General features: G+C 32.4%; 3 protein-coding genes across 7 annotated transcripts; all 3 read left to right on the top strand.

The window, feature by feature from the left end:
• The first annotated feature begins 29,042 nt into the window (after nt 1–29,042).
• On the top strand, nt 29,043–43,914 carry LOC134259100 (uncharacterized). Of its 5 annotated transcripts, XM_062741696.1 has the most exons (18): nt 34,239–34,364; nt 34,563–34,660; nt 36,277–36,333; nt 36,803–36,931; nt 37,201–37,254; nt 37,501–37,572; nt 37,784–37,897; nt 38,234–38,329; nt 38,658–38,786; nt 40,513–40,659; nt 40,771–40,833; nt 41,011–41,102; nt 41,350–41,455; nt 41,707–41,887; nt 41,977–42,044; nt 42,167–42,288; nt 42,428–42,566; nt 42,660–43,914. In XM_062741696.1, exons 1-18 carry the CDS (start codon nt 34,289–34,291, stop codon nt 43,545–43,547), a joined length of 2,631 nt encoding a protein of 876 aa, XP_062597680.1. In that variant the 5' UTR covers nt 34,239–34,288; the 3' UTR covers nt 43,548–43,914. The 5 variants fall into 5 exon arrangements, with proteins under 5 accessions (XP_062597681.1, XP_062597684.1, XP_062597680.1 ...); XM_062741697.1 differs by lacking the exons at nt 34,239–34,364; nt 34,563–34,660 and adding an exon at nt 29,043–29,199; XM_062741700.1 differs by lacking the exons at nt 34,239–34,364; nt 34,563–34,660 and adding an exon at nt 30,507–30,667.
• A 2,533-nt stretch (nt 43,915–46,447) lies between these two features.
• LOC134259099 (low-density lipoprotein receptor-related protein 4-like) lies at nt 46,448–78,497 on the top strand. The gene is given in 21 exon segments (XM_062741695.1): nt 46,448–46,604; nt 57,851–58,310; nt 58,480–58,732; nt 60,771–60,915; nt 61,057–61,170; nt 62,115–62,387; nt 62,814–62,967; nt 63,107–63,230; nt 63,233–63,264; nt 63,622–63,739; nt 63,962–64,115; nt 64,656–64,778; nt 65,329–65,577; nt 66,315–66,486; nt 66,592–66,722; nt 75,214–75,370; nt 76,446–76,570; nt 76,663–76,785; nt 76,877–76,951; nt 77,310–77,409; nt 77,924–78,497. Coding segments are annotated over 21 exon segments (3,294 nt in total). The 5' UTR covers nt 46,448–46,546; the 3' UTR covers nt 78,078–78,497.
• Nucleotides 78,498–91,625: 13,128 nt separating this feature from the next.
• Nucleotides 91,626–122,121, top strand: LOC134259097 (mu-type opioid receptor-like). Its single transcript, XM_062741693.1, has 2 exons — nt 91,626–91,702; nt 120,505–122,121. Exon 2 carries the CDS (start codon nt 120,650–120,652, stop codon nt 121,841–121,843), a length of 1,194 nt encoding a protein of 397 aa, XP_062597677.1. The 5' UTR covers nt 91,626–91,702; nt 120,505–120,649; the 3' UTR covers nt 121,844–122,121.
• The last annotated feature ends 390 nt before the right edge of the window (nt 122,122–122,511 follow it).

Below are 122,511 nucleotides of genomic sequence, written 5' to 3'. Positions count from 1 at the left end.
GTTTCAAGTTTTACATTAAAATATATTTAAAAAATGATCTTCTCAAGTACTGCAAAGCCATGATTAGCGATATGTATATGGAAGCATCCTCAGGTAGTGTAGTATTAAATTTGTTCAAATTATAACCCCCAAGGGTAGAGTGTGGTCTCAATGGTGGATTAAATTTTTACAATGGGAAAATAAAGGGAAAAATCCCAAGAACAGAAAAGATATGTTTAGTCATATTGACATGTAAGCATCTTCATGTATCGAAGATTTAAATTCGTTCTAATCATGACTTTTTGGGGTAGAGAGGGAAACAACAGGGAATCAAATTCAAATTATAACAAAGTAATATATACAAACAAAATGTAAAAAGAAATCTTTATAAACCTTTTTTCTCAAGAACAGCAAAGTTGTATGCTGTATTGATATGGGGGCATTCTCAAGTAGTATTAAATTTCAAGCCCCCCCCCCTCTCTTCCGTAAAATTTTCATTTCTGATCTGATTTGTGCTTTTTCCTAGCCGATGTGCTCAGTGAGCGATGTGGCCCCTGGGCCTCTTGTTTGTCTAATGCAGCAAAAAAAATTATTTATCGTCACATTGTACATTGTTTATTCATTTTGAAGGTCGTGCAGAGGTTCAAATTACTTTTTTATGCGTTCTACAATGCAGTAAGAGAATACAAATCATTGAAAAAAGTATCAATTTAAGATAACGGTTAACCCATCTATTTTACTCTTTAATTTATATTAAACTAATCATATTATGTTCATTTGGAGTATTGGGTGTAGATGAGCATATATTTTTAATTTCTAGAATGCTGAATTTCAGGCACTCACTCAGATATGATACAAATACACTCCGGAGTATAAAATCATAAAAGCACTAAAATTGCCCTGTTTTGGTTTGCGTCTGAAGTTCTTATAACCAAGAAGGGTAATACACTGTATCCGACATCTCAGCTTATAATGTGATATTCAACGTTCCATTTTGAAATTTATCACAAAAAGCCATCATTTTTTAACAAGTAGCTCTAATAGGAAAGTTAACATGTCGGTACACGTATTCACCAACCAAGTTAAACACTAGATTTTCCCTTTTCTTTGGTTTTTGGTTGAACATTAACTGGCAAGGCTTACGTCTTTTTCACCTGTTAAAGTCTACACTTTTGATGATAAACAATAAAATTGGTGGGTACAATTCGGAGGGGGCTTCTACGAAAACATTGTGCTGAAATTCTGGTTTGAAATTCATTTTCAATCTATTTTGTGCTACACTCGTGAGCACGGCGTTACGATTGCATAGCGTTACATTACACTACATAGGCGTAGTCACAGGGGGGGGCAGCGGGGGCAGTAGCCCCCCCACTTTCAGATCTGGGGGGGCAAGAGTATGTCTGTGCCCCCCCACTTTTTAATGAAGAACAAAAACACAGCTATTTTGAAGTAATATTAATAGATAGTAATAAAATTGTGTAGAAAAATTGAAATTGAAAGTAACTTGCCTTTGAAAAAAAAAGTTGGCCACAACCCCCCCCCCCCCCCCCCCCCCCCCCCCCCCCCCCGAAATAGGATTTTCGAGTTTGGGTAACTTTGTTTTTTTTTTTTTTTTTTTTTTTTTTTGCTTGTCAAAGAATTTCTGGACTTGAGCCCCCCCACTTTTATGGGTTTTTTTTTTTCTTTTTTTTTTTTTTTTGCTTGTCAAAGAATTTCTGGACTTGAGCCCCCCCACTTTTAAGCTTTTTTTTTTTTTTTTTTTTTTTTGCTTGTTAAAGAATTTCTGGACTTGAGCCCCCCCCACTTTTAAGTTTGTGACTACGCCTCTGACACATCAATACACGTGAAGACTCTAGCAAGTGAAAATGACCCAAGACTAAGCTACATGATTGAAGAGAACTTTCTAGATGACTTTTTTTTCATTCATCCCATTCTTTGAAACAGTAGCAACATGGACTCTGGATTTCCAAATAAAAACATGGACATTTTTATTCTAGTGCCACATATTGCAATTTATTACCCTTTTAAAATACTCTTGGGACTAGGCTTTTTAATCTAACACATTTCATTAAAACTTTTATAAACAGGAAATAAAGAAACCAGGCTGAAGCTAGCAGCCAATAACAGCAGCCACTAAGCGCGTAGAAGCTAGCAGCCAATAAGGAAATTCATCAAAGAACTGAGAGTACTCAGACGCAGTACTGTTTTAATACGTTATTTTAGATAATTAATGGTTAATGATTAGAAAATTAATGCAACAATTAATTGCATAATAAATCAGATCCTCAGAGGCAGTAAGGCTCAGCTGAACAAATTTTTTTTTCTTTTTTAAAACCGAAAAATAAGAAATAAATTACTTTATAATTTTTATCTGAACAAACAAGCACTTGGAAATGGTTAACTCCTTCAGGAAGAATCCCTTTTCAACTCCTTCAGGGACCTCAAGATTATGACAGGGCCAATAAGCTAACCTGAAATTTGATTAATATAAGGATTGTAAACCGAAATATGGCACAAGTATAAACTAGGTTGAAGTATATTTCAAACATTATTACTGGGACAACTTAATGAATCTGTAAGACTGTAAATTACCACTATCAGTAATAAGTGGTGGTGGTGCCACCAAGTGGTCCCAAAGGCATTTTTTATATTACAGGCAGGTATTATACCCATGATTTATAAAGTGATCAAAATTACTAGGGCAAGATAGAAGGGCCCAAGGATGATTATTTCCTGCTATCAGAAGGGGCTTTAATGGTACCACCAGGTGGTGTGCCAAGTGCATGGGTCATATTTCAAGCAATCATTTGTCATCAATTATTTGTGATTAAGTTAAGAGTCTTAGGGAAAATCCCTTGTCAACGTTTCAAAAGATCCCAGGGACCGGAAAGGGCCAGTTATCCACTCTAAACTTTGGCTGTTTTGCATTTTATCCCCAAAACGCCATTAAAGATCAGCTATTACACGCCTTATCCTTGAAGTGTTCATCAAATGATTATTGGGGCAAGGTAGAGGGGCCCTAGGGCTATCATTTTCCCTTTTCAGAATGGGGCTGTAGTGGCACCACCAAGTGGTGCCAAGTGCGTGGGGCATATTTCCAGCATTCATATTTTATTCATTGTCGACCTCCTGAACAAACTAACACTGGGGGTGGGTAGGGGGCCTTAGGGGGTACCCCTTGACAGATTTCTGCAGGGTCCTAGGGGCTGGAAGGGTCCAGTTAGCTAACCTGAACTTTGATATTTTTCATCATTGTAGATTGGGAAGCGGGAAAAGGGCAGCTATTATACGCCTTATCCTTGAAGTGTTCATCAAATAATTATTGGGGCAAGGTAGAGGGGCCCTAGGGCTATCATTTGCCACTTTCAGAATGGGGCTGTAGTGGCACCATCCAGTGGTGCCAAGTGCGTGGGGCATATTTCCAGCATTCATATTTTATTCATTGTCGGCCTCCTGAACAAACTAACACTGGGGGTGGGTAGGGGGCCCTAGGGGGTACCCCTTGACAGATTTCTGCAGGGTCCTAGGGGCTGGAAGGGTCCAGACAGCTAACCTGAACTTTGATGTTTTTCATCATTGTACATTGGGAAGCGGGAAAAGGGCAGCTATTATACGCCTTATCCTTGAAGTGTTCATCAAATAAATATTGGGGCAAGGTAGAGGGGCCCTAGGGCTATCATTATATCATTAAGGGCAGCTATTATACGCCTTATGCATATCTAATATCACCTATAACTTCACCATAATCTGTCAAACTGAACGCGACATTTGTCGCAAATTTGTAAACAAAGTATAGACATGGCAGTTCTATTGTATCCTAGGCTTTCAATTATTAGCTCGATTTGTTCAAAGATTAAACAAATTGAAATAATTTGTTTTTGCAGAAAATCTGCAATTTTATTATACACCAATCATTTTTCTCAAAACTATTTAGTGCGGATTACTGTCTTGTTCAACCAGGAAGTTGGAACTCTTGACGTAGTGTTTAGAACGTACCCCTTACAAGCAAAAAGTCGTGAGTTCGATACCGGCTGGGTGCATTTTAATTTTTTTTTTTAAAGTTTTTTTTTCTTATTTCTTCAACCCAAAGACCTTTTAAGTTTGAAAGGCCACAGGAACAATAAGATTACGAGTATTTTGTTTTTCTTTTATGCATAAGAGTTTTTTTTCATTAGGAAACATTTGTTTTTGTATAAATATTATATTAAATATTATTAACAAGTTTACATAATGATTACTAGTATTTTCTTTTATTTTTGCATAAGATTTTTTTTTACTTTAGTGGAAAAAATTTGCACATGCATACATTTTATTTTTTATACCGGTAATATTATTTACAAGTTCACATCATAAGTTTCACGTTTGAAAAATCTTATTACCTCTAAAAAGTGCAAAGTTTAGATGTTAAAAATATGAGTCCATCATAAAATCTTTATTATATATTGCCAGTTTGCACCTCATTATGCCCCCATAAACTAAGTTTTTGGGGTATATAGTTTTTGCCGTGTCCGTCCGTTTGCATCTCTGTCTGTTTGGCCGTGAAAACTTTAATCTTGTCCTTAACTTTTGGTTTAATGAGGCTATGACTTTCATATTTCACGTGTATACTCCGTGTAACAAGACTTTTCTTTTTGAACCACCAAATTTGACCTTTTCACCTTGACCTTGGAGTTTGACCTACTTTTAAATTTTTTAGCCTTGTCCATAACTTTTGCGTCTTATGGAGAGGAACTAGTAAGTTGTAAGAACTTGTTTCCAATCCATTTGATTCGTCAATAAAATATGTTCAAAACATAACTTTTGAACGGTAAAGGTCAAAACTTCCATCCTTTACATACTCAGTATGTATTCTATATGACAAGACCTTACATTGGATACTAGTTACCTTGACCTTTGGACCTTGACCATGGAGATTTTTATACTTATGAACAAGATGCATTTTTTGAAACACTATGCGCCCGGCGGTTAAGTTAAAAAAAACAATTTTATAATATATAGGTCACAGTCAAGGTCACAAAGAACTTGAGTAGTGAAGCATACATACTAAATATGCAGTTTTTATATCTCATGGTTCCAAACGAGTTATTTTTAGCATATAGGACACAATCAAGGTCACAAGGTCATTGACCGTGGTGGCACGTGAATGTGCTTCATTAGTGAAGTATATATTTCAAATATTGTCTTTATCTTTCTTCGTTCAAAAGTTATGGCCAAAGTTAAAATTGCAGACAAAAAACTTTATTTAGCGTATACACTGTAGGTCACAGTCAAGGTCACAAGGTCATTGGCCATGGTGGCATTTAAAAGAGCTTAACCAGTGGTGTATGCAAACCAAATATGAAGTCTCTATCTTTTATGGTTCAAAATTTATGGCGAATGTAAAAGTTTGCAGAAAAAATATTTTTAGCATATAGGTCACAGTCAAGGTCACAAGACTTTTGAACACTTGGGGCTAGTGATATTATACTTCACTTATATAATCCTTCATTGGATACTATGAACTTTGACCCTTTGACCTTGCAGTTTGACATACTTTTAAAAAGTAAACCTAAACCATCACTTTTGAAGGGTTAGGCCAAGTGCTTTCATACTTTACAAATTTAATCCTTGTGACAGGACCTTTCATTTTAAAGCAAGACCTTTGACTTTGGAGTTTGACCTACTTTTTAACATCTTAAACCTTCGCCATAACATCTAAAAGGTAAGGTCTAAGGCTTTCATAATTTACATATGTATTTTTGTGGCAAGACCTTTCATTGGATATCAATGACCTTGACCTTGAAGTATTCCTTACTTGTGAAAAACTTTAGTCTTGGCCAACTTTAATATTATAAAATTGTATTTTTAGCGAGAATACCGTTCTTTTGGTACAAATATATTAAATTTGCACTCACAAAAACATCTTGTTTAATTTTGTGATCCTACACATATTTTGGGTTTCTCATAGCAAAGCATTGACTTTGCCACTATATTTTTATGGGATATGGGGTATCATTTAACGAACTCATTGCTCACAGAGCGTCTTGTTAATTAGTTATCAAAGCATAGCTTTGTTTTAATAATGTCACTACAAAGAGGTTCTTATAATTGGAGCTAGTGTTTTCCTTTGGGTCATACTAAGGTATATCGTGCCTTAATCATACCCCACCTCCACCCCACCAACCCACACACTTAAAAGCGGGAGGGTACGTTTTTAAAGGTAAGACAAACCCCGAGGTCAAGGTCAAAAGGTCATAGTTATTGGTTTCTGCACAAGGCCATGTCTCAAATATTACATTTGGGAAGTATAAATGCGTTGGTCCTTATGGAAAAGGTTAAATTTTGTAAAAAGTTTGTAAAAAGTAGGTCGAACTCCAATGTCAAAGGGTCAAACGACTTGATATCCAATGAAAGGGCTTGTCACAAGGATTACATATGTCAAGTATGAAAACCCTAGCACTTACTTTTCAAAAGTTTTAGCCAAGGTAAAAGTTATTTTACAAGAACAGAAATCTCCAAAGCCAAAGGGTCAAGGTTATTGGTATCCAATGAAAGGTCTTTCAACAAAAAATGGATTTTTGAAGTATACATATGTCCTGGTATCTACTATTTTAAAAGATATGATCAAAGTAAAACATTAGATTTTTTTTTTGTTAAAATGTGTTTAACTCGAAGGTCAAGGTCAAAAAGATAGATTTGGTGGTACACAAAGAAAGTTCTTGTCACAAAGAGTACACACGTGAAGTATGAAAGTCATAGCTCCATTAAATCAAAAGTTAAGGACAAGGTTTATGTTTTGCGGACAAACAAACAAACAGCTAGACGAACGGACGGACACGACAAAAACTATATACTCCCCAAAACTTCGTTCCGGGTGGGATAATAAGAGGTGCAAAATGGCAATATGTAATAAAGATTCGGTAATGGTCTAATACTTTTAACATCGAAACTTTGCATTTTTTATAGGTGAAGAGATTTTTCAAACGTTAAACTTGATGTGAACTTATAATTAATATCATATAACATAAAATGTATACATATGCAAATATCTAACATTAAAGTGCAAAAAAATGTGATTAGGAAATACTGATGCCCCCGTATGGCAACATAGTGAAGATTAAACTTTTCTGAGATAAAAAAGTTTATATATTGGTACCTAAAGTAGTGCCTTCTAACTGGAAATACAATTGCAAGTCATGAAAGCAGGCTTAAGTTTTTTCATAAGTACAAAAATCTTCAAGATCAAGGTAATGAGGTCAAGTTTATTGGTATCCAATGAAAGGTCTCTCCACAAAGATAACATATTCGAAGCCCTAGCCCTAACCATTCAAAAGTTATAAGGTTAAAAAAGATTTTTATGTACGCTAAACTCCAAGATCAAGGTCAGAAGGTTAAGGTTATTGGTACTGATTAAAAGATCTTGTAACAAGAATTACATATGTGAAAGTCATTCCCAAGGTTGATGTTTTCTCATAAGTCCGGAAATCTCAAAGGTCAAGGTCAAAATTCTTGGTTTTAATGAAAGGTCTTGCCAAAAGAAGTTATATTTGAAGAATGAAATTCATAGTATCTACCAATTAAAACTTAGGGCCAAAAGTAAAAATATGCAATTTTTGTGTAAAAGTGGGTCTAACTCCAAGGTCAAAGTCAAAATGTCAAGGTTTTTGGAATCAAATGAGAGGTCTTTTTACAAGAATAAAATATGTGAAGTATAAAAGTCTAGTACTAACCCCTCAAAAATTATAGTCAAAGTTGTATTTTTAAAGTAGGTCAAACTCCAAGGTCAAGGTCAAAGGGTCAAAGTCCTTGGTATAAAATGAAGCGTCTTCTCACAAGAATTACATTTGTGAAGTATGAAAGCCCTAGCACTTTCTGTTAAAAATTATAGTCAAGCTTAAAGTTTTTTCATAAGTACGTAAATCTCCAAGGTCAAGGTCAAAAAGTCAAGGTTTGTGGTATCCAATGAAAGGCCGTGCCACAAAAAATACATATGTGAAGTATAAATGTCCTGGTAGATATTATTTAAAAGAAATGGCCAAAGTAAATATTCAAAATTTGTGTGTAAAAGTGGGTCAAACCTCAAGATCAAGGTCAAAAGGTCAAATTTGGTGGTACCCAAAAGAAGGTCTTCTCTCTAGAAATACACATGTGAAATATGAATTTCATAGTTCTACTAAATCAAAAGTTATGAATAAGAATATAAATTTTTGCGGACAAACAGAGAGACAGAAAGACAGACAGACGGACACGACAAAAACTATATACCCCCCGAAACTTCGTTTCCGGGGGCATAATTAAAAAAAAAATTTAAATGCACCCAACCGGTATCGAACTCACAACTCTTTGCTTGAAATGCATACATTCTAGACACTACGTCACGAGTTCCAACTTCCTGGTTGAACAAAAGACAGTGATCCGTACTTAATAGTTTTGAGAAACACGATTGCTGTATAATAAAATTGCAGATTTTCTGTAAAAACAAATTATTTCGATTTGTTCAATCTTTGAACGATCAAGTGACATTAGATAAGCATAAGCCTACAATAGCTGACCTTTTCCCGATTCACAATATACAATGATGAAAAACCTCAAAGATCAGGTTAGCTAACCGGTCCATCCCAGCCCCTGGGTCATTTTGAAACGTTGACAGGAGATACCCCCTAAGACCCTTAACCTATCCTCGGTGCTAGTTGGTTTAGGTGCCCAATAAAGCAAGACAAATGAATGCTGTAAAATAATATACCCCACACACTTGGTACCACCAAGTGGTGCCACTACAGCCCCATTCTGAAAGTGGAAAGTGATAGCTTTAGGGCCCCTCTACCTTAACCCAATCATTCGATGAACACTTCAAGGATAAAGCGAATAATAGTTTCCCGTTTCACAATGTACAATGATGAAAAACATCAAAGTTCAGGTTAGCTAACTGGCCCTTTCCAGCCCCTACGACCCTGCAGAAATCTGTCAAGGGGTACCCTCTCAGGTCCCTTACCCCTCACTAGTGATAGTTTGTACAGGAGGCCGGCAATGGATAAAATATGAATGCTGTAAATATTCCCCACGCACTTGGCACAACCAAGTGGTGCCACTACAGCCCAATTCTGAAAGTGGGAAGTGATAGCCTTAGGGTCCCTCTACCTTGCCCCTATAATCATTCGATGAACACTTCAAGGATAAGGCGTATAATAGCTGCCCTTTTCCCATTTCCCAATGTACAATGATGAAAAACATCAAAGTTCAGGTTAGCTTACTGGACCCTTCCAGCCCCTAGGACCCTGCAGAAATCTGTCAAGGGGTACCAACTAAGGCCCCTTACCCATCCCCGGTGTTAGTTTGTTCAGGAGGCCGGCGATGAATAAAATATGAATGATGTAAATATGCCCCACGCACTTGGCACCTCCAAGTCATGCCACTACAGCCCCATTCTGAAAGTGGGAAGTAATAGCCCTAGGGCCCCTCTACTTTGCCCCAATAATCATTCGATGAAAACTTCAAGGATAAGGCGTGTGATAGCTGGCCTTTTCCCGTTTCACAATGATGAAAAAAAATCAAAGTACAGTTAGCTAACCGGCCTTTCCCAGCCCCTGGGGCCCTTTGAAACTTTGACAGGGGATACCCTCTAAGACCCTTAACCCATCCCAGGTGAAAGATGGTTCAGGTTCCCAGAGATGGAGGACAAATGAATGCTTGAAATATGCCCCACGCACTTGGCACCACTTGGTGGTGCCACTACAGCCCCATTTTGAAGGTGGGAAATGATAGCCCTAGGACCCCTCTAATTTGCCCCAATAATCATTTGATGAACACTTCAAAGATTAGGCGTATAATAGCTGGCCTTTTCCCGTTTCACAATATACAATGATGAAAAAACATCAAAGTTCAGGCTAGCTAACCGGCCTTTCCCAGTCCCTGGGACCCTTTGAAACTTTGACAGGGGATACCCCCTAAGACCCTTAACCCATTCCCAGTGAAAGATGGTTCAGGTTCCCAGAGATGGAGGACAAATGAATGCTTGAAATATGCCCCACGCACTTGGCACCACTTGGTGGTGCCACTACAGCCCCATTTTGAAGGTGGGAAATGATAGCCCTAGGACCCCTCTAATTTGCCCCAATAGTCATTTGATGAACACTTCAAAGATTAGGCGTATAATAGCTGCCCTTTTCCTGTTTCCCAATGTACAATTATGAAAAACATCAAACTTCAGGTTAGCTAACTGGACCCTTCCAGCCCCTATGACCCTGCAGAAATCTGTCAAGGGATACCCCCTAAGGCCCCCTACCCACCCCCGGTGTTAGTTTGTTCAGGAGGCCGACAATGAATAAAATATGAATGCTGGAAATATGCCCCACGCACTTGGCACCACTGTGTGGTGCCACTACAGCCCCTTTCTGAAAGTGGCAAATGATAGCCCTAAGGCCCCGCTACCTTGCCCCAATAATCATTTGATGAACACTTCAAGGATAAGGCGTGTAATAGCTGCCCTTTTCCCGCTTCCCAATCTACAATGATGAAAAACATCAAAGTTCAGGTTAGCTAACTGGACCCTTCCAGCCCCTAGGACCCTGCAGAAATCTGTCAAGGGATACCCCCTAAGGCCCCCTACCCACCCCCGGTGTTAGTTTGTTCAGGAGGCCGACAATGAATAAAATATGAATGCTGGAAATATGCCCCACGCACTTGGCACCACTGGGTGGTGCCACTACAGCCCCATTCTGAAAGTGGCAAATGATAGCCCTAGGGCCCCTCTACCTTGCCCCAATAATCATTTGATGAACACTTCAAGGATAAGGCGTGTAATAGCTGATCTTTAATGGCGTTAATGGGATAAGATTGAAAACAGCCAAAGTTCAGAGTAGATAACTGGCCCTTTTCGGTCCCTGGGACCTTTTGAAACGTTGACAAGGGATTTTCCCTAAGACTCTAAAATTAATCACCAATAACTGATGACAAATGATTGCTTGAAATATGACCCATGCACTTGGCACCACCTGGTGGTACCATTAAAGCCCCTCTTGACAGCAGGAAATAATCATCCTTGGGCTAGTAATTTTGATCACTTTATAAATCATGGGTATAATACCTGCCTGTAATAAAAAAAATGCTTTTGGAACCACTTGGTGGCACCACCACCACTTATTACTGATAGTAGTAATTTACAGTCTTATAGATTCATTAAGTTGTCCCAGTAATAATGTTCGAAATATACTTTAACCTAGTTTATACTTGTGCCATATTTCGGTTTACAATCGTTATACTGTAAATCACTTTTTATTCGCGAGAACTTTATTTTAGCGTAATTACGCGAGACGGTATGTTCGCGAAAATTTCATCCTCGCGTATAATAGAATTCCTTAAGATAATATAGAGCAATAACCACGATTCGTGAAAATTTTGTCTCGCTAATAAAGAGTCAATGACTAGCTCGCGAAAATAAAGTGTCGCGAAAATTAAGTGATCTACAGTATATGAATCAAATTTCAGGTTAGCTTATTGGCCCTGTCATAATCTTGAGGTCCCTGAAGGAGCTGAAAAGGGATTCTTCCTGAAGGAGTTATCCATTTCCTAGTGCTTGTTTATTCAATTGGATAAAAATTATAAAGTAATTTATTTCTTATTTTTCGGTTTTAAAAAAGAAAAAAAAATTGTTTAGGTGAGCCTTACTGCTTCTGACTATCTGATTTATTATGTAATTAATTGTTGCATTAATTTTCTAATCATTAACCATTAATTATCTAAAATAACGTATTAAAAACAGTACTGCGTCTGAGTACTCTCAGTTCTTTGATGAATTTCCTTATTGGCTGCTAGCTTCTACGCGCTTAGTGGCTGCTGTTATTGGCTGCTAGCTTCAGCCTGGTTTTCTTTTTTGTATTTATTATATGTTATATCTTCATTTTATGTCCATTTCCAAATCTACTTTACTTGATGGTGTTGGCTAGTTTTGTGCTTTTGTTTGTAAAACCTAGAAAAGAGAAACTTTTGCATGACTTCTGTACCACAGGTACTTGTGAACAGTACCCCCCCCCCAATATTAAACCCGAGGCTTATTGAACATTTTTTCACAAATAAAAGAAGAAGGTACGGTTTCAATACAAATCTTGCCCAGTGATTTTCTTTAAAATGAAACTGATGTAAAAAATGAACTCATGAATTATTGAAATTCCATGCATTAAAATAATACAAATCATTTTTCTCAAATGCATTTCTTAAATGCATTTCTAAAGGCTAATTCTGACGTCATAAATATGTGCATTTTTCCGTATTTTCTTAAAATGTTGCAGAAGACACCAATTTTCATTGGAATTTTCTTTCAGAAAACATAGTCCACAGGCATCGCCCACAAAGATTTTGAGATATGTTATTTTTCATTGTATTTTGCACAACATATCCAAATATTAAAGTGGGCGACGGCTGTGGACACTATTTTCTAAAGGAAAATTCCCCTTGAAATGGGTCATTTTGAGGCTTTTTCTGTTTGAAATAGTGAAATTCACCAAATTAATGACGCCAAATTTCCAGAATGGTACTCCTTCATGCCATATTCTTTCTTGGTTTTTCACAGTCATAAACTCAACTAATATTTAAGCCAGTTTCAGAACTTTTTGAAAACATTAAATTTTTAGGGCACAATAAAGCTAAAACAATACCTTCTTCTTTGTTTGTTTACGTTGTACCCCCACTAGTCTTTCTGGTTTTAAAAACATGTATGCTTTTTATTTCAACCTAAAATGTCGACTTACACCGTTTCTACATAAATTTTTGTCCTCATCTATGCTATCAGAATGTAAGAATCCCAAAATATCTCCTTAAACAGCATTCCAATCAGACCGTTGAAATTTCCATAGGTAATCGCAACGTAAATGCATACCGGAGTTGCATACCTTTCTCTTTTATAATGTATAGTGGGGTATTTTTTGGAGCGATTATTTTAGGATTTGGACGACTTTTTCATATTGTAAACATGTTGAATAAGTGTATTAAATATTATTTGTGAAATGTTCAATAAGCCCCGGGGTTGAATATGGGGGGGTGGGGGGTCCTGTCCACAGGTACCTGTGTTTTGTACCATGTAATATCTACTCTTATTTTAGTGTACTAGCTTTCAAAAGTTTGAAATTGTAAAAAAAGAAAGAAAAAGAAATCCATCACTTGGTTTATGCAGGACAATATTTAAATACAACTAGATGTACAGTGAAAACTTTTTAAACATTTAAAAAGGAGAAATACCAATTCTACATAATGTAATATGTGAGATCATTTCGTATAAGCAAAATCTCATCTCCTGATATGTCTGTAAACAAATATTCTTTGGCTGTCACGGGATCCAACCCAGAGAAGATGGTTTTCGTCGTCATAGCTCAAGCTCCACGGTTCTCTAACCCCTTGAATTCCTGTCAGTAACAAACACAGAAAGTATCCATCCTTGTCAATCAATTGAACACTGTGGGTATGCATATCACACACCAGAATGTTTGACAACACATCCGTACAGATTCCGCATGGTTCAAGCCTGTATTCAGGGGATCCTTTGTGAGAGAAGCGATGTCGTCCTTCACGATCCGTTACCACTACTGCAAAAAACTCAGACACTATTATATCTCCATTTCGATTTTCTACGATAAAGTTCGGTGCACTATATAAATTTTGACCGGAAATGTCTGGTCTGGACTTGGTTTCCTAGACTGTTATACCTGACGACTCTGGCTTCAGTGTACCTGTGCTTATATTTATCAAAGCTTCTCATTCCGACAAAAAGCCCCACAGTTGTTGGAGAGCTATAAATACAATGTGGTCTCCAAGGTTCCACTTTCTCTATTAAATTAGATGTTGTATATTGTTTTGAAAGCTTCTTGATGTTATAATCTTTATCAATATAAATGAGATTTCCATAACTGGTACCGGTGTGTCCTCCATAACTAGAAATACCTGTGAGAGTATGTAGGACATGGCCTGATGTGTCTACCAAGAAAAGATCTTCTCCATCGCTGACACAGAACCGATCCGATGTCACAAGGGATATATGACGAACACGATATACATTCAGTACTTTTGAAATTTTATGGAACAAAGGTGTGGACATCATTTCAAGCAAATTTTCCTCCTCTAATTTTCTTTTTCTTGTCTCGATGACTTGAATTTCAAACAACTTTACAGGATCGTTCATGGTGACAGAGCCTCCTAAAGAAACTTTTAATATGTAAAAAATGCCCTTTAATTCGGGGACGGCGGTTTTCTTGAGAAATAAAAGAAATTTTACTGGTCTATTTGCAGACTTATCATATTTTCTTTCAAACCTTTCTATGGTAGAAATGTATATCATTATTTCTCTATGCCTTTGCCGTAAATCACGTTTTATTTGAAGTAATTCTTCCCTTTTTACTATACGTGCCAAATTTATATGATCTTTCAGACTCCCAGATCTATTTCACATGTCAGCGTGGAAACTGGATATTATTGTTCTCAAGGTGTTTATTTCCATTTTTACACTAGAATACATTTTTGCCAAGAGTGCATGATTATATGGAAGAATATTATTTCTTATGCTAACAATTCTATCTCTGTGATATTTTTGTAAACTTATAAAGGCATATTCAAGTTCCATAGTTTCATGTCTATTCTGTTTTCTAAACAAGAAAAGCAAACAGGACGTTTACATGACAAACACCACATGCCACAGGTGTCTTGGTGTATTTGACATTGTATTTCTTTTTTGGTTGGTTTTTGTTTATGTGTAATCATACATGTGACTTTATGAGATTTAGTATTCAACTCCACAACATGTCTCTCCTTACAATGGATGCAGAGTTCACATTGACACGTATTGCAGTAATATTGCTTATCCTTATGAGTGCAGTGTATAAATTTGAAAACAATACCATGATATTTAATATTTTTGTCTTGGTCATTCTTCTCCTTACATTGTACACGGAGGCATCTTTCACACATATTGCAGTAAAAAACTTTGTTTTCATGTCTACACACGACCTTTTTACGTATGATTTAGTGCAACATATTGCAATTCGTAACCCTTTTTAAATAGTCTTGGGATTAGGCTTCTAGATATACTTTCAAGTCTTTATCTGTCTCATTACCTCAAATAATTTCTAAACAGGAAATAAAGAGAGCCAGCAGATTTGGTCTTTGTTTAAAGGTACTTGGACACAGATTTGAAGTCAAGATTTTCTCTATAATGTTACGACTTATATATTTTAATAGCATTTCACACAAAAATTAATTAAAAATCTTATTTCATTTAAAAAGTTATTAAAAATGTTTGGCGGGTTTGATTGACACATCCTTGCACTTTCACAAATTTTAACCTTATTCTTAATCGTTTGGAAAAGTGGCAATCTTGTCGTGTATTAATGAGAAATATTAAAACTTTTATCCAGAAAAATAATTTTATTCAGAGTAGAGATGTTAGAAAGCAAAACTCCTTCACAAGTATCGCCATTCCGAACTAAGAGTTGCGTACAGAGTTTAGCAAATCGAACACACTTGTGTTATGTACACAGTGTTTGTAAACAGGGCACGAGTTCTGTTATTGTTGATGTTTACAATTCACCGGGTACGTTCTATCGTCACAGTCTGCTTACCACAACTGAACGGACTGACAATATATTGCGTGTTTGTTTTGCTTTCGGACATGTCTACTATGAATTTTCTGGATTATAGTAAATGTCATATGTGAGATCATTCTGTATAAGTTACTGTATACCGCCTAATTTTCACCCTTTTACGCTTGCAAACAATTTTGCCCCGTTTTAAATTCACCCAGTCATAATTTTGTTTAAGAAATTATACTATATTATTTAAATTTGCCCCGTTTTACATTCGCTCTTGTGAGCACAAAAATAAAATGGGGTCGAAAATTTCTCTGTATACAGTATATCTCGTCTCCTGATATGTCTGTAAACGCATATTTTTTGGTCGTTCCGGGATCCAATCCACAGAAGATGGTTTTCGTCGTCATAGCTCAAGCTCCACGGTTCACTTATCCCTTGACTTCCTGTCAGTAAAACAGACAGAAAGTGGCCATCCTTGTCAATTATTTGGACAGTGTGTGTATGCAGATCGCACACCAGAATGTTTGACAACACATCCGTACAGATTCCACATGGTTCAAACATGCGTCCAGGGAGTCCTATGTAAGAGAAGCGATGTTGTCCCTCTCTATCTGTTACCACTATTCCATAAAGCCAGTCAGACACTATAATATCTCCACTTCGATTTTCTATGATAAAGTTCGGTGCACTATATAAATTTTGACCTGAATTGTTTTGTTGGATTGTCTGGACCAGGTTTCCAGCACTGTTATACCTGACGACTTTGGCTGCAGTGTATCTCACTTTATAAATATCATAGCTTCTCATTCCGACAAGGAGCTCCGCAGTTGTGGGAGAGCTATAAATACAATGTGGTATCCAGGGTTCAATTTTCTTTAATAAAGTAGCTGTTGTATATTGTTTTGAAAGTACATTGATGTTATAATCTTTATCAATATAGATGAGATTACCATCACTGGTACCTGTGTGTTCTCCAAATCTAGAAATACCTCTCAGAGTATGTAGGACTTGACCTGCTGTGTCTACCAAGACGATGTATTCTCCATCGCTAACGCAGAATCGGTCTGAGGTCACAAGGGATATATTACGAATACGACATACTCTCGGTACTTTAAAAGTTTTAATGAACAAAGGTGTGGACATCCTTTCCAGTAATTCATCCTTTCCTATTTGTCTTTTTCTTGTCTCAATGGTTTGAATTTCTAACAACTTAACAGCATCGTTCATGGTGATTGTCCCATGTAAGGAAACTGTGATTATGTCAAAAATAGACTTCAATATGGCAGTTTTCTTATGAAATAAAAGAAATTGTACTTGTTTATTTGCACACTTCTCATATTTATTTTCATATTTTTCTATGCTAGCAATGTATCTCATTATTTCTCTCTGGCTTTGCCGTAATTTGAAGACTAAATCAAGTTTCGATTGTTGTAATTTTTCCGCTTTTACTTTACATGCCATATTCATCTGATCTTTCAGATTCCTAGATCTATTTGACAAGTCGACATGGAAGCTGGATATTTTAGATCTCATGGTGTTTGTTTCTGTTTCTAAGTTAGAATACATTTTTGCCAAGAGTGCAAGATTACGTGGAAGAACGTCACTTCTAATGCCAACAAACCGGTCTCTGCAAGTTTTTCTGAAAGTTTTATAGGCATATTCAAGTTCCATTATTTCATGTTTTCTCTGTTTTAAACAACAAGAACAAACAGGACGTTTACATGATAAACACCACATGTCACAGGTGATATCAGGATGTATTTCACATGTTTCTTCTTTTTCAATTAAATCGTTTGTAATCACAATCTCATGAGATTGAGTATCCAAGTCCAAAACATGCTCCTCCTTACATTGGACGCAGAGTCCACATTGACACATATTGCAGTAATATTTCTTATCCCTATGAGTGCAGTTTGTCAATTTGATAATAATACCATGATATATAGTATTTATGTTTTGGTCATGCTTCTCCTTACATTGTATGCAGAGGCCGCTTTTACAAGAACTGCAGCGAAAAACTTTGTTTTCATGTCTACAAATGATTTTTTTACATATGACGTCATTATCTTCCATTTCTAGATCTGCCATATGCATCTCTTTACATCGGACACAGAGACTGTGCTCACAATTATTGCAGATATACGCCTTTTCTTCATCAGAATACCTTTTGCATACAACAATTTGACATTGTGTGTTAAGGTTTTTGAGATGGCTCTCTTTACATGAGAAGCAAAGGTTGCGATTACATGTTTTACAGTGATAATTTTGGTTTTCATGGAAACACTTTAAATTCCTCTGCGATTTTGTCGAGTTGTTTCCCATGACGTTTATTCTGCAATAGGCATTAAAATAATTGAAGGTGTTTTGTTTCGTGTATTGATTCTAATGTTCATTAACAGAATGGAGAGAGAGAGAGAGAAAGAGAGCCATTACTGTTAACCAACTTCTTTTATTCGTGTACGAGAAATATTCGAAAGAATTGCGACCTACTTTAAGCAGCAAATATTAATCGCCGCGAATCATTTTTTTTTGTTTTTGTCGAAAACGTTTCATTATTCGTGAAAAGTATTCATTGCGGATTGATTTCAAACTGATGCAACGCGAATAAAAGATGACGCGAATAATAGCTGGTTTACAGTTTTGTTTTTGAAACATTTTAGATTTTAAATTAAAGTGAACTTGAAATAAAGGAAGCACAGAGTCTGTTACATAGGTTTTCCATTTGAATGTTTCACAGACTAAAGACAATACATGTATTGCAAAGGTAAACTAATTAGTTAATAGTATGTCAGACGATATAACTTCTGTTTTTCCATTTTCAAAATTAATGTACTTATGCAGGAATATTCTGCAATCATCACCTGTAAACATTATTTACGTCTTTTAATTCTTCTTTTACATGTAGAAAATATATGTGTATAATCTATTTTCAAACCAAAGCAGGCTACTGACAATACATTGAAGTTTCAGAGATTTCAACATTCTTGTTTAACTAAAGCATTTCTTAAATTCCATTGTCACTTTATATTAATGTAGATTCCTTATTTTTCGCGAGTACTTAATATCGCCAATTGACTTTTTAACGACAAATCGCGAGAATTATAATTCGCGAATGGACGGTTGATCAAGAGATATTACATACATTTCAGCACCATTAAAATAAAAGAGAGTAATTTTATTTCGCGGGTGGTGCTTATCGCGAAATTACGCAATGCTTAATGTCACGCATATAATTAGGAATCTACAGTAACCTTTTTATTTAATAAAATATATCCTTTTAAAAAGAATGTTAATAAAAAGTCTCTACCAAGTCAATAAACAAAATGCGATAGTTGTGTTACTTACATTTTGAGATAGTTTTCCTTGTCGCTCTTGTTACAGCTTTTGGCCTTCAGTACAGACTGATGTAAATCATGTATTCGCAATACACACCCCTTGGCGAGTAGATGTTAATCGTCATTATCGTTATCGTGCGACCTCTAAAAAAAATGACTGACATCTCTTTCCTTACCCATGTAATCAGTAAAAGCAGCACACATATGACAACCTTTAGTTATCTTATCTACAGAATGATTCAAGTTGTGATATGGTATTAATTTTACAATAACTATGACATGCCAGTATAATTTTTTTTCCTATTTTAACCAGAACTTTCAGAAGGAAGAAACTTATAATGTCTACATAAAATTAAATTTGTAAGCAAAATTTGTTAAGATATTGCATTGTGTTGAGCATAACATTATCAAAATTAGTCCGTCCGACAGAGGCTTAAAAAAGAATGAAAAGAACATTAGAACATTTTATCCAAATGATACTTGATCTAACACATTAATGTATTCCTATCATATTTGTAAAAAAGAAATGATATCTTGGGTAAGCTTATAAAAACATGTATAAATTGAGATGAATTAAGCGTTCGTTGACATTATGAGAGTTGATCCAAAAGTAATGTCACAACGTCTATAAAATCTTTATCAATCAGATGTTATCTACGAAATTTGACATACTAATGTCCCGTTCTATTTTGATTTTTTGCCTTAAAATCGCAATCATTGATGTGAAATACTTCTTTTTAAATATGAAGACAAACACAACACATCGTTATGTTTTATCTGCGACAAAAATGTTATCGAATTTTCAGTATCAGTTCGTTTACCTGTCTTTTTAAATGCTCAAGAGCTTCTTTTTTATTACCTTAATTATTATTCTGCTAAACATCGTCTTGTCTTAAGTTGTAGCGTTAGAATTATTTAAATTCTTCCAAATGTTTAAACTCATTTCTTTCTGCGTTTTAACGAAATCATATTGAGTGATCGCAATAGAAACGTCATAAAATTTAATCTAAAAAAATATACATATATTTGAATGAAACATGCAAAAGTAAAAATACATCGAAGTATTAGTATGCCACGTTTCTTTTATTTAAAAAAGATTTTATAGAAGGAAAAAAACCCTCAAAGATACCACTATTTTCCTTTTCTATTACTCTCCTATTGTCTTTCACGAAAATCAAGTTTGCAATAAAATTAGAGATTTGCCTCAAAATTATTCCTTTTCTTTACATTAACTTATGGAGATTAAGAACAGTATTCAAGCTCGAAGGTCCATAAAACAATGCAAACCAGACACAGATCAAACATTGAAAACGATGAAAGAATGCGTCGACACTTCAGTGGGTATAATATTTTTCATTAATACACAACAAGATTGCCACTTTTCCTAAGTATTAAGAATAAAAGTAAAATTTGTGAGATTGCAAAGATGTGTCAATCAAACCCACCCAAAAATTTGAATTTAAATGACCATGATGACTTTAAGATGAAATAAAATTCCTAATATATTTTTGTGTGAAACGCTATTAGAATATTTAAGTCGTGATATTATACAGAAAATATTAAACTTCATATCTGTGTCCATGCACCTTTAAATCAAACATATAGATTGTTCAAAGGGGATGCTTACTTCTCTGTGGTACCTTATCCAAACCTTTAGTTGTCTTTGTTTGTATTACTCTCCATGAAGTTTTATGCTGATTTTTGTTCTTCACTTCTTTGGTGTCAATATCTTGGATTTTTTTTTGAAGTTCATGTTATATATTTACCTTATACCAACTTGCACGATTGTTCTCGTGTTAGCCTTTTTTTTTTTACTTTTGCAGTTACCTTCATTCCATGTGTCGTTCTCCAGAATATGTTGGAGTTATCTCATTCATTATATTGCTCATACAGGAACATGATGTTGCCAATATTACACATGGACCTCAGTCCTAAAATCAGTATATTGCACCCTCCTCTTTTCATTTTTATGTCTATACTTCATAGTTTTATTTCTAATTTTTAAGATCCATGTACTATCCCACGAAGTACATGTAGTTATAAACAAGAGGACATTTCTAAAAACTTACTGTCTGAATTTTGCTATTCTATTTTTACCACATTCTCGATTCATGAATAAGATACGAAATAATCAGCTTTAATCTATATGTAAATTGTTATCAATGGAAACTTTTCACATCACCAATGCTGATAAAAAAAATCATGATCATTAAGTTAATTATAAAAAATATTATCTACATCAAACTCAATTCTGCAAATGTTTTGAGTAGAAAATATGAACCTAAAGACTGGTGCTGAACACTAAAAAATGGCTTCTTAAACAGAATGTACTAAGTAATTGTTGTGATTTAAAATGGACGGGTTATTTTGAAGTTAGACGAACTCTTTTTTTCCGTTATTCTGAATAGGCCTGTCGTATAATTTGGTTAGGATTAAGGTGAAGTTCACAGAGTCAACATGTAATTACTACTTATTTGTGTGTGTTCTTCATCAATTCATCTTCTTTCGATTGATTTTTTTTACCGGATAAGAAACATTGCTCGGAGCTTATGGAACGACTTCTCCTACCATTGTTCCGACAAAACGTGATCATCTGTAAATCCTCACAAACTAAAAAAATCAAATAAAAGTGTAGTAAGAGCGTAGAGGTGTTTTAGAAATCCCTTTGGAATGAACATAAATTTGTAATGTTTTGGGTTTATTTTAACGCCCACATGACAGGTTCATTAAAAAATTAATTACGATCAAGTAATCATTTTTTTTTATATATCAGCTGATGTTTAAATGATGATATGATTGATTTTTAGGCAATTATTTACACACTGAATTGTCTGCGGATAGTTTTGGTTTGTCCGATTATGACAAGTAACGGACACACGGAGGGTGTGACCGGTAGACAGGGTATGCTTACTCCTCCGTGGCACCTAATCACAAATCTGATGCTTTAGAGGTTCTTGTTTGGTCTGCTCCGATTTGTTCTTTTTTTTGATAGAATTTTGAGTGGATTACCGTTCGTTATCAACAGATTTTTTTAAAAGCAGAAAATTAAAAGAATTTTAATTTGAACTCAAAATATTAATAACTTCTAAGATGTAATATCTTGAACAAAACATTGAAGAAGGCAGGGTACAACAGTTCAAAAATATGATTATAAGACTAGTGTTATTGTTGACAGCGCAATATAACTGTGTGTCCCATTAAAAATTTATATATAACCCAAAACCTCATTTCTGATTTTGAAGTCGGCTATGATTGGTCGAAGGTATCTACAATTAGTTCAGACTTGAGACTATTGATTTTAAAGATCCCATTCCAGACACTTTATGTATGTCTAAACTTTACGATATAATTGAATTTCATCCAAAGAAGCTGAACAAGGATCCTTAAGATTTGAACAATAAGTCTGTATTGGTGAAAAAATTAGCACAACTTACATCTAAATCATGATAAATTTTATCAAATAAATTTTTATATTCTGTACGGCATACATTGTTCTGCTACATTCAGACAAGCCAACATCATTAAAATGCTGTGTAAACATGAAAAAAGTGAAGATAACGCAAAATTATCGAACTCAAAATAATGTAAACTAATACAAATTTGTAAACAGGGAATAAAGCGTACCCCCGGAATACCAGAGTAAGGATTAGGTACATTAGAGAAGAAAGCATCTCCTATTGACCAGACACACCCACAGTGGTCCTTATAATGTTGATCATGTATACGTAGACAGAAGATGTAGTTGATGAAGGAATACAAAAAGGTGGTTTTGAATCATGCCAGACAAAATACGACCTAATAATAGTTTATATTTGCTAACAAAGTCATAACAATAATAGAATTTACGAAATGCTGACTTTAAAGGAGGTAATTGATATCCCTGTAACTTTAAATCATCTATCAATAGCCTCTCTCGCTTTACACAAAATGCATGTGATACCGAAAAGTTGACACCTAAAACCATCTATTTTATCATACATATTATTTGTTAGTCAGCCGTTTTTGCCTATTGTTTAGTAAAACATCCAAAATCAAAACAGATTTACTATCACCTATTAAACTAAAAATGGTCAGTTGACGCCAGGGTTTGAAATCGTAGTCGAGCCCACAACCTTTTGGTCATGGAACGAGTGCTCTATCGATTGAGTTTCTGGGACGATACTAGTATAAGTTAGAATGAATTATTTATAATTTAGTTCTTCGAAAACTTTTATATTATTTCTCGAAGATATTCCCTTTCACTAAGAGGGCTTGCCTTACTGATTTTCTGATCTTAAACAGGACTTAGATCGTCATAGAAGAATTTCTGTCGGTAGAGGTGTCCGTGATTAGATGTTTTTCAGTTTTATTGCGAGTGCGAACTCTGGCCATAAGAATAAAAGTTCTCTAACCTTACGTATAAAAACGTTATCAACAGGCTTGTGTTTCATTATTATATTATGAATTTGAAATTTAATGATACATGTATGTAGAAAATTGTATTAGTGTATACAGTATGTAATTATATTGCTCAAATGTATGTTACATGTATCAAGAACATTTAAAATAAAGAAAAATCGTCTCTGCTTCGTTTTGCAATGTCTTATCAAGTTACCATACAAATAAGTGAACAAGCCTATATTAACACGACAAACAATGCCTGTGTCTTTAGGGTGAATTTTTTTAGTTTGCAATAACCATTCCATCAATAAGTAAATTTTAAGTATACTAGTACTTTAATTTTCTTTAAATTTTGATCAGTTATATTCTTACCTACTTCCACCTCTCCTCTGCCATTTCTTGGTTGTAATTTTGTAATTTAGCATTTAAGATTAATATTAAGAATTTTCTTTTAAGCCTTATTACTGAAAATTTGGATTATCTCCCTTAACAAAATTTTTCCATTAATATTAAAGAATTTAGAGTTACCCTTCTTTGTTTGAGAAAAGTACTCGACGCTAGATAAGAATTATCATTTAAGTGGAAAAAAAAACTTTAGATTTGTGCAGAACTTTCCAAAGAAAAGTTTTTTAATTAAAGTTAAATACTTTTAATAACAAGAAACCTATATAGCTTTATCTTTTATCAATATAATTATATCAGTTTTATAATATATTCATCAGAATGATATATTCGTGTTTTTCTAAAACAATTCTTTGACTGCATCATACATGTACTTCTTTGTCTTCATAAATCAACCATTGTTCTTCTAAAGACAACGTATATCTTTATTTTGTAGAATATAAATCATTTGGTCCCTCGTTCTCATAAATATAATACATGTATTTTCACAGAACTTTAGCATTTTGAAATGCCTGTGAAACAAAATAATAGAGGGTATATGTCATGACGAAGACTAAGAATTCCCCTGTAAAGTCAATCTTTATAATGAAACATAAATATACCGGGGTATCGAACATTAGGCCTAATGATGCTCAAAAGCCCATTCAAACATTTCAAATCAGGAGAAGAGCAAAAATGGACCTCCAAAAATATGAGAGGTGGAATTAGGTGCCATGAAGGAGTAAACATTCCCTCTAAACTGGTCAAAACCAATGTGTGCTCCTTGTCATGATCCAGAAATACGGAAAACTTCGTTACATGACAATTCAGTGTGTAAACAGAAAAAGAGTCAGTGAGTATTTGACTTAACAGGTTGAAATTGCTGACAATATCATTGTATCGACAATTAATGGAGACTGTTATTAATATTTTTCAACAACACTTTGTCAACATCTTATTTGTTAAAAAAAAAAATTATCTTACCTGAAGCATGCATTTGCGCACGTCATTACACTAACTGGAAAACATAAACCCAATCTGCCATTGATGATAGTATATCATACATGTTAACCTATTGTGATGAAAAATAGGGAGATTCCGACCACGAAAGCGGTAGCATTGCACGCGTTGTTTTACGCTTGGATTTATGAAGATATGTTGCATGTAATATACATGTATGGTTTTACATGAAAATACAATTATTAATCTTAAATATCTATTGCAAAGAAATAGACAGAAACACATTAAGTTTGGCATAAATTATACTTATTCAAATATTTTCTATGTTCATCATTTTGCTATGATTGGCTACTTAACTTGGCCTTTTGAATAGTGGCCTTTGATTATAGAGCCAAGAAGCAATAATTCTGAATGTTCATTCAGTTGTCAAACACAACAAATGATGACAAAGTTTAATCTAGATCTAAAACTAGTCCCTATCTTTCGTTAAATAAATTGGATTTCCCGCGATGATCGAAAACGATTTAAGTAGAGATGTGCCCCATGGCTTGATCAATCGAGTGATTTCTATTGACTTTATTGATTAAATTGCGAGCTCCTATGCTTTTATAGACGATGTCAAAGGTTTTCATCCAGTTCTAAAATGCTGTTTCATGGCAGTAATGTACTTTATCGTAACCAATGTAATCACTGATTTTGTGCTGATGTCGTTGTCAAATACGTGCTTGAAATCTAAACACATGAGAATGTACAAAAAAGCGTTTGTATATGATTCCGGGTTAAATCACGCGATATCTAACGAGATTTCATGACGAGTGGCTTCAAAAATGGATACCCAAGCGAACCAAAAATACTTTAGACGAAATTTTTATAGAAAAGCTGTAGATTTACACATGAAATCGGTAGGACGGGAGAATGGATAACGGTTTTTGTCATGTATTTGTTTTAAAAATTGATCGCCTAAATCGGTAGAGTTAACATGTATGAGTATATTGGTAAATGTACATGAGTGAGGGAAGTTGTCGATTGAAAGGAAGTCTTCACGTTTATCATAAAGATTAGATGTTAGGTACAGTGTACCTATTAACGTCTTTGTCTTGTGAAATATCCCAATATGAAACAGTTGTGTTAGACTCTGTGGTATGTCTCATTTCAAGCTTACTAGGATTTATCGAGTCGACATATGAAACAAAGTATTTTTGCAACTGTAAATAAATTTATTAGTTCCATTTTTATAGAAAAGCTAAAGCAACTGTAGATGATGTTAAAAAGCTAATTGATGTTGCATTTTTGGTGAGGTCTTGTACTTCTTGAATGCTCTAAATCATTTGTATGACTAATTTTATTTGTTTTCTTACAACGACAAATATAATGTTTACCCAATGAAAGTCATTTTCATGTCTCATGGGGTTAACTGTACTTTTCTACGAAAGCATAATGATCTATTGCAGCATAAGCATTTTGTATACCTGCTATCCTATAGTTTTTAAAGTAAAAGATATGAGAATGGTATTCAGTTATATTCCATACGGTAAGCTACTCCTTAATCTATTTTATATACAATAATTGTAAATGACTTAATTTAAACTTATGCTGTCATAGTCAAATTCAACATCAAAGTCATCATGGTACTTGACTAATTGACTAATATTTAAATGATGAACACCTTCAGATTCATTTTCCCCTGTTTCTCCAAATCTTAAATGAACGTTTCACTACCTGGCAGCATTTCTTGACGATGATAAATGCAGTGATGTAGACTTGTCGGGCAACAATATTTCTTATACAGGATAATCAAACTCTATCTTAAAATCTTTTATCATATTTGGGATAAGATTATTTCAGGTGCCATAATCATTTATTTTTTAGGGCGTTTATATATATGGTCTGCCTTTAAATCAAAAATATTCATAACGTTCTATATTACATCTATTTTTGTATAAATAATGGACTAATAATTAGTATGCAAAATGTCAGTCAGCATTTGACTGAATGATAAATTGTATTTGCTGACAAGGTCATTGTATCCACGATAAAACTTTCGAAATGGTGACTTTAAACGAGACTGCTGATATTCTTGTTTCATCAACTTGTTTGTAAATAATTTACCTCGTTTTAAAAATTGTGCATACGTAGCATGCTCTTGCGTATTGAATCAATTGAGATATATAAACTCCGTATGCAGGTGATGAAGGTATGTTGCTACTAAAGTAAAGAAGCTTACGATAGAAAAGTTAAAGTCATCACGTTCATCATAGAGCGTGGTTGTTAGATTACCATTAACGTCTTTTTCAAGTAAAATATCCAAATATGAAACAGATGTGTCAGACTCTGTGGTATCTTTAATCTCAAGCTCACAAGGATATATCGTATCGACATAAGAATGAAATTACCATTGTTAATTGACAATACGTCGTCGATATAAGAAAGCCACAGCAAGGGTTTTCTTCTTTTCAATAGAATTTCAGAAATGTGGACTTTAAAAGAGGTATAATTACCTGTAACATCAACTTACCTTTCAGTTCAGTAGCCTGTCACGTACTCAAAGCATTCTCTTCATAAAATGACTTTGGAGACAAGAACGCCATATAGCGATGATATCAGAATACTGCTGAACAAATAAAGAAAAAAAGTTGGCGATGAAAAATTTAAAGACATCTCTTTTGTCTGACAAAGTAGTATTATATAGTGGGCCCTTATCGTCTACACTCAGTAAAACACTAAAATATGATCAAATGTAGCAGACTCTGTGGTGTCTTTATTTTCAAGTTCACTGGAATAAATGGGGTATATATTGAATATATTGCAATGTTATATGCAGCCACACAGTAATTTGAAATTGAAAACTCTATCATAAGAAAAAAAAAGAATTGCTTTGTAAGTAAGTTTTTAGAATCCTCTAACTGCGGAGCATCTGATCAAGAATATGCATCCAATTGCACAGAAAACAGTCTTAGAAAGAAGCTTTGCATATAATGATAGGAGCCGGATACTAACTTTATCAGAAGGAAGGCGAGAAAAATATCTCGGAGATGGATTCAAAGATATGGAATTTTAGAAATTAAATTGAACATAACGTGTATGAAGCATATAATCTAGAGTATGAAAAATGTTGTTTTAGGATAAGCATGACCACCTAACATGAAGGTGGTCAGTAGTTAAAAGTTGAATGCGTACTCTATAATAGGAAAAGAGTCGGATACAGAGATTAAAAGGATATAGTCAGGTAAGTAGGTTATTTCTGAGCAATATTGGATATACAGTGTTTTTGGAATAATTCAAGGTCCGTGTTTCTGATTCTGATTTTATCAGATAAAGAAGGAAAAACGTCGGGAATATAGATATTATGTGTATCAGGTACTTATTTATACGGAAAAAGTCACATGAAAAGAGTATTAGTGAAAAGGCAGACTCGTGTACAGGGAGAACAGATTGCAAATGCAGTACCAGAAATACACACAGCTCTGTAGCAAAATGAGAAACGGTAAGAAATACAAGCTGTGTCATGGACAGAGGCAAAAAAGGATACTTAAGGAAAGGAGAGAGGCGAGAACAGTGAACCTAGAACTCCCTTAGATACACATTATTGTATTCGGATAAAAGGCAAAAGGGAAAATTGGTAAAGAATTTATATTGTATCAGAGATGGCTGTAAATAAACAAAGTATCGAATATAATGTACAGTCACAGAAGGAATGTATCAATTTTGAAAATAATTAAAGTGGACTGCAAAATTTCAAGTGGTAGACATGTTGTTATATCATATTCATGAATTTTCAAAATGTAGCACACAATGATCTATAAAATGCATCCCTATTAAAATGTAACAGTAGCTGTAACATAAAAAGCGATTTTTTTAAAATAAGTAATTAAGTATGCTGTACCTGTACTTTTACCTAAGTGTTTCCGTTTGCGTTCTAAAACAGAACTTTGTGTTTTATCATAATGAGCATTATGATCTGAGTTCTAGTCTGTAAAATTACGTTGTACTTTAATCAATAGCAACTGTTATGATTCAGTTGCTTATGCAGCGATTTTTATCTTTTGAATACTGTTGGTGTGCAAGTTTTGCTGGGCGTCTCCAGGTACCTTCCTATTAAACCATCCTAAAAAGAATCATAAATTCAAAACAGAATTTTCAATTTGCGCCAATACCTCTTATGGTTAAGTCCAATTTAAACACTGTTTAGGGCTGGGTCCTTACACCTGATCGTAAATAACAGACTGTCCTTTAATACTGAGATACCGGACCTCGTATAAAAATGATTTATATGAGATTCAATGCTTGTTATTTCTTCACCGCCAGACAATCTCAACAATGCAAATATGTCGCTAAACAATGCATAGCAATTAATCTTTGACAAACTTTCACCCCCTAAGTTTATTCCGCTTTAGAGCGTACATGACGACTTGACTGAATGAACGTAAATGTTCCATTTTTAGCATCCTTGGTGGTAAATTTTTCATCTAGACAGGAAGTAGTTTTTATAAATTTATAATTTAACGAGGCCATGTAATCGTGTCAGATGTATTTTGGATAGACTTAGAACGCTTAGGTCGTTTTGGAGTTAATCGGGTCTAGTGGTGCCTATTATGTGGTTGCGTTGGACCGTTCAGGTAAGAAAACTACATCACTTACTCAGGTATAACAAATATAAGTATCGTTCATTATTTGCCAAGTAAATACCTTAAACAATGGGGTTTTATACATGTAAGCGCTTTTATATCTATTTCCCCACATGTCAATGACGACAGTTTGATAGTGGACAAAATATAACAGGCCATCATTGGAATATACAGTACGTTTATGTATGCATCGCACGTGGCATAATGAAATAAAGTAATAATAATTGGGGAAATCGGTGATTATTCCGTATTTGTCAAAGTGGAGTCGCACGGTTTAAATTCCACGGAGGAGGTTTTACACGGTTATAACTGGATTCATTTCTCGTCTATTGGTGGCATAGGGCGTCTGAAATACCAGGTAAGAGGTGTGCAGTGTTCCGGTGAAGACGTGCACTTTGATTTATTATTGACAGCTGCACTCGTTGTTCAATACATGTAGTAAAAGCAGCTTGTAAAGAGATATAAAACAAATACTTGCAACGCGGAAGTGGTTTTCTTTTCCTGTATCATCATTGACAAAATGATAGTAGTGTTTGCGATTGTTGAGTATTTTTCAAGCCGTAGTGTCTGGAAATAGAGAAAAAAATATATTAATAATTTTTCTTCTATGTAGGCTTGTACATATTGGGAAGATATGTGCAATTCATTTTGAACAATGAAAAATACACCTCTCACTTCGCTATCTTTACAAACACTATAACTGCATACTGACGATGCTAAATTGGGTAGTGGCAACAGAAATTGCAGGGCAAGGTGCAGAGAACGTAAAAAATTCCCTAGCGTGATCTTTCTTATTTTGATATAACATATATGTAAATCTTACACGGGGAGCGGTCAGGTTACCTTAACCTACATAACCATTTGTAAAGCAGCTCAACTGCAGGGATTTTTTATTCAGGTTTGAAAAGCTTTTTAAGCCTTTAGACTACAGCTCCTTTGTAAAATCCGTTCAGGAATTCAATCATCATGGATCGCTTGATTTGATCGATCATTTGTATGATTTCATATATGCATCTTAAGATTCTAAAAATATGCAAATTATAGCATATTTGGGACATTGATTAGAAAAAGAATTTCAAGAATTTATAGTTTCTTCAAATCAGTGGAAAAGGAGCTCTTCTAAAATTTCTGTCAAGGTATTAGTAATTATAAGTGATATTTTTTTTTACGTAATATTGACTCATTCACAGCATTTAATCCAGCACTTTAAATTTGTAATAAAAGTAAGAAAACCGGTATATGTGTGTGACAAGTGACAATAACAGTTGAAGAATCTGATAGTTATCTGTGCCCCTGTGTAAGGAGGGCCCCAAATATTTACACAGACTCTCTTCATACCTGTCCGCCTCACATCACACACCGACAAGGTGTCGATCCTTTGGAGCACAAAAAGCTGTGATTTTATTGAAATTTTCTTTCTAGGAAATTGATGATTTTTAACTGTTAGGTACTAAAACAGGTAAGATACTTGTAAAGCTTGCCTAAAAGTTAGAATTTTTCAAATGGAAGTAATATTATAAAGTTTCTTTACTGCTTGTTTTAAAATAGGCATCTGCATTAATATTTATTTTACATAACTTTTAAATCGACAGCAATTTTCGATGTTTATTAATTATTTTAAGATTTCTTTTAAGCTAGATTTGATTCCCCGTTCTATTGTCAGCATTGCCTGCAGGGTTGGTAGCGAAGTATTTAGATGTGGTATCGTAATTCATTGCTGGTAGAAATCACAAAAGGTGTAGATACACAATTGCCGTGAATTTTCAACCCTATTAATCGCTCTCTTGACTTTTATTTGGGCAGAAAGGCTATTTAAATATTAGTCGGATTTTCAACCGTTCAATCTCATCAGTTTACTGTGTTTGCAGTTCGATATAAATTTTGAATTCGGAGAGTACACTTCATTAATGCATAGTAAGTTAATATTTTTCCTTAAAAAAACTGACCTTTGATTCTTGTAAACTTGAAACAAGTACAGTCAATATTTCAATTTGGAAACAATAGATTCTCTGTACATGTATCTGCGGAATTCGCTGAATGAAAAAAAAAAGAAGTAGCGAAGCCGCATTTTAGAATTCATACTGTGATTTTAGTAATTATTGTATGATAACTATGGACAAGCACGATATTGTGTGAACAAGATCACTTTATGACGAAGATTAATTTTTGCCTATTCTGACTGTCAGATCAAAGGCGTTTAACGAGGAATATGGCAGAAATTACACATAAAATACACATTGACATTCATAAATTCATAGGCAGTAAGAACGTCTGGGCTGACTGATTCAAGCGATCAAGGTGTTTTGTCTTCAGAATGTTGATTATAATCGGTATGAACGCTTTCTATATCTTCCAGCGAATCTTGATTCATCATTATCACCAAGACATGGTTGATGAAGTCGATGAAAAAGCATGATAATGACTTGACAAGATTTGACTTTTTGATTTCTTTCATGTATATCAAACTTTGCAACAAATGAAAGTAAAGAGCGAACTAAAACTTTGGCCTGCAAAAATAGTATGACACTTTAAAAAAAAAAGAAGCTTAATTTGTAATGGAAATATTTACTGCAACACTCTTATTATTTCAATAAGCTTTAAGATATGAGTTTCAGTGATTGCTGTGGAGGATTGTTAAGGATTTTGCAATGCAGTGTTATAAAAACGGACATACCATAAATTGTACCCCTGTTTTTGTACTCGTGCTAATTTCCCCTTCAATATACAAATATTGAATAGATATAATAGATATACATTTGGGTTCAATTTGGAAGATTTTCCACAAAATACATGTATTGGATATTTACACTATTTGTTGGCATATTTACTGTAAACAACTTCTGCGTATACTAGAGTGTATATTTGAATACCTTTATATTCAGTAAGGATTGAATTTGAGACTTTTTATGGTTTTGTACTTCGTTACGTTTTTGAATAATTCAAAACCCAGTGATACATCAAAGCATCTCCTAGTGTGTTAAGTTTTTACTTAATGTTATTGAGAAGTTTAACCCTACATAAAGGGTCACGTAGCTACCTATGCTCAGATATTCGTGAACTCTAGTCATGTAAGCAAATAAGTAGACCTACGCTTCTTTGATATCTAAAATTCTAGTGAAGTAACAAATAAAGAAGAATGTATTTGTCTTTCCTTCTTTAGACTCAGTCTCTCACCAGAGGGCGTATTATGCTAATGTAAGTGGAACTGTAACTCTGGGTAGAGATTGCTTTGGACTATGGTAGAAAAAGTGAATTGTTAGTGAACGTTTAAACCATAGACAAAGTATGTACAAGTACATGTAAATTGTAGTTTCATTACCTGTTTAATGTCATACACCTGTTTAAACTTCCTTCATTCTTTATGATTCCTGAATCAAATCAAGCAACTTGAAGCAGGATTCTAGATAATTGACAACGTTGGGCCTTAGGGGTGAAGCAGGATTCTAGATAATTGACAACGTCGGGCCTTAGGGGTGAAAGTCCTCCAAAATCTGTCGGCGGGTGTGACCGTTCGGTTGGGGATGCTCGCTCATCTATAGCTTCTGATTCCACCTCTGATGTTTTAAAGGTCCATGTTTGTTCTACTCCTGATTTGCATTATTTGTATGGACTTTTGAGGCTTGAATACTGTAAGTTATAATTATCTCCTCATTTCATTCGTTGTTTGCGCATTAAAACACGACGAGCCCTTGGAGAGAGATTACAATAGCCTGGGTACCTTATACAGTAGGGATGATATGGGGTCACGGTATGGCTAGTAAGCTTTGTAACAACAGAGATGGAGGTGACCATTAGGGGCGTTCCAGGAAATAATTACGTCACTCACAATTACTATAAATAGATATATGCTCTTTGTGTGGCCATTTGTGTGCTATCTCTCTCCGAATCCTTTATTGTCCAGCATTACTTGAATAGATTCTTTTGGCAACTTTTGAGCTATTATAATTTCCCTCCAGTTGACTGTATGTTTTTCATGAGACGATCTGCTTTTGAACACCTGCATCTTAACTCTTTCATATCTAAAAAATTGTGAAGTTATACTCTTCAGTTGCATGCATGGTTACTTTTAAGAACCTGACGCTCTTTTCTCCCGCTATTGATTTTGTAATGTTTAACTTCAAAATAACTAAGAAATGAAATGACAATCAGTTGATTTAATATGAAGATTATGTGTCTTTTAAATTAAGACGAGGTAAAACTTTCGGGCCTTTGGGATGTCTCTGTGGTTTTTATTACTCCTTGGTCAGTTCATGTTCAATAGGAGCCATGAAATTTCATAGGGCTAGCTGATGATTAATTCATAGTATATGGGCATTTACTGTCACAGTTTTGATGATCATGTTAGAATGATGAAGAACTATAACCACATCAATGTATTATTATTATATCAAAAAGGACACACAGATTTTATTGAGTTGTTTTTAAGGAAGTTAAGAAGTTTTGTACTTTTATGTAAATTTGTAAACATGTTTACTGCGACAAGTTTTACCAGCTTTGATAAAAATGTGCATAGTTTACTACACTATACGCCTACAGTTTGTGAAAGTAAAATTTAACAAAATCATTCATGGTGACCATTGTCAATGTGTGACCTGCCCAAATAAACAATTAAACCGGAATAACATTTTAAACTTGTTGCATTAGAGGATTAAATGTTTTGAATCATTTAAATGTGAACAAAATGCCTTCAGGTATTTTTGATCGATGAAGCTTATACATTTTTTTTCAACTTACGAAAATATTTTCACGCATCAAATACGAAGGCAGTAGTAAGCCTATGCCTAAAACTCTTTCTAAATAGAGAGAAGGAAAATAAAAAAAAAGAATTAAAGTATTTAATATTCTGAACACATCAAAGAGCAGGCTGTAATACATTTTATTTGAAACTTACCTTGGCAGAGCATGGAAAGATAACTAAATATTTAATGCTTGCTCATCGTATATCGAAAACTTACGTATTACCTGGCGCAATGTTGTGCATTTTGAAGAGGAGGAGCGAGTAGGCGTTTAGACAACATTAATGCCCCCCTGATATTGTTACCTTTTAAGTTCCGGGAGTGTTATCGACAAGGCGAGGATCATGGACGCATTCAAAAACAAGGATTTCTTTTTCATCGGATTTGAGTGCATGCCGGATTACACATTCTATGTTGCATGTTTGTGTTCTTGGTTTGAAATCAAGCCATCTTTTTTTGTTTAATAATCAAAGAATTAATAATTTTGTAAATATAGCATTTAATATCGATCTTTGACAAAGAAAATCTAATACAAAGCTAATCGTATTATCATTGGACTTCGTACTTTTACTTGTCGCTCTATAGAATTGGTAAGGGATAGAAACTATTCGTTCGCAGGCTTCTTCATCATGCTGACTTTCGTTATCCTCTGGTTTTACTGCAGGGATGCATTTCGATTTTCGTTTAAACGGAATGATGCACCGAAAGTCAAAAAGGTTAGTTCAGTCAAGTTCTGCTTACAACACAGCTGCTGTGAAAAATGTTAAATACAATCCAAAAATAATATGGGGAAAATTTCAATTTCTTCTAGTACTAGCTAGGTCTTTTTTAAGTTGGCCTTCTTTTGTTTGCTTCGTATGAGATGTATATAGTATGATACATGTATTGTCACGGTTCATACTTGTATGCCCTCCCCAAGCATATGTTGAACACCAATTGCAACCTTTTGGCAAAATCCGAAAAAAACAAACATTGGAAGCCTGCCGGAAAGACCCGATTAGGTGCGATTGTGTTTTACGCCTCAATGTATTTGATTAATGATAAGATGATTTCCATTTATGCATACTGTGTTTTATGTAAACGACAATACTCAATTCGATTGCCAATACTGATAGTGGTTATTAATTATATAACAGCTGTGAATGGCATTTATTTCCAAGTCTTTAATTTTAATGTCGGCATTACCTGGGAGGGTTTTGCTATGTCAGGTGACACTGTTTTGGCTGGGGTTGATTGAGACTTGAGTCATACCCCAGACAAAACTGAGGACCGGTTATACCGACATATTTACTTTGTATGCTGTGCTCCTTTATGCATTTAAGGTATTTCTGTCTAATTTATGCTAAATACATGTTTTCTTCCTTTTAAAACAGGTTTTATGCATAGTTTGAATTTGTTTAACTTGATTCCTCCTCTTAAAACTTGAAAGTTAATATTTGCTCAATTCAACAAGCAACATTATCATATGCATGTACCATTTCAATTGATGTCCAACACATTTATTTCATTTAAGGATTTTTGTGTATAGATATTGTTTCAAAGTAGCACAGTAAGTGTCTTTTAGTTCTGAAATGTCATTAATTTCATTGTGTTTAATGGTTCTGTGAAATTAGGGTATATCTTACTTTGAAATGAATTGCACCACCTTTCGCTTTATCGAAGAGGTCCTATTTCATCAATTTGTTTTCAAAGAGCTTTTATAAAAAAACTAGTTTGGTATTCATTCTATTTTGCATATAAATTGTTTGTCGCGTATTTTATTGGGGATTTGACTCCAGAAAATGGACTAGAAATCAATTTAAACCGGAAAGCAATCGTACATGTGGTCATTTTCTCTTAAAAATGTCATCAATGTCAGTTGTCAATGAGGTTTAAAGATACCACCTGCTGAGGTTATCTATTGATGCATACATGTAGTAAAAAACTGTGTGTAATGTGACACTTTAGAGTATTTTACTTTTGTTTGAAAAAGTTGAAAGAACAAAATGATTGTTCTTTCTTGGAAAAGTCTTGTCGCTGATTATATTCAAAATCATTTGCAAAGATGACCTGAATGTTTAAAAAGCTATAACACGCACCATTTCTTCCCCTGATTATGTTGTTTCTTTTCTCTAGTTTTACACATTTGCCTATCGATCCAAGGAAATGGGCACACCTTCCTCAATAACCCAATCTTTAAACATCGAATTAATTACGCAAATGTTCAAGGTTAATGACAGGGCAAAGTTCACCGCCATGTAAATTATTGCTATACAGTATTCAATTTACATGTTATCATCAAACTCACCTTCAGATAAGTTTGTCTAAGTTTGCTTTTTTCCTCTCTCTATAGAAAAAGATGGCAAAAGAAGATATACAGAAATGCTTAGAGTGGCTGCTAAATACACAGGTTAGTTTAAAAAACGAACATAAATCGTTTGAGTTTTACTTTGAACATTGTTAACCGATTTTTTTAAAAAGTAAACTCCGAATGAATGAATTAATCATCCAGACAGCAGTTAAATTTCGCTTGACATAAAAGTTCAAACCGATTTAAAACGGGTTTTAAAAATATTTTTGAATGTAAATACAAACGAGGACATTGAGAAGTTAATCTGTTTATATTTTTTGCTGTGAACTGGGAGAGTGAATAATAATGCCAATTAAAATTTTAATTCGTGGGGGAAGGGAAGATGCATGCTGATGACCAAAGAAACAATAAAAATCTAATTTCCTTATACCCTCCCTCTCTCTTTTTAAAAAGTAACATTATTGAGCATGTAAAAAGGATATTAAATAGTATGCATATTGCAACAAAGACGTAAAACCATCTTGTGGTGTAATGTTAACACAGATCATGTTTTTTTTTTAAATGCTAGAATGAGTTAGAAACGGATCCATTTGGAATATGCAAAGCAGCCATATTGGAAGCCTCGATTCGACAACAAAATAAAAGTACCGAACTTCTCCGTTACCAAGACAACATCAAAAGGGTCATGACCCGACATGTAAGTAACGTAGGCTTTCCAAGGATGAAGTACTTCCTCTTAGTACTTTGGGGATTGGTAGTGTTAGAAAGATTATTTACGACTTTGATCATAATGTATAATTAATCCTCATACAAATATTTTAGACCTAAAGTGTACTTCTAATTGTTTTAAAAATTGAAGTACAATACAATTTAATCATTGAAATATTATATTGGGGTACTTATAAAATTTGGAACTCCGCATTTCTGTTTTCATTTGTAAAAAATGATTTTGTTTTTCCTTCATAGAAAGTTTCCAATGAAGACACAAAAGAAATAGCAAATTCATATGAATCGGCAAAGGTTCGTATTTCCATATACTTAAGATTATTCCGAAACAAACAACTTTTCATTTTTCGAAAATCGAATTCCGTGCAAATCAAAAGCCAACGAGCTAGTCAAGACAAAGATTAATCTACTGAATGAAAACTTGTTTACTTCGGCAAGTATAATAATGCATATTATTTGATGCACCATATTTCACCACTAGATTGGTGAACCTTTTACATACAAAGAGAGATAACTCTAATTACTCTATTCTACTTTCAGGCCATTTCGTCAAAAAGGTCGTCATGTATGGAAGTTTTAAATGGGATAGCATCTTTAGAAGAACAGATAGAGGTGCTTCTTCAAATCTTTACTTCTTTCTCTCAGAAATAAAATAACCATATGAAAACATTTAAACAAAGATTTTAATAAAAATTGAAAACGGAGAAAAAAAATTATTGACGAGGAATGTAAAAACCCGCATGTTCCAGTACAATTTAAACACTGGTACATGTAATCGGTTGAAATGTCAATTTAAAAAAAAAATCATTTAACTTTTCTTTAGAATCTGACAAGTGATTTCGATGCACGTGCCATGCACCTGGTCAATTTAGGTGAAAACAATAAACACACGGGAGCAAAGTCCCAAAGTAACGAGAGTTTGGTCAAAACAGCAAAGGTCAGTTCTAATCTTTTAATTTTAATGGTAGCTGCCTTGTTTTTATTGCATTTTGAACAAAAAGAATGGAAGTAACTTTATATCTTAAAACACATGACAATTAAGCCTGAAACTTAAAATAACTAATTTTGAAAAAAATGAGTTTGACTTTTCTTTTTATGCAATATGCAGTATAACTTTTTTTCTATATGCGTTGAATATTTGAAATTTTTTTAACCATATTGCTTAGATTTACTACTATGCTGAATTTTAAACGTAATTGCTATTAGAATTTATATTTGAATGTTTAGAAGTTGTTTGTATATTTTTCATCATAATCTATTTCCTTATATGTAGAACTGTCATATTGCCGTCAGAAATAATTGGCGGTGGATTGATACCATGCTGCAATGTTCCCAAGTCCATCTTAGAAACGCTGCAATGTTTCACGAAGTGAGTCATTTACAGTTCTCTATAAAAAGGATTCCCAAGAAAGTGTTTTTGAACTATTTCTTCATAAATCTATAATTATGATATCTCGACAGACTTATTAGATCCGCGCCTTTTCATAAATCCCTCATTATAATCGTACAGAATTTTTTAGCTCCTTATAAATTTAACGTTAGAAATTCTGTTGAAGGGGAAGGGCAACGGATAAGAGATGTTAGTTACCGGGTAAAAAATCCTAATACATGTATTACTCACAGTTTTTAAAATAAAGCTTGTAATATACTTGAATTTTGAATAGTGGATTCAAAAGTGGTTGCTATTCTCCTTCCAGTTTTTCCACGAGGTGGATGAAGTGGAATACTGGATGAACACCAGTTTGACCCGTATCCACTTAACCTTTGACCGATCCAAACTAACCGGTGACCATTCCGATGTCAAGGTCATACAAGATGAAATGAAGGTAAATCGAGGCTTCTTATTTACAGATTACAGACATGTATTCATATATTACAATCAGATGTTTTTAGATTACAGACAGATGTTACGGATGTATTTAAAGAATAAAATCAGAAATGCCAAAACAGTCCTCCAAACTTGTGCTTTGTTTAAATTGTTGTGAATTTAATATTCAGAAAAAAGAAATCAATTTTATATCCTTTAACTATCCTAAATAATTCTATAATTATTATAAGAACACTTGCTGAAATAATCTTTTCTATCATTTGAAACTTGCATTATATAGTACACGGCTAGTTAAGGAAAAGAATAGATCGAAGAGACATACGGAAATCTAATTAACTTAAAGAAGATGAAATAATGCTTTTATAGGATTATGAATTGTAGGTGCTTTGTCAAACAGAATATATCAATTCTATAAATTGTCCTATGGTTATACTTAGATATAATTTACCATTTGCAGGTGTATGCACTTGCTTTCACACATTGCATGCAGACAACAATGCAGTTAAATCTAATTCTTTGATTCGAACCTTCTTAAAATCGAACCCAGCCTATTGGGTTGAATTAACAGCGTAATTAATGAATAACACTGTGACTCTGACTAACACTAGATGAGTCTTTATTTGTTTAGAAGTCCAGTAGAAACATCAAGGAATGCGTATTATATTTCAATCCCTTCTTAAGTACCTTAGTACTAATCTGCTATTAGAGCGATTTCCGCGGTAAGTACTGTCTTCGTTGGAGACTAATTAGGGGCCCCGTAGTACTATAGTTCTGTCGCTGCGTTACACCGCAACTTTTCTACTAAAGGACCCTCTACTTCACTCCTAATCTTTAAGATCAGTCGAAACTAAACGACGAGGATTTTACTCGTGGTTCTTGCGTTACATGTAGATCTCAATCGTTTGGTTACTGTGTGTGCCTTTTCTATTGCGTAAACTAAACACATGACTCGGTTCTTGTACAATTATGTAACGTTTACTGCGTAATGCTTAGCACAGTTATATTTGTTTACCTGCAATATAATGCATTTGAAAAATTGAAATTTTGATTGAAATGCTATTTCAATTAATTTTATGATAAAAATCTCTCACGAGGAGATAAGTATATAAATGTTTTAATAAATTAATCAAATAAACTATAGTTATACATACATGTGCATGTTTAACTACATGTAAGTGGCGTGGAATTAAATATAATTTTACCTAATCTAGGAATATCATTAATATGTTTCTTCGTTTTCCTTTTTTGTGAATTGCTGTAAACTTGAGAGTTTGAAAGTTTTTTTTGAAAGTGGGGGGGGGGGCATAAAAATTTTTTTTAATTACCCAAAAAAAGTTGACAAGCAAAAAAAAAAACGAAACATTAAAAGTTGCCCAAAGTCGAAATCCTATTTCGGGGGGGGGGGGGGGGGGGGGGGGGGGGGGGGGGTCCAACTTTTTTCAGGGCCAACTACATGTATTCCAATTTTTCTATTTCCTTGCTATAAATATACTGAAAAAGTGCAAAAAGTCTTTTCAATGGACATTTTAGTATAGTTAAGGTAATGTTGCCCCCCCCCCCCGTTGCTACGTACCTGTTGAGTATTTAACTAAAGTTGTAATTCTTAATACCGGCTTCACATGCAATATTACTTTGGGTATATCTTTATCATAAAGAATGCACAGAGTTTTCATCTTTGTGATTTATATTTCCCCACTCAGACTGCATTTTTTGTATGTTTTCAGGACGTGCTTTTAGCTTACCTCCAATGGCAAAGCAAAGTCGACAGTCTGTTTGACAGAGCACGTGACATTGTTCCAATCCAAACGAGGCTGGAGAAGATTGCCAAACCAATCGCAGTTGTTTCCCTTACTGACTACAAAACTAACGAGGTAAAGCTGCAAGCATTCAGTATCCCTCCTTAGTAGATAATTATATTGTACAAAATAATAAAGTCAATAATTTTAAACATAATCTTTATTTAAATGTACTTCAATTTCCAGATTGAGTTTCTTGAAGGAGAGACCCTTACACTCATTGACAACAGCAAGAAAGGGAATTGGCTTGTATGTTTGAAACTCACACTCGCTATATCAACATTAAGCAATAAAAAATCAATCAGAATTAAATCAGTTTAATGTTTTTCTATATTGTAACATTCACAGCATATATCAATAATCGGATGGACCGATATTTGAGGAACGGTTTCCAGGTGAATAAATCAATTTAAATAATTTTTTCAGGTAAAAAATGCAAAAGGTCAATCTGCATTGGTTCCATCTGTGATACTTCTAATTCGTGGTCCCTCTAGTGAGGCTTTAGAAGCAGTGATCAGGTAACATGCTCTGCCAGAGAACCAGAAAATTATAAAAGACTTGAAGTATATTTACTTTTTAAAAAAGGACACCTTAGGTAAATGTAGATTCCCAGATTTAAGAATGAACAATAATAATTTTACTTGGAACGTTAGCTTTAAAACCTATGGGTTTTTCTAGTGGAAACTGGTAAGAAACATGTGTAAGTAGCCTTGCATTTTGGTACAATCATGGTTATCCTTAGAAATCCATGTGTTTTGTTTTTAGATTACGAATACAGTTATTAGGTATCTGGACAACCAGCATCAAGCGGTTAGGTTATCAGATGATTGCATTCATGGGTTTGGTATTCAGAGACTGGACAGATCAAGAGGTTAGCATATTCATCAAAGTTAATTTTATTTATTGCTTGAAACTTGTAATGGTCCATCTCAACTTAGAACACTGTTTACACCAAATTAAAAGACTTCTCTTTCCACACTTCATCCATTTTTTCCACCTTAACACACACTTTTAAGCATTTCTTTCACATTCTTTCTTCCACAACTTATTTTTCAGGGAATCTTACTCATCTACATGACATTGTATCTTTTTGTCTTAATACAAGACTACAATTCATTTTAGATTCAGATGCTTCAGTGTATGCCAGAGAAGGATAAGAAAGAACTTACTGATGTGCTGAAATACATTGAGGATACACTCCTCAAAAACTGGAATGGCTATGGAGGATTTGAGGAGCTCCAAGAGAAAATCCTTCGACTGAACATGATTTTGGAGGAACCAAATGACAAAACAGTCGCACAAGGTGAGTTTTTAAGCCACTTTGAATATTTTCTATTTGAAGACTTTTTTAAAAACAATATTTTGCTCTGCAATTTCAATGTTTTCTTGCAGATTCAGAAATGCTATCTCAAGTTGTTGTTCAAATAAAGTCCCTCAAAGACCTTCTCAATGATTACAAGGTAAAAAATTATTCTTTCTAACTTATGTGTTCAGAAGAATATTAGATTACTCTTTTAATTATCCAGTGTACCTTTCATTTAATTTCAATCTTTTACTTGCATATACAATGTATGTTGCATAGGATTTCTGGGCCTATTGGGAAACGTACAAAGGAATTGTTGAGCTTTTGAAGTCACCGAAGTTCCTGCTTGTGTGTGATAAGTGGGAAGAACTGAAATTCGTGACTTCAGCTCATTTTGTCAAGTAAGCTCACTATGTATTGTTTGCATTAAAAATGAACTTAACTAATTTTGAAACAGATATTTTGCTGAACCATTATTTCACATAAACAGATAAATTTAAGGAGTATAAATGTGTGTGTTATATCAAGATAAATTTGCAGGTTTTGGGACACAAGTCTTGAACTGGAGAAAAATGATCTAACTTCATCAAGTTCTGTAACATTATTTGAAACACCAAAAGAACCATTACCGTCCGAAAACAGAAAACCATTGGAAGAGTTACTTGTCTGTCAAGTTCAGGTAAAAAAGGCTCTTTCTTATTTCATTCAAGTAAAATACTGAATATTGTGTTCCTGTAAGGAGGAATCTTGATAAATTTTCTATAATTAACAGCCTCTTCAACAAGAGATGGACACTGTTGATGCTCTTGAGGAAGAAGAATCCTATCAAACCTATGAAGAAACAACGGTGACATCAACAGATCAGGTGATGTCATCAGTGGAAGAGGAGAGATCAACTTTCGTCATAACGTCCGTGACTGACCCACGTGACGAAGACAAAGAGTTGACTCTTCAAGAAGCCATTATGTTGGGAATCATCGACCAGACGACAAACAGTTACATAAATCCAGACACAGGAGACACTTGTTCTATTACTGAAGCTATGAACAATGGCAACATCATGTTTGAATTTACATCTAGAAAGAAAATCCGCGAAGAGAAAAAATCATATGGCATCATATCCATTAAAACAACCAAGGAGAACAGACCTTACACAATCAGCCGTGTGATTGACCCCAAAACGGAACAGGAAATGACATTATCGGCTGCTGTTAGCAAAGGAATTATTAACAAAGCAGACTCCACATACAAGACAGAAACTGGTGATTTGATGAGCATTGATGATGCAATTTCGAGTGGCCTTGTCCAAGTAGAATATCAAAATGGTGGCGAGCATCACGAAGCAGAAAGCATGACGAGAACTTATGCAGTGCACGGAGTGCTTGATCAAAAAACCAATGAAAAAGTGTCTTTTGCTGACGCGCTGAATAAAGGTCTTCTAAATAAAGAGAGTGGGGAATATGTTAACAATGTAACCAATGAACGACTACCAGTCCAAGACGCCATAATGAAAGGATTTATAAAAGCAAGAATCGTGACCGATACTTCTAAATTAGACGTTGATCCGGAAAATAAAATGGTTGTGGAGAAATTTGCATCAGCGCGTTCCAAACTCCAGGCTGCAAAAGCCCTTCGTGGAACAACAAATGGACATAGCTAAACAATTGTGAAAGGATTTATTCTCAATTTATTTTAAATACACTGTACTGCTTTGTTATGCTTAACTGTTTATAAACCGATGATAGCTAATACATAATATTTTACCAAAGATCTAGAAATTAAATGATTTAATCATTAAATGGGAAGTTCTGATAATGTGAAATTGACTGCATATATAAATAATTAAATATACATGTATTTTTATAATTGAACACAGTCTCAATTATTATCTTTGTGTTATGCAGCAGATACTAGGTAAACTTTTAATAGATAGTTGATTTGTATTTCTTTTTATACATTCATTATTAACATATATTCCATATATACATGTACAAAAATGACATCAATAAATAATAATTGAATTATGACTTTGACATTGTTAGCTATTTATTGACCTTATATAAGTATTTACAGGAGGAATTGTTGGACCGTCTCACGAATAGTTGAGGGGAGTAGTGGAAAAAAAAAATTATTAACGGGACCTAGTCACGATATTCATCTAGTTAGGGCAAAGAATATACCGCGTATTCAGAATAAAGTTAAATGATTTTTATTAAAAAAAAATCTTTTTATTTAAAACATGTAAGATTTTAATCGACGTAAGATCAGAATTTTCTTTGTTATAGTTTTCTAAATTTAAATTGTAATTTACAGAACTCAAAGCAAGTGGGTCGATTTAGGGAAGTATGCGCACAAAGATATCGCAATGAATCGACATTGGTTCAAGGCTTCAAAAATTACATTATTAAATAAATAATAATAATAATAATAATATCCTTTATTTATACAGAATAGAAATTAGTTATAAACTAGTTCAATTGTGGTCCTTATATACAGTTATGTACATATACTCAGTAATTATAAAGCTGTTTATAAACACATGGTTTGTGTATTGGAATTATCATCTTAAATAAAAATTTTTTCTTATGTAAGATGTTTTAAAACTTTGCAAAGATGGACAATTCTTTAAAAATTCTGGCATATTATTCCATAGCTGGGAACCATAAAAGTTGAAAGGAATTACTTTGAGTGGAAAAAATAAAAACATATAAATAATCGGGTTAATCCTATTTAAAAACAAGGATGACAGTTCTATACATAAAATAATCATTAATTGGCATCCATCTCAGTGTAAAAACATTTCCGATGTAGGTGTATAAAAAGAAAAATACATGCTTTTGGAGTTTACATAGTATGCTAAGACCTTCTTTGTTTTCATATTGCCCCAAACAGTACAGCAATAATTAAAATGGGGAAAAACAATTGTATTAAAGATTTTTAAAATGTCAAATATTTTGAGATTTATAAAATTTCAATGTAAGTTGTCAGAAGAAGATATATTTTCAAATAAAATCAAACGTTTCTTAATCTTTGTTCCGTACCAATTAACATGCACTGAGTTTTTTTAAGATTGATTGTTAACTTGTTTTTCTCCATCCAATCTAATTGATAAGATCGTTGTAATTTATTTTCAATAACAAACGAAAGTATCATCAGCATACATGTGATGTTTTAAGCATTTTATTGACATAAAGGATAAAGAACAATGGCCCAAGTAGATTGAGGGACGCCTATAGTTATGTCTAATTTTCTTTGTTATAGTTTTCTTCCAAATTTAAATATGTAATTTACAACAAAAAAAACACCAGTAAGTTTACCACTATCAATGTTTTGTAACCATTTTTCGATTATACTATGAAGTGCTGTTTCGCATGAATGCTTGGGTCTAAAACCAGATTGTTTTTCATTGATAAGATTGTTATGCGTAAGGTATTCATAAAAAGAATTGTGAACATGTCTTTCGCTTTACTTATGATAGGTAATATCGACGTTGCAAAAAATTGGCTTTATACAAGGTGTAACCCTAGCACTTTTCCACTTCAACAAAAACACCCGACTTGATTGAACAATTCAAAATATGAAAATATTTCCTAAGACACGAATACTTTGCTTTAAATTTTAACAGAAATTTCATCTAAACCAGTAGCTTTTGAGTTATAGAAAGTACAGAAAGCTTTCATAACAAAAGGTATGGAAAATGAACCTTCTGGCATTTGTTGGGGAACTGTGGGTAGCTCTTAATTATTAAAGAAAAGAAGTAATTGAATTTGTTTGCGATTTCTTGAGGACACGTACACCATGCTTCTAAATTTGTTGTGGATTATCCGAAAAATAAATGTAACCATGAATCATTATCCGTATCATATATAATATAATATATAATAAAGGTAATCGGAGACCTGAAATGCCTAGATTTATCCAATTTTATTTTATTGATTATAAAGAGTGGTTTTCACTTGTAGAAAATAATTTATTTTAGTGATTCGCTGGTTCTAATCCCACTATGGGACGTGGAGACCGGTCCTTAGATGAGACCGTATAAACCGAAGTCCCGTGTCGAACTAAGTGCTGGCACGAAAAAGATCCCTCACTGCTCAATGGCCCTAAGTGCCGAGTATAGGACAACATGTACAATGTAGCTCTCCACCGGCAAGTGGTGCCATATGAGTGAAAAATTCTCGACAGGGACATTAAACAACATACAATCAATCAATCAAACTTAACTTCACTTAATATACGTATTTTTAAATCAAAAATATATAAATTTCTTGGAAACAGGAATCAAAAAATTATACATTGTATATAGCTGTTCATGCATTTGTAATTATATATCGTATTTTGGTATATACATGTATTGTTTCTTTATAAAAATAATGTTAAAGCTCTAATTAAAATTATCTATGTTTTTATAATTAGAACATAATTCCACTTGTCTCTTTAGAATGATCCGGAAATCTTTAGGAGTTTGTGGTACATGTATAAACAAAGTCATTTTGTCACCCCTTATTACGCTAAAATGAACGGCTTATAAACCGGAAATGGCCCGATACTCTACCAGAACTTCTTATTACTACTATAGTACAGTGAGAACTTCCTTTAAGATTGGATGCTTACTCTGACTTTGTCTCTGTTGTCATTTTATAATTAATTGTGCCGAAAATGGAAATTTTATTGTGCTTTTTCAAGATTTTGTTCATTCTAGAAATGGGATATGCTGGTAAGAATTTATTTTTTATTATTTTTTATGTTTTGGGTAAGCACAACCAGCAATATTTTAGAAAATTCTCATATAATTCATTTAGAGTTGAGGAAACTGACGCCCACAAAAAATAAACTCAAAGGGAAGTGCATTGAGTATCTTAGGTCTTTCCGATCACAGAAGATTCAGTAACACAGACGGAAGAACATAGCCGACAAAAAAGGATGTTGATACAAAATTCAAAAATAGATCTTCTAGTATACCAATTTAGTCGATTTTAAAAAAGTTTAAGAATTCGCAATTGTTTATCAACAAAAATCAAGTATTGATATAAAAGTAGCGGAAAAAATATGCATAAAGGAAATAGTAAGAGCCTGAGTTCGAAGATACAAAAATCTGTTTAAAAATACAGAACAACTAAATACGTGCAATCAATGTCAAGTTTTGGTATGAATTTTGTTTCGTGAACATTTTTGATAAACGTCTTAAAAATTTACAATATTTTTCTGAGATATGTTGAAAGAACCAAGTTTCATTCAGAGTTTGATATATATGAATTATTTTAAAGTCGCAGCGTGACGCAGTGGTTAGAGGGTTAGTTCTGTAGACGCAGAGCAGGAGTTGATCCTTACGTCGAGGGTTCGAAAACCATGCATGGACTGCAGAACGTGGTGACCTTTCCTCCGAATGAAGTCCCCTTTCGCATTGGCACGAAAAATATTCCTCGCTGCTCAATTAAGGCCTTTAGTCTATCCTTCAGCGGTTTCTTGCAAAGATTTTTAATGAATTGTACATATCTTTCACATTTTTCTTATCACTCTTAATTTTTAAAGTGTGTTGCCTTCTATTTTACTTTTTTACAAATTAGGTTCCCTTCTATACAGAGTAATATATACATATCTATATTTTTGTTCTTGACAATTTGTAAAGCAAGAATTCTGGCAATAATACGTACTCGAAGGCTAATAAATTGTTGCGAAATTTGAATTTATGGAAAAAAAAATATTACTTTAAATAAAAAGGTAGATTTAAAGGGAGGAGCTCATACTGTTTTAATACCTTCCACCAGAAAAGAACTTTTCCGTAGATCAAGACTTGGAAATACATCCATTCTCATCTAAGACAATGCACTCTATGTGAGTTGACCGCATGTTCAAGCATGTACAGAGGTTGGAGGAAACAGGGATGGTTAATGTACCGGTATTTTATATACATGTATAATTAAGACAAAGATGGTATAATTCTTCACTTTAAGTCCAATTAGTCAAATTTTGTTTAATGGAAGAAGTAAACTCAAGGAACATAAGGAAGAAGACTTTGAATTCCTTTTTTGGTATTTTTCACATTCTCTTTCCTTGACTTTAGATCTTTTATTGTCACACTTGACTTTGCAACTCTGAGTGGCATAGTGCCAAGCAATAAATATGCAAAATATATATTTAGTCCATATCGTTTACGGTTCTTGAGATACAATATGTGACAGACGGACAGCTACACAGACGGACAGACAGATGCCGGGTAAAGTGATTCCTTAATCATGCTGCTTTGCTCCGCTGACGACACAAAAATAATGTTTACAGTTCTAAACAAAAGTTGAGGCAAAAAAGCTTTCAAGTCTATAGGGAAATTTGGATTATATAGACTTAGTGGAGGTTTGGTAAAAATAATAATGCCTATGGTACTAGAGGTACAGCAATAGACATCTTTCAGCCAAGACAAAGATAATCATTTTGAATGTTGAAATTGTTTGTAATATGCTGTACAGTTTATGTATACGTAATGTATGGTAAAGAGAACCAATTTTGAGAAATAGAGGACTACAGTATCAAATAACAAAAAATACGCAATATGTTTCATGAACAAAAATCTTCGACTTCGCAGTTTATTTCTGCATCAAAATACACTCTGAAAGATTCTGTTTCCGGTACTCTTAGCCATCAAAGATACTCTGTGACCTCAAATAAAAATGGCACCGAGGTCTCTGTTTCTAGCAAGAGAAGCTTTGTTTGATATCGTCCATAATCTTAGACTGGATGTTTTTATTCGTCATTTGTCACTAGCGTGGTTCATAGCGCGTTTGTTTCTAGAGACGTGGAGAAAGGCGCTGATCCTCACGTAATGGGTTCAAACCTACATGCAGGTCGGTCCTTCCGACGAGACCTTGTAAACATAGTTTCCATTTTAAATTAGGTGCAGATACAGAAATATCCCTCGATCACTTCTCAAAGTATCTAATTGTTGAGCACAGGTCTAAATTTGCAGCCCTCCATCCAAAAAGTGGAGTCGTCCCCATAAGGGTGAAAACAATCATTCTCGAAGAGACGTTTTTATATCATTATGATTATTTATAAGGCCATTGCCATGTAATTCTTACAATTAACAAGATAACTAACTGAAAAAAGAATTTTGTAATTAATCAAAAATAAAAATCTTCCTAATCAACAAGTCAATGACTATTTTGTACTCTTTTTCTTACTTTTAAAAACCATGTCACAGTCAGGAAACATAGTATATGCATATCTTAATGAACCCATCCCTATAGTCTTTCCTATTGCAAAATACCATAGAGCCACGTACAGTTTTAAAACTCTTTCACCAACTGTTATAATTAGTTGTAAACCATTACGTGTAAAGAGTTTGCAAGAAAAAAGATTTTTGGCAAAGAATTGAAATGAACATATGAAACTTTCACAATTTCCCTATCACTCTTATTATGAAAGTGCGTTGCCTTCTAATTTTTACAAATTAGTTTCCCTCTAATCCAGATTAATACTTTTATTGTTAGAAATGGGTTTAAATCAGAAAATGTAAACACGATTCTTAGCAATGGAACTCGAAGGCTTATATCCTGTTGCAAAATTTGATTTTCTTGAAAAAGAAATATATTACTTTAAATAAAAAGGTAGACCTTAAAATGAGCACATTATTTTTTATCTTTATTATCTCCCATCAGAAAAGGAAGTTTGCTGTAGATTTACAATTTGGAAATAAAATCCAGTCTTATATAGGACAGTTGTGTTAGAACATGTAACAAGTTTTAAGGAAAAACAAAGATTCTCTGATATACATTATTTTGTAGAATTTAAACATGGACATGTAATTCACTTTTAAGTCACCGAGTTCATAAATTAAACTTGATTCTAATTAAAGAAGTAAACTCAAAGATGAAAACTTTTAATTTTATTTCCGTTTATTCCTAATTTTTCATTGCCAAATTTACACACGTACGTGGCTTTGCCACTCTGTTATGTACAGGAAGACCAACAGGTTTCGTTAAAAGAAAACATTCTGTCAGTGAAAAATAATACCCGCAATTCCTTATGAAAGTTGAACTGACAGTTCTCTAAACGCTCTCAAGTTTAGGACAGAAATTTGACATTAAAGATTCATTACATGCATGGAGCTTTAGTACTAGGCAAAAGTAATAATGCCACTGAAAGTGCATCAATGGTATCTGTCAGCCTTGGCAAAGAATTATCATTTGATTGTTTACTTGTAATATGACGTACAATGTATGGTTATGAGAACCGGACCACGTCTGATAACTATAAATAAACAAAAAAATAACAAAAAAAAAGTGATTATATATATTCATACGTTTTATGAACAAAAGCTGGCCTTCAAGACATATTAGTGTTTATTTCTGCATTGAATGTACTCTGAAAGTTTCTGTTTCCGGTACTATTAGCCATGCATCAAAGATACTCTGTGACCTCAAATAAAAATGGCATCGGGGTCTCTAGTTGTTTCTAGTGAGAGAGGCTAAGTCTGATATCTGCCACAATCTTATACTGGATGTTTTCATTCGTCATTTGTCATCAGCGTGGCATAGTGATTAGCGCGTTTATTCTAAAGACACGTGCTCGAACTGCGGGACAAGGCTGTTTGTATTTCGGATGAGATCTTGTAAATCGAGGTCCCTTTAAAGCAGGTGCAGGTACAAAAAATATCCATCACTGCTCAATATGGCCGTAATTGCCGTGCACAGGTCTAAATTGCAGCACTCCACCATGAAGTGGTGGCGTCTCTATCAGAGTGAAAATTTCTCGAAGGAATGTCAAACAAATATCCGTGAATTACATATATCTTACTACTATTATGTCATTGCGCTGGTTTTTTTTTTTCACAAATAACAACATAACTTACTTTGTATTTGAATCTTTCAAATAAGTTTGAAAAGAAGTAAAAGAAGTCCGCCTAAATAAAAAGTCAATGTAACAGTTTATTTTAACTCTCTTGCTTATTAGTGAAAAACATGTCGCATAACAGCCTAAATCTTGTAAAACTCTTTCACTTTCGATATAACTGTACATGTAAACTACTTAGTGTTAGCTGTAAAGAATCTTCATATCTGGCAACGAATTCAAAAGAAACATATGAAACTTTCACAATTAATGTCCTTATTACTCTTGTTTTGAAAGTGCGTTGCCTTCCAAATTTTACTAATTAGTTCCCCTTCTTTCCAGACTAATGCATTTTTAAAGCACTGTCAATTGTTGTTGAAAGTGAGCTTGGGAATATGTTAATTAGCAAGATTTTTGTCAATAAAACTTAAAGGCTTATATTCTGTGTATTCTGTTGGCAAATCTAGCTGTTTCTAAGAAATAAGATATTTATCACTTTAAATAAAAAAGTAAGATTTTAAATTGAGCACACTCTATTATTAAGGAGTTTGATATTATATATATCTAGAATTTGGAAATCCAATTTATTCTTCTGTAAGACAGTGCAATCTTTGAGATTTGACCGCGTTTTCGAACATGTAAAGAGTTTGGGGGGAAACCCAAAGATTACGCGTTAATAAATATGCTTCAGATTTTGTTATCTGAGTTCATTAGACCTGATTGTAATGTAAGAAGTAGATTCAAAGAATATGACTTCATTTATAAATTCTTTTTTGAGTAATTTTCACATTCTCTTCGAGACTGTTATATTGTCAAAAATTGCTTTGTGACTCTGGTATGCACTGGGAAACTTACAACCGGGTTTCTTTGTATGAACAATTTATTCAGTTAAATTTATGCCTGCAGTTTTATACGAAAGTTAAAATGGCAGAAACGCTTTAAATCGGACGTCAGGGACTTATGCATATAGTCACAATTAGGGTAAGTAAACATAATAGAGATACTTTAAGCCTCCAAAAAGTTTATCATTTTGAGTGTTGTTTTTTTAATCTGACGTACAATGCATAGTGAAGAGAGCCTTTTTTTGTAAATTAGAAAAATACAGTATAATAAAACTACAGTTATAAAATAACAGGACACGTTTCATGAACAAATGTTGACCTTTGCTCATTATTTCTACATTAAATATACTTTGAAAGATTCTGTTTCTGGTACTCTAAGCCGTCAAAGATACTAAAAGACCTCCAAAAAAAATGGCGCCGGTTCTGTGTTTCTGGCGATGGAGGCTCGTTAAATTGGGTTCAATTTAAAGTCATTCACACATATCGACTATAGTGGCCTTCATATGAAAATGATTCATTTCCTACGTTGTCTTTCTAGAATAAAATAAGCGTTACACAAAGTTATTCATTAATACCCTTAAGAAATTGTAAGTGTTGCAATTAAACTATGAAAGGACTATTGTTGTTAGCTTAGATAATCCACTTGAATGCTACATAGACATGTAGTAGATGACACAATATAGTGTTCATTTCTAATCAAAGGTGTTCGTATTAACTACATCAAACATAGATACTGCGCCGCTTCAAACTTAGGACTTAAAAAAGGAAGTAACACTTTCTTCACAAATCTAGAGGGACTAGCTAGAAATGAAAATAACTTTTTTTCGGATGAGACCTTGAAACTGAGATTTCGTGTCACGGTAGGCGTTGGTATGAAAAAGAATCCTCACTGCATAATGGATTTAAGTGCCGAGTATAGGTCTAAATTTCATATCCTCCTAATGAACAAGGGTGTTTGAGGTTAGATGAAAGGGAATTCGATTTCTGTAAAGATATTTTTATTTTTGTTCTTTTATGGGGTATAAATGTAAACATCTTACAAGATGGTATTGAAGAATTCTAAGAATCATTAATTGAATTGAGAAATGAAATGGGAAATTGTTACACAAAAAGATTTCGGTTTAAAGCTTGATTTTTAGGCTTTTAAAATCAAATAATATAATTAAGGTCGTTACCCTTCCCGTTTGATGAGCGGGTATCCTGCTTTTCTATCTTTAACTCTTTGCAGTAATTTCTCTCATTACTTGCATATTTGGCGTTTCCAGTTGATTCAAACTCATAGAAATTGTTTTACAAACAATTTGTAAACGTAATAAAGCTACTAACAAATAAGCTGAGGCTTAAATGCTTTAAACAATTTCGTTTAAAGTCATCATTTTGCAAATGTGATGGTTGTTAGAATAACCTTGTATGCTTATTCAACTTAATATCATTGGATCAAATTTTGAAAGACTAGTTGCATAAAAATGTCAGGTCTATGTTTTCCATCTAATGTCGTCTATGGAATATGTTTTATCTACAGAGATGGCAAATCCTCCTAAACACACCTTGTTTAAATGATAAATTTTCTTCAAAATTATCAAAGGAAAAATATATATTATTTTTTATCCAAATGCATTGAAGAATAAAGGTCATTTTTTTTAACTTAGAAAGGAGATGGTTTGATCTTAAGTATCTTAAAAAGGCCTAGGACAAAGGCATTAGATTTGGGCTTATTGGCCTTGTAAAAGGTGAGCAAAAATTAAAACATGTTGCAGAAATTTATTTTTTGATTCGCGGATCGCTTGCTATAGTATGGACATATGTTTGGTTTTGAACACATGTACATGTACCATGTACGTGTATATTTTGAGTTTGTTTTGTTTTTGACCTAAATTTTGACCTTTAATACTCTAGAAATATATAATACAAGTGTTCTCTTTCCGGTACTAGTTATGGCTTAATAAACCTTATGACAATGTTACCTCGAGAATAACAAAAGTCGACTTCTCTGGGTCTCTGAATATAGCCCTGATCTACAATAAATGTTCTCATATATGATATTCTAGTATATTATTCAATGAATAAAGTAATTCTTCATTAAGTACTTTTTCCTCTTTTAAAATTGTTTGAAATAAAGAAAGTGAAGATTTAAATGCTTTTGATAAAGGAATAAATGAGTGAAAATCACTTGTAAGATCTTCTTGATCCAGTGCATTCATTAGTACACTGTACTTCAAAACTGAGCTGCTGATCACGAAGAGCAAACTTACTTTTGCTGTCCAAATGATAACAAAACATATTTGGGATTAAAAAAGTTGAAAGGTTATATGATTAATTAATTTTCAGTGAAATATTCTTTGAATTTTAAAAGGTATTTTAAAGGTACACAAAAATATTTTAAGAAAAACTTGACCACTCTCTTTGAACATTTGAAAAAAAATTATACGTATTATTTTAATATTTTTAGAAAATTATAGCATTTGTATTTTTTAAAAGATAAAAATTAGAGAGAACTCGTTTTCACGAACTAATTAAAATAACACAGATACATTTCTTAAGTTTACATTTAATTCAACAAGAATTTATATGGATTGCTTTAAAAGTAAGTATTTAAAGTTGTAACTGTACAGTTTTTGTGGGCGTTTCTTATGCAAATGAGCAAAATTATTTCTAAAATATCATTTATTTTTAGCATTACAAAGCTGTATATATTCACGAATTATATGGATTGAAACCCTTTGTATTTTATTTAAAATTTTACAAAATAAACTTATGTGAGCCCGCGTAAAGCAGTGGTCAAAGCGTTTGCTCTAGACTCACAGAGAAAGGTATTGATCCTTTCGTCACGGGTTTGAATACCACTATGAAATCCCAAGACCTGCCCATCGGACGAAACCGTATAAACCGAGATTCTGTGTCGCAGAAGATGCTTGTACAAAAAGACCTGTCGCTGCTTGAAGGTTTTTAGACCAAATACATAATTGTCTAATTTTGCAACACACCAGGGGCAAATGGTGCAAAAACCTGTAATTTCTATCTTCTAAGTGAATCATTTTTTTTTCTGTTGTTGGTGTCAACTACGCGCCTGTAAGAAAAGTTATGAAATGCTTCGTTTTATTCATAAAGAAGGTACCGAAAAATACGTAAGTCGATTTCTGATTGGAGAAACAAAGTCAAGCAAGTTTGTAAAAAATATGGGAAATAAATCATGTAAATGGTCAAGATAACCTTAAATTTACTTTTAATTGACGAAAATCTCATTCGTGAACGTGCATTGCTATACATTGCTCTGTATTCAGATGATAAAAGGGCCTATAGCTTTGTTCTAAAACTTGCAAATTGACCTATATTTTGTAAAGATTTCATACCAAGTATTCTCTTTCCGGTACTATTTAAACTAGACAAGATCCTAAGCTTCTGTGAAACAATTGTTGTGGTTTCTTAATTCATCAACATACTAGTTACTTAACACTTATCACTCACAAATCCCAATAGATGTGTACACATGACAATTAATCACAATATGTATCTTAAGCTTGCTTTGTAAAATTAATGTAATGAGATTATTCATTTACATCCTTAAGATTCGTCGCCATGGAAGAACATTGAATTAGATAATTAAGCACTTAGATGTGACAAATTTCTGCGTGGGCCCAAATAATGCAAGCTTTAATTTTGGTATTTAACCTCAAGAGGGTCAAGAAGAGTAATATGTACATGTAGATTTGAGAAGTTTAACACAGTTCCTATTATATACATCTTCATTTTTGCACAAAACCATCAGGCATAAAATACTGACATAATCAAATGGCTTGGAGTAAAACGTTGGAAAAATAATTCAATAATAAATGCATTGCAACTTTTTTTATTTGAAAAAAGTATATAAAGATAATAACAAACAGTGAATAATGTCATAAAACCTATACAAAATACAAAAAGAGCTGATATACATACCCCTGAAAAACAAAATAGTTGGGATTAGACACTGAAGAGGAGTAGCCATCCCCTGTTGACATGTCACATACGAAAATTAAATTAAGCCCTATATATTGATCAGCTAAACAGATTACTCTATATTCATGACTAAGTATGCATGTGTTTGGGGGTTATATCCAATACATTTTTTTTCAAGGACAGATGATATAAACAAACTTTGGTAAAATTTTTTGAAAATAACAACTTGGATCATGTTTTAATGATTAAAATGAATAAATTTCACCGCGTAGTTTTGAATTATTTCTTCAAAGCTGCACAAATACGGAATTTGAAGTGAAAAATATATGTATAGAATAATAAGGATGGTTTCAGAAGGGTAGAATTTTTAACATCACAGAAGGTAATTTAAAATTTCTTTATATTCTAGAAATCTATTGCATCGTTTGCAATGAAATTAGGTCAAAAAATATATACCAATCCAGGCATATATTTTTTGTTTATATCATCTGTCCTTCAGAGCTTTAGAGTTGTAGAATATATCTTCACGCTATTATAGATTCTTTGAAAATAACAAGTCAGTAAAATATCCGAGTATGAAACAGATGATTCAGACCGAAATCTTTTTATTTTTGAGTTCACTGGAATACTGTATATTGAGTTGTGCTATGAATGAAAATAACTATTTGTATTGATAAAATGTAACCAATATTTCAAAATCAAAACAATTTTTTCAATACTTTTTCCCTACAAGTTTTTTGCTTCATAAATACATAAAAATCCAGATCTGCTATTAAAAGAGCCGATTACTGCCATTTTACTCCAATAAATTATATTGTTGCAAACATGGTCTTCAAAAACTTCCTTTCATGAAAATTGTAAACGAATTGTAAACGAAGAACTTCTTCCTTATGTCAACATAAAGAGTACGTTTATATAGAACCAGAATGAGTTTCTGTTAGGATAATAAAATGTGTTAGAACGATTTAACATAAAACCATATGGACAAAGACTTTGTGAAGTACAGTGTATGTACGAATACTTCACGAACTTCACAAAGTTTTTGTTCATATGTTTGTTTAAATAGTTTTGTAATTATAACAAGATTATTGATTCCTTTCTAACATCAACTAATTTGTTCGAAGCTTGCTTTGCTTTCGAAACCAATCCTACGTTTAACAAGTTCTTATGTCTGCTACATAAAACACGTAAAAAAAAAGTTGATGATGGAACAATTCAAGATATTAGACAGTTTACTTACCGTAAGTTTTGTTTTTTATTATAAAAATATCTTTCTCTATAAAACATCCAAATGTGAAACAGTTGTGTCAAACTCCGTGGTACCTTTAATTCAAGTTTATTTTAATAAATGTATTAATGAAAACAGTGTTGTTTGTAGATGAAATGTCGTCTTATATGTAATATGTCGAATTTGAAGGACACTGCAAAAGATTTTTTGTTTTATGTAAATTTTAGAAGACAAAAGCAGATCGGCTTTCTGAATACAATGATATTGATAAAGGAGTTGACTATGATGTCAAAAATGTCTTTTGTTTATCGGAAAAAGCTTTTTTTTTTGGTTTATTAAAATGCAAAATGCATTAAATCCTTCAAGTGAAATACTTTTTGAAGAAAATACGTATTTTATCTGATGATCACTGTACCTTTTGTAAACTCGATATAGAAACAATACAACATATATTTTTGAACAAAAATTTCTTCACTATGTTATTTTTTTACAAAAACTTCTAAATATTTAACACATGGCAATATTATTTTAGGTGAAACGCCATTTTCTTATCATAATAGTGTGATAAATTTCATTATTTTATATACAAAGCAATATATTTTTTCTTGTTTAAAGCAGAACAAAATTCTTATGATTACTGGGCTGCTACATCATTTCACTCTTAAGTACAAAGTAGAAAAATGCATATCAATTCAAAAGATTACGATGAACAATTTTGAAAATCTATGGTCACCATGGATTCATATTTGTGAGTTATAAACATTTATTAAAACACCAACTATAAATATTTCTTGAATGGAATGATATTGATAATATTTCATATCATGTCAAATCATGTGAATGTGTGTGTGAATGTGACTAAATCTTATTATGTAACTTGACATGTTACTTTTTGAAATAAAAAAAAATGCATTAAATTGGTATTGGTATAAAAATTTCAAGAATAGCTTCCTTCGAAAAACATGGCGAACACATTATCAATTAATTAAAAAAGTAACATTGTCGTTGAAAGTAAATATATGTAGAACTTTCAATGTTAAATACTAAAGTAGTTGTTCTGATTGATATTGTGTCATATATAAGTACTATACTCACTATTTGACTTATTGATGTAGGGCATTTATATTTTTACAGTGCGACATGGGACTAATCTGTTATGGTCTATGAGTCCTTTAGTGAACGGAAAAGCAAGGATTGTAGGGATTGAAGGTGACCCAAATGTATGGATTCCCAGTGGTAATGTAAGTGTCCGCCACATCAGCGCTCCACATTCCGCCTGGCAGTTCAGGGGCCTAGCCTTCCACTACCGATTCAAGACTCTCTACTGGAGCGAGAGGAGCAAACACAGGATACAAGGACTGATGTTGGTCAATCGATCCACAACGACCAAGACGATATTCACAGGAACTTCTGGTAGCATTGATGGTTTGGGAGTGGATTGGATCTCTAATAATCTTTACTCGGTCGATCCCAAATACAATTGGATCAAGATGTTTGCTCTAAAAGAAAATTCGACAGAGGACCCTGTTTATAAAGTAGTGGTTCAGACAGATCTTGAAAATCCTCATGGGATAGCTGTTTATCCACAAAAAGGGTGAAATAACTTTTTCCTTACCTATATATGGGGCACGCTATGTAATTTTCTATTTTCCTACAAGATATCTCTATATGTAATCTCCACATTTTGCAATTGTACTTCAAATTACTATGTATATGCACTATCCAATTTTAGATTTTAATGATTTTATTTCTATTTTTTGTAGTCATTTGTTTTGGAGTGATTGGGGATTTTTTCCGAAAATAGAAATGTCTGACCTTTTAGGATTGAATAGGAGAACTGTCGTATCGGACAATATGCTAGCTCCACGTGGTATTGCTATTGACTACAAAGAGAACGTTCTGTACTGGGTAGATAGCCACAAAAACACCATAGAGAGTGTACAGTTTAACGGAAACAGTAGGCGAATCATTGTTTCTCAAGCAGGCGCCAAATTCTTCGGAGTAGCTTTATTTCAGGTAACCTATCTGTAAATATTTAAGAATGTGTATAGAATAACAAAATACTAGATAAAGATTCTGTTCCAATCTTTACAATTTTTATTTGAAGAATTTGGGACTAAACTATTAGATGAGTGTTGATATGAAATAAGATAACGATTAGTATTCAAAATTAAAGATTAGAACAATAAAATTGGAGAAGAGCAAACAGAGGTTGGAACAGGTGTCATTGAGACGTGATAATCTCCTGTCCATCAAATCACACCAGTTGTGTGCCCCAAGTGTCCAATAAACTGGAAAATTTGTAGAATTTTCAGTTTTAATATACATGAAATGTCTGACAATTTGCAATCCACACTGGCACTTCCGACGTAAATCTTTATTCCCAAAAATATCTTTATATAACTTATATAGAAAAATACTTTTGGACCACTGTACATTCCGAATTCCGACATCTCTTTGTAAACACAGCCTATTAATTGCATTGCAGTTTCACCTGTGTTATCCGACATAATTACACGGCTGGTTAAACCCCAGTTGAAAATTTGTTTACACTGTATTCACCCATTGAGTATGAAATGAGGGGATTAGATACGGCTGAACGCACGCAGTCACCTTACCTGTGTTAATAATTGGCACACTAATTGATATGTTTTGATACAGTTTGATGATCAGCTTCGGGTTTAAATTAAATTTCAGTGATGTAATCGACAATTATGATAATTATTTGCAAATTTTTCCAAGGTTAGATTTTAATTATTTAACTATTGGCTTGTGTTTGACAATTTGTTTGGACATTTTTAATGCATCAAAGTAACAGGACCATAAACTTGAGAATTGTCACAAACAGTATGAAATACATAACCATATTAAAGAAACAAATAAAAAAACATTTTTTTTTTGTTTAATATTACGTACTATTTATCCTGGGGGAAATAAATTTATGACGGAATAAAGTCAGGCATTTATCTGCTTATATCCGTTTCCAAAATGGCGGCTATCAAGAAGGAATGTAAACATGTGCTGATTAAAAATGGCAATAAATATTAAAAAACAATTTTTATAAGTCATTTTATTAGAAAAATGGTATCACATTAAATTCATAAGTAAATTCAACAATTTAATTTAGGAGAATAGCCAGGTAAAGTGATCAAACGAAACGAAAGTGTAAGTTTGAAATTTGCTACGATGTATTGTCAATACGTAGCTCTATACATCTTTGTGTGGACTTGAAATGTGACAGAAATAGCCAACACTGAGTAATCCGACACACTGTTTAATCCGACATAAATTTAATTTCCAATGGCATGTCGGATAAGACAGGTTTCACTGTATTGGTCTGACAATTTGTATAAAAATCAGTAATTTTTTTTATCTAACGAAGGTTGTATTTGATAACAATGCCATTTTTGGTCCATTTTGTCGACATTAAAATTTGCGACTTTAAACAAGAATGATTTCTTCCCTGTTTCATCAACTTATTTGTTAAGGTCATGATTTTAGACAACCAAATTAAAAATTATATTGCAATCTATTCAGAATAACATTGCGAAGACTAATGTGGTTTTGAATTTTCTGCTGAAAGGCGATCAAATGAAGTATATGTTTGTGCATTGCTTCTACCAAAATTGAATTGAGGAGTATGCCAAATAAAGTAGGTTTCTTTGTTATATTCAAGGCTTGGAAGTGTTTGGTATCCTTTAATCTTCAAACATCATTTTAAAAGAAATCTCCAATGGAGAGGATAAAAAAAATCGAATATGTAAAAGAAATAAGCTGCTTTCTACAAGCATGAATAAATAATCTTTGCTTAGATAATTAACTTTTATTTATCAACAATTTACAGGATAACCCATGAGCACAGACTTTGGAATTCTAGATTCTAAAATAATTTGTTATGCATGATATAATAATTTATTTTGGAAAATCCAATGTGCCGATACATGCACATTATTTATATTGATTATGTTGACCAAATAAACTTGTAGTTTTCTAATAACCAAAAACCAATATCAATTAAATATTGAATTGAAAACCATTTGCCTCTGTGTTTTAGAAATACCTGTTTGTTTCGGAACAGTTGGATGGACATCTGCGAATTTATGACAAAAACACAGGAAAAGGCTACATTAATTATCAACTTGGATATATCCCTTATGACGTCACGATGTACGACGAAACATTACAACCAGGAAATTCAAGTAAATACCAAAATCTGTTTTTTCTGGCTTTTGTTCTTTTGATTTATGCATAAAATAATAGTTACAGTCTAAAGTCAGAACATTTGTAATGGATCTGATTTTTTTTAATCAGAAAAAACTTTATTCAATGTTGGAAAACAGGTGAATGCGATCAGTTGAACTGTGACCAGATTTGCGTCAATATGCCGTTGTCTGGAGCAAGGTGTTACTGTGGTGACGGCTACGAAATACAAGAAGATCAGAAAACCTGTGTAGGTAAGAGATTTTAAGCATATCAAATTAGACACAAAACACGAAAAAACACAAGAGAAGAGGGAACCTTAACCAAACCCAAAATGACAAACAAACCAAACAGAAGAGCCCTCCACACAAAATATTGACAACTGAGTGGAATATTCTCATAACGGGTTACTTTTCTTGGTCCATATGAATATAATAAATCTACAATAACTATTCCTTTAATGAAGACTTATGGTCAATAATTATGGATATTATAAAGTAAAGTAAACCTTGTGATTTCAGCATAACTCTTCATATAATCCTCATATAGTTCTTCCAAAATATAAAAAAACTTATTCTAAACAAGTCATCTGTGTACACTACAATATTTCAATGACGTTTTCAGAATCTAATAACCACGATGTTTGTGAATTAAAGTGGTCCACGGGATGTAAAAATTAGATTCCATATAATGGCTATATATGTATATGATATAATGATTCAACTCTAATTATGTTACTTTGAATACTTTCATATTTGTAGAGAGAGAAAGATCAATGAAAACTATTAATCTTCAAATTGTAAAATTGATTTTCCAGACCTTTCAAGAATCAAAATCAAAACAATGATATAAGTTTCAAAAAAAAAATTTGAAAAGTTTGTTTAAAATGCAGAAAACCTGAAAAAATTTATTATCATAAGTCAGGAAGGTTTGCGTGCACATTTCTTGTACAACTCTAACTATTGAAACTCTTGACGTGAACTAATGTATATGCAGTATGTTTTACTTATTAGAAAACCTTTTTTTTTTATTTTGCATCAATCAGAAGCTGTCTTAGTATAATACCGTGCATTTATTTGACAAACTTGATATATAGTTTTACACATTAACCCTGGGAAGTTATATTTCTAGAAGAGATAGGAAAGATATCTTCAGGAAATGTTCAGATATGTTCAGGAAACAAAGTTCTTTCTTGCAGCTTCCAGGTTTTTCATGCGGCCTGCTCATATCTATGCCATTAATGATGCTATCTGCCAGTATCCAGCTAATTTTGGTCATATGTCACTAAAGAACGTTACTTTATCCAAACAATGCTTCATTAAGACCAGGAAAGGCTTCATGGCGTTAGCTTATGACGGGGACCAGCGGGTACTTTTCTACTCAGAGAATGTCACCAAGAGTATCAGTAAGGTTCAGCTTAAGAGAGGAGAATATACAAAAACCATTGTAAAGGGCATCGGCATAGTGAAAGGTAATGTTACTGACTTAATGCTAAGATGTTTGGACGTCTCGATATGAGTGAAAAATTCTCGAGAGGGATGTTAAACAATATACAATCAATCAATCTAAAATGTTTGAAATATTGTGCGTGCACTCAATTTAATATATAATCTGTGTATAATATTTTTAAATTGTAAGTTTATCTTTTCATGGAAATTTGAAGATTGTAAAATCATCGATCAAGTATTTTTTTTTTATCCAAAAGCGTGAAATCTATGCATGTTGCACACCTATTTCTGAAACTTTACCATTATTATATCGAATGATCACATTATGTCAATTTCTAAGCACATCTTTATGTTTTTAAATATTTTATATTATTTACATGTATGTGTAGATTTTTTTTCATTTCATCCTTTAGTGATAAATACTTGATTTATTTTTATATATTATGTAGGACTTGCTTTTGATTGGATGACTAAAAATTTATATTGGACGGACAGTCAATATCAGTGGATTATGGTGGCCAGACCAGATGGGCGATTCCAGAAACAACTGATAACCGAAAATCTTGTAGATCCACTTGGTATTGCAGTCCATCCACAACGAGGGTATTAAAAAAATAATCCAATCTTATCCTTTAATTTGCTAATTTTGAAAAAGAAACACAACGAAATTCAAGAAACATGAAAAGTTTTCATAATGTACATGTATAACTCGTTTGTAATTTCTTTGAATGATAAATAACAGAGAACTGTACTGGACTGACCCCGGAAGAAAAGTCATAGAGGTGTCATCATTGAATGGCGGTGGCAGAATTGAAAACTTTTTATGGCAATGTCAGAAAATATTACGTCAGCCATTCTTTGTTAGGGCAACCATTTATTCTTGGATTGCACATCCGACACGTAATTTTCATTACTTACATGTACATGTATATAAACTTAACAGCAATTCAATAATTTATTATGTATAATATTTCTGATGTTATGAAATCTGCCAATATCAAATATCGAAAATCATGCCTATTAAAAATTGTTAATGTGTGGAACCTTCAAGGGTTCATGTGTGGTAGCGGCACTAATTATGTAATGACTGATGCAGAAAATATTATCATGTTACAGAATATTTCTTTAACGACAAAATTTGTATCATCTAAGTGTTTTTATATTATCCTTGTAAATGCTATAGTCTGGCTTAAAACAGTTATAAAAATTTAATCAAAAGTTGTTGCAAACCAATATTATTTTCTTTCCTTTTATCAGGTTATACTGGGCAGATTCCGGATTAAATCAAGTTGTTAGTTACGACCTTGAACTAGGCATGACATCTGTTGTTTTCAAATACCAGTCAGCAAACTTCTATGGCATCAGCAAATTTCAAGTAAGACATTTACTCCAAGAAACCTTCCTTAAATAATTGATAGTTTAAACAAAGCAACAAATATATTTGAATGACTAAATTAATTCGAATTGACAATATATTTTCATTGAAATATAAGATTCATTATATTGAAACAATATATTTTGCATATAGAATGGCTGTATGCATTGCATGGATTAAAGGTAATTATGTCTTGATATAACAATACTCATCAATTTGAAGGATTACCTGGTTTGGACAGACCAACTGGACATGAATGGTATTCACATCGCAGACCTGCAGACGAAAAACAAAGTACGGGGAATTCTTCATCCACAGACTGGCACAGCTCTTGACGTCATAGCATATGATGTCCTCAACCAACCCATTCTTGATGGTATTCTTCAAAAAAGAGAAATTAATGCTTTTGATTTGGTTCCTTTGTATGATTTTGACACAGTACACACTTATGAGTTAAGGATTGAGAGACAGAGAGTCAATTTAAATGAACGTAAAGCAAGTCACACAAGTAAATATATAACTGTGTGAAAAGGTTCTAGCTAGGGTAGAGTGCGTTACTCTCGTCAAAGATGGCGACGAGCAAATATGTTTTTATGTGATAAGAATTTAAGGATAGATAATACAGACAAAAAAGGATGCCTGCAATGGTATATATTTATAACCTTTTCTGATTGCAAATGAATTGAATAATACATTTCTTTAATATACTTTATTATAATAATTTGTGAACTTTCTTTGAAGTTCAAAATTATGCCTTTCTGCATCCATCCTTATTACATATGTAATCTATTAATCCTTATTAGTCCATCTGAAGTTGTTATATTCAGATGTTTGATATTTCAATATCGTTTGTATATCTGTCGTTAAATTAACGTAAAGCAAATCGCACATGAAGATAAAAATTGTTTTCTGATAGTGACCTGTGGTGACAACAATGGGTATTGTGACCAGCTGTGTCTAGGACTGTATAATGACTCGTATGTCTGCGCATGCGGAACAGGATTTCAACTTGGCGAAGACTTGCGATCTTGTATATCAGGTAAAACATTTGACTTTTGACAATTTATAGGGAAAACACTATAGGCAACTTACCGAATATTTTGACAATAAAGTTATTTGTAGAATAGGTTTAAAAACTCAAAGCAAACAATCTGGTCACTTTTGATTGAAAAATTTAAAATATTAAAGTAAAGCAGCATTGTATGGAATCACAGATTCTTGTTTCAAAACATGAATTATGGACATCATATACCCATGTAATACATGTACCTGTTACCTTGACAGAGTCTTTGAAGGTTATGAGAAGATTAACTTAATAGTTGCAACAATTTAAAAAAGACATATTTCCATCATCTTTATTCACATGCATGAAATATATGATGATAATGATCAGTATTAAATCTAAAATAAAAACATAAAATATGATCTGTAAAAATAAAATCTGACAGCATTGCTTCAATACAAATTAAGTAAGGGACATATGGATGAGTATGTTGTTAGGAAAAAATAATTTACTATGTAAAGTTTATTTACTTTCTTACATTTATTTGGTAAATAAATACTTACATACCTTTCTTTGACAACTACAGGGTCAGTTCGAGAAAACTTTGTAATAGCCGCAGACTCCTACCAGAAACAGCTTTACCAAATAGATCTAACGTCTGGTGATGTCTACGTCATTGCACCGGAAGTCAGTCACCACAGACCAATCGCCGTTGGCTTTGATCCAGTGAGAGGGCACTTGTACTGGACAGATAATGATAATTCAAAGGGAAAGGCTATCCAACGAGTCAATATAGAAGGGAGGTCTGCCGAAATTGTCAAAGCCCTCGATGAAGGTGCATTTTTGTGCTCAAACTTTTGAAGGTGGTAATATTTTTTTAACGATGCACATATTTAAGGAAATAGTCATGGTTGGCTATTTAGAACGTCTGGATATAGTATTCAATTTGACAAGATTTTCATCTACACAAGAATGTTTTGTTGGGCTTGTAGGATTTTAGAAAATGGTTACTGTCTTACTTGTGCATACTAAAAAATCATAAAATGGCAAACATTGTTTGAGACTTAAAAAAGTAGATTTTTTTTCAAAAAAGTTGATCTAGTTTAAATACTTACAAAACATGATATGAATAAATAATTCTTGATAGCGAACTATAACAAACAAACAAACAAACAAACAAACAGGTTTCTGGCAAAAAATTCTGCCCAGAATTGTTTAAAGTCTCAATGTTAATCTTTCATTTCATGCTATGTTTTCTTTCTGAAAGCTTACTATAAAAATGTCATCTTCACAGAATTAAAAGAATCAATCAAGCAATCTTCATAGGAGCTTGTTAATCATTATATGAATTTAACAAATACAAATTAATAAAAGGAATAAAGCTCAATGAGTGATGACGGATTTCTGTAAGTTGAAAGGTTTTTTTCCCCATGAAACGTGATATAGAATAAATCAAACTCCTCACCCATTCAACGTTTATTTGTGTTTCTCAATGGATATCTCAATATAATATGATGATAAGTAATTTGAATAATGTCAATTATATCTTTGCTGTTTTTTCTTTGATTTCAGATTCTATTGTTGATGGTCTTGCAGCTGACTATACAAACCGTCTTTTGTTCTACACGGATACAGGCCTAGATCGTATTCAAGTTATTTCAATGGACAACTATCTAATATGCAAGACAATTATACAAGATAACCTTGACGAACCTAGGGCAATAACCATTCATCCTCTGAAAGGGTAACTGAGAGATCAAACATTTTGATAACCATCTTTTCCTAAATCAATTTGTGATAAGTATATGTGTAAGTATATTTCATTGATGCACATTTCCTTAATTTTAAGGCTTTTGTTCTGGTCTGATTGGGGAAGTAAACCAAAGATAGAATTGGCCAACATGGATGGTAGCGAACGAAGGATTTTCCTTGATCTGAATGGAGAAGCCTGGCCAAATGGTCTTATAATAGATTATCAAGGTACTTTCATTGTATAAAACCTGTTAAGTTTATTTCAATTGCTTGACGTCTCAAAATATTTCTTTACACTGATAATAAATGTACAATATCAGGTATTGTACCATAGCTGAACATCTATACACCACATTTTCTTTGTTCGAAACTATGGTGTATTTTGAGCAAACCAACACTTTTCTGTGATCAATATATATCCCACTAATTTTTAACTCCGCCTTCTTACGGTCTAGTAAATCTAACATTTTTAAAATGAATATTCAAAGTTTATTGTATTTATCGAATACAATTCAAAACAAAATTACAAAAATAAACACACACACAGCATTGCACACACATCTGTCCTCCCAAAATAAAAAAAAAATGCTTTAATGAGATACTTATTCACATACATCAAGTACAAAAGTAAATTCTCTCTGTCTCTGTCTCTGTCTCTCTCTCTCTCTCTCTCTCTCTCTCTCTCTCTCTCTGAAATTAACCGTTTTTTTTGAAATAGTTATTTAAAAAGAACAACATACATCTTTTATACTGTCGAACGGATTCTATCGAACGATGGCCCGTTCGGGCCATAATTTCTTGTTCCTCTATTCCCGCCTGATATAACGCGGTCGCACATGTACGCTTCCCGGAGTGATTGATATAATTACCCTCCAACCCGCCTTCTTGACACATGGATTTCATCATGGTTGACAGTCTGTTGACGCCGATGCACTGCTTGCTAAATTTCCTGCAGTCTAGCGCTCGTCTATAGAAGGGTGCGGTCGGATCACTGTCAAGACTAAGGATGAGGCAAATATACTCCTTATACACGTTGTACAACTCATTATCACAGAACATATGCTTGATGATTTTTGGCGAAATATTCCGCTGGTTCAGACCACCTGAAATATAATCATCAAGTAAACATTAATATGGTCTGCCGAAATACTAGTACATTGTATAACATATTCATTCAAGAATCCCCCCCCCATTTCCAGAAAAAAGACACTTAGTGCTATTCCTGTTTGAAACATTTTTTTAAATAAACGATGCACATAACTCTTAATTCTTACTTAACAATAATGTATAATTCTGATGGACCTTTTTGTTAAATATTTTTGCAGAAATTATAATCTTACCTTTGTAAGTTTTACTGATGCGCCCTTTGAAAATGATGTACGGTCTTTCATTTCCATTATCGTGAAGCTCAAACTCACGGCCAGGAACACGTTAAGTTCCAAGACAGTACCGTTGTCAGAAACATTTAAAGTTAAGCACTAAAAATGGCTCGTTGTCATGAAAATACAGGTAAGGTTATGACAAAAACTGTCCGGTGTCATTACTTTAGAAGACAGGTCGTAAGCAGTTTTTCATTTTTTAAGTTAAATAATTTCAACCAATGTCTGAAATTGCAATGGGGAATAGGACTGACACCCCTTTTGGTGTTGTATGAATTTCAGCCGTTAAAATGAAGTAATAAAAGAGGAGTTTGCGTTGGCGATATTAAACCCTGGTGAAATCAAAACTTGATTTCATTCATTTTCCTTCTAAGATGTTATATTTTTTGTAAATAGAATATCATATATGTACCAATTGATGCAGTCAGTATCAGGACATGTTATAAGCCTTTACGTTAAAAAATAAAACAAATAAAAACTGAAATATTTGATTTATTATAATTTATGTCCGTTGTCATGACAAGATACGAAAATTTAGTCCGTTGTCATCGGTCCGTTGTCGTTACCACAGGCACCTGAAGTATGGATAATACCCCCCTTTTTTGAATGAAAAAAAAAAATGTAAGAATGTATAATATCTCGAAAAGAATGGCCCCATTCGGTATAATAAAAATTTTTATTATACCGAATGGGGCCATTCTTTAAACGTGAGAAAAAGTACAATCTGTTTGCATATAACGACATATAGATGTGTTTGACGGGGAAATTTTATATTTTGGAGATATTATACATTCTTACATTTTTTTCATTCAAAAAAAGGTGGGGGGGGGGTATTATCCATACTTCAGGTACCTGTGTCGCTACTTGACTGTACGTATACACTAGGAAGTAGGTCGAATTTAGTTTTTTAATCAGACACGTAGCATCGTTTCTGAAAGTGGGGGGGGGGGGCAACCTGAGAAAATTTTTTTTATTTACGTAAAAAAAGATGACAAGCAAAAAAAAAAAAAAAACCGCATTTTTTTTCTTGGCCAAACTCGAAAATCCTATTTCGTGGGGGAGGGGGGGGGGTGGTAGTGGCCAACTTTTTTTCAATTTAGGCCAACTTCCTTTAGGCCATAATAAATAAATTGCTAGATTCTCATCCGAATTTTATTAAAAATCGAGGCGGGCGGGTGGCTTTTATTTTATATTTTTATATTTTCAATTTTGCAGATTTTTTATTGACCTGGTCACATGGTGTTATTTTATCTACAATACCCGAATAAAAGTCACTGTAAAGGTTTAGTTATCTCTTACTTCACATCATCATCAATCTTTTTCTACGAATGACCCTTGTTTAAAATATATAGGCATGTATTACAGCAGTTACCATCTTTTCAGCTGTCAAAATCATGTCAACTTTCGCGGGATTTAAAAAGAAAGTAGAATGGTAGATGATTAAATACTGATCCTGATCAGAATTAAGACGAAGAAAAACAGAAATAAAAGAAATCGAGGCGGGGGTATAAAATCGGGGCGGGTGGGGATGAGAATCTAGGAATATTTTTATTATGGCCTTAACTTCCATTTTTTTCCCATATATCCTTGCTATGGATATACTGTGGTAAAAATTTGGGGGGGGGGGGGCAACCATCTTTTCAACGGACATTTTCTATAGTAAAGGTAATGTTGGAGGAAAAAGTGGAGGAGGGGGTAGCCCCCCCTGCCCCCCCCCCCTCCCTGTTGCTACGTGCCTGTTAATGCTTTGATAAATTTCAAACATGCCTTAAACAAATGGGTGAACTAATTAGTCATAAGAAACTAAACGTATGCTATTTCCTATATTTCATATAATGTTCAGCTTTTGTTTGTAATATGTATATGGGCTTCAGCCTTTTTTCTTAAAAAAACTAATTTCAAAGTGAAGGAAGAAATATGCTCGATAACTCTCGATTCCTGCCTACAATTTGCACTCATTTTGTTTAATATTAATGGCAATTTGGCCATAAAATCGTTTTTAATACAAAGAACAGTTAAGTGGTAATTGATGAATTGTTTTAATACCAGCACTATGGCACGCCAAATTCACAAAAATGAGTTAAACCTAGTTTCACAATTGATAAACTAGGTTTCTCGACTGTAAACTATAGTTTACAAACCGTAAACTATAGTTAACGATTCGTAAAGTATAGTTTTCATCTGTAAAACTATATTTAACGGTTGTTAACTATAGTTTACGAATGATAATCTAAGTTTATCTGTCTGTAATAAGCGTTAACAATAGATTTTGTTGATAAACAAAGATTCACGTTTGTAAACTATAGTTTACAATCGTAAACTATAGTTAAGAGTTATTATCATAGTTTCACAAATCGTATAACTATATTTTATCAGATCGTTAAATATAGTTAACGGTTTACAAATCGTGAAACTGTATTTATCAGATAATCTATGATTACAAGTTACTACTACATGAATAAGAAAAATACAAATTTTGACCAGATTGCAAAATAATACAAAAATGAACCCATAAAAAGGATGGGTTGAGGGTTTTTCCATCGCACTAACAGGGTAACAGAAATGGCGCAACAAAAACAAAGACTTTTTTTTTATTTAAAAAATCCGTAAACATGGTAACTATCCGACGGTTTAAGATCAATTAGATTTCTCATAGCGGCATGAATTGAATTATAAATGTATCTGTGATAATTTTTTTTGTTTTTGTTTTTTTTGTCGTTTTTTTTTTCTATAAACATATCTATGATAATATTGTTTTTGTCGTTTTTTTGTCTATAAAGTATACAAATACCACCCCCGTCTTGAAACACAAAAAGCTTTGGTTTGAATTTTTGAAAAAAATTGTCCATATCACCTGTAAAAAAGAATTTTTGTTTCACAGGGGGGGGGGGGTATTTTCCATTTTTCGTTGATTTCTTTTGTGAAAAACAAAAGTTTTACCAAATTTTTATAGTTATCTCTCTTTGTTTTCCCAAATTAGTAATGTTTTATGAAAATTTATATAATAATCTAATAAAAACAATATTAAAAATCCTTCGAATATGTTAACTTTTGAAAATTATAACTTGGCAGTAGGCGGAAAAACAATATGTATTCAAATAGCATAGTATCTGTTATTATATATATCATATTATTTTTATCATTGATGAACTATTCATAGATTTTATGCAAACGTTAATTTAAGAGCTTATATCTCAAAGTAAAAGATTCCCGGCAGTCATTGGTTCATATTTCTCTTCATTTTGAATAAATTTCCTTGCCTATTCAAAAAATTCTTTTAGGAGTGAACATCCTCTGTCTATACCGTTTACACCTACTGTGTGCCCCTTGTCTTGATCGGGAAATGTACCGGGAAAAATCCGTCAATGTGTAAAATATGGCCTAATAATTACTATGAAAAACGTCAGTCAGCATTTGACTCCATGATAAATTGTATTTGCTGTCAAGATCATTGCTTCGACCACGGAACTTTTGAAATTATGACTTTCTAAAACAAGACTTTTGATATTCTTGTTTCAGCAACTTGTTTGTCAATAATTTAATATATACGTATTAAAAATTTCTGTATTTTTAAGTTCGTGTAGATCCAATATTTTATTTTTGTTTTACTGATAATATTTCAGGAATTGTTATATACGTTTGCACTCTATATATTTAAGAACATCAGAGAATGGTAAGCACGTTCGGGTATATACACTACTCCTAAGACGACCCCAAAAAAGATTCAAAATTTTCTGCAAAATGCTTTCTCTTTCTTAAGAGTACATATACATTTGATCATTTTTGTTATACACGTATTTATTGATCAGTCTGACTAAATCAAGCCCTTACTATTTCACTTCTAACAAAGTGTAATAGGGACTAGCTTTAGTCAGACTGTTTATTGATAAACTTTTATGTTAAGAAAAAGACACCGGACTAGAAAAACTTAACAAGTACTGACAACGGACATTTTGCGTTTAAATTGCGATTTCTTAAAGCCTGCTACAAAGAAAAGGATGTCAGTTGCCTAAAACATGTAAAATTAAGTTTTTCTTCATATTTCAAAATAAAAGGACCATTTAAATAAATTTTACGTAAGAAATATTAAATTTTCAGGCTGACGATCATGACTTCACACATGGGCATGTGATTGCCAACGCAAACTCCTCTTTTATTACTTCATTTTAACGGCTGAAATTCATACAACACCAAAAGGGGTGTCAGTCCTATTCCCCATTGCAATTTCAGACATTGGTTGAATTATTTAACTTAAAAAATGAAAAACTGCTTACGACCTGTCTTCTAAAGTAATGACACCGGACAGTTTTTGTCATAACCTTACCTGTATTTTCATGACAACGAGCCATTTTTAGTGCTTAACTTTAAATTTTCTGACAACGGTACTGTCTTGGAACTTAACGTGTTCCTGGCCGTGAAACTGATCAATCGACAGGTTCCTGTGTTCGTCGACACCTCTTAATCCAAAGAGCTTGCAATTGTAAAAAAAGACTGAATAAAGTAATGATTTTGAAGACGAATTCCCTAAAATGTTTTTTCCCAAAGAATTTTTTCATCTTTTTCCGACAGGGGTTCAGCTTGTCGTTTTACGACTCCAACTCCCTGAGCAGTAAGCTCAGACATTTTCGCACTCAGCGCTCGTCGAAATCCTTGAAAATTGAGATTTTTTTCATCCAAAAAGTTTAAACTGTTTCCATTTTCTCGAAGATACCTCAGGACACCCACGCACAACTGATACAGAGATCTTGGTGGGTACTGCGCACCATCTTTACGCCTCGCCTCAAGGACAAACCTTGTCATTATGTCATTCATTTCAGTTTCATTAGTTATTAGAGTCAATTCAGGCATGAACGCTCCAGTAATTTGCATTCTGTTTTTTCTCCATTCCTGAAATGTACTAACACTCCAGTTTGTGTTTTTCCGAGTGTTTTTGCTTTCATAGGACTTTTTAATATTGTCTATTTCCTCCTCTTCGACGGGCGATGCAAAACGTTTGTTTTCTTGAATATCGCCAGGGATTATCGCATCAAATTCTTGCAGCATAGAAAACTCACCAAAATCAGCAGGTTCAACTTCATACAATTCAACTGTTTGGGTCAGCGACAATTCGTTTCGGGATTCTTCGGCCTCAATAATATCTAGGGCTTGAGATAGCGCAAAATCCATGCCGTCTTCCTCCATGTTGATACTCGGACTGACCATTCGAGCACGTGTCTCTTCGTGAGATACCGGTATATCTTGTTTGGTCAAGCGTGCATAAAAGTAGAGTCCCCTAAATTTACTCATAGCATTTCATTTATCAAAAAATCAATAATCTTCTATTACTTTTATTTTTTTGTTTCAATACAGTGCAGCTGCAGTGTATTTATTGACAACATATTACTATAAGGATATAATTTTAATCACATTAATATTTTGACACTTTATCTTAACTATACATTTCTCAGTCGATGTTTTGCACGCTTGATTAAGCAAAGTAACTCTAGATCTAATTTTAGAATCCACGTATACAGGTTAAATAGCTATGGTACAAGTGAGTTACCGTTATGTTTTTCTATTGGTTCGCTATAGATACCCGATGACATTTTGAAACACCCACTCGGGGCGTTGCCCCTCGTGACTGTTTCAAAATGTCATCGGGTATCTATAGCAAACCAGTAGAAAAACATACGGTAACTATTACAAACATTCAGTTCAGACTGCACATTTTTCTTTCACTTGAAAATCAATTATATCATGAAAATTAACCTCAGCGATCCCTTCTTAGGATTTTCTTTAATAAAAAAAATATTCAGTTATGGCATAGCCAAGATTTTGTCTAACAAGCAGCAATACGTTTCCATAATTTACAAGATATTCAAATACGAAGAGCAGCCTATTCTATTTTAAAAGTAAGAGAATTCTAAGGTATTTATTCAGTATTTTTCGTAAATACGTGTGATTGAACTTGAGAGCAAATGAATTGCTTAATAAATGATTTGCCAAATAGAGTCCAAAACCGTTGAAAATAACAAAAATGTATACTAGTAATTATCCACATTAATTTTGCAGTAATATATGTTTTGAAATGCTAGATAGTATAGTTATTTTTACCTTGCAGAGTCAAGTGCATGTACATGATCTTAACTGAATGAACTAATTCAAAACTAACCTTCAACTCACTTGTTAAAGTTATCCACTTTCCTACCCATTGCTGTAAAAAATGACCCTTTTGTGCCATGCTTTTGATTGCTATATCATTATTTATTGACAATTTTATAACTATGATTTGTTTGCGAGTGTGTTGTACATGTAATGTATGTAAAGACTTAAGATAAAAATGCTTGTTTTCAATAAGGTAAAGTTTTGATAATTATCTTTTTTTCCTAAAAAGACTGAATTACAGCGGTTCTTGTGTGTAATTATATCAGATAAAATTATCAATGAATAAGGCAAATGTGTAGAAAAAAGTAAAGAGTTTAGCCGCTTTCTGAATATATATTATATCAAGTTTAATTAAATATTATAAGATTCGTATTTGATTCATTGTCAATGTTAAATAAATCTAAAAGTCAGGGGTTTGTAGGTATGGCCTTTTGTTAACATAAGTCCCATGTTACAATTGGAAGAAGAAAGAATTCTATTGTTCAATTGCTGAAAGTGCCGAGTGTAAATTGGAAACCAATATCGGTATTTGTTAGGGAAATTCTGGAAAGAGACGTCAAACAACAGTTGTTAAATGAATCAATGAATATATTTTCTTTAAAATATTTTATATGTTTTGCAAATTTTTCATAGAGATATTGTCAAAAATATGAATTACTTCGGAATATAAAACCATGTGCCTTTGAATACTTATACCTTGTTACGTATTAACAAAGCAATATATTTTTTGAAATGGATGTGACATTTACACGCAGATCAAAAAATATAATTTTTTTAATTACATAGTTTTAAGGATTTGACTTTCTTTACATTTAATAAATATAAACAGACTAAGACCCTTCAAGGAATCATCTCTTGGTAACTATATCACTTTATTCATATTCACTATCTCTAACATAGAGTCATAGAAGTGCTTCCACATAAGGAAACCAAACATTCAAATCTATTGATTGCTTTATCTTAGAGCTTAAATTCAATCAGATTTGCAAAAAAAAAATCTTTCTGTAGAACAAAACATATCTTTTTGCTCAGCAGTATTAAGTTTTCGCGACCTTGATTGAATGAATCAGCTTTATTACTAAATAGAAAAAAACATTTAAAAAAAACCAAAAACACTTTTGTATACAAGATTCACGTTAAAATAACAGATGAATAAACCGTGTTTAATAAAACTTACTGTTGTTCTGTTTTTGCAGAAAATGTTTTGTACTGGGTTGACGCCAAACAGAATACGATTGAGGCCAAGCCTATCGATGGAGGGGACAGAAGACTTGTTGTCAAAGAGTCAGATGCACATTACTTTGGGATCGCTCTAAACGGCAACAATCTTATCATTACTGACTGGAAAACAAAGTAAGATTGGCAGTTAACTCTAGCTGACCCTTTAGAGTTGTGATTCGTTTTTTCTTATCAATTAGCAAACTGTGTCTCTCTTGACAATTTGTCAATTGGCTCCAATACTGTTGAGATATTGTGACATATAAACCGTAATAGTGATGAAAAAGAATCGGAATGTCTGAGGAAAGTTATAAATATTCGATCGCAACTTTGTCTTGTCTTCATTTCCTCTGTTAAGGAAGTCTGGGGGGCTTAGATTTGAAATTGATCTAAATCTCCTTGGTTTAGATATGAAACTTTTAACAAGTCATCGAATCTATAAATAGATCTAAGACACGCAATATTTTTTTCTCGATACTTCCTGGAGGATTGATGAGATCATGGTTATATCACAGTATATTATCTTAGAGAGCAGCTGCGTTAAAAACTGAATTGCCTACATCAATCTTATCGTTTGTCATTCTACAGAATTTGACCCTATTAAAAAACCTTCCTTCTTGTCTGGTTTTATTGTTTTTTCAAATATGACCCATTTTCAGTAAGCAGGAACAATATATCAGAATAAGTTGACAAGTCTATCTTAGCTAATTTTTGGCTAAAATCCTGCTTAAAAATGCTTCTTGAAGAAAAATTTTGTTGTCAGAATTTTTAGATTTGGGATTTTATTTGGCAATCAGGTGATTACCTTTAATTATAATTACAGTTTTTATATTTTCAAAAATGGTTATATTTGGGATTTTATATGACAATTTAATGTCGATCTACGATTATACATGTACTTATAATGTTACTTATGTGCAAAAATGTTAACATTTTGATGTGTATTTTGTTTATACTATAATGCAATTTAATTATTACTTTGAGAAGACAATAAAGAGCTTAAATACTTACGAGTAAATACTTAGTTACAACATTTTGTGTGAAAAAAAAATCCACAAAGCAAAACCACTTATCTCATAAACCATACATGTATACTGACACAAATCTTAATGCATTTTTAAAACTCTCAATGATAAAAATTTTTGAAAAAAAGTGTTAAAAGTTTGTTAATCAATTTGAATTTATTAGAGCTATTTACTTTGGTTTACAGCTACCTGAAAACGATACCTAAAACTACTGTGAATGGAGAATCTTCGCAAATAAAGCAATTAGGTCCCGGAGCCTTCTCACGATTGAACGGATTGGCTTCGTATAACTCAACATATTTAGTAAGAGGTAATATATATTTTCTCAGATATACGATGTGCAACTTTATGCTTGCCTTTTTTAAAATAATAAAAAAGTCATTTTCTTCGCTTACTTTTTAGGTGCAAATGGATGTACTAGTGTTTTCACGTGTGACCACATATGTATACCCCTTCCCAGACTAAAATTTGTTTGCGCATGCGCAGATGGATATAAAGAAATGGGATATAGATGTATAAAAACTGGTATGACCTTTAAGCATATTTGCTTTTTGACAGTTGCATTATTAGAAGTGGTTATTAAGTGTCAACATAAGCAATAAATTTGTTCTTGTAGATGAAAATGCTACGTCAATAGATTCTCAGGCAAAGTACGTCCCAAGGTCAAGGGCATCTAGCGAGTATATAACATGTAAGTTCTATATGGAAATACATAGAACATTTTAATTTACATATTTCATTATAGAATTCGTGTTGAATTATAATCACTCTCAGTATTTCATTATTTAAATACTTTATTGATAGTTTAACTTCTCAAAAATATGAAAAGATTAATATTCTTTATTAAGTAAACCTAAATTAGAAAATATGACGTCCCTGTTTACAATATTATAATAATTTTGCTATTTGTAGAATACCCCTTCTCAACCTTCTCAATTAAGATCCATTTAGTTTGGATCACCTTTGGGAAACAAATTCCTCTTTTAACGACATCAAACACATTTCTTACCTCCGACTTGCAGTATGATAACTTTGATATTTATTAACAGATCCCGACTCTGGTTTATCAAAAGGCGGCATCATCGCTATAGCTGTTGTATGTGTGGTAGCCTTTATCATAATTATATCCGCCATATTTGTTTTTACTCGGTAAGTCTGCAAAAAAAATATCATCATTTAAATTAACCAATCATATGGTTGAGATACTTATAAAATATATAATGATCTTTATAATTTAGAAAAAAAAATCGTCAAAACTTTTCTATTAAAATATTCATTCAAAATCCTTAGTTGTTAAAGTAAATATTAATACATTGTGGACAGAATAATAGCATCAAGTAATAGCAATCAAATAAAAACAAGGTGATTTCAATATGTTCATGATACTCTGACGGTGACACAAAAAGGTACATGTACAGGTTCTTGAATATGCAGTTATACAAGAAAATTTCAAAAATATATAGCCACAATAAAAGAATTATACATTGAACAAAATTCAAATGCATGATGATTATGATCAAATTAAATAACTTAAGCGATATAAATAGAAGTTTTGCCAATACTTTTTTTTTTAACATATTTTTTACACTGGATACACAATACCTTTGTAATTAAACAAAATCAATCTACAATGATTATAATACTATTTTCCGGGTTTTGCTAGCTGGAGGACAGGAAGAATAAGACACGAGCGGCTGAGGGACACTTCTGATAATCAAGTGGACAATTTCTACAGAATCACCTTCCCCGACAAACAGCAAGAGTCCGTTAGTTTTGATTCAGGAATTGACCAGTATGATCAAGCACCAAGATCATGAGTGTTCATTATTTTTAATTGCCGTAGAAAATCCATAGACACGTCCTTCACTGACCAAATTCCCCCTAGGCAATACAGAGTGGATTATTATGTGAATATTGTGTCAAAGAATTCTGATGAAAGGAATATCCGATTAGGTGATTTGTAGCTTCACTGCATAGTTTTAGTACGATAACTGCTCATCTCTATCATAGAATCTAAAAAGAAATCCAAAAAAGAATGACAAGAATAACAAAATCCTAATAGTCCTTTTGGATAAAGTTCATCATAAAAACAATAATGTGATCATTAAGGCATTCCATGATATTCATTATTCAGTATGTTTGTAACCATTTATTTCCATTGAATTTCAAAGGCATGGGTATTGCTCATGTCATGTCATGTTCATGTAATGTTTCCAAAAAAAAAACACACCAAAAACTCTGTGATAAATAAGAGTTGTTTCTTAATTTTAAATGAAAAAAAATTGATTTGATCGAGGTATTTTTTGAAGAAAATTGACCATGTAGATTCAATTTTTCAACATTTTGGAAATTTGGCCCTACAAATTTCAATCGCGGGAATTTTTACGTTATTTTAGTATGCAAGGACTGTTCATTTTAGGTTTTAAATATTTCTAGAACAAACACCTATATCATACCTATATCATACTTTGCAAAAACCAACAGATATTTTGAAAGTTTAAAGTTTAAAAAAATTTTTTAGCCCGATTTGCATAATATGCAAAACGTGTAAGGTTTTAACCTTTGATTTTATTTGTTGAAATACTTCTTATGTTCAGTAAATCAATTTAACAAGATCCTTTTTATGAGAAAATATAAAATTAGCCAATTAGAGCTTTGAAACCCAAAATAATATATTTGTTTGATATTACTGCACAGAAATTACTTATACTTGTTCTTAGAATCATATATAAATATATGCATAAATATTAATCTCTCTCTCTCTTCTCCATTTCAATTCGTAAAGCGAAAAAAACCATATGTAATGTTTACAGTTTGCGGTAAATTGTAAATATTTGCGGATACATTTTTTTTATGTTCAGTAATTTCCGCTTTATGGCTTTTATATGTTCTTTTCAATTACATTTTCTGTAATTATAGAAATATGTATGACAAATAATTCTAGAAATAAATTTCAAAAGCATATGCTTGCACATTAATCATAGATAGATTTAGCGATATATTGTAATGTTAAGCTTAAAATTCAAACCAATGTTACGTACTTAAGTATTACTCCTTTAATTTATATCAAGATTTTTTGAAAATATTTTGGATGTTTAAAAACTCAAAATCTTTCTGTGCCAATTGTTTTAATTTTTTTGCACTTAAATTTCATCTCTTTGGTTAATTACTTTAACCCTTATTATATTTGATTATGTCATGGCAATAAATATAACCTTTTTTACGTAAAATAGTTGTAATAAATCATTAAACAAATAGCAAATTATATATATTTTTTGTGACCTTTTTGCACTAAAAAATAATTAACATATTTGGGGTATTAAAAAACTTAATAGGCAATAAAAAATTTTATATAAACTTTTTACGACTTGAGTGCTGATCAGTCACAAGTATCGAATAGTTTAAAATAATGAAAGAAAAAGGTGGGGTTTGTTAATTTTGAAATATTTGTCAAAATATGTTTTTCAAAAAAAATGGTGTAAATTTGACCTTGACTTCTTTAATATATTTTCATTTTTTGGAAAAGATTGTTGAGGGATGAAAACAGTTAAAAATATAAATTAAGACCTATATTAAATATTTTTAGCAATATCAAAACGGAAAATATTCTCCGAGTAGAAGTATGTGAGGCTAAATTTCCATTACATTAAATTTTATGAATGTGCAGATTTGCAGAATTTTCTGCTAAATATGGTTCCACCAAAAGAAATTTCATAAATCTTGCTTCTTTGTAGATTTTTGACATTTTTTCATTGAATGTTAAAAAATTTTTGTTGAATTTAAATATGTTATAAAAATTGAATTTTAATTATCTTTTGAAGTATGCATTTAAAGGATATGACTTATGTGCACTCATTCTTTTAATCGTGGGAATTTTTACGCTATTTTAGTATGCACGAACTGTTCATTATAGGTTTCAAATATTTCTAGAACAAACACCTATATCATACTTTGCAAAAACCAACAGATATTTTGAAAGTTTAAACTTAAAAAACTTTTTTAAAAAGTTTTAGCCCGATTTGCATAATATGCAAAACATGTAAGTTTTTTATCTTTGATTTTATTTGTTGAAATACATCTTATGTTCATTAAATCAATTTAACAAGATCCTTTTTATGAGAAAATAAAAAATTAGCCAATTAGAGCTTTGAAAACCAAAATAACATATTTGTTTGAAACCCGAAATTACTTATACTTGTTAGGGCAAAAAAGCACAGAATAATTAATGAGCTGTAATTTTCTTTCTCTCCTCCAAATTACTCCAATTACTTTATTTGAAGTATTTTACATGAAATAAAATTCGATTTGTTGTCATGATTAAACCTAATTAAATCTGAAAAAATATATAAATATATGAATAATATTAAATTGATTTATGTTAATATTACAGTTTGAGTGCAAATTGTAAATATGTCGAGTACATAATTTTATGTTCAGTTATATGCTTGTTTATCCATTTTTCTTTCCTATTTTGAGTTACACTGTATGGTATCTAAAATATACCTTGAGAAATAACCTTATTAAATTCAAACCAATGTCAGGTATTACTATCCTTTAAGTTAATAAAGATTAAAATGACTTGATGTTTAAAACTCAAATCTTTCTGTGCCAATTGTTGATTTTTACTTCATTTTGTTTTTACATTGTCATTCAATTTATTTCTTTGCCAATGTCTTGTAATAAACATAAGAAAATAGCATAGATGTATATATATTTTTTTACTTATTCTTTAATTCATTATAGATTACGTTACCTAGCAAGTGAAAGAGACGAATGTATATAATTTGCTTGCTCCCTTTGATAAGAGACAACAATTTGTTGCGAATTTAAAAACCTTTTAAACTAGTAAGATACTACTACATAATGTAGCAGCATGAAAACAGTTTTTTTTAAATTTCTTTATACTCCTGATTCGAGTGCAAGAAGTAAATAGTCAGTAAGTATATATCGATCCTTAGAGAATTATGAAAAATGGTTACGAACAAGACTTTCAATCTATGACATACAGGTAATAGTTTTTTTTACATATACATGAAAACTGCTTTTGATATCTTTTAAATGCATCTTAACGATATCAATATGTGCACTTTACTCAAGAAGAGAACTCATATATTAAAGAAGATAATCTGCTGAGTCAAGAAAAAAGCGACGTATGCAACTACATTGTATATATATGTACCAGAGCTACGAGTTCAAAATCTATAATAATAACTCTAAAAGTTACCCTAGGGTACATGCATGGCTTTTCTTTCTTTTTGTACAACCCTAACCCATGATCAATTTAACACTAGCTAGGCCTTTTGATATAATAAACAACTGCTTCTTCAATAAAGAATTATTAAATTGGAATCTTTATATTTTTGTGATCGATCATAAGTCATATTTTTGTTGATTATTACTCTGATTCGACAAACAAACACTCTATAGTCAAACTTGATGCTGGAGTTTCTCATCGTCAATATTGACAATATTTATTTAGTCAATTTAGGCCAGATCTTCCAACAAACTGTTGAAATTCCAATAGTGGTTTGCAATTATTCTCCTTTATTAGCTTTTTTATATTCACATAAAAGAAAATATCTATTTAAAAACACTATACATAAGATCAGATGCCTGCTGTAACCTTCAACTCGATTTCAATGACGTTACAGATATTATAGAATATAGTTAAGGTCTTCCATTTCCAACGGAAGACCTTCTACTGATTCTGAAGATTAAGATTATTCTTATTATTCTTTTTTTTTTCCTTTTCCTAGACGCCAACTTTGAGGCCTCATATATATTTCTCAATGGATTTTGCTCAAATTTTCAGAGTTGATAGACGTTACAAACTTTATCAGAATGTTATCTAACATTTCAAAAAGTCACTTCCGGTTTTGAGTTATTTCCCTTTAAACGAAAATTTATAGGCTTTTGTTTCCAGACAAAGGCTCAGAGACGGCTAAAGCTGGAGCAAAAATTCTACTGATTTTAGATAATAGAAGGATTGAAGTTGTGCATAAATTTTTGTTTTTCGATTTCTCTATTCAAGATGGTGCTATATAGGGGTCAAAAATTAGAACGCCTAAAAGAGCGAAAATTTACACATATTTTGCTTTTTATCTTCTAAGCTAAAAATATTTTGTTAAAACATATAGAACAAAATTTGTGCAGAATTACAAGATCTTTTGAATGATATCTCAAAAAAGGGCTGACCCCTAAATTAAGGGATCTAGAGGGGCCAAAAAATTTTTCAAGATATCTCAAAAAGTATTGAGAATTTGTTATACATCCAAGAAGCAATGTTGTTCAAAATGTCAAGCTTAATCTAATGAAGTCAAAATGCTTCCGGCGACGTCACTTCCGGTCAAACCGGAAGTAGTCAGAAAATGCATATTTTTGCTGTTTTTGACAAGTTTTTGGGTAACATATATCACAAGAAGCACAAAACTAAATTTTCTGTCGTTTGATATCACTTCCGGTTTGATCAAACCGGAAGTAGCCAAAATTAGCTTATTATGTAAGGTTTTGATGCAAAATTGAAATTATTAAGTGACTGGAGACGACTAAGCTCATTGCTTTCTTTTTGCTGACGTCACCTCCGGTCAAAACAGGACGGAAGACCTTCTCGTTGCTTTGCAACGAGCTTTGCTCTAGTTACTTCAATTTTTATTTTAAACTATATATCCCAGTGAACTCTAACATAAATACAGCCACATCTGTCTCATTGACTTTAGACGAAAACGGCAAGCAGTCAACTAATCTGTATGATATACGAGATGACTTCAGCCTTATTACAGTCATCTCTCTTGATCTTTGTGTATTAATTCTCGCCTATCACCTACATATTACCAACACAAAGGGCTTTCGGTGGTTGTAAACCGGTCTACATAGGATAGCAACTTTTCCTAGGGGTATTGTTTCTAAATCAATTCTTTGATTCTTTGCACGGATCACATTTTGCATCTGATCCCACCTCTGATGTTTTGAAGGTCTGTGTTTGCTCTGTTCCTATTTTGTATTGTTTAATGGACTTTTTGAGCTTGAATATGTTCGTTATCTCCTTATGTTTCATCATCACAAAAGTTTAGCGATTTTCTTTATTTGCAGTCTTTGTTTTTACTCTTTTTGAAGAAGAATATGCTTAAGTTCTTCGCCATAACAAATAAGGAAGCAGAGTTGCATGTAATCGATTGTAGACACTTAAGAGATTCAAAGAAGATCTTGACTGCATACTTACTTTTCAATAGAAGTTTTACACTTTTTTTATAGTTATATAAAATATGCTTGAATTAGTTGCTTCAAAAATCTTGTAGCTGTGCACAAATAGAATATTAGACTACTGAGTAGTAAATAAAAATATTATCAATGCATTCGATGCTTTAATGCAGATTTTGCAAAATATATTAAATGAAATCTACCAACTAAAAAGCTTTTAAGGGCGCGACTCATAATAAGTACATAATAGCGATAATATCTTACGGTTTGATCGTCTTAGGGTGAAAAAAATAATGTGATTCAAGCACATTATATACATGTAATTTCTAACTTCCGATTAAGGTAAGTATCTGAATGTTTTATGAATCGGTTTTTTAATCATATAGAGACGTCACCATGTTTATCCAGAAGGCTTCAAAAGACCTTTACTCGGCACTCATCACCATTATGAGCTAGTGCTTTTTATCGTTTTAACGCCTGTCGTGGCTCGGGATCCCAATTTTAAAAATCTCATTCAAAAGACCAGTACCTTTCACCTCAAAGTGGCAAGCGCTTGGCGAAGGAACAGTATCCAACTATAGCAAACCAAAACAAACGTAATTGCACCCTGAATTTATCGGGTTGACTTATTTCAGAGAAATTGTATACTGCAATAAATTTTGATATATTAAGCAGTCTTAAGTTAAACATACTATAACTATTTTCTTAAAGCATATTGTCAAACATTGCAAGAAAGTTAAGAAATGGAACGTATACTCTACCGAAGATTTTGAGTTATGCAATATAATTTGTATAAAGTGCGGTTAAAATGATCTCAGACGAACTGGCACAAGGTTTAAGGATAAAAAATCTCTTTCCCCACAGGATATTAACTACAACTGTTATTTCAGATTTGATTCATTAATATGTACTTCTCAATCCTGCTGAATAAGACGATGTACCAGCACTATTCAATATCTATAAGCAAGTCTTTTCTGTTGAAAAAGAAATATGACATTGTCGCATTTCTACATGTACAGATGAGTTATTTTAGTAATGATTGATTACACATCCATTGCAAAATTTTTTAACTTATGCAAGTAAGTTAATTAATATCATTGAAAGGAATAAATTTAATAAATAATGGTCAATAATAAGTATGAAAAATTTCAGTCAGCATTTGTCTCAGTGATAAATTGTACGACGTATTTTCTGACGAAGCCATTGTATCGACCAGAGAAGTGATGACTTTAAACGAGAATACTGTTATTCTTTTTAATCAACTTGTTTGTGAATAACATACCTCGTTTTAGAAATTGTACATAACAAGCTCTTCGAATCAACTGAGAGATATAAGCCCTGTATGCAGGTGATGAAGGTATATTGCTGCATAAGTGAAAGTTAAAGTCATCATGTTTATCATAAAGTTAGATCACCATTAAGCTCACCGGGATATATATCGTATCGATATAAAAATGGAAATAACCATTGTTAATACGTCGTCGATATATTTAAATGTCGAGTTGAAGGCCAAAACAAGTGTTTTCATCTTTTTTTAATTGGATTTTGGACACATTCTGCTATGTATGATTACAACAATAGGTCTACTAATAGCGGGGTGCAATTGGTATCCATAGGAATTCCAATAGACTGTTGAAAGACCTGGTTTCCAAAACCACATGGATATTGTCAATCAAAAATTCAAGCATCTTTTTAATGTCAACTTCAGAATTTAAATAATGCTTATAAAATCTCAATTTAAGTCGCCCGCACAGTGCAGAGGCTAGAGTGTCTCCTCGAGTTGCAGAGTAAGGAATCGGTTTTTACGTCGTGGGATCGAATCCTACTGCAGAGCGTAGAGACCAGTCCTTCCGACGACACCTTGTAGACAGAGGTAGCGAGTCAAAGTAGGTGTTGACACGAAAAAGTACCCTCACTGATTAAAGTCCGAGTACAGGTCGAAATGTACAGGCATTGATCGACAAGATGTGTCGTCTCAATATGAGTAAAATATTCCGAAACAGAACAGTAGACAAATATTTCCATGCTTAATACAATTTGCATTTTTGAGAGAAATGTGTTTATTTGTTTTATTTCAAAATAAGTCAGATATGTATTCTGTACTGCAACATCAAGGTAAATCTAAAGCAATGTTTTTTTAGTATGCAATATACAAGTACGTCGGATTTATAGTTTCCTTTTGAAAATAAAATATTTCTCTGGAAATAAGATTCAAATGTTGAATATAATACGTCGAACCAATTTTCAAAATAGAGCTTAAAAAGAAAAAAATGTTAAAATGTATTTTTTTTTTTTTTTTTAAAATTTTAAACCCCTTACATCCTTTTGGCATAATAAAACTTGATAAACAAGGACATGTGAAGTTTTTATTCTATTCAGCATAGGCCTTGACCCAACAACACTTCTTTTGTTTGAGTTTCCAAATTACTCTTTATTCAGCAAATGAGTGGGTGTTTCCAGGCGTGGAGAGTTTATTTGTCATAAGGATAATGTAGTGAACAATAACAATGAAAGATTATATCCTATTTTAGGAGAGACAACTAATTAGTACACATCTTGGTTGATATTTCATCACCTATTCTTCCATTGTTAGTTTTAATACAAGGGTGTCAGTAGGATCAATAGGTTTCAGTCGAAGAATACCTTACTACAAGGTATGGTATTGATAGAAGGTAATCATCTTATAGATATCTTTAGTATTCCAAGTAATTTAATCACGAGGTTATTGACCCCAGTAGCTGTACAGAGTTCGCTATTTCTTCTTTTCACCTAAAAATTGAGAAAGATTCAACATATCCTTTTTATATCTTTGTAAGAAATATATACATGTAATACTTTTCAGTTATGTCAGGAACATGTCTTTGTCATTACCTTTTTACCTGCTTGGTCTAATCACACCAACACGTTTCCTTCCATAATTTCTGCAAATTCATTCCTCTGTTTCCTCCTCCTGTTACTAAATTGCAATAATTCAAGGGTGTTTTTTTGAGAAACTTGAAAAAATTCTTATGTCTGATTAAGAATCAAATCTTTTTGGGTGAAGATATCGGGCAGTGATTGATACATTTCAAAAAAATCTGCAAACAAAGCTGTGAAGAGGGTATAAGCATGATCTGTGGAAATTTCAGAGGTTGGATCATAATTGCAGTGAAACCCATATATTTATAAGGTAAACGAAACGTTCCGAAGTCATACTCAGTATAAAACCAAGGTCTTACAACTGAGAATGAAATAAGGTAGCCGAATACAACCAATGGTTTCATTTGCTAAGGAAAAATTTTACGAAACCATGACTTTAAATAAAAGAGGTTGTTGAAATCTTTGTAACATCCACTTATTTGTGAGGAGCCAGTGAAGGAATTAAAATTTATTTAATAACAACACGTTCTTCAGTAACGAAAAGGTTTAGAGTTAATGAAATGCTGACTTAATCGAAATTTTTGAAATTCCTTTTCTTATTTTTAAAAAAACTAAATTCTTGAGACATATGTTTTTATTAAATTGTTCATAGCAGAAAAAATCTATTTTCCAATGTCGTAGGACATCTTTAAATGAATTCATAATGAGTTTATCCAATTTCATTCACCCGAAAAAATGTGTAAGAGTCTTTATCATACCTATTAAATCTTTACATGACATCGTAAACGTTTTCTTTATGCTTTTGTTTATCTTTGATACCTGTCCCTTTTATAAAAACCATAACTAAAAGCATCAATGTCTTCTTAAAATGGTTCATATAATCAGAACAAGGTTTGGAAAATCAATAAAACTTTATTTACTTCTGTGTAAAATTTGAAAAAAAGTGAGTTACATTAAAAACATTTCCTTGCAATCACTCAAATGCTCAAGAATTTTCGGTCTTTCGTGTATATTTTTATGTTTTATAATTTTCGAACTTCCTTCAATTTAGCTTTTCGTGCAGACATCATATTGTTCTATGCCAAAAACATGAAGAAAAAAAATAATAATTACGTTGTATTGGAACATCATTGTCATTTTTAACACCATGTCTTTAGCATGCAATATATTTTTGAATAATTTACCGATCTTCTTCCAAAAAAAAAACACTATCTCTATTGAAAGAGTGATAAACTGTTGCATGATATCACTCCAGGTCCTTAAAATGGTGTTTATAAATATTCTGATAAAGTTCAATTACCATTACTGCTCTGATTTCCCGATATACTCAAAATTTCTGGAATCTAGAAAATCAGAACTATCCATTCTTATTTAAGACATGGCAAAACAGATCCTGACTCAGCAATTCTATGTTAAAAACAATAGGTCTTTTCACAAAATACGTGCTTAATTTCCCCCATTTTTTAACACTGTTTTAAAAATAAATGATTATAAAAGATGTAGATAGTTCTTTTTACCTAACATGCCATCAAGATTATACATTAAGTACATGTAAAATCAATGAAATAAAATCTGCTTTATCTGGGGAGACACCTACATGTAATGAAGGAAGACTTGATTTCATTTCATATATATTTTTTTATATAAATTCTTTTATTTTTCTTGCATACATGTAGGTGTTATTAGAATGGTAAAAAGTTTCAGTTAAAGAACGATTCAGTACAATGAAATTTTTTAAGGGGAAATGCATGTTTAAACATTCAAAAAACCTGATGTGAATTTAATAAATATATTTTTTTTCAATAAAATTGGAACTCGTCAATTTGCTTACCTTGTTACATGTAATATCTTGTACTATCATTTGCACAATTATTTTTTTTTAAGCATTCTGATCGTACAAACAAGTAATCTGAAATTGATAATTAACAAGATGCTTGAGTTTCTGATAGACAATATATACGTGTTTTTAAGACCAGGTCTTCCTACAATCTATTGGAATTCCCATGTGTACCAATGGCACCAAGTTATAAGCAGACCTATTTTTCTATCCACGTAAGGTAAAATTTATCCAAAATTTTAAAGATACTCATACTGATATTTAGGTAAAGGAATGTTTTTTCAAGAAAAACAAACAAGCATAAAAAAGAAATTTTATCTGGTTCATGACCAGTTTATTTTGATAAAGCTTTTTAATAAGATTACTTATTACTTGACACTTTTTAAAGAACATTTTGTCTGTTTCATTTGCTGTTAGCAAACACAATAGAATATGAATTAAATGTATTAAAACCCATAATAAAAAAATTGAAACAGAAAGAAAACTGGAAAAAATTTAATGAAATATAAAATTACTTGCAATTTGGCTCTCATCTGACGTTTTTTTTTAAATTAATCCATTCATTTCTTGGTTAAAATCCGTATAATAAAATATTCACTTTTATCATTCAAGACACTAACAATTACTTGTAATAATTACGGTCCCAAATTGCAGGCATGTAGATATAAATGACAAAATTGATTGATAGCCAAGAAAAGTAAGAGCAAATTTCAAGATTGTTAATATCAACCATAAGCAGTTTGACAGTAAAATAGTAAGAATTAGATAAGTTCATATTCCTTTCATGTAGAATTACCGTCAGACTAGGAGTAGAATAATTGTCAGATTGAGGAAATCTTTAACTGCAATGGTCTTGTCCTTTACAAAAATTTGAATTTTTCAATTAAAATTTGTATATGACAATTAATTGTCATATACAAATTTTAATTAAAAATTCAAATTTTTGTAATACCCAGAGAGAGAGAGAGAGAGAGAGAGAGAGAGAGAGAGAGAGAGCTTTCTAAATTTTTTTTCCATGCAATGCAATGAAAAAAACATTTTGTAAAAACGCTTTATTGTTTTTCGGCTGAGCATTAGACAATGATATCCATTTGTTCCAATACATTACATCTGTATACTAGACACAACTCTCTATTCATGTTTTCTTCTGTACACTGTAGACACAACTCGCTATTCATCGTTGTGAATTAAACGTTTGCCTTCTCAGTAGCAATATATATCCAATAAAGATAAACCATTTGTTCCTTATATTGAGCTTGGCAAATGTCTTATAGCCATATAACAACCCTTGAATAACCATCTTTTCTGAAAACCACTGTTCTGACATGCACTAGTCACTGTTTGCCCATATATAAAGTTGAAGATTATCTTTGGTGATCCACGAGGTTATAAGAGAAACAGTCTCCGAGATAAAATCAAAGAATTTAAAGCGATGACTCTTATATCGTACAGTGTTCATCCATCGTCTTGGGGTCCATACCCGTCTAACAAACATCCGGTCGCTCAAATTTTGTGAAACAATATTGAAATTGTCGTGCAGTTGCTTATTTTGATTTGATATGGCTTTCTAAAATGAACGATGTTATGTTTATTAATGTTTATTAGGCTTGATAAGGATGAAACAAACAAAGTTATTATTGTTTAATTGTTTAAAGTTTAAATACTCCTTTTTCTGAGTTAAACTTGTTTTTATTCAGATTCTTCTCCGTAAGCTTGATAAGGATAAAAACATTGAAAACTATGCTTCCCGTTCGTTTTTTTTACAGGGATTATTTCTAATTTTTTTTCTTTTTTTCTATACTTAATGTATACCTATCAAGATTTCTCTTGTTTGATGTTATTATCTGAAATTTCTGCGAAATCATCACTAAATTCTTTCCTTGTGATATTTGATGAGTTTGGCACCTCTGATGGTTTGAAGCTCATGTTTGCTCTGCTCCAATGTTGTATTGTTTAATTGACTTTTGAGCTTGAATACCGTTTATTTTCTCCATATATTTCATTTCAGAAAGAAGTAAGACACTAGAGAATTTTCTTTCTTCTAGTTCAGAAAAAATCCCTTGGAAAGGTGTTGATAGCAATTTCATTAAGAAAGATCAAAAGCAATACTTTGATATACCGGTAGTATGGATAAAACAACACTATGCTTCCAAGTTTTTTTGTGTCTCGATCATTCCATTTCTTCTAATGGTAGGTTCAGTTCGAAGTAAATGACTTCTTTGTGACAAGAAATCACATCTTTGATAAAAATTTGACAAAAATGCAGGATAAGAGACAATCAGCTTTCGAAATCGAAACAGAATACTAAAACCAGAGTACTTTAAGTCATTTTCTTTTCTAAAAAATAAATAAATAGGCAAAATTTTGCTTTTATCATAAGTCTCTTCGGAAAGATAATTCGGATTGATCCGTAATCTGATCAGTCATTGCCATTTTGACAAGTATTGTCTAAAAAGATTTTTTTTTATCGTGAAATGATACTTCATTCAAAAACATGTCATTATGTTGAGAATCAGCTCTTTGAAACGTTAACTCTTATTACAAAATTAAACTGAACCTCGCGGACTATAAATCGATACAATGATGGGTTTTCTGGATAAACACCGTGTTGCAGCGATCGGCACGACAGTCGCACAATTGAGTACTCATCGAGGAATAATATAACCAAACAGTGAGTGCCTTTGTACTTCATTTACTTATTGCATAAGTCTTATGGGGTCATTTCTAAATATGTTGACTATATATTATATCTTTATTCATTTAAGATTATATATAATAATTTATATAATAATTTATGTTTTTTTTTATTCTTAAAAGAGAGATCCTAAAACTTTTGCGAATTATGGAAAGCGAAATTTAAAATATAATGAATGATCTAATTTTTAGCTAAATATTTGAACACAAGTTTCTACCGATCACGGTAACTCAGTCGGTAGAGCCCTCGCTCCGTGATTAGAAGGTCAACAAAAAATGGGTAGCAGCTGTTCTTTCGCCATGCCCTCGGCACTTTGAAGTGAAAGTTGAGGGTCCTTCGAATAAGACCTTAAAAACAGAGGCCCCATATCACTGTAGGCGTTGACATGATAAAGATCCCTCGGTGCTCCATGGCCCTGAGTGCCGAGTACGAGTCTGGGACGTAAAACAACATACTGTACATGTACAACCATCCATAAAGTTTCCACTGTTAGGATGTTATTATCACCTATTCAAACATCGGAAGCTGAGTCCGGTGGCAGGAGGAATAAGTTATCCCTGTCGACCAGTCACACCCGAGATGAGCTCCTTGCAATTGTCAGTATCAGACAAATGAAATTTTGACTTAAGTTTGAAAATAATGGCATTACAAACAAAACTAGTACTTCGTAAAAACACTGACTAATGTTTCACGTTTGCGAGTATGTATTTGTGTTTTTTTTTGCAAGTAAGAAATATAATTATGCATGATTACATTCTTTATTCTACAGCTAAAATGTTGCATGTTTGCCAAATGGTTTTAAAGATCTTTCTTCAAGAAGCAGAAAGACAACTGTACCTAACATGAAGATTAGTGTGAGTAAAAGTTTCAATTAAATTACTAGATAAGACTTGATTAAAGCCAACTGTAAGAAGGTTTGTTTGGTATTATCCTCCTTTTTTATCCAGATATAAAAATAGTCTAACCCTTGACTAAAATTTGGTTTGATAGACCATATTTTTTACCCTTTTAACTGAAACATGACTATTATTTGCTTATGAAAGGATTTCATTTCCCTAATATCGTCTGAAAATATCAGAATTTAGGATATGTTCCACATGCTCGTATTCCACCAAGTTCAAATGTGTAAGACGATATTTGAAGATTCATTTTTTATATCGAGTTATAGACTCAGTTCAATGGCCATTGTTAATACACTGGCATTCCAATATAATCACTTTACTATGACTCTGACACACACTTGATCGTAAGCCTTAGTGACACAACCAAGTTATTCTTTTCCCACGTCAGAACAGATACATTAGGTTTTTGAACCTATATGTATCTATAAAAGCGTAACATTTTATGGTAATATCAAACTGGATGCTCCGAAGGGATATTCAGTTTCAGACATAATGAAAAAGACCAGATTTAAAGGCGAGTAAAGTATCGCTATATAATATCCAGTACATCGCTACTAACTCTGTATATCAGATTGAGGAATTACGTGTAGTATTTAAAACAATTGTTGAACATAAATGTTTAGTTTTAAAATTTTTTTTTACTTTTCCTTTAAATAACTTGTTTTCTACGTGTTTCTATTTCTTTAAAAAGCTTTGTTTTTCATCTACTGTAAACTTAAAAAGTAATATGAAATATATTGACGTACTATAAAAAGATATATCTTGCTTTGAAAATGTATGTAAGTATTATTGCAAATACAAGCTATAAGTCTGCCGGTCAATATTGTGGCTAGAAATTGACCTTGTGTATAAAAAAATGCAATCAACATAATTATAAGAATGCAAATATTGCGTTAATGAAACAAATAACTGAAATACATGTTCTTATCAAGAGCGCGTGACAATATATAATAAAGAAGCTTAATTGCAGCGGTAATAAAATGGTCGGATATTGCATGTAGAAGCATTATGTTAAAAATAGAAATTGCTTCAAACTTGTAACACAACACAAAATGTAACAACAAATGAACAGTCTGAATATAAAAGAATTTTTTTCATGTCAAATTAAAAAGCACAATTCAATTTTTTTGGAAAAGAATTAATCTTTTCTTTCAACATTTTTTTTTCAACCAGTCCAATCTGTAAGCTTCAAATCATATTCCTCTATTTGATTAAAAAGCACAATGCAATTTTTTTTGGAAAAGATTAATCTTTTTTTTTTTTCAAAAAATAGAACATTTGTTTTTTAAAAAGCACAATTCAATTTTTTGGGAAAAAGATTAATCTTTTTTTTTCAACATTTTTTTTTCAACCAGTCCAATCTGTAAGCTTCAAATCATATTCCGCTATCTGATATATTGTCACTGTGTTATGTTATATGAATCGTTTAAGTTACTGGATTTTAATGGTTTTCTTTTTGAAGAGAATCATCTTGACTAAAATGAACAGGAAAATTTCTTGTAACAGAATCGTAGTGCATATGCAATTAATTTTATTTCCACAATATAAATTTTGTGGAATCATTTTGAGGCCAAATATTATAAGTAACAATTATAATGCATTATTGCAGGAAGAGGAATACAATTGCTTTTTCGATAAAAATAGAACTCAGAAATCTTGTTGGTATAAAAAGGAACCGGAGAGCCTCACTGACAACATACATGTAATGTTGGGAATCCAAGTTTCCTAACAAAATTCATGGTTAATGCCAGGCTGGTGCTCAGTTTGACACAAAGAAAACACAACTAAATGTTAAGGAATGTGAATGGTCATCTATATAACTAATAAATGTAAAGTATAATCCCAAGAAAAACATATAAAACAGTTAAAGATATAACAAACTAAAAGCACAATATAATACCATACTCGTAATTCAAAAGAGGAGGAAGTGGCTTTTTAAACATTCCAAAAACGCCACAACCCTAATAATATATAGAATATAAAAAGTATTGATACTAGAATATACCTAAAGTTACACGACAAGATGGTTTGGCAAATTGTGTCTTCATCATATTTTTTATATTTTACTGACTAGAGATGATGAGCCAACTAGCAAAATCACTGCATAGCTAAGGAGATGACTTCAGCATTCCCATTTTCAATTTTCGATACTTATGTGATATTATACCACTGTCATCTACTTATGGTATTTCCCAACTTATTCGCTACTCAGAGGCATGTTCTAAATACGATAATTTTTTTTAAGCCCAATTGCAGGCTTTCAACAAATTATCTTGAAGTAAGCATACGAACACGTTAATTCCATAGCCGTTATAATGTCATTGTAAGCAAATACAGCTCATCAACGTTTAAGGCTGACTGGTTTCATACAAATTGTTGAGCCTTTGTCTTTATGACTTTTTTTTTTTGAAAATTTGAGTGCTGTATGTTTTGTCTACTTGATCAATGCATGTAGCTCAGGGTGGGTGTGTCCGATCAATGGGGGTGGGGGTTGGGGGTGGGGTGTGCTTCTTCTAGTTACCTGATCAAACATTTGATATATCTACAAGTTGACGTTTATGTCCTGCTCAATTTTTGTGTTATTTGCAATTTTTTTTTATATCGATCACTGTATTTTATCTTCACATATTTCATTTCTCGTATGAATACAGTTAAACTGTCCAAATATTTATTTAAATAACTTATTTTCTGTATAATTTTCTCTGCCAGTGTCTCATATCCTGTCAAATTAAGTGTGACTGCTAATATGGAAAAACACGAAGTCTGAAATAGCCTCGCGTTTTTGAAGTCATCATAGAATTTATCTCAATGATATTAAAAATAGTCTTGGCAATCCAGTATTCTATTAAGCGTATTTTTGGTCTTACCATAGCATCTTAGATATCCTCTTATATAATATAAGAAAGACATAATCACAGAAAATTTGCAGAAATAATGACAAGGCAAGGTAATATTTCATTTCTTATTTGAAAAAAGGAGAATTTTAAGGTGAAATAACTTTATATAAACAATGTCCTTGTCAGCGCTAGCAAATACAACTTTATCATTGAGTCAAGCGCTGACTGACGTTTTTCATACTTATTGTTAGTCCATTATTTATAAACTGAATTGACGACGTATTTTCCCGTTATTTTCCGATCATGACAAGAAGCACACGGCTTGTGTGACCGGTCTTGATCCCACCTCTAATGTTTGGAGGTTCGTGTTTGCTCTGATCCTATTTTGTATTGTTTTATGGACTTTTTTCTTGATTACAGTTCGTTATCTCTATATGTTTCTTCTTAACTAACCCAACTGAAATATGCCTTATTGCTATTCCGTTTCACACGCTTATAACGAAATGCCAGGGACAGACAATTTTGCTTCGTTATAAACATAATTCGTTATATATAGCCCTTATCCTCAAAATATGTTTTAAACCCAAGGGGAATTAAAATAACCTCGCTGCAAGCGTCAGTTCACAGCGATTTTGCTACATGCACGTTTTACTGTATAATATATATTTTTTAAATGAGAATTTATTGTATTGTTGGACAAATTTTTCCTAAAATACATTTTAAATTAATCTCCATCCCCCCCCCCCAAAGTTCGCGGGAAAAAGCTATTTTTAGCATTAAGGTCACAGTCCAAGTCACAAGGTCATTGACCTTGGTGTCACTGAAAACAGAAAAAATCTATTGTCAGGGAAATTATTTAGAAGAGATGCTATTAGGCATTCATAAGTTTCATAAATTTATCATGTTTGAAAGTCTGTAACATTAATAAAAACATGTTTATAAAAAAGCGAGGCAATCTAAAATCGAATTTGTATTGCCTAAAAATGACACCATTCTTCTGAACAACTTTATTGTGTCGAAGCTTTTAGAAGAATTGTTCAGAGAAAAGGGTCTACAGGGAAATTAAATATATTACTGTCTGATTAACTTCCCAGTTTTATGTTTTACCATATGTTTTAATCAATAGAGTTCGTAATTATTTTTAAAATTAATTATAAGGGTTATTCTGACGTATATTTGCTCTTACTACTAGTACTGAACAAAAAAAAATAGGTGAGTAGAATTATAAGGCCAACGGTGTATAATCGTGCCATTTCAAAGTATTGGGGGGAAATGCAAGTCGTCTGTACGATGAAAAATATCGTTTGTACGATTAGGAAATTCGTTTCTATAATAAAGGAAATCTTTTAAACGATTCAAAAAAGATGGAAATGAATATGCCATTTTCACATGACTATTTGGAAGAAATTTTACTTTTTGGCCTATCAATGACCCTCCCTCCAACAAAATTTATTTGTTTGGGTCCGATGGTTGAAGATAAAAAAGAGAAGGTTACGAGCAATTTATGAAATGATATTATTTAAACATAGTTTGAGATCAAAATCTGATGACCCGAAGCTGTTTTTATTAAAACACTTTTATTAAGTTGAAATGCAGCGCATCTTGCAACAAGACTAACTATTAAGTAGATTTACCATAAGTCAAAACTGTGAAATGTATTGTGCAACCAAATACTCTTCCTCAACAATGCCATCAACCATACTTAACGTTAACTACTTAAACGAGTAAAGTTCTTTAAGATAATATCTTTAAATTTGAAAAATATAGAGAACGGAGTGTTTTCAAATGCAGAACTTTCAGGTAAAGTCATTTGTTGTTATTTATTTTTTTAAATTGGTCAAAATATTGACTTCAGTGTTCAAAAAACGAAGTATCGTTTTCAAGGGTGAGATATAAAAATATTAAAACAAAGGTATATAGAACCTTTCAGCAATGAAAAAGAATAAGAGGATATGTACAAACTCAGAAAATGCTTTTTTGAAGGAGAGGCACAAAACAAGTTTGGGATAGTTAAAATTGCTATTGTATATGATAACAAAAAGGTTGAGGGAGGATGCAACCAGTTTCTATAAAGAAAGGTTTTCATTTTTAATTCTTCATGTAGTTAAATTTTAATTTTCATTTCTTACTGAGAAAATCAATTAATTTTTCTCCTTTTGGATTGACAAAACGTATACATGTACTTTTAACATATCAGAGCCTAATGGTCGAAGAAGATATCAAGAATTTCGTGCATTGTCGGCACTTTTTGTTAAACATTACAAAATATCAATACCAAAAATCTCTGCATTAAGACATTGAGTTCTAACTATTTATGCTTTATTAGAATATGTTATGTCTACACCGGAAAACATATGGCGGCCGACAGAAACTTATTTGACTGCTTCTAGTTATTAAGGTGATGGTCGCCAGATATTTATTTGGCTGGCAACTAATATGCAGTATCAAACAAACAAAAAGGTCTAATTTCAAACTGTTTTTTTTTTTGGCTTTCCATGGATTTCTTCAGAGAAGATAAGTTTATATTGCTCTCATTAATGCAATACTGAAGCTATCCGAAAACAAAAAAGATAGACAAGAGAGCTACAGTGCCACCCACAGTCGAAACTATTGCTCACATGGACTTATGATCTTAAATACTGTTCGTTATTTCCTTATGTTTCACAAAAAGCTGTGGTTATGCACTTATTTCTCTAATTAATTTTTTCTTTCTAATGCATCAAAGTTCTATTTTTTTAAAAAAGTTTCTTTAATTAATACCTATCAATTTTTTCGTAGATGATTCTTTTGTAGTGGAAATACATGTAGTTAAACAATAAGTTAGAATAACAGAGATAGCAAACTTTTGAGGTGTCGTTTAAATCTCTGTGTGGAAAATAGCCAGTTTTTTCTGTGTGCAATAAATGTACACCTTTTTCGATAGGTGGTCCATTTACAATTTAAATGTAGTAATTTCACAAAGGTGAAATACTTTTTGCAGATTTTTTATTCATTGAAAGAGGATAAGATAACGTGCTCTTGTGATGAGACTATAAGCAATCTAATCGTAACCGGACTCAAATGATAATACTTGTTGCAGAAAAACAAACAGTATTAAATTGTCAAAACCTGTCACAGACTGCCTTGCGTACTTAAGGATTTTTTTAGTGGCTTCAACCATTCTTATGTTGAATGTCTATCTAAGGACCAGATTTTGAAACCATCTAGCAGAGTACATTTTAGTAAGCGGAGATATTTTCAACAAAACAATTAGTAGTTTACTTGGAGTATGGTTCTCCGACAGCTGCGGCTTTTCAGGAATGTAACGTAATAACTGACTACATTTTGCATGAGGTTTAAGTGTTTCAGTTTTTGCCATGAAATCAGAGCTTTCTCGGTGAAAGTAGATTGTATTTTGACTATTGTTACTTAAAAGTAATCAAAAGATGGACTGAATCATTCCATCTCCAAGATATCGCCGGGCAAATGCCATCTTGATTGTAGAACGACTTAAGAGAATGTTTCAATCATAAAGTGATACCACCACATACCAGTGAAGGGCTTCAATTGTAGACATTCCATTGGCACTTAGGGTCATTTGAGCAGCGAGGGATCTTGATCGTATCAACGTCTGTCATCATACGGGGCCTCGATTTTTAAGGTCTCATTTGAAGGACAAACAACGTTCACTTCAAAGAGCCGAGCGCTTGGCGATGGAAAGTTGCTTCCTTTTCATATCGACTTATGTTAGTCGCGGCCGAGGATCTAACCTACGACATTCTACCGACTGATCTAACGTGGCATCTTCGCATGAATTTGAGCTACAGCAAGTCCATTAACACTTATTCTGTATTCAATAACGTATCCAAAGACTAATTTTGACGAGACTTTGCCATTAGAAAATTAATTATGCTTTCTTTAACACAATTCATAGTGTAAACAATTGCATAATTGGAAAAATGCAAATATTTTAATCATGAATTATGCAAATCAAATGATTTTTCACAATTAGTATTAATTGCAATACGAGTTAAGGTACATCGATATTCTGATAAGAGAGAGAACTCTTAACGACATAAATGTCTATTATTCCTTTATAAAGAAGATGGGGATAAGGCGGACAAAATGCCTATAGTGCGACAGATAAGAAGTGTTAAATTTAATCTCAATTATATCCAAATTTTATTAGATTTTTCATTTATATTAAAGTATACTTAATGTAAAATCTCTATAATTTACAAAAATCTCACAAAGCCTGAAAATACGAGATTTGCCAATGAAAAAGCATACACACAAAAAAAGAACAAAAACGATCATTTTCTTATACTTTAACAAGATTTTTCAATATGGGTGGGTCTTCGCTCCATTTTTTTGAAAGATAATCCTGAAAGAAAAATATACATTTTTTGGTTTACAAAACATGGAGCAAAGACCCATTATACCTTAAAAGTACACTTTTATGACAAAACAGTCGCATCTTTCCGAGAAATACTTCAAGTCCATTAAGTCAAGGGTCATATTACAAACACGATTGAAATGCCAAATTTCATCATGAGCCATATAGCATAGTGGTTAGCGCGTTAGTCTCAAGGCAGTATGATACGTCGGTTTTTATTACTAGGGGTTCGAATCCCACGAATATCATTTTATATTTTTATAAAATAAACATTTTTACGATTTTTTTTTTCTCTCAGAAAAGGTTTTTTTTCTCATAATTTCATAAATTTTAATAATGAGAAGTTAACTTAAATACTCAATTCACATATTGAATATGATTTCTTAATATCTGATGCTATACGCATTCTGACCGCCTTGTTCTCCCATCTTCTTTGACAATTTGAAGTGTCTTTACGTCCAATTTTGCCCTGCAAGCTATGCTATAATTTACTTATAAAATACTTTTCTTTTGGAAAGTCATTAAAGTTCAAGCAACATTTCATATGAGTGAGCAGAGGGTTTCTGAATCTTCAGTTAAAAGGATAATAAATAAGATACACTTCAATGTCAATTTTCAAAACTGCAGAGTATGCCCTTTTTTACGGAATTTTTTGTATTTATGTCTCTTGCTTTTCCTACCCTGGATGAGTTGGCGACATGCTTTTTATCAAAATTTTCTTTTAGGAAGAGTTTTGTTTTAATTCTACGTCTAGAAATTCACTAAATCTAAGAGAGAGCTCCTCAAAACCTCTATCTGATTAACGTTTACATAACATCAACATAAACGACATACCTTTACTTTATACAATCATTCCTAATGATCAATAAAACACTGGGAGTTTTGATATCATAGAAAACTGAATGTTCAATTTCCGGTCACGACAAGGGACATACGGCGGTTTGACCGGTCGACAGGGATGCTCACTCCTCCATGGCACCTGATCCCTCCTCTGATATTTTAGAGGAATTTGTGTGCCCTGCTCTTATTTTTTATTATTTGAATGGACTATTGAGCTTGAATACTGTTCGTTTTCTCTGTCCATTTCATTATCCATATGGAATGGAGCAAACTGTTGCTGACCATATCTTCAAGATATGTTTACACTTCATTTACAATTCCATAAATGGTAGTAACATATTTCATTTCATTACAGATTCTTTTAAGGCACAGTCTAGATGGTTTCGTGTTGTCAGCTTGCAGTAAAATTATCACAAGCAGTGAAGGCGATATCCGTGAAATTGTCCGATTTCACTTTGGCTGAGTCTAATTAAAGTCGATAATATAAGATTCACCACCATCGAACTTATCTTCAAATCCATTTTGCAATGTTGTTAATTTTTCTTGATTACTATTGTTGGCGTAACATCGATATCCATTTAGAGGGCATTACTCAGTTCAATTACAATAAAAATGACATCATATTTTTAATAGCCAATTGACACTGAGTGGATAATAAGTGCATAATTTCAGTCATTCAGTATTTGATTGCTTAAAAAACGTCCTTTCAAGAATATTTTACAACAATTGATTTGCAACAAACGACGATTGAGGACTGAACTTTTTTTTATTGTAAGCTGTAACTGTTGGAAAATAGATTTTTTATGAAATGGCAGGTGTATGGATCTTAACAAATTATAGAATTTATTAGTACGCATCTTTTTTCAAAAAGTTTGTTGAAACCTTTGTATTCAAAATTCATCGAGCTATGCCTCTCTCCTTTCAATTTGCAACACTTCCATAAAAGGTGTAAAATATCATCTCAAGAGCTTTTCCCCCAAATTCTTCCAAAGTTTTTTTTTATTTTAGTAAGGTCTCTCTGGAAATATTCTATTGTCAGTCTTTCCCACATTCAATCTTATTAGACTGTGAATTATAATATGCTATTTACTTATATCTTTACGCCATTTCTGTCCAATATGTGGATTCCTTGAGAACTTACTTGGAACTTAGAAGAATAGAGTGGTAGAGTGCCATTTTTGTATACAGATGTTTTTTAGATACCCCATACCAGTTGCCATTATTTAAAAAAAAAATCTTACGTTGGAATGCAATTAATAACAAAACTCAAGAATTCTATTTTTTGTTTCTAACTCTCATTTGAGCAATACAAGCTAATATCAAAATCCGATCTATCAGAATAAAGAGAAACATAATTGTCAAACTGTTTTTAAATCAATTTTGTCCCTTTTAATACATGTTTACACGTGAAAAGAGGGACCCTTTCGTGGAAGGCTTTACTCTGCTCAACCATATACCCTTATCATAAGCATCCGAGGTTTTTATCTCGTATGATCTGTTGATTCTATACACAAATACATGCTCTACGTATGAAAAAACTCCTTTTTTCAGTTTTGAATTCATGAAATATATGGAGATAACGAAAAGTAGTTCTTTAAACCATACAAAATAGGGGCATAGCAAACACAGACCTCTATGGAGGAGGGGGCATCCCCTGCCGACCGGTCACGCCTGCCATGTGCTCCTTGTCATGATCGGAAAATAACGAAAAAATCCCTCGTCAATTTAGTGGATAAATAATGGACTAACAATTGATATGAAAATCGTCAGTCAGTCAATGCAAAAATTTATTAATATTTTCTGACATAACATAACAATTTCTTAGATTTCTGTTTTTCAATAGCATTATCTTTGTTATTTTTCTGATATCACATCAAATTCTTGTAACAGGTGAGATATTAATTTGCTGTCATCATAAAAAACGTACCTCCAGTGAAATATATTTTTTACCTGGAATTTCACATCAAACTTTGTAGTTGACCTGTTATTGACATCCACATGAAGTCAGTAGATCCAAGTGATCGTAGATAGAAAGATATAATTTATTTATAGCAATCAGTTTTCTTCTTTTTTTTAAAGAAAAAAAGTCTTTTTGGTAAATTTTATATACTTAGATAATTTTACAATTTGAACAATATAATGTTACATGTAAGTAATTAATAATACTTAAAAAAAAAACAACACGTTTTTCACTTCCCACTCACTGCACTTTCAGGAGGTTGCAAATTGCACTGAATTTCAGACAGCTAAAAATTGGAGCAAAAACCAGAGTGAGATTCGGCCCTAGGGCAATTTTTCTATGTCCTGGTTAAAGGAACGAATTAACAATTGCTTGGTTACTAAATATATCATTCAAATATACATTAAAAGAACTAAATTCCACTGCTCCGTACCAGTCTGGTTAAATCACTCGTGAACATTCTTCCAAAAGGGGGACATTAGTTCATTGGATTAAATAACTTAAATTTTTGTGCAAATAAAACAAGATCGTACAATAAAATTGAACTATTTTTAAAGTGAAATATGAAGTGTTTGTACAATATAAGCTTTACCATGCAAACATGACGTAAACCATGAAAAAATAACTGAAATCAAACGATAATATTAATCGAACAACCCTGTAGTTCATAAAAAAATTAATAATATCCTTACGATAGTATAGCAGTATCGAACTATCATATAACATGTTTTTCAATGTTTTATTTTGTTTATTACAAAGAAATACCCGTTTCTGATTTACTTTTATGATTGTCTTACTTATCAACATAGCATCATGTCAAACGGGATTAGACACTCAGTATTCTCATTCTATGGGATCAATTATCAAAGCAATGCCGTGCGTCAAAGTCTTTGGATTGACTTCACCAATCTTTCAATTTGTCTCTCTGACTTCCATCTGCATCAACAGTTTTATTTTGCTGTTACAGTATTTGGTGTCCAGCTCGGAGTATAAATGGGAAATGACACATTTTTTTTCCTGTCAAGAGGATGAGTGTAGATAAACATGAGATTGTCAGTTTGAATCAATGTATTTACTGATGAGTCGAGTCTGCGTCAAGAACAAATGAAGAATTGTTTTTTTTAACTTATAACACTCTTTATAAATATTGTGTGGTAGAAATGAAGGATCTGAAGATAACCAACAGTATTCAATATCAAAGTCCATAAAACAATACAAAACAGGAGCTGAGCAAACACGGACCTCTAAAACATCAGAGGTGGGATCAGGTGCTATGGAGGAGTGAGCAACCGCTGCTAACCGGTCACACCCGCCGTGTGCTCCTTGTCATGAACGGGAAATAACGGAAAATCCGTCGTCAATTCAGTGTATAAATACATAATGGACTAACAATTAGTATGAAAAACGTCAGTCAGCTTTTGATTCAATGATAAATTGTATTTGCTGACAAGGTAAGCGTATCGACCAAAGAACTAACTTAATGATGACTTTAAACGAGACTGCTGATATTCTTGTTTCATCAACTTGTTTTTCAATAATTTTCCTCGTTTTAGAAATTGTTCATACGTAGAGCATGCTCTTGCGTATCGAAGCATTTGAGATATATACACGCCGTATGCAGGTGATGAAGGTATATTGCTGCATAAGTAAGGGAGGTTGACGATAGAAAAGTTAAAGCCATCACGTTTATCACATAGCTTGGTTGTTAGATTAACATTAACGTTTTTTTTTTCAAGTAAAATATCCTAGTATGAAATACTTAGTAGATGTGCCAGATTCTGTGGTATCTTTTATTTCAAGATCACCAGGATACATCGTATCGACATAGGAATGGAAATTACCATTGTAAATTGACAATACGTCGTCGATATATCTAAATGTTGAGTTGAAGACCACAGCAAGTGTTTTCTTCTTTTCACGCATAAGATTTTGCACAACTTCTGCTTCATATGAATACAAAAATAGGTCTGCTAATAACGGAGCGCAATTGGTACTCATTCATTTGGGAATTCCAATATATTGTTGGAAGTTCTGGTCTCAAAAAGCACATAGGCATTGTCAATCAGAAACTCAAGCATCTTTTTTGATGTCCACTTCAAACTTCTTGTGTGTGCAATCAGAATGTGTTTTAACAAAATAATTTTGCAAATGACCAATGACCAGATAAGTAAAGTAATGAGTTCCATTTTTATTGAAAAAGCAGCTATCAATGATATAAAAAAGCCTGGACTTTAATTTAACGTGGGGAGTGGTTGTGTATAAAGTTGAAAAGTCGTAAGTTTTTAAGCTGTTGATTTTGATAAAATCTTGTGATTTCAAATTGTCCAAAAGTTCTTTGGAATTTTTTAGTATCCACATCTGATTCACACCACTTCTTGAATATATTGTTGCACAGTGATCTTGAAGTTTTTCCTTGACTACTGTCAATATCTTGGTGAGGAGTAAAGAAAAAGGCTTGGTTGAGCATTTACTGGAACCCGCAATGTATCTTTGTTTGTAAGGTTTGAATTTGTTTTTTTTTTTCCTTATAGCTATCGATAAATCTTATTTTAAAGAAGGCTTTCGGAGAATTTTGTGAATTTTATCATTATAAAGAACCGAGGAACTTATTTAAAAGAAAGGCAACGTAATTATACTGTCTCTGACTTTCATAATATACTGCTTGGAACGTATCGTTTTTCATTTTATATCAATTTCTGTAAAAAGAAAGACTTTGGAAATTATATATATATTTGTTGTATATGTTTGAATTAATACAGAGACTCGTAATTAAGGAACCAGAGGCACCAATCTGACGAGTCTTATTTAAAAGTATTTTAGAATTACTTATAAAGTGTTTGATAGATATCCTTTTTCTTTTCCTAGATATTTATTTTTGTTGCTGTCAAAGCCAAAATAATACAACCATACAAACATGTTAAAATGACTTGAATATGAACGAGGGTAGAAAAAAAAGTTCATTGATATTTATCGAGTTGGACTCAACGGCCTTAAACCTAGTTGCAAGTTTCTAGCTAAAAATAGTAAAAATATATGCGATTTTCAATTACTCATGATGATACAATTTTGTATACACTAATAGGTTTATCTTAAAGCAAAAAGTCAGGAAACCATGTGTTTAATATAAAGCATAATATACATGTACACACTGAGGGTTTAAAAAAAAACTTTCAGACGTTTCTTTCAAAACAGAAAATTGATGTCATTTGCATACCTAAAGGTAAGAAAGGGATATATTGAAAAAAAAATTAATGTTCACAGCTTTATTATTTCTTTTACAACAATTTTCAAATGACCAACATAAAGACTTAAGATTTCACCCAATTCATTATCAAATTGATATTTCTCGCCTTTTCCTTCTTCTGTAATAATTTATAAAAATATCTTCAATTAATGATGGTTAAATCGTTGTTTAGATAAATTGTCAGTTCCGTGACATACAAAAATATATATACTTTCCACAGAGGCAGGACTAGACGATAATAAAAAAAAATTAAGAAGGTTCCTTCAAAGTATAGAAAAATATAAATAAAATTAATGCAGGAATTACATGTATAGAACTTGCTTCAAATTTTGTTTTACACCGGGGTCACTCTGGTGCTCTATTGCTATCTCGTTTCGTTCGTCGTCTTGCGTTTTGTGCTTTAACATTTACACATTTTCAGCTAGATCTGTGAAACACTCTACCAATTTTAAATTTAGCATATAACATATTGAGGGGTTGGGGGTATTGGAGAATAAAATTTGTGAATTTGGTATTCCTCTCTCCCCTGTACGTCATATTAGTGGATGTAAACGATCAAATGTAGTGCAAACTTTAATAAACTTTATCTTCACTTTTGATATCAGTTATACTGTTCGAATGATGACAAAAAGCATCGATTCCTTATCTAAAGTTGTGAAAATAATTGCCCTTGGTCAAGTGGACTGGAGTTAGGTCTGGAGTTCGGTTTGTCTCCTTTGATCATATAGTAAAATCGTTCAGGCGGTAGAGCGCTCGTTTCGTGATCGGGAAGTCGTGAGTTCGGATCTCGGCGCGACTGATCTAAGTCGATAAAAATGGGGAGTACCTGTTTCTTCGCCATGCACTTGGCACTTGAAGTGAAAGTTGTGGATCCTTCGGATTAGACCTTAAAAACCGACGTCCCATGTCAAGGCAGGCATTGATACGATAAAGATCTTTCACTGCTCAATAGCCCTGAGTACCGAGTAAAGGTCTAAATTTGAAGCCCTTCTGCGGTGTGAAGTGAAACATTCTCGAATGGGACGTAAAACAAAATGCAATCAATTAATCCTTTAGTAAAAATGCGTGATTTCTTTTTAAAATCCTTTCCCTTCTCCTTAGGTATTTAGCAAGCAAAGAAAGTGCATGGCATTGATTCCTCTTAATTCCATAGGTATGAAATTCATGGCCCCAGGGTCAGTGATTCTGATATAGGGACTGTATTGCTTATGTAAGGAAGATGCTTAATTTCTTTAAAATCTTTAAAATATTGTTCTCTGTTGTGGACAATTAAGGAAGCAAACTAAGTGCATGATCACAATGAACAAAGATGCTTCTTCGAAGTTGTGAAAGCAATGGCCCGTTGATTAGAAGGTTGGTGTTTGGACAAGGCTGTATTGATAATCTAATGTAATTATAATTTCAAACTGAAAATATCTCACATGACGCAAAATCGTCTCTCTTCTTTCGTGATTTAAGAAAAATGCTCCCAGTTATGATATAGCGAAGGTAAAAAGAAGTTATCATCACACAATTCATAAAACATTCCAGACTGGCACAGACTAAGAAGCTTTTTAACATTGTTTTTATATCGACATAAATATTTACAATGTTTACATTTTCAATTTTGCCTTGGAGCAACAAACTACTTTGCATGTACGGAATGAAGAAAGGAATATTTTGTAAAGAATTATTTAAAACAATTTCTATTTATTTCTCTTAGGTAATGGACTTTTTTCCGAGTAAGAAAGGATCTTAAATTGTTGTTCCCGCAAAAACTTATTTGAAAAAACCTGCGTCACATTGTATTAAAAATAAAAAATTCACCTTGATACAGTCATGCTAATCATTTACATGCTTTGCTTTTAAACTCTCCAGCAATCAATGGTGATTATAAAATTTAGCGCGTAGTCTTTGGAAACCGGACCGCTTATTTAATCCTTTTAAAAGTCTTAGCGCAAGTTGATTTTTCCTGAAATGTGAATTCTTTTTTCTGCTATCTACATCATTTGTGATTAGTTTTTACCTCCTAATTGTAGAATTATTACCTTATCATTGTCATTTTACAGAAGTGATGGCAGACGACGGTTCCAATGGAAATAATGTACATTAGCACACGTCTGCGCTAACAAGCTTTTATCTTCTTTTGTCAATCCAAATGCATTGATAAGCTAATGGTCATATCTAGTCCATGGTCATAGTTTAAGTAAAAATCAGTGTAACTAATGCAAGTTGTTTTGTGTTTTATGGATGTATTCCTAATGACGATTGACACATCTATTATATGATTAAATAGAACTCATGTGTTTTGGCATTCAGAGAATACATTTTTTGATAAAACGTTACTAAAGATACCAAATTACCCAAATAGTTTTTCCCTCGTTTTTATTTTCATACCAATGTTTCTAAACTTAAGATTTTTGCTTTGAATTAGCTTTTCTGTCCTATGTGGGCAATAAAATGGAATGACTTTGATTCTGTTTTTTAATTGTCGTAGAGATCGATTACAAGAACGTGTTTTCATGAAATTAAAAAAAGTAATAGATCCACGTCTAAAAAGATTTTACTGAATTATTTGTATCTTATTACTTCTTCCAATTCAATCGAAATTGTTTCAAATTCATCCAAAATAGAAGTTAGAATCGGTTGTATGTATTAAATTTTAATTTTAAACTTTTAATTCAAATTGGTTTCTTTTAATTTTTATTCAAATGTTGTTAACTATGTGAAGAAAAAAGGTATTATCATTACATTGCAAAAGACATGGCAATTGCGAAGAAAATATTCAAAACTAGATATTATTGACAGAAATGGTAAATAATTTTTGCTCTACTCGTACGATAAACTTGACTGACAGAAACAAGAGAACGATGTTTAGAATATACACATAGTTATGGTCTTGTCCTTGCACGGATGTTGCTCCATCTGAATTGATCGGTTTACTTCTTTATTAGTCTTTCTATATTTTTTTGGAGTCTATTGAAAAAACAAACATCTATAACTTAAATTTAGAATTATCTTCCCGGAAATCTAAGTTAAAACTTAAAACATTCATTGCTTAAACATGTTGCCGCATATATAGTAATGCATAGTTCATTTCCCTCGCGTGTACTGTGTAACAGTGAGCACTGATTGTATTGCAGAAGTTGAACGTGAGAAGAATGGCTAAAACAACATTTGCAATAGATTTCTTTTGATCAATTAGCTATTAGAGGTTTAATAAAGCTTTAGGATGAAAGAATGGTCGCTTATTACGTACGGAGGGGTTTAGCATTATGGGGTAGTATTTTACTTTAAGTAAGGTGTTTAATTAGATATACCCGAACAAAATACGAACTGACCCCTGTTGACAAAGCAGGTTACTATAAGGATCATTATATACATTGTATTTTAGAAATTGGATTTTTAGAAGTAGTAATCCAACTTAGTTTCCAGGACTTAAAATCGTATATCAGTTTTGAATATTTTTAAGATCACCGAAATGAATTTGGACTACTATTTTGAGCCCCCCCCCCCCCCAAAAAAAGAGAACATTTTCAATATCTTTTGTTTCACTAGAATTATAAAGTTAAAAGTTGGCATACATCATGATCGTCATTTTTTGAATTATGTCTGAAAATTTCAATTAAATATATGTCTATAAATAAAATTTTCCTCTCAGTTAAACGAATATAACAAATTAGCTGTTTAACTGAGAGGAAAATTTTCATTTAAGAATATATACTGCACTGTATTTAATTTTGTTTTAGTAACCAAGTTATACATCTCAATTACTAGTTTTACCGAAAGATTTCAAAGTTTATTCTTTTAACAGAAAATTTCACAATTCTGATAATAAACCTGACTCATTGAATTGTTTAACAGCGGTCTACACGTTGGCCTATGACGTTTTGCTTCTGTCTTTTCAACTTTTATTCAAATTCTAGGATAACTAGAAACAAAAACCCCTTCAACTAAAGATAACTACACGTAGGCCTATGACGTTTTGCCTCTGTCTTTTCAGTTCGTCTCTATTCAAGTGGTCTATTCTCTTCTATCGGATAACCAGTCAAGTCAACCTCAAACCCCTTCAACTAAAGATAAACCTGTTTCCCATAGTAATAGTAGTGTTATTTCATCGCTAACATCTCTTTTCCCTATGTACAGGAGTTATATCCCGCTCAACATATTATTGTTTGATAAAATTGTGCTCCACATTGCCGCTAAACATTGTCATAAATTTGTCATTAAAGATGTCAAATAAATGAATTTTTAAACACGAATATACAAAATTATAGAGTATTTATGTAGGTAAAATTTTTGACATTATATTTCCGTATAGCCTGATAACAAAGAAAACTTCATTGACAATGCTATTTGACATATTTAACATCCTTAAAGTGCTGTTTTTATATGCATATGAAATCACAGGCCTATTATATTTTGTCAAAATATCAAAAGTTGATTCCCAACAGTATGCAAAAAATAATCAGTTTTGGTTAAATAGAAGTTGGAATATTCAAAAAGTTAACGTTTTTGGTGAACAATCCTTTTATATATTTTGGATTCCAAACCTTATAATAATCCTTACAAAGAGAGATACATAGCAGGTTCGAGTAAATACTCAACCAAGCCTCTTCTCTCCTCACTGGCACTTCAACAGTACTGTGCAACAATATATTCAAGAAGTGGTGTAAATCAAATGTGGATACTTTAAAATTCCAAGGAAACTTTGGACAATTTGAAATCACAAGATTTTATCATATACACAGCTTACGAACTTACGACCTTTTAACTTTATACAAAACCATTCCCCAGGATAAAGTTTAGGCTTTTTTTATATCATTGACAACTGCTTTTCCAACAGAAATAGAAGTCGTAAATTTACCTACTTTTTCATTGGTCATTTGCAAAATTATTTTGTTAAAAAAACATTCTGACTGTACACACAAATATTTTTTTAATTTCTGAAACTATATCAATGTGATTTTTGGACCCTTCCAACATTTAACTGTGATTAGCAGACCTATTTTTGTATTCATATGAAGCAGAATTTGTCCAAAATCCTATACGTGAAAAGAATAAAACACGTGCTATTGCCTTCAGCTCGACATTTAGATATATCGACGATATTGTCAATTATTAATTGTAATTTCACACCAGAAGATATATCCTATGAGCTAAATATACCACAAGGTTTCTTTATCCAATTAATTTACCAAGCAAGCTCAATGATAAACATTAAAACATTTTTAAATTCCCTTACAGACACACCTTCATCACCTGCACACGGAATTCATATATCCTAAAAGTTGATTCGATATGTAAGAGCATGCTCTACGTATGAACAATTTCTAAACGAGGTAAATTATTAAAAAACAAGCTAAAAGCAGGTTATCACTTATTTTTATGACCTTTAACAATTTATCATTAATTCAAATGTTGACACGTTTTTCAATTGTAACCATTATTTACACATTTAATTACATTTTATTTCCCAAAAGCACAAATGACTTTAGAGAAAGTTGTTTTGGATTGTTCTTTTTTGTTTTGTTCTTACTTTTGATCTTGGCAATCTCCATATATTTTTTTAATAAAACTATTCAAATACCCCAATTTAACTGTAAAGACTTGTTAATTAAAGGGAGCAGCTTTATATGAACGGTTTTCAAGAACTTCACACCGAAGAAAATGATTAAATATCTTTCTTTATCCATTTTTATGTCATCATTAAAACATTTTTAAAACAGACACACCTCTGCATGTTTTTTTAAAAACAATTTTTGTCTTTTAAGATTCAAAGAAAGAAAAGCAGGTTATCACTTATTTTTATTTTAACTTGACAAGACATTGAACACCGTAATTACATTTTATAAAAGCCAAATGACTTTAGAGAAAATTGTTTATTGTTCTTTTGCTTACAACGGCAAGTTCCTTTTTAACTAGAACTTTCGATAGTATCTGGATAATAAGCTACAAGATTTTGACATTAGAAATATTGCGAGAAATAACTTTGTCAGTCTCGTTAAATTCTTCGTCAATGCATAAATTATATAATGACCTTATTATAAAAAAAATCTTGAAAGGCCAAAAATTCATGAAATCAAAAGAAATGTTTATGAAATTCAAGCTATTTGATAAGAAAATAATTTCATAGTAAAATCTCATACAAAAGACAATACAGTTTTGAATAATAATGATTGAAAAATACGATTTATAGAAAATCGATTAATTCATACATGTAATTGCAATATATTCATTGTTTTGTTGCATGAGAAGTCAATTGAGAAAGAGACATCCATCTTCACTTAATAACTAGCTACGGAAGAATCGAATTGTATTATTTTCAAATGTCTCTTAACATCATAAAGTACAGCAATCACACTTAAAACTCTCAAAATGGTTGAAGACTATATCCTGCAATAATTTTCTTTGCTCATTTATCACAGTCTTCAAAAGGAATCATAAATTGGGGTAAATTGGCTGATCTACTAAAAAGTAATTACCATACACTGAAAATAGACTTAAGTCAAAATTTCAAATCGCTATAACTTTTGAAATCATTTGCATAACAAAACAATTTTTTTGCTAAATGTTTAAATTTGGAATATTAAACCTGTAAATCTTTTATAACATATTTCTTATTAATGACAAGCTAACTAAAATATAAATTTTTACTTCAGTCTGTTCCCAGTTTACGGTTTCTGGATCAGAACAAACTCTTTAATCCTGATAATTCGAGAAATAAGTTCAAAATATGTTGACCTTTAATTCATTAATTGATGGTTGATTGATTTATTGTGTATGTACATTATATCTTTCACATATTAGAATGGATTTCCCCCACGTTTTGACAATGTACACGTACCTGATATTGATGACGGTTGTTAACAGTGCGTAAAATTCTACCTGACCAACAAAATTCAAGGTTTTGTTCTTAATTTACTTACGAGGGTCGTTCAATAAATAAAACAAAATGTCCTCTAAAATTAAGAAAATTATGTAATACATTTTCTGTCTAGTTTCAATCCCTCAATGAATTCGCTGTTTCCCTTTACACATGTCTTAGGTCTTTGTATCCATAAATAGAAAGAAATGTTCATCGTCTTTAGAGATGCTCATCTTTAGAAATGCTCCAAAGGCACTTATGAATACCATTTCTCATGGTATATCTGATATTGTACATTTTTCCTTTGATTGTTTCCATTCGTTTGAGAATGAAAAGGATCTCACAATGGCTCAGATCTAGCTAATCTGGGTGATGAAAAAAAAAAAAAATCAGTTTTCCATCTTTTCATCAAAATCTTAATTTCTCTAAGCTTATTTGCAGCTGCTTTGTCAAGTACAGAGAAATTACCCTGCTCACCGATATTTGGACTGCCTTTGCAAGAATTCTAATCTATTTAACTTTCCATAGTGCAATTCGAACATGAAAATTATCATTGCTAGTCCATCATTTGGATGAATGTAGATGTTTTAATAGAACTCTTCAAATTCATGAAATCTCTTAAAACATATTTGGAGACCTTGCTTCTCTTTACCATAATAAAATGACCTTTTTTTCTTTCATTCCAAGTTTTTATTATTGATCTCATTCTAAGTCTATGAAAAGTACACGTATGTTTTGTCATTTATCAATTAAGTTAAGCAAATCTTCTATACATTTTGTTAAAATATTTGTTTTTATAGACCGTTGCCATATTTAACGTGTGTTTTCTCTAAGGCATTATGTTAAAAGAAAAGGACACCTATCTGAAAGAAATACATGTACTGTTTTTATCCTTCGTCATAATTCTATAAAATGCTGTGACAGTGAAATATTTAGTGTTTTAACAATGTCTTTCCTTGTAAATCTAGGATTTTCAGATATCATGTGGCACATTTCATCGATATTTTTTGTGTTCCCACAAATTTTAATCGACTTGTATGGCTGTTATATTTAAACTCTCCTTTTGTCCTTTTGAATTATTGAATGATCCATCTGAAAAATATACAGTGTTGAGGGTTTTTTTTCACATATAAAACTCATACCTTAAACATGAGTCCTTAAGCGACTTTTGTAAAAGTAGAGTTTTCACACACGCTCTCATTTTTTATCTTCTTGACAGAGATTTTTTCTAGGTCAGTGTTGTGACCATGCTTACTTCAAAAGAGAATTTCATAGGAAAATGCACAGGGTGCTCTTTAATGGAACTCTGCCATTTTGAAATAAAAGTAAAATTAAATTCTTTTGTCTCGATTATGAATTCCACACGAAAGTTATTTGTCCAATTTTTTTCTATACTTTGCTTTTTTAGCTCACCTGAGCCGAAGGCTCAAGTGAGCTTTTCTGATCACATTTTGTCCGTCGTCCGTCCGTCTGTCTGTCCGTCTGTAAACTTTTCACATTTTTGACTTCTTCTCAAGAACCGATGGGCCAATTTTAACCAAACTTGGTACAAAGCATCCTTAGAAGAAGGGGAATTTAAATTGTTAAAATGAAGGGCCAAGTTACCTTCCAAGGGGAGATAATCAAGAAAAGACAAAAATAGGGTGGGGTCACTAAAAATTCTTCTCAAGAACCACTGGGCCAGGAAAGCTGAAACTTATGTGGAAGCATCTTTGGGTAGTGTAGATATTAAATTGTTAAAATCATGACCCCCGGGGGTAGGGCGGGGCCACAATAGGGAATCCAAGTTTTACATAGAAATATATAGAACAAATCTTTAAATTTCTTCTTCTCAAGAACCACTTGGCCTGGAAAGCTGAAACTTATGTGGAAGCATCCTTGGGTAGTGTAAATATTAAAGTGTTAAAATCATGACCCCCGGGGGTAGGGCGGGGCCACAATAGGGAATCCAAGTTTTACATAGAAATATATAGAACAAATCTTTAAAAATCTTCTTCTCAAGTACTACTGGACCAGGAAAGCTAAAACTTTTGTGGAAGCATCCTGGGGTAGTGTAGATATTGAATTGTTAAAATCATGACCCCCAGGGGCAGGGCGGGGCCCCAATAGGAAATCCCAGTTTATATAGAACAAATCCTTAAAAATTTTCTTCTCAAGAACCATAGGGCCAGGAAAGGTAAAACTTATGTGGAAGCATCCTGGGGTAGTGTAGATTCTAAAGTTTTAAAATCAAAAAAGGGAAGGGGGTAGTGGGGCATGATAGGTATAGCAAGAGGGGGAATCTGGTAAAGAACTGCTTCACCCAAGTTACTTGTTAATAATTATTGTAGAATTATTATTTTATCATAAACATTATACAATTATGCAGAAGTAATGACCCACGATGACTCTACAGCTGTACATAGGAAAAATAAAGGATCTGGCTTTTGAGCTTTGATAGTCAGTCCAAATACACCAATGAGTAAAATAACATTATCTAGTCCATGATTGTACGTGGAACTTCATCATCGGTAAGGGATTAACTAGAGAGTAGAGACAGTCTATCCACTTGTAGATGATAACGGCACATTCCTACATAAAAATAATGAAAGATGATAGAAAAGTTAAAGTCATGACCTTTATTATTAAGTTAGATGTCTGTTTGTCATTTGTATCAATCTATAGTATTTAAAATATTTAAGGAATGAAGCTTATTTCAACTTATGTTATACGATATAACATAACTTGGGGCAGTTTACGCTTTATAAACCGCGAAGCGGTTTATAAAAAATCGTAAACTGCCCCAAGTTATGTTATATCGGATAACATAAGTTGAAATAAACTTTAATTTCAGTATATACAATGATACAACTTTTCCTCCGAGAAAAGCTTCAAATATAGCACATTTTAAAAGTAACGTCAAGCGGAGTAATACGTTTTTAACGTAACTCATTGTGACGTAGGCAAGTTATATTATACAAAATATTATAAGTTCCTCTGAATGATTCAGCCAATGAAATTGCTTGATACAAGTGAAATTAAATTATTCAAATTTGAAACAGGTATTTGAAATTATGTCGCGTTTTTCATTTCGAGTTCCAAAAAAAATTTAGATATTAAAGGAATAAAACATAACATTATCAGTTCATAACACGTCGTTATTACCTCTTAATGTCGAATTGAAGCGACATCAAGAAAACGATGAAAAAAATTGATGTAGAATAGTTTTCACGGATCTTTATTAAATTAAAAAAGAACATATATTTTTTTTTCTATTTTCTTTTTCTAATTTCTTTGCTAACATTAAAAGAGATCAATTGTTTTAAAGTCTTCTTTCTCATCTCTGTATAGGATTAATCGAATTTAAAATTCATTTGAGATAGGAAGTACTGAAAATCACATGTTTTGCAGTCTGTAGCCAAAAACAGCCTAATTTTTTTATATTAGTATTCTCAAAATTAAGATACTAGTATAATCAAGATTTACATAAACAAAAATCAGAAAAGCTAGAGTTACTAGAGTAAAAATTATGTTCTTATTCGTTTCAACTCAAACGATCATAAATAATTTATAAAATGAATAACAACACGTATGTGATAGATACAGAAGCGCTCTCGTTAGTGCAGTTTAATATTAAATACAAAATACACATTTCCAACTTTCCTTCCTGCCAACTCATACAATTTACAATATAAAAACATATAATTAATAAAAACAAAGATGATACTTATGAGGGTGGGTGCGCGGGGAAACGTCTGACTGCATTGAGAAAGAGCCTTAGCTTTTACATACGCTGAAGCGTGCGTGCTTTGACAGAATACTTGAGAACAGGTATTCTATAAATACTTTAACCAATCAGACCGACACTCTTCATATACACGACATAATCACGTGTTCAATTGATACACTTGTTGTGATAACTTCAATAAATACATTTGATCTACTTTATATTGCATAATTTAGAGTATTGAGTTATTTAGAAAATAAAATCGACAATTATTTTTAAAATAAGAATGAAAAACAGCTTGTTTATCGTCAGGTAAGATAGTTTACTTCGAGACACAAAAAAGGTTTCTAATTAAGCATTTTCTTTTTTGTTTTCGATTTCTTTCCAATTAAATTCAGTTATCTACTTTCAATAACAGAAGTAGCTTTGGATTCAACTAGTTTTGAGACAGAAAGGATGTACCATTGTAATAATTAGAATAAATAAGGGAAACTAGATTACTAGCATTAAATTACATGTAGCATGCAAAACTTTTTTTTTTCAAAATCAGCAATAGTGCAAATACAATAATTTGTTTACACTGTAATTACTTTTGACGGAAATGAGATGCTCTCTACATAAATATATCTCTTATTTACTGGCCAGGAGAATAAAAAAAGCTTAATTTTGCTAGGACTTTTACAAGGATGTTGACCGTTGTGAACTGGTAACTTTTTCTAATTAATTAGTATCGGGACACTGGAGGTTATATTGAAAAAAAATATATCGACTTTTGAAGGGTTTCGTTTTCTTTGCAAACCATACTTAAACTTTATTACTGTCATTGGTCAAGAAGGCGTCAAAATATAATTGCCGAATGGTTTGTATAAATAAAGGATTCAGTTCCCATTTTCTTTTAGTTAACTATGTCTATCTCATAATCAGTGCTGATTCTGTTACAAAGAGTAAACTTTGATTAAGAAGTAAATTGACGAGGCCGAAATTTTGTATAGATTTTTTTTCACTAGCAGAGCTGATTGAGAGAAGAAGCAAAGGGTTTAATAAAGACGACAAAAAATGTGTTAATTAGATGAGAAAGGGGGCCCTCTGTGGAAATGTAGTTTTTTTTTTATTGGAAAATCTTTTAAAGAAAATAGAATGTGTTAATTGGAGAGGGGTCCATCGAATTAAAGATTTTTTTTTCTACAACGTCTACTTTTTTTAATTAAACTTCAGAAAAGTAGTTTTTTTAATTAATCATATTTGATAGTTTGTAACATTTTGTTATTTACAAATAATTTGATTAGAACGTTCTATTACAAATATTTTAAAGCACACCTTAAGAAGATATGGATTTCACAAATCTCACTAATTTCCATCGAATTTAAATTTTTTTTTTTTATAAAAGTAGCAATAAACTCAACTAAGGCCTACTTTTATACATTGTTTAGATATATTACATTGTCTTGCAAAAGACTCATTTGTTATAAATGTTTACCAAAGAAAAGAATCTACATTATTCAATGCATATAGAATGAGGATTGAATAAATTTCAGATGATATTCTTAATGGGGTATATCGTGTCGACATACGAATGGGAGTAACTGTTGTTAATTGATAATACGTCGTCAATATACCTAAATGTTAACTTGAAGCCAAAACCAAGTGTTTCTTCCTCTCATGTAGAAGTTTTTGAATAAACTGAATAAATAATGCTTCATTTGAAAACAAAAATAAGTCTGCTTACGAGGGGTGATTAAAAAAGTTCGCAAACTAATTGAATAACGTGCATCAAAGAAACAATATTTGGTTTCAGTGTTGATAATATTTTAAATTGGTCCTCTCCGATTTTAATGCACATCTGTCACCGTTCTTCTCATGCGCAATTCACATGATATAAGCGGTCACGTGACCCCCTCCGTAGCGTTCTGTCAAGAAAGGTGAAATATTTTTCTGAGTTTTTTATTTCTTTCCATGTAAGTTAATTTTTATATCAAGAAGAGTTAATTTGTCAAAAATGGTCAAATCTCGGCAACAGAATGGATGGATAGGAATATCCTTTCCAAATATAATCATGGTGACCATCAAAACACAAATCTTCTGTCTCGGGAGAGACTTTTATTCAAGGTGGATAGAGAATGGGTGTCTCCTTTTTATCATATCTAATATGTTTAAAATCAAAAGTAAATGATATCTTAGGTATTTGATAATTATATTATTGTTGAAATATTCAACTATTTTTCAAAGTGTAAATTGGAAGTCTTTGGTAGCAAATTGCTTAATTAAAAACACATGTCTTTTCAAACTTGCTTTCACTGGGCAATATAACAAGTATCATTTTTAACCCATCTGCCTTCCATCACTAAAACGATCAATCCAATCATTGATTGAATTTATAGGACGTCATTTATCAATAAACAATGTACAAATTAATATACGCTTCTTCAATGGGATTTCTAAGATATGCCATAAATTTTACAGTCGTTTGTTGAACGTTTGCGATTTCAAATGTTTCAAAAGTTCCTTGGAATTTTTTTTATTATGCACATCTGATTCACTACCTCTAGAATATATTTTGAATGAGATCTTTTTACTAAGAAAGAACGACACATTCCTATAATCTACAATGGTCAAAAAATATATATATATATAAAGAAAGAAAGTCTACCTTTAACATTTTAAGCAAGTACATGTAATCATATACAAAAAATCATTATATACCTGTATCTAATACGTATATTATCCAATTAGTGTAAGTCTATTCACATGTGGATGTATTATGCTTAACACGTTTGATTGATTTTCAAAAATGTAACCCGTTTTCAGAGGGTTTATCATTACCTTTTTTATTCGCAGACGAGTTAAGAATATTTAAAAATTTCTTGTTTTAAAGATCAAACGTTTTATTTGTTACAAAAACAGTCAATCTAGCAATATAATTTTTATTTCAAATGAACGAATATTCAATGCCAAAATTAACGTGTCATAACATGATATTTTCTTATTGACGGAGATTTAAAAGTCTTGAACGCCAAACAATTGTGATAGCCTGATTATAGTTTATAAATTTAATATTAAGACACTTTGAACCGCCAGGAAATAATTCAAACCACAGGTTATTTTCGCACATGGAACTTCCGCATTGAGAAAGAATGCAATTTATTCCCCCATTTTGAACAATAAAAATCACTGCTGTAGAGAATTTAGGAATGACATATTCGTGTCAATGCCAGTAGAGCATTAAATTTGACGCACATTAATTCACATCATGAAATTTAAAGTCTTGTCATGAAAATATTGATCTTGCCATTTTTTATGATGCACGATGATTTTATACAAGCACAACGTTCTGTCAAATTACGGTCGCTTTGGTAAATGATTGATATTATATCCCATTGCCTAGCATTTAGTCTATATCATGAGATACACATTTTATACGAAAATATTTGACAAATATATCACTAGATAACATGATCATGATTAGTATAATGATAAATATGAACTAAAAAGGTTTTTTGCATAATTTTTTTCCTATTAAATGGTATGATTAATGGATTTTTTTTATGGATAAAATGTTTGTTGCAGCAATTTTCCCCATTACTTTTCCAACAATTCAATTCTATACTTGTTACTTGTGTCACAGTAATGACAATGTCTGCCACAATTTATTATCTTGAAGCAAAAATTATTCTTTTACAACAAAATGCTTTTTTTTTAAAAAAGAAATTGCAACAAATTACTACACAAAAATGTCACTGACAAGTCTTAAGAGTTAAATAAAATTCTGAAAAAAAGAATACATCTATATTCTTTAACAAAATATTTTAAGCTTAATGTACATTGTAAAGGGAAAACAGATGCAATAATTTTCAATTTAATATATTCTTTTTTATTATTTCAAGATGACAATTCTAATTTTGATCCGATTTTCTCTCTTTTTTTGGAAGAGAATTTAAATCCCACCTCTAATGTTTTAGAGGTCCTCGTTTGATCTGCTCGAATTTTGGACTTTTGATCTCGAAAACTGTTCGCTATCTTCATATATTTCATTCACTTGTGGCCTTCAACTTGACATTTAGATATATCGAAGACGTATAATCAATTAAGAATAGTAACGCCGTTCGTTTGTCGTATGTCGACACAATATAGCCCAGTAGGTTTTAATTGAAACATAGCACATCTGAAACATCTACTTCATATTTCAACTGGATATTTTACAAGAAATGTTAACCTAATTTTCAAGAAAGCATCATTTCAATTATCTTTTTAATCGTCAATATCACTTACCAGGCCTGGGGGCAATAAAACTTAGACTATCTCACTTTTGATCTGTCTCCCTTTTCTACTATTTATTCCTATGGAAAAATGCGACTGAGATTAAAAGTGTCTCATGTCTTCAGAGTTTTATGGCGACTGCTTCATTAAGTTTTTTACATGTAGATATAATGTGTCTGTCCAAATTCATCCTTCTATTGTACATAATATATCAATTTATTACTGCTAGAAAAAACTTAAATGATACATTTTCACTTCAATGGATATGATTTCCTTTGAGCAACTTTTGATCCTGATCAATTTTTTTTTTTACTTTTCTCTCTTCCATTTTAACTTTTGTTATTCTGACATTTCAAAAGAGTAGAATTTAATTTAAATAAAATTGAATAATAAAAAAACGAAGAAAAGGAAAAATCAAGGTAGGAAAAACGATTATGGTATCAATCACAATTGCTATTCCAAATATTTTTGAGAAATGTCATGGAAGAAACATGTTTGCAAAAAGACATGATGGATGCTTGTCCCGATACTTATTTTTTTATCTTCAGTTTGGTCAGTATAAATCAGTAAGACGTGTTTCTAATCTTATTTTATAGTGTACAGGCTGCAAAGTAAATACTTAATTCTCTGAATGTATTCGTCGATAATGGAATTAATTCTACTTAACCTTTTTCTTCTGGTATTTTTGCAGTGTAATTACAGCTTCTCTGGCGAGCAAAATCGATGTATGGTGGTATCCAGCTATAAACCAAAGAGTTCCCATTAACCGGAATACTGAATCCTTGCAGAAGGACAGCGTCACTGAAGTCCAGCTCTGGCCAATTTTATCGGCACTAATGAGTACACATTCAATAAAAGACCATCAAAGCAAAAGAATGGCGAATACAGTTCCTGAGGATGATTTTGGTACAAAGTTGATTAACTACTTGAACTTAACGCAACAAAGCAAAGGCAACGAATCGACATTTAATTCATCCTCTGATTTATATTTATTTACCGTGTATATGTATATGTATGTGCAACCTATTCTTTGTGTTCTTGGCTTTCTCGGAAATTTTATATCCGTGTTTGTTTTCTGTTCGAAACCTTTGAGGAATGCTTCGTCAAACGTTTATCTGACGGCCTTGTCTTGTACCAGTTTTGTGTTCTGCCTTTCAAATTTCTTCGTGTGGCTAGAGATCGTCAAAGTTCAGTTATTTCACCAAGAGGTCTTATGTCAGACCATCATTTATATAACTTATGTCTGCAGCTTTCTTACTGTGTGGTATGTCGTCTGTATCACTTTCGAAAACTTTGTTGTAACGATTAACCTTCGTTATGCTGTTATCGTCTGCACCGTTTACAAAGCAAGGGTCATAGTGACGTCACTTGCAGTCACGGCTATTCTCTTGTATTCATTTGCCTTGTGGACAACAAAACTGCAGAATGAGAACGGAATGATTTATTGTGATATCGGAAAAGATTATCAGGAAACACTACATGTCTTTACCTACATCGATATCATTATCACACTTGCCGTTCCATTTATAACTATGGCTTTCTTTTTGGGTGCTGTTTATCTTAAGCATATTTTACTTCGAGTTCCATGTAAGCCGGGGTGTACAATGACCCATCCAAGAACTCATAAGCATAAATCTAGAGGAAACAGAAACGAGTCTCTGACCAGAATTACACGGGTTTTATTAGCCATAGGATCGTCCTATATGGTGTTATCTGTTCCATCTTGTGTGAACAAAATTCGATCCATCGTTTTGTCCATGAAGAATCAGCAAGAACCTCCCTCGCCAGATAGCTGGGCAATTGTCCAGATTTGTCAAATGATATACTACCTCTCATTCTGTCTTAATTTTGTTTATTACGTTAAATGGAGTGTAAATTACAGAAGAGCTCTTGGGAATTTTTTCAAGATTTTTCTTTGCAATCGAACATCGGATGATGACAACAACAAATGTGCTCAAGTGCCATTGATAAATATTCTATCTCGAAAAAATGTTTCTCAAGAAATAGACCAGATTGCTACATATGTATGATGGATTTTTTGTACTTTAAACGAGGAGGAAATATAACTAATGACGTTCCCATGTGCCAATTATCTTATTGATATGATATACTGGTTTACATCATAAAGAATAGTACTTTAAGAACTAAAGTATAAGCAACCGTTTTAGGGGCATTATAAATATTTATACTTTTTAAAATATTTATATTGATATTATAATGAAATCTGAAAGACTAAAAGTTCTGTCTCGAAAATTTGGAGGAATCTATCGAGTTAATCTGTGCTTCAGATATTATAAATTTGCTTTAAATGTGCATTTTTTATAAGTGTTAATTTACCTTAAATTTGTACTTACATTTGTATTCAAAATAAAATTTATAGATTTATCTGAAGAATTGCAATGACAAAAAAATTTATGTTCGTTTACGAGCTTTTCTGGTAGTTTTGTTTCGATTTTATTTTACTTTACACAAAGAATTACTTGTTATAAAGGCCTATACATCTCTCTTATTCCATTTCGATTTTTTATCTAATGCTAAATAAAAACTCATTTTCCCCCTCGATAGAAGCAAATTAAACTTGTGGATTTCTTAATTGTACGAATATATAGAGGTCGACAATTCCCTCATACTGATTGCCATTATAAAGAATACCCGAAATTGGACATAAAATTCATGTGATAAAACGTTGCACTACTTC

The sequence above is a fragment of the Saccostrea cucullata genome, unplaced genomic scaffold (assembly GCF_032062105.1).
Source record: "Saccostrea cucullata isolate Sc308-1 unplaced genomic scaffold, CSIRO_AGI_Scuc_v1 ctg465, whole genome shotgun sequence".
NCBI lineage: Eukaryota > Metazoa > Mollusca > Bivalvia > Ostreida > Ostreidae > Saccostrea > Saccostrea cuccullata.
Note: the sequence above shows the minus strand (reverse complement) of the source record. Positions and strands in the feature narration are given on the sequence as shown.

Excerpts from the sequence above, each read along its gene's own strand:
- LOC134259100 (XM_062741696.1), top strand. The coding sequence starts at position 34,289 with ATGGACGCATTCAAAAACAAGGATTTCTTTTTCATCGGATTTGAGTGC. Across the intron at positions 41,103-41,349 it reads GCTTTAGAAGCAGTGATCAG|ATTACGAATACAGTTATTAG; the intron begins GTAACATGCTCT and ends TTTTGTTTTTAG. Across the intron at positions 42,289-42,427 it reads ACTTCAGCTCATTTTGTCAA|GTTTTGGGACACAAGTCTTG; the intron begins GTAAGCTCACTA and ends ATAAATTTGCAG.
- LOC134259097 (XM_062741693.1), top strand. The coding sequence starts at position 120,650 with ATGAGTACACATTCAATAAAAGACCATCAAAGCAAAAGAATGGCGAAT.